Source organism: Ornithorhynchus anatinus, chromosome 10 (assembly GCF_004115215.2).
Source record: "Ornithorhynchus anatinus isolate Pmale09 chromosome 10, mOrnAna1.pri.v4, whole genome shotgun sequence".
Taxonomy (NCBI): Eukaryota; Metazoa; Chordata; class Mammalia; order Monotremata; family Ornithorhynchidae; genus Ornithorhynchus; species Ornithorhynchus anatinus.
In genome coordinates this window covers 55,226,077-55,327,829 of record NC_041737.1, presented here as the reverse complement: position 1 = coordinate 55,327,829, position 101,753 = coordinate 55,226,077, and the positions used below count along the sequence as shown (strand labels likewise).

General features: G+C 60.2%; 2 protein-coding genes across 3 annotated transcripts; one reads left to right on the top strand and one right to left on the bottom strand.

Moving 5' to 3' along the window:
• The first annotated feature begins 20,572 nt into the window (after positions 1-20,572).
• COL2A1 (collagen type II alpha 1 chain) lies at positions 20,573-55,120 on the top strand. The gene is made up of 54 exons (XM_029072917.1): positions 20,573-20,678; positions 25,012-25,221; positions 26,655-26,671; positions 27,109-27,141; positions 27,260-27,292; positions 27,406-27,459; positions 27,568-27,669; positions 28,275-28,352; positions 28,678-28,722; positions 28,873-28,926; positions 29,390-29,443; positions 30,308-30,361; positions 30,622-30,675; positions 30,776-30,829; positions 31,115-31,159; positions 31,665-31,718; positions 34,903-34,947; positions 35,078-35,131; positions 35,746-35,844; positions 36,991-37,035; positions 37,476-37,574; positions 37,902-37,955; positions 38,483-38,590; positions 38,751-38,804; positions 38,911-39,009; positions 40,261-40,314; positions 40,620-40,718; positions 40,958-41,011; positions 41,566-41,619; positions 41,863-41,916; positions 42,142-42,195; positions 43,426-43,470; positions 43,887-43,985; positions 44,181-44,288; positions 45,045-45,098; positions 46,011-46,064; positions 46,331-46,384; positions 46,711-46,764; positions 47,205-47,312; positions 47,961-48,014; positions 48,240-48,293; positions 49,050-49,211; positions 49,630-49,737; positions 49,946-50,053; positions 50,566-50,619; positions 50,768-50,875; positions 51,585-51,638; positions 51,971-52,078; positions 52,331-52,384; positions 52,902-53,009; positions 53,196-53,484; positions 53,714-53,901; positions 54,521-54,763; positions 54,868-55,120. The coding sequence occupies exons 1-54, from the start codon at positions 20,573-20,575 to the stop codon at positions 55,012-55,014; spliced, it is 4,488 nt and encodes a 1,495-aa protein (XP_028928750.1). The 3' UTR covers positions 55,015-55,120.
• Positions 55,121-61,104: 5,984 nt separating this feature from the next.
• Positions 61,105-86,874, bottom strand: VDR (vitamin D receptor). Of its 2 annotated transcripts, XM_029072701.1 has the most exons (11): positions 86,667-86,874; positions 85,748-85,826; positions 71,315-71,430; positions 67,805-67,970; positions 65,482-65,612; positions 63,985-64,169; positions 63,787-63,901; positions 63,062-63,230; positions 62,128-62,279; positions 61,725-61,841; positions 61,105-61,415 (listed from the first exon to the last, which is right to left on the bottom strand). In XM_029072701.1, exons 4-11 carry the CDS (start codon positions 67,954-67,956, stop codon positions 61,156-61,158), a joined length of 1,281 nt encoding a protein of 426 aa, XP_028928534.1. In that variant the 5' UTR covers positions 67,957-67,970; positions 71,315-71,430; positions 85,748-85,826; positions 86,667-86,874; the 3' UTR covers positions 61,105-61,155. The 2 variants fall into 2 exon arrangements, with proteins under 2 accessions (XP_028928534.1, XP_039769279.1); XM_039913345.1 differs by lacking the exons at positions 85,748-85,826; positions 86,667-86,874 and adding an exon at positions 78,808-78,952.
• Between the last annotated feature and the right edge of the window lie 14,879 nt (positions 86,875-101,753).

The following is a 101,753-nucleotide window of genomic DNA, read 5'->3' as shown; positions in this document are numbered from 1 at the left end:
TCTCCGGGCCGAGGGTCAGGCTGGCGCCTCCCCTCGGCCCAAACCCCTCTCCTTCCCACCTCCACTCCGGTCCCCCCTTCACCGCCCCCCGGCCACGGGGGCTCCGTCAGCGGCGGGGCTTCCGGGCTGCCAGGGCTCGGAGCGGCCCCCGCCCCGGCAGTCCCCGGGCACCGGCCCCCGGGTCCGGCCGGAGACGGAGGCCCCGGTCTCCAGCCTGAAATTCCAGGCGAGGGGCGGGCCGGCCCCTGGCCGTGGCTCTGTTCAAACTCGCTTCTGACCACAGGGTGCGGAGTGGGCAGCTCACGGGCAAGTGCAAACCCCAAGATGAACGGCCCCACCTCAGCTCGAGGTGGCTTCCCGCTTTCCAAATTTAGCCCGCAACACACACGCCCTCGCATATCCGGCCCCTCGAACATTCTCACATCCCCCTGCCCGCACACTCCCAGACCCTTGCGTACTCATCCCCCCGTTCGCACACCCTCGCGCTCTCACATCCCCTTGCTTTCACACACCCAGGTCCTGTCACAACCCCCTGTTCTCCCCACCCCCGTCAGCTCCCTTGCACACTCATCCCCCCCCCACACACACCCAGTCCCCGTCACGCTCACCCCTCTTCCTCGCTCCTCCCCGTGCCCTTGCAAGTGCACGTAAACGCGCACACGGCCCTCGACCGTTCACACACAAACAACCGCCCCTCTTCGCCCCCTTTACTCTCAACTACACACACACACCAGCTCCGGGGTTCGGCCCCCACTTTGCTAAGGGAAGGCAGACCCCCTCACCCCGATTTATCCCAGCCCGGACCCCCACACCCGCCCTCCAGCCCAGCCCGTAGCGACCAGCCTCATCCACGTCCGTTTTCGGACGGGGAGCGTTTTCTATTCCGTTGGGTATTGTACCGCGTAGTTTTGTACTGGCCCCTCTCCCTGCCCCGGCCCCTTCCCCTTTGTAGCCCTCCTTGTTTTATACCGAGCTCGTTTAGTACAGTTTTCTATGTCTCCGCCAGCAACCACGTGAAAATGGAAACTCATTTGGCTTGTGTTACCGCACGGTTCACGGGCTCTGGGGGCGGGCCCGGGCACCCCCACCCCAGCCGCTCCGTCAGAAGTGAGTAGGGCCGTCTCGGGACCCCCTCCTTGGCTCCTGCTCCCCGAGGACCTACGGATTCAAGGTGGGAATGCAAGTCTCGGTTCCACCTCTCACCCGCCACGCTGCACCCCTCCCTGCGGGGTCACCGGACCGAGCCGACGTGGGGTGAAGGGCCCAGGCCCCCACCCACCTCTGGGGTCACTGCCCAGAGGGCGCGGAGCTGACGCGTCGGACTCGGTTGGGGCCACGTGTCCGAGTCCGGATGGCCAGCTGTCCCGAGGGCCCGGGCCCACCCGCCTCCGCTCACGTGCGGGTTCGGGATGCGGGGGCTGGGTGGGGTTGGGTCCTCCCTTTTTTGGAGGACCCGGGCCCGGATGAAGAGGGGGTCGAGGTCGGCGGGAGCCGGAGGGCAGCTGGAGCTAGGGGAGGCGGGGAGACACCACGGCCTCCGTCCCCGGGAGCGAGGCAGGGGCTGGACCGGGGAGCCCGTAAGGGCCCTCCCAGCCCCCGGCTTCGGGATGTACCCCCAGAACCGCAGTTAGGGGCGGATGGGGGAGCGGGCGGGAGTCTGTGTGGCGGAGCGGCCCCCGAGGGCTCCAGAGGCCCAGGCCGGTCCAGACCGCGCCGGACAAGGCGGCTTCGCCTGGCCTCCGGCCTCCAGCCTCCAGCCGCCGTCAATGTTGACCCGCAGCCGGGACCTTGAGCTCCTGGGCCAAACTCCCGCCCGCCTCCCGGGCCCCAAACAAGGCCGCTCTGTGCCACCCCTGGGCATGGACCTCTCATCTCCTGGGGACTCCAGCCCATGTCCCGAACCCACCTCGAGCCCCCTCCCCCCTTCCCCGCTTCCCGCCGAGGGGGTCACCCGGCTCCAAACCTGCGCCCTTGGTCCCGGGGCGGCCTGACCGTTGGGATTTAAAGAAATCAGGCCGCGGGCTTAAGGGAAATACCACGTTTCGCCCTTGCGGGTGAGGTCGGCCCAAAGCTAGGGGAGGCCCCAAAGGGGGTGGGGGTGGGGGATATGGGAGGGACAGAAGCCCCCAACCCGACGTCCAAGCCAATGGAGGGCCATACCCCCCACCCCTGTGGTTTGCCCCAACTCTGGGTTTCTGGGGGGTGGGAAATTGAGGCTTTGGGGCACCAGCCGCCCCTCTAAGTCCGAGGGGGTCCCGTCACCCCCTGCAGCCAGGGTTAGGATGGGGGGCTCCGTTGGGTCCCTCGTGTCCGGAATCCAGTCCCGCAGGCCGGGGGCGGGATTCCCGCTTCCCGGGGGGGATGCTGACGTCTCCCCCCTCCCCGCACCCCCTCTCTCTCTGTGTGTCTCTGTCTCCATCTCCCCCTGTCTCTGTCTCTGGCCCGTGCATTCCGCTCCCGCTGGGGAATCTCAGGAATGCGTGGTCACCCCCTCCCCGCCCGGCTCAGCCCCGCGCACAGAAGCCCCTCAGTCCCCAGGCCTAGACGGGGCGGGGAGGGGTCTCGGGGGGTCAATCCATCCTATTTAGTGGGCGCGGCACACTCCACAAAACGCTTGGGAGAGGACGACCTAGCGAGTTGGCCCAGATGGGACTGTTTTCTCCTATAGCGTCCTCTCCCGAGGGCTCGGTGCGGCGCTCCGGACACGGTAAGCGCTCAATAAATGCGATTGAACGAAGGAATGAATAAGGGAATGAACACGGTGCCTCCCACAAAGACTTTACAGAGTTCAGGGGCAGACGGAAGGTAATATAAATCAATTATGGATATGGCCTACACGCTGTGAAGCCGGGGGGATTAAAGAGTGCAAATGGAAGTACGAGGGCGACGCAGAAGGGAGTGGGAGGAGGGGAGGGCTTGGTCTGGGAAGGCCTCATGGAGGAGGTGGGCCTTCACACACACACACACACACAGACACACACATTTGGAAGTGCGCCTTCTCAATCCCCCTCGCCCCCTTGAGTGTCTGGAGCTTCCACCCGCGTCGGTGACCGTGTCTCTTGGAGCTTCTGCCCTGCGTGACTGTATTCCTGCGTGTACCTGGCACTGATTTCTGCCCCCGGATCTCTTGGAGCGTCTCCCTGCGTGTCTATGTCCTCCGGGCTGATTTCTAGGACTGGGTAATAATGATGGCATTTCTTTCTTTTTTTAAAAAAGAGCTTAAGCTACGTGCCAAGCGCAGGGGTAGGTACAGGGTCATCAGGTTGTCCCCCGTGGGGCCCACGGTCTTCATCCCCATTTTACAGAGGAGGTAACGGAGGCACAGAGAAGTGGCTTAGGCCGGGGTCACACAGCAGACAAGGGGCGGAGGCGGGATTAGAACCCACCACCTCTGACTCCCAAGCCCGGGCTCTTTCCACTGAGCCACGCTGCTTCTCCCGCCAAGCCACGGATCTGCCCTGCGTGTTTCTGTGCGTGTCCAAGTGTCCACCCCATCTCTCCGTCAATCTCTGCAGCACCTTCGGCCTCCCGCTTGGGGTTGTGAGCCCCTCGATGACCTCGTATCTACCTCAGCGCTTAGAACAGTGCTTGGCACATAAAAAGCGCTCAATAAATACCACCATTATTAGTATTGTCTCGGCCTCGGGTCCAGTCGCCTCTCCTTCCCCTCTCCTCCTCCTCCCCTCTCCCCTTCCCTCCCTTTACCCTTCCTTGCCTCTCTTGATTGTAATTACTCCTAATTGTTTTCCTCTTGGCTCTCAGTCCACCTGTAACCCCGGGCCCGGGGGTCGCAGCTCCCTAACTCCCCCACGCTTCCCTCCCCTCCCCCGATGCGGGAGAGGGGGTTGGGCTGAATTGGAGTAGGGGGCCAGGAGAAGGGAGCGGAGCAGTTATTCCAATCTCCCCTGAAGGCCGAAGCTCGGTTTGCAGCGGGAGGCCTTGTGGTTAGACTTAGGCGGCGCCTCCTGACCACTGCGGTCTGGGAGATGGGGGCGACCGACAGCCTGGAGGGTCTCAGTTGGGTGACCCCAGGCTGCGGGGAGCACCCAGGGTGAGTCCGGATTGGCCAACTAACGTCGGCTCCGAATGATTAGGACCGCGGCCCTTCCTCCTCCCCCGAAGAAATAGTCGATCGCATTTATTGAGCGGATGACTGCACTCAACGCTTGGGAGAGTGCGGCGTAACCACAAACGGACACATTCGTTGCTCACAACGAGCCAGAGAAGCAGCCTGGCCTAGTGGATAGAGCCCGGGCCTGGAAGTCCGGAGTCGCTGAGTTCTAATCCTGGCCCGGCCGCTTGTCTGCTGGGTGACCTTGGGGAAGTCGCTTCACTTCCCTGAATCTCCGTTCCCTCACCCGTAAAATGGGGATTAAAACTGTGAACCCCAGGTGGGACGTGGGCTGTGTCCAACCTGATTAGCGGACATCTACCTCCGGGCTTAGTACAGGGCCTGGCACGGAGTAAGCTCTTAAATAACGTTACAGAAAAGATGCTCTGATCCAGACCCAATTTGGGGAGGCTTTTTGGGGGGGGCGGGGGAACGTGTGTCCCTCGGGAGTGTAAACTCGTTGTGGGCAGGGAATGGGTCTGCTCTATTGTTATATTAATAATTATAATTCTGGTACTTGTTCAGCGCTTACTTTGTGCCAGGCACTGTACTAAGCACTGGGGTGGATATAAGCAAACGGGTTAGACACAGTCCCCTGTCCCAAGTGGGCCTCACATTCTCAATCCCCATTTTACAGATGAGGCGACTGAGGCCCGAGAAGTGAAGCGACCTGCCCAGGTTCAGGCAGCAGACAGGTGGCAGAGCCGGGACTGGAACGCCTGACCTTGTGAGTCCCTGGCCGGTGCTCTAGCGTGGCTCAGTGGAAAGAGCCCGGGCTTGGGAGTCAGAGGTCAGGGGTTCGAATCCCGGCTCTGCCACTTGGCAGCCGGGTGACTGTGGGCAAATCCCTTCACTTTTCTGGCCCTCAGCGACCTCATCTGTAAAATGGAGATGAAGACTGTGAGCCTCACGTGGGACAATCTGATGACCCTGGATCTACCCCAGCGCTCAGAAGAGTGCTCTGCACATAGTAAGCGCTTAACAAATACCAACATTATTATTATTAACTACGGCATGCTGCTTCTCTGTCATACTGTCCTCCCAAGCGCTTAGTACAGTGGCCTGTACCCAGTAGGCGCTCCCTAGATAGGAATGAGGCCTGATGGACCAGAGGAAGGGAATGGACGGGGAAGCCTGGTGTGGGAGCGCCCCTCGCCCCGACGGGCCGGGGGGGTGTGGGTGGGGGCGGGGCCGGTCATCGAGGCACAGAGGCCGCTTTGTGAGGCCCGGGCGGCGGCGGGAGAGGTGAGAGCTGTCCGGCTCCTCCACGGTCAACACGTCCCGCCCGGGCCGGGGGAGGGGGACAGGGCGGCAGCGGGGTTGGCGGGAGAGGAGAGCCCCTCGCCCCAGCCACCCGCCTCGTCGCCCCCTCTCTGACCCTGCCTGAGACCCCGGGCCTCGACCCCCTGACTCGAAGAATTGTGGATTTTTGGGGTTGTTTTTTTTTTGGTTGAGCACTTACTCTGTGCCAGGCACTGTACTAAGCGCTGGGGTGGAGACAAGCCAATCGGGTTGGACACAGTCCCTGTCCCACATGGGGCTCACAGTCTTCACCCGCATTTTACAGATGAATAACTGAGGCCCAGAGAAGTGAAGTGACTTGACCAAGGTCACACCACAGACAAGTGGCGGAGCCGGGACTGGAACCCAGGCCTCTGGGTACTGAGGACCCCTCACCTGTCTCCCCGCCAAGCTCATCACCACTGACCCCAGCCCCCGGACAGTGGCCTTCACCTTAGCCCTGACCTGGGCCCTGGGGCTCTGACTCTAACCCCCTGTCCCTCTACGCTGCCCCCACCAACCCCTGGCCGCAAGACCCTCCCGCCTCCTCCACTTTTCTGCTGTGTGGCTTTAGGCAAGGGATTTCACTTCTCTGGGCCTCAATTACCTCATCTGTAAAATGGGGATTAAGACTGTTGAACCCCATGTAGGACAGGGACCGTGTCCAACCCAATTATCTTGTATTTACCCCGGCCTGGCAGTGCCTGGCACATACTAAGTGCTTAACAAATAAGGTGATTATTATTATTATTATTATTATCCCGCTCCTCAAATCCCACCTTCTCTTTCCTCCTGGTCACTCCCAACTCTCCCCACTCGGGCCTCTCGGGCCTCTCACCCGCTGAATCTTGACCCCTGAGGGGCGACCACCTCTCTGCCCCTCACTCCTCGCCCTTCCCCCGGCCCATCCGGGATCGAGATTCCTTCCTGCCTCTCCCGACTCATTCATTCATTCGATTATATTTACCGAGGGCTTACTCTGTGCGGACCACTGTACTAAGCTCTTGGGAAAGTACTATACAGCAATAAAGAGAGACAATCCCTGCCCGCAACGAGTTCACGGTCTAGAGGGGGAGACAGACATCAATCAGTACAAATAAACAGACAGCAACATAAATAAAATGACAGACATATAGGCAAGTGCTGTGGGAGGGGGAGGGGGGAAAGAGCAAAGGAAGCAAGTCAGGGCGACGCAGAAGGGAGTGGGGGATGAGGAAAAGTGGGGCATAGTCTGGGAAGGCCTCTTGGAGGAGATGGGCCTTCAGCCCCCAGGGCCCCTCTCCTCTTCTTCCTCCTCTCTCTCTGCTCCCTCCTCCCTCTCCTTTTCCTCCTCCTCCTCCCTCTCCTCTTCCTCTCCCTCTGCCCCCTCCTCCATCTCCCCCTCCTCCCCTTCTTCCTCCACCTTCCTTCTCCTCCTCTATCCCCATACTTCCCCTTCCCTCTCCTTCTTTCTCCCCTCCTTCTCCTTCCCTCTCTCCTTTCCCCCTTCTCTTCTTCCTCCTCCTCTTCCTCTCCCTCTGCCTCCTCCTCCATCTCCTCCTCCTCCCCTTCTTTCTCCACCTTCCTTCTCCTCTCTTCCTCCTCCTCTATCCCCATACTTCCCCTTCCCTTCCCTCTCCTTTCTCCCCTCCTTCTCCTTCCCTCTCTCCTTTCCCCCTTCTCTCTCCTTCCCCCTCCTCTCTCCTTCCCCCTCCTCCTCTTCTTTCCCTCCTCTTTTCCATCCCTCCTTCCTCTCCCCTTCCTCCTCCCTTCCCTATTCCTCTTCCCTCCCTCTTCTTCCTCCCTTCCTTTTCCTCCTCCTCCTCTTCCCCCTTCCCCATCTCTTCTTCTCTCCTCCTCCCCGTCCCCTCTCCTCTCTCCACCTCCCCTCTCCTTCCTCCTCTTCCTCCTCTCTCCTTCCTTCCCCTCCTGCCTCCTGCCCTGTGGTATTAACCGAATCACCTCAGCCCCGCCTGGAAAGGAGTCGCAAAGCGCAGCGCAAAGAAAATCCCCTGCCCTCGAGGAGTTGACAGTCTAAGCGGGGGAGACAGACGTCCGAGAATTTCCGAAGAGAGGAATCACAATGAGGAATTGACTGTAGCGGGTTGTGGCTGGGCCAAGTCTGTCTGGAGCCGCCGACGGGGAGGGGAGAGGCCGTGACCGTTTTCTAATGGGTTCCCCCCGCACCCCTCCCCGGTCCTAACCCGAGGCGGGGCCGGCCCCGCTGCCGACTCACACCCACGCTGAGTCTAGCCTAAATCCTCCGTGCTGCAAGCTCAGTCCATTTCTCCCACTGGGCCCCGGCGCTCCCCTAGTGCATCGCCTGGTCCCCTCGGCCTTCTCCTCCCCGGGGGGAACCTTGTCCCCTTCCTCCGCGGGCAGGGGCTCCGGGCTGGGGGGGGAAGGCTCGGGGGTCGCGGTTGTTCCCCAGAGCCCCCTCCTTTCCGTTCCCCGCCCCCCCCCCAGCCTTGGGGGGTTACTTCCAAGTCCTCCCACCCCAAAAAACCAGGCCCTCTCCTCTTCCCCCAGTACCCTGCCCCCCTCCCCCAACCCAGGGGTCTCTTCCCTCCAATCTCTCTCTGGCTAGCCCCCCGCCGCCCACTCCCCATCTTTCTCCCCTCCTTCTCCCCCTCCTCTCCTTCCCCCTCCTCCTCTTCTTCCCCCTCCCCTCCTTCCTCTCCCACTGACCCCTACTGTGAGGCCCCCAGCGCCCCTCACACCCTTGGGTGAGGGGTTGGGGCAGGGAGGGGGCAGACTGGAGACTGGAAACTTCTGGCGGGCAGGGGTCGTGTCTACCCACTCCACTGTCCCCTCCCCATCCCTTAACTCCAATGCTCTGCACAGAGTAAGAGCTCAGCAAATACCACTGCTGGATCGATCGACGTCCATCCCCTTGATTCTATTTATCTCGATTACGTTGTCTTGTTTCTGTCCTTCTGTCTCCCCCGGTTAGACTGTGAGCCCATCACTGGGCGGGGATTGTCTCTCTCTGTTGCCGAATTGTCCATTCCAAGCGCTTAGCACGTAGTAAGCGCTCGATAAATACTATTGAATGAATGAGAAAGGTCGACCCACGGGCTCCCCGAGGGTCCCCCCCGCCCCAATCCCAAGATCCGGCCCCCCCCCCCCAAGGTGAGTCTCCCTGATTTCTCCCCGCCGCGCTGAGAGCCGGAGCTCTTGGGGTCAGGGGTCGGGAAGGGGGGTGGGGGGCGGCAGGCTGCCCCTCTGGAGGCCTTGCGGGTCACCCCAACCGCCCCTCCCCGGGCCTCCCCCCCGTCCCCGGGCCGGGGCTGCCCCGGGGAGGCCGAGGCTGGGGAGGCAGCGGCCTCGGCCCGGGATACAAAAGTGTCTTTCTCCCGGCTCCAGAACGGCTTCCAGGAGGGAGGGTTATTTTTACAGCCACTCCGGATGGATCCTTCAGAGAAAATAAACAAAGCCGCTCTCTCTCTCTCTCTCACACACACACACACACACACACAAACTCAGCCCCCACACATGTACACCCACAACCACACAAAACACACATACACACGTACACACACCAGTCACCAACCCTCATACACACACAGTCACTACACGTGGACACACACAACCGCGCAAGACACATGTGCACACGTACGCACCTACGCCAGCCACTCACACAGTCAGCAGCCCTCGCACACACACCGACGGGCCCCCCCCACAGTCACCACGTATGTACCCACACGACCACGAAAGACACACGTACCCACGTACACACCCGCACCAGACGCAGTCATCGCCGTTTGGACCCTCGCACCCCCTCGCGCACATCCATGCTCGCGCACACCCCATCACACCCACAGCCACGGAAGACACACTTACACGTACACGCGTACACACCCACACCGGATAGAGTCACCGATACCGGTGCCGTCACACTCCCTCACACACAACCGTGCGTACACACGCACACACACACACACTCCACTAAACCCTCTATTTGGGCATCTCTGCTGTCCCTATAAACTGGGGAGCCCTTACCAGATCTGAAGGGCAATTGAACGCACATCGCCAATCCCCCCCAAATCCACCCCAGCCCCTCGCTGCTCGCTCCCCGACCCCCACGGATCCCCCACACCCTTGTTGGTGCTATGGAGCCTTCGGGTCTCTCCCTACCCTCTGCCCCTGGCTCGAATCAGGTGCCAGGGAAGATGACAGTGCCAGGCTGAGGGGCCCGAAGTGGCAAAGGAGGGGGAGAGGACTGAGGGGGCAGAGAGATGCCCCTTCTCTGTGGCAGGGGAAGGGGGGTGAGGTAGGCCAAGAACGAAGCTGGAATCGGGTTCTCTCAGGAAGGGGCAGGCAGAGAGGACCAGCTTAGGCCTCAAGGGACCCGGGCCTGGGAAGAGATGGGGGCGAGAGGGGTGCAGACCCCCGAGCCGGAGACCCTCTACCCCCATCCTCCTCATGCCTCACCCCGCCCCCCTCCTTAGGGGAAAACAAGCGGGAGGAGGGGAAACAAAGCAGGAAGACCCCCAACTCTGCGGAGAAGCCCAGATCCACTGCTCTGAGGGCCACCTCCCTCAGCCCCTCCTACTCACCCTTCTGTCCAGCCCCGCGGAAGGGACGAGGAGGGCGGCAGGACCGTGTGGGGAGGAAATAGAAGGGGGGGAAGGACACTCTCCCTCCCCTCTTCCCCGCACTCCAGGACACCACCAGCTGCTGCCCATTTCCGTCGACGGCAAAGCTGGAGGGATGATGGATAGACACGAGGAAGGACTTTCAGGCCGGAACAGACCAGAGGTTCCAGTCTCAGCTGAGCCACTTGTCAGCTGGGTGACCTTGAGCAAGTCACTTCGCTTCTTGGTGCCTCACTGGGGACGAAGACTGAGCCCCATGTGAAACGTGGAGCTTGTCCAATTTATCTTGTGTCCATCCCAGCGCTTAGAACGGTACCTGGCACATAGCCAGCTCTTAACAAATACCATAAAAAAAAAAAAGGTGGTGGAGGCCACATCTGGGTGGCCGGAAGGGATCCTGAAAATCATGACCATCCATCCAATCAGTCAGTCGTATTTATTGAGTACTTACTGTGTGCAGGTCACTGTGCCCCAGTCCCGCATAACTGACAGGTCCCCTAACAACCCACAACCTCTCATCTTCCCTCTCCAACCCAGGTCCCTCTCCAAAGCCCACCTTCTCCAGAAAGCCCCCCATAGTTCTCCCTAACAAAAAACACTTGTCCCGCTCTGACTCTGGTTAGGGATCAAGACGAGAGAATGAGAGAGGGCAAGGAGGGCTAGAAGGACGGGAAGAAGGGAACTGATCTGCACCCCTGGTAAGAAAACTGTGGGCCCAAAGAACGGCGCACATCGTCATTTAGGACCCTAAATGATAATAATCGTGATCCCTCTCAGGGTTGCACCTGGAGAGTTTCCAGGACCCGACCAGTCACGACTACAGGAGGGAGAGTCAAGCAGAGGCCGACCCGTTCCATTCCTAGCTTGGGCAGTGGCTAGCGTGTGGAAGGCAACCTGCTACAAATCGAAACTCACTCACTCTGGGCAGCAGCGGCGCGGGAGAGAGTCGAGGGCAGGGACTCGTTTGCTGTGCGGAAAGAGGCGATGGTAACCACCTCTGTATTTTTACCAGGAAAACTCTTCGGATCCGCTACCGGAACGATTGTAGATGGAGGTGGGCGCTGTCCGTGGCGACGCTATGGGTCGGACACGACTCGACGGCATAAGACAACGGTAACTGTGGTCTTTAAATTAGGTTGGACGCAGTCCCTGTCCCACACAGGGCTCACAGTCTTAAACCCCGTTTTACAGATGAGGGAACCGAGGCCCAGAGAAGTGAAGCGACCTGCCCAAGGCCACACAGCTAACAAGCGGCAGAACCGGGATTAGAACTCGTGACCTTCTGACTCCCAGGGCCGTGCTCTATCTACTACGCCATGCCGCTTCCCCAGGATGAGAACCAGCCAGCCAGACGACCAGCCGCCCGCTTCGGCAGGACCAGCCAATAATAATATTGATATTGTTAATCACTAAATCAGTATTTGCTAAGCACATACTGTGTGCCAAGCCCTGTGCCGAGCTCTAGAGTGGATAAAAGATAAACAGGCCAGACACAGATCTTTTCCCACAAGGGACTCACCGTCTAGGAAAGAGGGAGTATGGGGATTTCTATCCCCATTTTACAGCTAGGGAACCTGAGGCTCAGAGAGGGTAGGTGACCTGCCCGAAGTCGAACGGCAGGCAGGAGACGGAGCAGGAGTAGAACTCGGGTCTCCAAACTTGCTCCAAGTGGTCCCCTCCCCGCCTCACCTCGGGGTCTGGGGTCCAGGCCTCCCCCAGGTGACCTGGGGGGGGGGCATTCATTCATTCATTCATTCGATCGTATTTATTGAGCGCTTACTGTGTGCGGAGGACTGTACTAAGAGCTTGGAAAGTACAATTCAGCAATAAAGAGAGAGAATCCGTGCCCATACCCGGCTTACTGGGGAGGAGCCATGGGGGAAAGGGGTTCCTGGGGTAGGGGGCAAATGAGACGGGTCGCAGGGGTAGTCAAGGGGGAGGGACCGTGGGGGAGAGGCCACAGGAGACGGGCCAAAGGGGAGGGGGCCTCAGAGGAGACGCCATGAGGAAGGACGTGGCTTAGTGGAAAGAGCCCGGACTTGGGAGTCAGAGGTCGTGAGTTCTAATTCCCCCCTCCCGCTGTGTGACTCTGAACAAGTCACTTAACTTCTCTGTGCCTCAGTTACCTCATCTGTGAAATGGAAATTAAGACTGTGAGCCCCAGGAGGGACAACCTGATTACCTTGTACCTACCCCAGCACTTAGAAAAGTGCTTGGAATGTAGTAAGTGTTTAACACAATGCCATTATTATTATTATCATTATTATTATTAAGGAGCCACGGGGGAGGGACCACAAGGGGAGAGGTCACAGGGGAGAGGCCAAGGTTGAGGAGCCATGAGAACGTGCTTGGGTGGGCCTCATTATCTCCCCCCACCCCCCCGGCCCGGCCTGGGCTAGCAGGACCCCCGGGCCCCCAGCCCCGGCTCGGGCGGCTGGAGGAAGGGGCTGCCCTGGGTCCTGCTCTGGCCGGAGAGAGCCAGGAGGACGAGGACGAGGACGCTCCTGGTCTCAGGCCCAAAACCATTTTTCTTCTTTTTTCTTCTTCTTTTTTTTTTTTTCCTTTTTGATTCCTCGTTCCTGTGGAAAGTCTGAAGAAAAATCCCGGGGACCCATCCCCGGACTTATTTGCTTTCGGAAAATGCTTGCTTGCCCTGCTGGGAAAACAGGGCTTTTAGTTTTTGGGTTTTGGGCCTTTCACAACTCAAACACAGCCGGGTTTTCAAGGAGCCTCCTCTTTGGCATCCTCGGCTGCCCCTCTCGCCCGCGAAGACACCCAGCCACCTGGACTGAGGAGGGAAGAGGAGGAGGAGGAGGAGAAGGAGGGGACGTTTGCTTTGGGAGCAAAATCCAGAACGGTGCCCGCCCTGGCAGCCTTGCCCACCTTACCCACCCTTCAGCCTGGTGTCATTCTTGCCCGCTTCAGCCCCGGCCGGTTCTGCAGCCCCCCGCGGACCCTTCTCTCCCTCTTCGAGCCTCAGGGGCTTCTAGAGGGTCGGGGAGGATGGTCGGGGGGGGGGGGGGGGAGGGAGGTCCAGGACCCTGTGGGCTAACTTTCCTTCAGGCCTTGGGTCTCTCCTGGCTGGAGCTTTAGAGCTTCCCTGTGGGACCTCATTCATTCATTCACTCCCTCGTATTTATTGAGCGCTTACTGTGTGCGGAGCACTGTACTAAGCGCTTGGGAAAGTACAGTACAGCAATAGAGACCTTCCCTGCTCACAACGGGCTCACAGTCCGCGGGGGAGGCAGACGTCAATGCAAGTATAGACATCAATACAAATGAAGCTATATTCATAAATGCTGTGGGAAGGGAAGAGGAGGGAAGAGCAAAGGGATAATAATAATAATGTTGGTATTTGTTAAACACTTACTATGTGCAGAGCACCGTTCTAAGCGCTGGGGTAGATACAGGGTAATCAGGTCGTCCCACGTGAGGCTCGCAGTTAATCCCCATTTTACAGATGAGGTAACTGAGGCCCAGAGAAGTGAAGTGACTTGCCCACGGTCACACAGCCGACAAGGGGCAGAGCCGGGAGTCGAACCCATGACCCCTGACTCCGAAGCCCAGGCTCTTTCCACTGAGCCACGCTGCTTCCCTAAAGTCAGGTTTGTGCTGAAGGGAGAGGGAGATGGGGGCCTCACCTCCTGCAGCCCCCTAGTCCCTTGGCATCCAGTAGGCATCCAGGAAGAGGACTGGGCTCTCTACCAGACGGTAACCTGGGCTGCCTGGGGGGATGGGAGAGGAGCGGGGGGCAGGAGCTGGGGCCAGGTGGTCCCAAAAGAATAATCAATCAATAATAACCGCGGTATTTCTTCAGCCCTTACTGTGTGCCAGCTACTGTATTGAGCGCTGGGGTAGATACAAGCAAATCGGGTTGGACACCGTTCCTGACCCACAAGGAGCTCACGGTCTTAATCCCCATTTTACAGATGAGGGAACCGAGGCCAAGAGAAGTGAAATGACTTGCCCAGGGTCACACAGTAGGCACGTGGTAGAGCCGGGAGTGGAACCAGGTCCTTCTGACTCCCAGGCCCGTGCTCTGTCCTCTAGACTGTCAGCTCGTTATGGATAGGAAATGTGACTCCTTATTCTCTTGTACTGTACTCTCTTAGGCGCTTAAAACAGTGCTCTGCACTTAATGAGAGCTCAATAAATACCACTGATTGATTGACTGGTTAATTGATTGGTCACGGTCCATCACTGGCATTGATTCTTGAACATCTATTGAGCGCTGGGCCCTAGTGTCTGGGAAAGAATAACAGTCATTCATTCAGTCGTATTTATTGAGCGCTTACTGTGTGCAGAGCACTGTACTAAGCGCTTTGGAGAGGACAGTATAGCAATAGCGGGAGCAAGGCACGTCGCCTGACTTCCAGACGCTTACCAAGTAACGGAGAAGAAAGACATAGATGCTTGGCAGATGGTGAGAACGGAGGGAAAAGCAGCCTGATTTGGAAAGAGCAGAAGCTCCCTGGGTGGGAGACGCCCCCTCAACCCGTGACCATTTATTCATTCATTCAGTAGTATTTATTGAGCGCTTGCTATGTGCAGAGCACTGTACTAAGCGCTTGGAATGGACAATTCGGCAACAGAGACAATAACTGCCCATCTAATCGACTGTAAGCCCACCCCCCTCATAGCCCCCCACCTCCCCGGCTCCGCCCCACCCACCCCGAGCTGTACATTTTCCGACGGGCTCCTTCATTCCATCGTATTTCATTCATTCGATCATATTTCCTGAGTGCTTACTATGTGAAAAAGCACTGTACTAAACGCTTGGGAGAGGACGACAGAACAATAAACAGACACATTCCCTGCCCACCACGAGTTGACAGGCTAGAGGGAGCGTATGGTGGGGAGGGAATGTGTCTACCAACTCTGTTGTGTTGTAATGATAACGGTTAAGCGCTTACTATGTGCTAGGCACTGTACTAAGCCCTGGGGCGGATACAAGCAAATTGAGTTGGACACAGTCCCTGTCCCGTGTGGGGCTCACGGTCTCGATCCCCATTTTGCAGGTGAGGGAACTGAGGCCCAGAGAAGGGAAGCGACTTGGCCAAGGTCACACCGCAGACGAGTGGTGGAGCCGGGATTAGAACCCATGACTCTCTGACTCCCAGGTCCATGCTCTTATCCACGATGCCGTCTCTGTTACATTCATTCAGTCGTATTTATTGAGCTCTTACTGTGTGCAGAGCACTGTCCTAAAGCCTTGGGAAGGACAATTTGGGAACAGACAGAGACATACACGGGCACTTTCCCAAATGCTTAGTACAGCGCTCTGCACACGGCGAGCGTCCAATAAATACCACTGATTGATGGTCACTGGTCCCTAGGAGAAGAACCGTTCTCCCCTAACTCCCCACCCATGCCACTCTATCCCTCCCCGCCCCAACCGGGGAGAAGCAGCGTGGCTCAGTGGAAAGACCCCAGCCTCGGGAGTCACAGGTCATGGGTTCGAATCCCGGCTCTGCCACTTGTCAGCTGTGTGACAGTGGGCAAGTCACTTCACTTCTCCGGACCTCAGTGACCTCATCTGGAAAACCGTGTGAAGACTGTGAGCCTCACTTGGGGCGAGCTGATTACCCTGTATATCCCAGCGCTCAGAACAGTGCTCTGCACAAAGTAAGCGCTTAACAAATACCAACGTTATTTTTATCTGATGGATTTGATCATTCTGGATTCCTCCTGCTCCTAGCTGCAGGGCTGGCTCCCCCACATCAATCAATCAATCAATCGTATTTATCGAGTGTTTCTTAAATTCAGTGCTCTGTACTAGGCGCTTGGAAGAGTTCAGTGCGACGGAATTAGCGCTTTCTTTAGCCCACAGTTTACTTACTCTGTACCGAGCAGGAGAGCGCAGCGTTTCTCCCAACGAGTTTATGGTGTAGCCTCGAAAGTGTGTGTGTGTGTGTAAAAGAGCGTCTGCGAGTGCCTGACTGTGTCTGTGATATTACAGCCGGATTATAGGTGTGAAGGTGTGATTGTGTCCGTGTTGAGCGGGCGAAGAGGGAGCGCTCCACCACTTGCCTGCTGGGTGACCTGGGACAAGTCGCTTCAGCCTGTCAGTGGGCAGGGATCGTCTCTACCTGTCGCCGAATTGTCCATTCCAAGCGCTTAGTACAGTGCTCTGCACATAGTAAGCGCTCCATAAATACTGTTGAATGAATGAATGAATTTCCCCGGGCCTCAGTTACCGCATCTGGAAAATGGAGATGGAGACTGCGAGCCCCACAGTATCCGACCCGGTCGGCTTGGATGCACCCCAGCGCTTAGTACAGCGCACGGCACAGAGTAAGCGCTTAACGAATGTCGTTATTATTATTATTATTGTTCATTTGCCCTCCAGGAGCTTGCGGTTGAACGGGGAAGAGGAGGCGACCGCCTCTCCCCCACCACGATAGTAGTAATTTTCACGGAGCGCTTACTGGGTGCTCGGCACTGTACTAAGCGCTGGGAGGGAATGCCCTGGGGGGGGATTGAAACACCGACCCTGTCCCTCGGCGGGGCGAGGTGGGGGGGATTTCACCATCTAAGGTTGTGACACACAGAGTGGGTATAACGGGGGCCAGAGGCGGCACATAGTTATAACGTAACAGCAAAATGAATCCAAAATCGAAAAAGCGGAGTATTATTATTTTTATTAGTATTGATAAGTGGAGCAAGTGAGCTAACAGGCACAGGGGTTCGGGGGTGGGGGGCGGTCGGAGGGATTTCAGACGACGTGCCTGCTGTGTGTTGCATGCTTGTGTACGTGTTGTTGTGCGTTGTGTGATGCAACGACCCCTTATCCTGTCTGCCCTGTGCCCAGGAGCGACCACCTGCCCCTCTAGACTGTAAAGCTCGCTGGGTGTCTACCAACTCTGGCATATTGTCCTCTACCCAGCGCTTAGTGCAGTGCCCTGCACACTATAAGCACTCGCTAAATACTACTGATTGATGTAGACCGCAAATCCGGTGGGAGCTGGGATTGTCTCTCTTGATTGCCGAATGGTACTTTCCAAGCGCTTAGCAAAGTGCTCTGCACACAGTAAGCGCTCAGTAAATACCATCGAATGAATGAATGGCTCCCTCCTTCCTTCCCCCAGCTGGGATCAAATAGAAACTTCTGCCTTGAAGTTTGGATGACCCCCCCCCCCCCCCCCCCGTCCCGGGAATCGTGGAATACTATATATTGAACGCTTACTGTGGGCAGAACACTGTATTAAGCGCTTGGGGGAGGACGGATACAGTCCAATTGGTAGACACGTTCCCGCTCTCCTTCTGCAAACCCCTCCCCTCCCTCCACTCTTTAAAAGGCGACTCCCGACACCCAGAGCAGCGTGGCTCAGTGGAGAGAGCACGGGCTTTGGAGTCAGAGGTCATGGGTTCGAATCCCGGCTCGGCCACTTGCCAGCTGGGTGACTGTGGGCAAGTCACTTCACTTCTCGGTGCCTCAGTCACCTCATCTCTAAAATGGGGATGAAGACTGTGAGCCCCACGTGGGACACCCTGATTCCCCTGTGTCTACCCCAGCGTTTAGAACAGTGCTCGGCACATAGTAAGCGCTTAACAAATACCAACATTATTATTATTCCCCACGTTTCCTCTCACCCTGACTCGGAGGACCTGGGTTCTAAGCCCGCCTCTGCCACTCGTCTGCTGTGTGAGCTCGGGTCAGCCAAGTAACTTCTCTGTGCCTCGATTCCCTCATCTGTAAAATGGGGATTAAATCCTCCTCCCTCTGATTTAGGCTGTGAGCCCCATGTGGGAAAGGGACTGGGTCCAACCTGATTAACTTGCGCCTACCCCAGCATTTAGAACAGCGCTTGACCCCGAAGTAAGTCCTTAACCAATCCCACACACACACACACACAAAAATCAATCAGTGCTATTGATTGAGCACCTCCCGGGTGCAGAGCTCTGAACAAAGAATTTGGGAGAGCACGATAGAGTTAGCAGACATCCCCTCTGCCCGCAAGGACTTTACAGACTAGCTCGGGAGACGGGCAAAACAATAAATTAGGGGGAAGCCGTAGACCGTATGTATTTATTCATTCGATAGTATTTATTGAGCGCTTACTCTGCGCAGAGCACCGTTCTAAGCAGGTATGCTTTGGGAGTGTGAGTCCGGAAGTGCTTCTGAGAAACTACGGTGCTAGCTAAACTGGGAAGATGAGAAATTCATTGGGGAAAGCCTCCTCCTCGAGGAGAAACCTGTGGTATTTGCTAAAGGCTTAATACGTGCCAAGTCCTGAACTAAACGCTGCGGTGAATACAAAATAATCCGGTAGGAAAACAGTCCCGTTCCCTCACAGGGCTCCTCCTCTAAATGAATTGTACTTTCCAGGCGCTTAGTACCGTGCTCTGCACCCAGTAGGCGCTCAATAAATACGAGTGAGTGAATGAATTTGATTTCTGAAAGGCTTTGGAGATGGGGAGGGCAGCGAGCTGCCGGTTGTGAAGGGGGGGTTCGGCCAGGGGGGAGTTTCAGGACGAAGGTAGGGTGGGGGGGACGAGGGGGTACAGTGAGTGGGTGAGCGGAGGAATGAAGAAGGGGAGCTGGGGTGAAGTGATGGTGATTCATTCAATAGTATTTATTCAATAGTATTTATCGAGGGCTTACTGTGTGCAGAGCACTGTGCTAAGCGCTTGGAATGAACAAATCGGCAACAGATAGAGACAGTCCCTGCCCTTGGACGGGCTTACAGTCTAATCGGATGAGGATGGCGGTATCTGTTAAACGCTTACTACGTGCCAGGCACCGTTCTAAGGTCCGGGGTAGGTAATGATAATAATAATAATGTTGTTGGTATTTGTTAAGCGCTTACTATGTGCCGAGCACTGTTCTGAGCGCTGGGGTAGACACAGGGGAATCAGGTTGTCCCACGTGGGGCTCACGGTCTTCATCTCCATTTTCCAGATGAGGGAACTGAGGCACCGAGAAGTGAAGTGACTTGCCCACAGTCACCCAGCTGGCAAGCGGCCGAGCCGGGATTCGAACCCATGATCTCTGACTCCAAAGCCCGGGCTCTCTCCACTGAGTCACGCTGCTTCTCTAGTAGGGGAAAGCTAATCGAGTTGGACACGATCCCTGTCCCACGTGGGGCTCACAGTCTTAATCCCCATTTTCCAGATGAGGGAACTGAGGTCCAGAGAAATGAAGCGACTTGTCCCGGGTCACCCGGCAGACAGGTGGTGGAGGCCGGGATTAGAACCCAGGTCATTCGTTCAATTCATTCGTTCATTCGATAGTATTTATCGAGCGCTTACTACGTGCAGAGCACTGTACTAAGCGCTTGGAATGGACAAATCGGCACCAGACAGAGACGGCCCCTGCCCTTGGACGGGCTTACAGTCGAATCGGGAGCAGCGTGGCTCGGTGGAAAGAGCGCCGGCTTGGGAGTCGGAGGACGTGGGTTCCCAGCCCGGCTCCGCCACTCGTCTGCCGTGTGACCTTGGGCGAGTCACTTCGCTTCTCCGCGCCTCGGGTACCTCATCTGGAAAACGGGGAGGAAGAGTGTGAGCCCCAGTGGGCCAACCTGGCTACCTCGCGTCTCCTCCAGCGCCGAGAGCAGGGCTCGGCACATAGTAAGGACTTAAGGAATGCCATCGTTATCATGATCGTCAGGTCGTGAGGAGAGAAGGGAGGGGGTTAGTAGGTAGGGGAGCCCCGATTGAGAGCTTTTAAGCCGGAGCGGGGACTTTCTCCCTGTTGAGGTGGTGGACGAGCGGCCGATGAAGGTTTCTGGGGAGAACTTAGAGCCACGTTTTCGAAAAAGGATGGGCCCAGCGGGGTGCAGTCCGGGCCGGAGAGGGGCGAGGAGGGGAGGGCAGCCCGGAGCCCGAGGATCCCTCTCGGATTTTGGCCTAAACGTTTTTACCGTTTCCCCTTCCTCATCTCTCCAGTCTTTGCGGGCGTCCCGTCGTCTTCCCCGGGGGGCGGGGGAGGGCGAAGAATCGAGAGGGTCCGGCACGGTCCTTCGGGGAGTGGGGGGCCGCGGGGCCTGAGCCGTGGGGTGGCCCGGGCCCCGGGGCCGGGGGACAGGGACGGGTCGCAGCCGGGCCCGGGGAGGAGGGGCTGAGGGCCAGGGGAGGGGCCGGCCCCCAGTCGGGGGGCTCTCCGAGGGCGGGGGGCGGGGGCGGCTCCGGGGAGGGGGTGCCCCCCGCCCCCCCCGGCCCGGGGGTGGGAGCTCTGCCCCTGTCCGGCCGGCCCCCGGCCCCGGCCGGAGGCCCGGAGGGGCCGAGCCGCGGGAGGGGGCGGGTCCGGGGGTCCGGGGGGCGGGTCCGGGGGCGGGTCCGGCCGGGGGGCAGGTGCCGGGGGTCGGGGCGGCGGGGGGCGCGGGCTCGGGCGCGGGTCCGGCGCGGCATATAACGGGCGCGGCGGCCGGGGAGGGCGCAGAGAGCCGCCGGGGACGCCGGGGTCCCGTCCCTCCGAGCCCGCTCCGCCCGCCCTCCCCGGGGCCCCGCACCTGCCTCCCGCCCGCCGCCGCCGCCGCCGCCGCCGCCGCCGCCGCCTGCTTCCCGGGCCACGGTCCGGCCGGACCCCCTCCCCTCCATCCCTCCTCCGTCCCTCCGGTCCGGTCCGGTCCCGTCCGGTCCGGTCCCGTCCGGCCCGAGCGCCATGCTCCGCCGCCGTCGCCTCGGGGACCCCCGGACTCTACTGTTCCTGGCGGTCGCCCAGGCGCTGCTCCTCGTCGCCGCCGTCCAAGCTCAGGACCAGGGAGCCCGTAAGTCCGCCCGCCCCCATCCCCGCTGCCCCAGGACCCCCGCACCAAGCCCACCCCCGGGAGGGAAGGCGGGAGAGAAGGAGGGAGGGAGGGGGCCGGGGGCCCCGGCAGCCGGAGGAGCCCGGCGGGGGGCTCCTCTCGGCTGGTCCCGGCGGGGGTCTCGGAGCCGTGAAGAAGCCTTGCCACTTCACAGACACACACATCCACGGAGACGCGCACCCACGGACGGGCCTCGCTCACACACAGACACAGAGAAGCGGCTCCCAGACCCACACACATAGAGTCAGACGCCTTTCTCAGACACACACACGGGGACACGCATCTCACACACACACAGAGAAGGACGCACATCCCCCAGACACACACCCAGAGACAGACACACTCATCTCTCACACTCAGACAGACTCGCCTCTCCCGGACCCACACACACAGAGACAGACAGACGCCTTTCTCAGACACACACACGGGGACACGCATCTCACACACACACAGAGAAGGACGCACATCCCCCAGACACACTCCCAGAGACAGACACACTCATCTCTCCCACTCAGACGGACTCGCCTCTCCCGGACACACACACACACACACACAGACGCCTTTCTCAGTCACACACACGGGGACACGCATCTCACACACACACAGAGAAGGACGCACATCCCCCAGACACACACCCAGAGACAGACACACTCATCTCTCACGGAGACAGACTGGCCTCTCCCAGACACACAGAGACAGACAGACGCCTTTCTCAGTCACACACACGGGGGCACGCAGAGAAGGACACGCATCTCACACAGACACACACCCGGAGACGGGCCCACTCATCTCTCACACACAGAGAAGACACGCCTCTCCCGGACACACACACACCACACACATAGAGGCAGACACACGCATCTCCCAGGCACACACACTTGGACAGAAGCCCCCAGCCTCAGAGGCAGACCTCCCACAGGCCCAGACTGGCCTATCCCAAAGGCACACACACCACTCAAACGTGCAGGCGCACATCCCCAGATCACCCAGGGACGTACATTCCCACCACACAATCGGGCCGACGCGTCCACCGCCAACGTCCCCATCCCATCCCATCCCAGCTGGGCAGGAAAGATCGAACCACCCTTACTCCACACGTGTTTGTGTACGGGTAGGCAATTTGGGGCTCTCGGGTCTGTCTTGCAGCAGTAGCCAGAAGCCCTCCTGGGGGAGGGGACTGAAGTCGTCAGGCAGAAGTTTCCTAGAGAAACTTGGGAGAGGGAGCTCCCTCCCCTTCCACTTCATCCAACCCTTCCGAGGGGCTGCAGGAGTCCCCTGGGGTCCCCTTCTCCCCCCGCCCCAGCGTTGGCTCCTCTCCCCTCGTATCTCTTTGAGAAAAACGTCTCCGAAGAGGCCACCTGAAGGGAAAAGGCGCATTCCAGGGCCAGGCAATCGGCTCCCGGCCCCCAACCCCAAAATAGCGCTCCCTCCCTCCCCCCGCTCCTCTCCCCTCAAAGACAAAGAGCCACTTTTGTGCATTTGGGAAGTCGATACACCAGCACGGTGCGCCTGCCCGGGAGAGTGTGTTTGGGTATGGGGCATGCGTGTGCTCGTGGGCGGGCGAGAGGGAGCGTGGGGGTGTACATCCGTGCGCAGGTAATGTATATTCCTAGATGGGGATGCTAGGGTGAGGGTAGGTGAGTGTGCGCGTGGGTGAGTGTGTGTGTGTGTGTGGGGGGGGTCTTCTGTGTGCAAGCGGGTGGAAAGGGGTGCTCACGTGAACGTTTGTGTGTTCGCACGTGTTTGCGGGTGCACGTTGGACGGTGTTGAGTGTTCGTGTGTCCCTACAGGCCCGTATGCACTTCTGCGCGCGTGTCTGCGCGGGGATGTGGGTGTGGGTGTGTGTTTGTTGACGATTCCCAAAAACATTTCCACAAAAGTGTCTGAGCCCCGGGCGGCGGCTGACCGATTCTCAGAGCGGCGTCCAAGTCCCGTGGTGACCCCCGTCCCTCCCCCTCGGCCCGCCCCCTCCCCATCCGAAAAGGCCCTTCGGGCTGGGGTGATCATCAGGGGTCGCAGAGCCCGGAAACTTGGGCGCACCGAGCGTGCGTGTGAGTGTGTGTGTGGTGGTGGGGGGGGGTCTCAAAGAAATCCGCCCCCCGTCTCCCTCCCAGCTCCCGGACCGCCCCCCACCCCTTTGCCAGAAGGGCAGGCAAGGAGACCCGAGCCGGGCCATTTTTAGAGCCCGGGCGGCGGGGTGAGAGGAGACCTCGGGCGGAGGTGGCTCGGGGTAGGGCGGCGGGGAGGGGAGGGGGGCCCCCGCAGGCCGGAAAGTAGTCCATCCCGGGGTTTCCAACGCCGCCTCCTCCTCCTCCTCCTCCTCCTCCTCTTTCCTCGAAGGCACCAGAGTCCCGGGGGCGGAGGAGGGGGGCCCGAGAAAGAGGGGGCGTGCGGGTGTGGGGACGCCCCCGCTCCGCGCCCCCTCCCCTCCTCTCCTCTCCTCCCCTCTCCCCCCGCGTCAGCGCCGTGGGGTCCGGCGGGGAGAGCGAGACCTCAATCCCCCTTTGTGCGGGTTTGTTTGCGTTTGCGAGATTGGCAGCGATGTTTTCCAGATGGGCCCGAGGGGCGGCCCGCGTTGATGGAATCCGGTCCCTCGCGGAGCCCCGTGAATCGCGCTCTGTGTTGCGCTCCAGAAAAGGGCTCATTCATGGCGGGGGCGGGGGCCGCCGGGGCCCCCCGACCCCCGCCCCCCGCGGGGGGCGGGGAGGGCTTTACGGGACTCCCACAAAGGGGCCGCTTATCCGGGCCGCGGTCATTAGGGTAACCCTAGAGCCGCCCTTTGTCAGATCGGCCCCGAAGGGAACCGCGCTCAGTTTAACGCGCCTCCGCCATCTCGTCACCGCCCTGGCCCCGATCCGGCAGGAATGGGAATTTAAGACCAGGGACCCCCCCCCCCACCCTCCCCCCCACGCTCCCCCTCCCCACCTACACCACACCCCCCCACCCACCCCCTGACCGTATTTGCAGCACGTCTCCCCAGAGGCGTAAGGCGAAGGCCCTTCGGACGCTCTGAAAAGTCTCTCTCTCACTCGATTTACCCTTGCGCAGCCCCCTCCCCCAACTCGCCCCGGCCTCCATCCCCTTCCCCTTTCTCCTCCTCGCCGTCCGACACCTCCCCCCTCCCCGCGCCCGTCCCGGCTCGATTCGAAAGCGGGTTTCAGACCCCGGGAAGCCGGAGGTCCGATGGGGTGGGGGCTGCTTCGCGAGCCCCCTCCCGCCTGCCTTCCAGGCCGCTTTAGCAGATTCTAACCCCCAACCTCCCCCGTCGAACTTCCCCGAGGGGCTCGACCCTCTCCAGAACGCCTCCCTAGAGCGCTCAGTCCTGCCCCGAGGATAACAATAATCGTAATCGTGGTATGGGTTCAAATCCCGCCTCAGCCGCTCGTCCGCTGTGTGACTCCGGGCAAGTCACTTCACCTCTCTGGGCCTCACTTCCCTCGTCTGTAAAATGGGGATTAAGACTGTGAGCCCCACGCGGGACAACCTGATCATCTTATATCCTCCACAGCGCTTAGGACAGTGCTTTGCACATAATAAGCGCCTAACAAATGCCATTCTTATTCTTATTAAGGGCTTACTATGTGGCAGGCACTGTATTAAGCCCTGGGGTGCATCTAAAACAAATCGGGTTGGACACGGGTCCTTGTCCCACGTGGGGCTCACAGTCTCCATCCCCATTTTCGAGCTGAAGTTGAGGCCCAGAGAGGTGAATTGACTCGCCCGAGGACGCAGAGCAGACAAGAGGGGGAGCCGGGATCCCGCGGGGTGTCGGCCCGGATTGTCCTCCCCCTACACTCCTCCTCCCCCGCCCCCGGGGTCCAGGCTGTTTTCCAGTCCACGCTGTCACCGCTCCGACTGTTTTGATGATAAAAACAGGTCCTTTCCCCTCCGGCCTTCTCGCCGACTCCCGGCCAAGACCCCTGGCCCCGCGCCGCCTTCACGCGCAGCAGCCAGGGTGCGGGCGGAGGGGTCTGAGTCGGGGACCCCTCCCCCCCCAAAAAAAATAAAATGGCATTAGGGGCAAAATCCTCCAGCCAACGCGGGGCCGGACTGTCCATCCCCCTCAGGACCCCCCGGTTCCTCTCCAAGAGGGGAGGGGAGGAGGGGGTGTCTGGGGGGGGGGAGGAGGGGGCGTCCGTCCCCCTCGGTGAGGTCCCCGGCTCCCCAAGCCCTCCAAGCTCCACTCCCCGACCTCGAGTTGTCCCTGGGTGACTCAGTTTCTCTTTCTCTCCCCCGGGCCGCCGCCCCCTCCCCCCTCCCGCCCCACCCCCGTCCCCGTCCCGCCCCGGCCCAGGGGAGGCGGGCAGCTGCGTGCAGGACGGGCAGCGCTATAACGATAAGGACGTGTGGAAACCCGAGCCCTGCCGCATCTGTGTCTGCGACACGGGGACCGTTCTCTGCGACGAGATAATCTGCGAAGAGACGCGGGACTGCCTCAACCCCGAGATCCCCTTCGGAGAGTGCTGTCCTATCTGCCCAACTCACCCGCCCGCCGCCAGTGCTCGTAATTTATTTATTTCCTGCTCCGTAAATAAATTACCCGCGGGGCCATGGATGGGCCGGGCTCCGACCTGGGCATCCATGGACCCTCCCCCCGCCGGGGAAAGGTGCCTTCTCGGTGGTCCAGACCCCCTCCCCTCCCCGGAGCCGGAGATGAGGCAGGAAAGGGACGGGACACTCGGGGCTCCGGGTCTGTTATTATTATTGACGATAATAATGATAATAATCATCATCATCGTGGTATTTCGTTAAGCGCTTACTATACACCAAGCCCTGAGCGCCGGGGTTAATCCAAGATACTCAGGTCCCACCCCGGGCTCACATTCTAAGAGGGAGCACAGTAATTGGAACCCCCATTTTGCAGATGAGGGAACCGAGGCCCGGAGAAGTTAAGTGACTCGCCCATGGTCACCCGGCAGGTGAGTGGCAGAGCCGGGATTAGAACCCAGGGTCTCTGACTCCCAGGCCCGTGCTCTTTCCACTAGGCCATGCTGGGTTTGAGGCTCGAGGCTGGAGGGGAGGGGTCCTGCCGGGGTTTAACACCCCCCCCCCCCACGCAAAGACTGAAAGATCTTTGCGGCGGTCGTGACCAACTCTGGCACTGTGCCCTCCCGAGCGTTTAGTACGGCGCCCCGCACACCGTAAGCGCTCACTAAATACCATCGATGGATTGAGGAACCAACTCCAACGAGAGGAGGGGGTCTAGGGTTAGCCCCCCTCTCTGCCACACTAGCCTGGCCCTCCGGGGTGGGCGACCCCCGCCCGGGGGGACCCCCACCCCTAGGCCGTCTCGGATGCCCGAGACCAGGCCCGGGGACCCCCGGATGGGACAACCCAACGGAGAAGGCGCCTTTCCTCAACCCTTCCCCGCCTCTTCCACGGTTTGTGCCGGGGGGAGGCGGCCAGCAGCGGAAGGGTTGCCCCCCCCCCAAAAAAGCCCCCTCCCCGCCCTGCTATAACGCCTGATTGCGCTGAAACTAACTCCCGCGCTTTACTGTCTCTCCATGCTGCCTGGAGGAGGTTTAGCCGCTTCATTAACGTAAGCCCCGCTCGAGGGCCTTCAAATGGGGGGGAGGGACACCCTAAGAGTGCTTGGGGGGGGCTTCCCCTCCTCGGTTTCCTACCCTGGCGTCGCTCCCCGCATAAGCCTCCCCGCACGTGGTCGCTTGGCCCCCCCCCGGGCGGTGAGATCCACCCCCCTCCCCTCCCCGGACCCCCCGCAGACCCTCTCCGGGCTCCCGCAGTTGGGGCGAGAGGACCCCAGCCCCTGCCCCGCACCCCAACCGACTCCCCTCCCCGGTCAGACCCGTCCATCTGGGTGACCCCCCTCGCACCCTGCGGAGCAGGGTTGTGAGTCCTTGGTTTCGAGGAACCAAATTGTCCCTCCCCATCCACCGTCAGAAGTATAACGATTTTTCCTTTCTCTCCTTCGAGCAGGGCAACCTGGCCCAAAGGTGAGTTGGAGTTTTAACGATTAGGGGTCTTGATTAAGGACTTTTTAGGTCCCAAGCTGCGTGCTAAGAGCCGGGCCGATATTAGATGATCAAAAGGGCCCAAGTCTGGTCCTTCGTGGGGTTCGCAGTCTTTAGAGAAGAGGAGGGGATGTATCTCATCCCCATCCTACAGATGAGGAAACTGAGGTTCCGGAAGGCTAAGTAGCTCGCCCAAGGTCCCGCAGCAGGACGGCGGGAGAGCTGGGATTAGAACTCTGGTCTTTCCACTCCCTGCCCCGAGCTCTCACCACTAGGCTCCTCTGCCTCTTGGGTTTTATAGTCTTTACCAGCATCTGGGCTGCTTCTGCTGGGGTGGGTCTCTAGTAGGAGGGTGGGGGGCTGCAGCCTGTGGGGCGGGCTGGGCCGCAGCCTAACCCAGGCCTCGCTCTGTATTTCAGGGACAGAAGGGAGAACCCGGAGACATTAAAGATGTAAGTCGTGACTGGGTCTTGATCTGGGCGGCCGAGCCGGTTCCATCTTGGAGCTGGGCTGACCGGGAGGCTCGTTGGAGTGGGCTCTAAATGTTGCCTCTGTTTCTCTCTGTTCCAGGTTGTAGGCCCCAAAGGACCCCCAGGACCCCAGGTGAGAGAGTGAGCGAGCGAGCGAGAGGGAGAGGATAATGCCCCCCTCTGTCCCTTGAAGGGCCTTGAGGGGCCCTTGGGCTCAGCCCACCCCACCTCGTCCTTCTGTTTTAGGGTCCTGCAGGAGAACAGGGACCCAGAGGAGACCGCGGGGACAAGGGTGAAAAAGTGAGTAGAGGGCCAGGTCTCTGGGATCCCTACTCCCTCAGTGGGAGGGGCAGGAGGAGCTGTTGAACTCCCCAGTCTCAACTCTGAGGTCTCTTTGTCTCCACCCAGGGAGCTCCTGGACCTCGTGGAAAAGATGGCGAGCCTGGAACCCCCGGAAACCCTGGCCCACCTGGACCCCCCGGGCCTCCCGGCCCCCCTGGCCTTGGCGGAGTAAGTCTCCTCGTTGTCCGTCTCCCGCAGGCCCCTGTACACCGGCCCTTGGGTCATCCTCTATCTGGAATGGATCGCTGCTGGGATGGAGGGAGGGCGAGCAGGACCCCGCCATCCAGAGGAGGTGGACGGGGAGGGAGGGGATCCCGGGTGGTCTCAGGCCCGATGTTGGCCGATCTCGTGCCAAGGCTCCTTCGAGCCCTGCCAAGTTCCGCAAGGGATCGGTTCCGGGTAGTCGGTCCTTGGCAAAGGGTGTGACTCCCGTTGTCCCCGCCGGGCGCTTATGATGACCAAATTAGACCGAGGGACAAGCCGCCCACTGTCCCCTTCCTCTTGGGGCCCGCTGTCATCAGCCCCAAAGCCTTCTGCCCATGCCTCTGGTGCCAGACCCTTATCTTGGCAGACCTGCCGGGTCCCAAAGCTGGTTGAACCGGGCCGGGCCGGCAGCTGGGGACCACAGGAGCTACCGTGCCGAAGGAGAGAGTCTCCGGGCCACCCCAGCTCCTCATCTCCGTGGGGCCCTGCGCCCCGAACGGTCGGCCCCGAGCCCTGAATGGCTCCACTGCCGTGTTCCTGTGTCCTGATGAGGTGGGGTTCGTTTGCAGAACTTTGCTGCTCAGATGGCGGGCGGATTCGACGAGAAGGCCGGAGGAGCCCAGATGGGCGTCATGCAAGGCCCCATGGTAAGGACGGGGCTCTCCCGGGGCTTGCAGGGAGGAGCCGGGGCGGGGCCCTGCAGCCGCCTGACGGGGGCCAGGCTGCCCAGTGGGGGAATCCCAGCCCGCGGCCAGGGGGGAAGGGGGCGGTGGGCTTGGCAGCGGCTGAATGAACGGGCGGCTTCAGCAAACATGGCCACGGGCCAGCACGGGCCCTCTTCCCAAGCGTCTTCTCCAAATAACCTCAGCCGGCTCGGGGCGTCGGGGCCGGTTTGGGGCAGGGGTGGTCCCGTGGTTTTTTCGGGGTTTGTAATCCCCCTCTTCATTTCTGGTTTGCTTCCCCCCTCAACAGGGCCCCATGGGACCCCGAGGCCCACCTGGACCATCAGGCTCTCCCGTAAGTACCCGCCCGTCACCCTCTCCACACCCCCCCGACTCCCGTCTTCCCTAAAGCTCTCGAGACGTCGGCATCCCCCCACCCCGTCCCTCACCTCTCTCGCGCGTCCCCCTCCTCAGGGGCTCACCGGGCCTTTCGGCTTCGTTTCAGGGACCTCAAGGTTTCCAGGGCAACCCCGGTGAACCCGGCGAACCCGGCGTCTCCGTGAGTATCGGGACCCCTCCCTGCCCCACTACAGTGCAAGCCCCTCCCGGGCAGGGAACTTATCCCTTTTCTGCCTCTGCCCAAGCGTTCAGTACAGTGCTCAACACCCAGTGGACGCTCAGTAAACCCCACTTCCCTCTAGACTGCATCTACCACCAACTCTGTAATAGTCTACTCTCCGAAGTATTTAGCGCAATGCTCTGTGCACAGTAAGTGCTCAATAAATACGATGGATCGATTGCTACTGCTCTGGGACCCCAATCTTCAACACTGAGCCCCCTCCCCGCTGTTTGCCTAGGGCTTGGGGCCCTTTTCCGGTGGGGGATCGAAGGGACCGGGAGACCCCCCGATAGACTGGAGGCAGGTGGCAACCTCATCCTACTGACCGTGCCCGATGGGCGGCTGGCCTTCGCCTGTCTGTCCACTGGCCTCTCACCCCTCGGTTTCTCTCCTTCTCTTCCAGGGCCCCATGGGACCCCGAGGCCCAGCCGGACCCCCTGGGAAACCCGGCGATGACGTGAGTACCAGGCGGGGCCGGGGGGTGGAGCAGGGTCACGGGGGAGGCCGGTGGGGCAGGGGACCACCCCTCAAGTGGACTGTCCGTGTCAGATCACCTCCCTGGGGGAGGGGTCTTCCTCCGTGCTCCAACGCCTGCGGGGAGCCAGGACTGGGAAGGGGAGACCGAGGCAGACCAGAACAGGATTTGGGGAGCGAGCAGAAAGAAGTCACACACCCGGCCTCATCCAGCCCCAACACGGGCAGACCCCGAAGCCGCACCCCTAAACCCCCTTATGGTGGCATTGACCCAAGAAGGGTTGGGGGATTTCCTGGGGCTCCGTGGGGAGAGGGTGGGGGTGGATGAGGCCGCCCATGGGAACCACCAGGGCTTAGTGGCTAGAGCCCGGGCCTGGGCGTCGGAAGGACCTCGGTTCTAATCCCGGCTCCACCTCTTGTCTGCTGGGTGACCTTGGGCAAATCACTTCATTTCTCTGTGCCTCAGTTGCCTCAACTGTAAAATGGCGATTAAGACTGTGAGCCCCCTGTGGGATAGGGACTGTGTCCCACCCGATTTGCTAGTACCCATGCCAGTGCTTAGTACAGTGCCTGGCACATAGTAAGCACTTAACAAGTACCGTAATCATTACAGTCATTAACCGAGGGCCCGGGTCTGAGGGGGAGAGTTTGTTCCCTGAGCGGAGGGAAGGGCCTGACCTGGACAATGGGAGGTTGCCAGAGAGGGGCCAGAGGTCTGGCTCAGTCACTGAGGTAGGAGAGGGTGGGAGAGTGGGTGGTGGATGGGGACCGGGGCTTCGCACAGAGTCTAGGATCTGCACCGATGCCGATGCGGAAGGAGCTAAGATTTTTCCCATGTATCCCCCAGGGTGAAGCTGGAAAACCTGGAAAATCTGGAGAACGGGGTCTTCCTGGTCCCCAGGTACCACCGGCTTGTTCAAGCCCTTCTCTGGGGAAGCAGCACTGGGGGTGGGGAGGGGGCTCTGCCAGCTGGGGCGGGGTGGCTGGGTGGGGGAGGAAGAGGAGGGTCATTTCTGGCCAGGGCAGCTGGAGACCTGAGGGAGGGAGTGGGGCTGGGAGGAGGCGGGCCCGGGCCTAAAACGCTTTGCCCAATGGGCCGAGGGGGGTGGCACGGGCTTCACTCTACCTGTCCTGCCCTAAGCGTGTTCCCTCTCCCCGCAGGGTGCTCGTGGTTTCCCGGGGACCCCCGGCCTCCCCGGTGTCAAAGGTCACAGGGTAAGTCGTGCGCAGGGCTGGGGCTGCGGGGCTTGGGGGTCTTGACGGGGGTGCTCTCCTGGGCCCAGTTCGCATCTGAGGTCCTGTGTGCCCCCCACAGGGATACCCCGGCTTGGATGGCGCAAAGGGAGAAGCCGGTGCTCCAGGAGCCAAGGTGAGGCGTTGGGGAACGAGAGTCCAGTACCGTGCGGCTGAGCCGGGCGGCGGTCTCCGACTGACCCATTGGCCCTGCCCGCTGGGTGGGGGGACGGGCCGACCCTGGCCCCGGGGGGGGGATGGGTCACGTCCTCGCTTCCCTCTGGAAAATCTGGGGGGTGGGAAGGCCCCCTCCCTCCTCTGGCCCGACTGCACCAGGTGCCGGGGGACGGGGGGGACAGGGGGAATGGGGTGGCCACGACTCGGGCCGCTGCAACGATCCCCCCCCCATTTCTGCCCCCAGGGTGAAGGCGGCTCCCCCGGAGAAAACGGCTCCCCCGGCCCCATGGTGAGAAACTCTACCTCGTCCTCCTCCTTCCTGTCCTCTTCCCCTGCTGACCCCGGGGGCTCCGTCCAGAGGTTCAGGATCCAGGGGAAGGAGGCTCCGACTAGTACCACTCCCAGGTGGTAGGGTAGAAGGGCAGTGGGCCTGGGGATTTGGCGTCCAAGCGACTGTGTCCTCTGGGCCCTGGAGTCTGGCACTAAATGCCGTGGTGGGTGAATTGTGCCACAAGGTTTCTATAGGGGTGGTCTTCCCTCCCAGACTGCGAGCTCGAGGGCAGAGACCGTGTCTACCAACTCCCTCAGATTCCCCCAGGAGCTCAGTACAGTGCTCTGCACTCAGTGGGCACCCAGTCAACACCGTTGAACGACCTGTCCTAGGGACTCCAGCCCTCTGCCCAGGGCAGGGTGGGAAGCGGTGGGTCCCAAGGAGGGTCGGGCCGGTCCCACGGGGCAACCCGGACCACAGCTCCGTCCGCGGGGCATCTCACCCGTGCCGTTGTGTGTTCCAGGGACCCCGCGGCCTCCCTGGCGAGAGAGGACGGAACGGACCTGCAGGCGCTGCGGTGAGCGTCAGCCCCCAACCTCTACCCCAGCCCACGTCCCACCCCCCATCCCAACCCCAGCCCGGGGTCTGCCCTTCCTGCCCCTCTGGACTGGGGAAAGAAACTCCCTTTCTGGGTCAGGGTAGCCTGACCTTTTCCCTCTGTCAGGAGCACCCCAAGGAGGGAGGGGGTCTCCGGGGTCGAGAGGCAGCTGGCTCCGGGGATGACCGGACCCCAGTGCTCCTAGGAGCAGCGTGGTATAGTGGACAGAGCGTGGGGCGGGGAGTCCCAGGTTCTAATCCCGGCTCCGCCACTTGTCTGCTGTGTGACCTAGGGCAAGTTACTTCACTTTGCTGTTCCTCGGTAACCTCACCTGTGAGCCCCACGGGGGCCATGGACTGTGTCCAACCTGATCTGCTTGAATCCATGCTAGCGCTTAGTACAGTGCTCGGCACATAGTAAGCACTTGACAAATGCCAGAATTATGATGACTAGTACTGCAGACTTTTGGAGATGTCAGAAGGGGCCAGGTCCTGCCCCTGGACTCCAGCGGAAAGAGCCGGGGCTTGGGAGCCAGAGGTCACGGGTTCGAATCCCGGCTCTGCCCCCTGTCAGCTGCGTGACTGGGGGCAAGTCACTTCACTTCTCTGTGCCCCAGTGACCTCATCCGTAGAATGGGGATTGAGACTGTGAGCCCCACGTGGGACAACCTGATGGCCCTGTATCTCCCCCAGCGCTTAGAACAGTGCTCTGCACATAGTAAGCGCTTAACAAATACCAACATTATTATTATTCCAGGGCAGCAGAGGGGAAGGGGGAGAGCGTTTGAGGGAAAAGCACGCAGCGGCTGGAAGGAGAGCTGCAGTGTGGGGTGGGGAGAGGAGCGGCCGGGCCCCCTGCGCTAGGCCCGCTTGGACTGTCCCGGCAGGGTGCTCGGCCGCCCCTACCAGCCCGCCTCGGTGGATGGCTCGAGTCTCGAGGCTGAGAGCACCCCCTCCCCCACATGGCCCACTTCGGGGTGAGCCAGGCATTCCCGGGCAGCCTGCCAGTGGCTAGCGGCCAGCCCCAGCGCCGGGCCGGGGACCGGGCTGTGCCAACTGCTCTGCCTTGCCGGAGCCGAGCGGAGAGGTCAGTGGAGGCTGCGGGCCCGCCGGGCCTTCTCCCACGCCCGGTCCCGCCTGCTTGGAGGTGGCCGTCTCTGCACACCCTGCTCTTCCTGCACTGAGAAGACCCCTCTGACCCCTGACTCTGACAGCTTGGCTTAGTGGATAGAGCGGGGACCTGGGAGTCAGAAGGTCATGGGTTCTAATCCTGCCTTGGCCACATGTCTGCCGTGTGACCTTGGGCAAGTTACTTCACTTCTCTGGGCCTCGGTTACCTCATCTGTAAAATGGGAATTAAGAGTGTGAGCCCCGTGTGGGACAGGGACTGTGTCCAACCTGACTAATGGTCACTTAACTTCTCTGGGCCTCAGTTACCTCATCTGTAAAATGGGGATGAAGACTGTGAGCCTCACGTGGGACAACCTGATTACCCTGTATCTACCCCAGCGCTTAGAACAGTGCTCTGCCCATAGTAAGCGCTTAACAAATACCAATATTATTATTATCTACCCCAGCGCTTAGAACAGTTTTTGACACATAGTAAGCCCTTAACAAGTACCATAATTATTTTGGTTATTATTATTATCGCTATCTTCCGCTTCTCCGTCTTTCTCTGTGGGACATCAGGGTCCCAGGGTTCGGGCTGCTGCTAGAGTCACAGTCTGACCTCGTTCTTGGACCTTCAGGCTCTGTGGGAGGCCTTCCAGTCCAGTCCACCTGGGGAGAGGCTCCTTGCATCTTCCAGCTCCCGGGCAGGGGCGCAGAGCTGGGCCAATCAGCTCTCGAGGAGGCAGCCCCTTTCCGAGCTGAATCCTGACCAGTGGAATCTGCAGCAAATCTTTCTTCGGGAAGACATCATCAGGGTCATTTCCCCCATGTGGATCCTGTTCTGTGTTTTAATGCCAGTTGGGGACGGGGACCCTCTCCATAAGCTCCTCTATCTTAGGACCCTCTCACCCCCAGGTAACCCCTAGAGTGGGTGAAAGCCCTGGAGTTCCTGGGGGGTTAAGCTCAGGCACAGGGCTGTGCCTGTCCGTGGATGGAGGCAGGTGGGTGATTCCCGGCTGCAGAAATGTCAGTTTACTCATGACTCGAGGGAACTGGTAATGATCCCCTAAGGATTTCCTTAGCCCAGGCTCAGCCTGCTCACTCTTTCCTGGCCCTGGCCTGGAGCCTCCCACCCCTACCAAGAGTGGGAAAAGCTCTCCACCCCTTCCAGACCCAGTATCGCATCTACCCGCCGTTGTCCTTTCCCAAGCATTTAGTATAGTGCTCCGCATAGAGTAAGCACTCAATAAAAACCATTGGCTGATTGATTCCCTCAGGCGCCGCAGCCCACCCCCTTCTCCACCCCACCCCCCCAAAAAAGGTGGTGATTCCTCTTTGTCCAGTGCTTACTTGGGAGCAGGAGCTGCCCTGGATACATCCCTGGCCCAGTCGGGTCACAGTCTAGCTGCCCTGGGGATGAGGGGAGAATTGGCCATTTTAGGCTAATTGGCCTCTGAGGTCCAGAGGATCTTTGACCAGAGAGAAAAGGTGAGGGGCCCCAAGGGCTGGACCCTAATGCGTGTTTTTTGTTGTTTGTTTTTTTACTGGTATAAGTGCTTACTATGTGCCAGGCATGTACTGAGTACGGTGCTTTGCACACAGTAAGTGCTCAGTAAATATGACCGAATGAATGAAAGCGGGGGTAGATACAAGATGGTCAGGTTGGACAAAGTCCACGTCTCATTTTGGGGCTCACAGTCTTAATCACCGTTTCACAGATGAGGTAACTGAGGCCCAGAGAAGTGAAGTGACTTGCCCAGGGCCACCCAGCATACAAGTAGAGGAACCGGCCTTAGGACTGAGGTCTTTCTGACTCCCAGAGTCGGGCTCTAGCCTCTAGGTCAGCGGCCTGGGGGAGGCCGGGAGCTCCAGGAGATGTCATCTCTCTCCCCCCCGACCCGGCTTCTCGTGGGTGGGTTGGAGCCGGATCGAGGGATGCGTGGGGTAAGTGAGCCCGGCTACAGAGGGTGCCCCGACCTCCAGATGCAGGTGGGGTTCATTTACTCTGGGCCGGGGGCTCGGCCTTGACCGTCCTCTCTCTTTTCTCTCTCCAGGGCGCTCGAGGCAACGACGGTCAGCCCGGCCCGGCCGGCCCTCCGGTAAGTAGACCCCCATCGCGGCCATGGCCTCCGGACCGAGCGGCCCAGGCGGGTTCCGGGACCCCCGCCCCGGGACCCCCGCCCCGCGGTGGCCCCGCTAACTCCCGCCCCTCCCGTCTCCACCCCTCAGGGACCCGTGGGCCCAGCTGGTGCTCCCGGATTCCCCGGCGCCCCCGGCTCCAAGGTGAGTCCTGCCACCCCCCCGCCCCGGGGTCGTTGGGGAGGGGTCGCTGGGGGGAGGGGTCGTCGGGGAGAGGGGTTCTCCTGGAAGGGGAGCTGGAGGCGGAGGAGAAGGCCGACAGTCTGTGGGCATTTTGGCAGGGGAATGGGGCGGGGGGTTGGGAGTTGGTCAGAGCCCCCCGTCCCCTCGGGAACTGGAGGGGGAAGCTGGAGGGGGAGCCGGCTTCTCCGGTCCGGGCGTTTCCATGGCAACAGGTGGGCCCCCGCCGTCGAAGTCACTTGAAGGAGCCCATTGTGTGGGGCAGGGCGGGGGAGAGGAGGGCTGGGTTACACCCCGCTGATCCACAGGCCTCCCCTTCCCCCCACAGCTCTCCGCCCCCACTAGGACCCCCCGAGCAGGAAAGGGGCCCCTCCAGCCCCCCAGGAGGAGGGAAGATTTGGGGTCTGAAGAACCCAATTCAGACCTGGCCGGTTGGCCTAGCTCTTAGGCCTTGGTTGTGCTTATGAGCGGGTGTGTGCGTGTGTGGGCACATGTATCTCAGCCGGTGTACCTGCCCTCCCGGTCCCCTTGCCCGCCTCTGCCTGACTCCTCCCTCCTTCCGTCCCCCTCCCTTCTAGGGTGAAGCTGGCCCCACAGGTGCCCGCGGCCCCGAAGGGGCCCAGGGACCACGAGGCGAATCTGGAACTCCCGGCTCCCCCGGCCCCTCTGGAGCTTCTGTGAGTAATGACTCCCTCCTTCCCTCCCCTCCCCTCCCTGCCCCCCCCCACCTTCACTCTCTGCCCTCCTGCTTCTCGCCCCCTCTTCCCTGCTCCGGGTCCTTGCTCCTGACCCTTCCTAAGGGGCGTGGTGAGGAAAAGAGGAGAATTCACCCTCTTGCAAGTTTTTCCAGAAGTGGAAGATAATGGGGAGGGGGCTGCCCAGCACTTCCTGAGGGCTGGGGGCTACAGAGTAAGACTCAGAGTGGGTCCCGGTGCCCGGGGAATGGAGGGGGTTTGACTGGGATAGATAGGGAGCAGTCTTACCCTGAGGCAGGGGAAGCCACAGAAGGAGCCCAGGAGTTTGGGGCTTGTCCAGTCTGTGATCTCAGCTCTCTCCCTTCTACGTGACTACTGTGTCCTCCCACTACAACCCAGTCTCTTCGTTCCTCCCGACCTAGCCCATTCACTGTTTCTCTTTTTCATCTTTCTTTTCTCCAACCTCTTGCCTTTTCCCCTCCTCTTCAAATCCATCAAACCACAGCTCTTCCCATCTTCAAAGCCCTATTGAAATGACATCTCCTCCAAGAAGCCTTCCCCGATCGATTTCTCATCTCCCCAGGTTATATCCCTCCAACTTCCACAGCCATCCATCTGACAAGCAGTTGCATTTATTAAGGACTTGATTTGTGCAGAGCACTGTACTAAGGACTTGGGAGATAAAATATAAGTTGTGATCTATACGTACACCTGTGAACGTAACTTGTATCATTATGTATTAGCTCGTGTACTTATCAGTCAGTCATTACCCCCTTATCCTCTTCCTTTTCCCTGTCTGTACTTTTAGGGTATGTCTTCCCCCTAGATTGTAAGCTTCTGGAGGGTGGGGATTGTTCTTGCTGGCTCTGTTGTACTCTCCCAAGCACTTAGTACAGTGTTCTGCACACAGTAGGTGCTCAGTCTATCGATTGATTCTTCTACTCTGCTTATCTCCCTGGCTTTTAACCTCCGTCCAGTCCCCCCGAAATGTTTTAGAGTATCTCGGTGTCTCCCCTCCTGCTTCCGTCCTGTTTCTGACCCATCCCCGTCCCCCGTATCTACCATCTCCCCTCTTGAGAGGAGGGGTGACCCAGCTTGCCTTTGGAGCTGAAGTCTCTCTGTTTTTAGGGAAACCCTGGAACAGACGGTATCCCCGGAGCCAAGGGGTCTGCGGTGAGTGTGATGTCTTCTCCCCGCTTTGAGGGTCTGCATCCTGGGTCTGGGGGTGTGTGTGTGTGTTTGAAGGGACCACCCACTGGGTGAGCGAGGGTCAGACTAGGGTGGCTTGAGGGGCAGAGAGTGTCCTGAGGCTGAGGAATGTGCAGAGATTCCAAGTCTTTGCCTGGGGAGGTGTGCTGTGGGGATCCAGCGAAGATTTGGAAACGTGAATTTTTGGGGAGACGAGGTGGACATCTAATAGTGCTAGGAGAGGAAGGAGGACTGAGGCCTCTGGCTTCTCCCTCCTCTAGACTGTAAGCTCGTTGTGGACCGGGAATGGGTCTGTTTTGTTATACTGTACTCTCCAAAGGGTTTAATACAGTGCTCTGCACACAGTAAGCGCTCAATAAATACAATTGGCTGCCTGACATTCCTTTCCGTGTGGTCCCTTGCAGGGCGCTCCTGGCATAGCTGGTGCCCCCGGCTTCCCCGGACCCCGTGGCCCTCCTGGACCTCAAGGTGCCACTGGTCCCCTGGGCCCAAAAGGCCAGACGGTAAGAGACCCCCAATTTAACTCCTCTGGGCCTCAGTTTCCTCAACTGGAAAATGGAGCTTCGATACCTGTTCCTCCTCTTATTTAGACTGTGAGCCCTGTGTGGGACAGGGACTGTGTCTGACCCGATTAACTTGTACCTAACCCAACGTTTAGAACAGCGCTTGACACATAGTAAGCGTCCAACCAGTACCGTAATTATTAACCCTTCCGTGAACTCCATCCCAGCATCCATGCTCTCAAGCCTTTCCCTCCTCCAGTCCGTCCCCTCCTGCCTCCCATCCTCACCTTTCCTGCACCCTGAGTCCTCTCCTTTCTTTCTCTGCAGGGAGAACCCGGTGTTGCAGGTTTCAAAGGCGAACACGGTCCCAAGGGAGAACCTGTAAGTGTCCCCCTTCACCTCGTCCCCCCCCACCACGAGACCCTCTGACTCCAAGTGGCTTTCCACTTGCCTTCTGGGACCCATGCAATCTTGGTTGTGGGGAGGGTGGTCCCGGTGAGCTGCAGGACCTCCAGGCCTTCCCGGCTTTAGCGCCTCCATCCAGGGAGTCTCCATCCCCAGAATGCCAAGGAGCGAGCCGGGAATCCCCCTCTTCCTCCTCCTTCTTCCCTGGACCCTGACCCCTGGACCTCAGCAGATCCAATCCCGGCACAGAACTGATCCAGGGGCACCTGGGCACTGCGGAGTCGGGCGGTAGCTTTGGGGTCCTCAATTCATCTTGGATGCTCCACTCGCCCTCCCCTCTCACGCCTCCCCCCAGAATGTTCCCCCCAGCCTGGACGGGCCCCACTCTGGAGCCTCAGTAGTAATGATGGCATTTACTGAGTGCCAAGAACCGTTCTAAGCATTGCTTTCTCTCTCTCTTTCTCTCTCCCCCCCCCCACACCCGTATACACGAACACACACAGGGACCTGCAGGCCCTCAAGGGGCACCAGGTCCAGCTGGCGAAGAAGGCAAGAGAGGAGCCCGGGGGGAACCTGGAGCGGCTGGACCTCTGGGCCCACCTGGCGAGAGGGTGAGTGGTGTGGATTTGGGTTCTGGGACGTCGGGTCTCGTCCCGCCCCGTGCCCTGGGTGGCCAACTCACCCGCTGGAACCCGGGGGGACATCCCTCAGTGCTCCTCGAGGGGATCTGGGGACCCCCACCTCACCCCCAGCCTCTCCCCTCTCCCCCAGGGAGCTCCAGGCAACCGTGGTTTCCCAGGACAGGACGGTCTGGCCGGTCCCAAGGTGAGTAGACGCGAGCCCGCGGGCAATGGGATGGTGGGCCTTGGCCTGGTGGGGTAGGGCATATTCCCCTCTGACCTCTCTCTTCCCTTCCCCCCTTGCTTGGCAGGGAGCCCCCGGCGAGCGTGGACCCAGCGGCCTCGGTGGACCCAAAGGAGCCAACGGTGACCCCGGCCGCCCCGGTGAACCCGGTCTCCCGGGTGCCAGGGTGAGTTGCCCCAGAGGGCTGGGACTGGGCTGGAGGCGGAAACTGTGGGCAGGTGAGGGTGGAGTGGTGGGATAGAGTCATCTCTTCCCTTGTACATTGGGTGCTCAGTTGCGTGCCCAACTCACACAGGGAATCAGAGACTTGGGGCCTGGGGTGTGTGGGAGAGATCTGAACCAGAGAAAGGATGCCCTCCTTCAGCAGCTCTTTTCACCCAGCTTCATCGATGCCCATCAGCACCGCTCCAGCCTCGCCCCCCAAAATAATTTTGATCGTTCTCAATGCCCCCGCCCAATCTAACTTGAACCATTCCTGTCCACACTCGGCTCATCTTCAACCACTCCCGCTGGTAGCCAGTCTACCCTTGGCCATTCCCACTGGCATTCGGTCTACCCCCGGTCGTTCCAGCTGGAACCCCAGTCTGGACTTGGTCATCCCCTTGGGCATCCCAGTCTAACTTTGGTTATTCCCTCCGGTACCCCGTCTAGCCTTGATCATCCTCAGTGGCACTCAGTCTAGTCTGGGTCATTCTCGCTGGTACCCAGACCCTGTAGACTGTAAGCTGGTCCTCTAGACTCTAAGGTCACTGTAGGCAAGGAATATGTCTGTCTACTATTATACTGGACTCTCCCAAGTGCTTGGTACAGTGTTCTGCACCCAGTAAGTGCTCAATATATATGATTGAATGAATGAATAGTGCCAATCGCCCCATCTGGCACCCCATCTAGTCCCGGTCACTCCCAATAGCACCCCACCACCTTTGCAAGTTTCTGCCGGCCCCAGGCTCGCCTAGCCCACTGCTGCCATATTATGATCATGGGTTCTAATCCCGGCTCCACCGCTTGTCTGCCGTGTGACCTTGGTCAAGTCGCTTAATTTCTCTGTGCTTCAGTTACCTTATCTGTAAAATGGGGATTGAGACTGTGAGCCCCACATGGGACAGGGAATGTGTCCAACCCGATTTGCTTGTACCTGCCCCAGCACTGAAGTACAGCACCTGGCACATAGTAAGCACTTGACAAATACTAGTTAACATTATTAGTATTATTATGAGCTGGGAGTGTCCTGGGGCCATTTTGTGAGCCATTCAAGAGGTGAGCTGCTGTTGCCAGACCCCCGCACTCTGGACTTGCCCTCGTGGGTTGGGGGAGCCATTTTGTTGCCCCTAGTGAGAGCGATGGAGAGGCTGAACGCCCTCCTCAACCCCCCAACCATCCCCAGGCCTGCCGATGACCTCTTTTCCCTTGAATGCAGGGTCTCACTGGGCGCCCTGGAGATGCTGGTCCTCAAGGCAAAGTTGGACCTTCTGTAAGTGAAAGCCCGCTCAGGGCTTGGAGCCGGGCCGAGGGGCGGGGGCTGGGAGCCGGGCCGGGGGACGGGTGTGCAGGGAGGTGTGCGGCTCTGGTGAGCTGAGATGGAGGGCAGAGGGGGGCAGGGCTGGGGTCATCCTGGGAGTCTGTGAGGGATTGCGGTCGGGGGAGGGCTTTGGAGACGGGACGGTGAGGTCGGGGAGTCCATTGACCTCACTCAGAACCTGTGGTGCTCAGTTTCACCCCTGTGTCGGTGGAGGAGAACGGGGGGACTCTGATGTGCCATATTTGTGCCTTCTGCAGGGAGCCGCTGGCGAGGATGGCCGCCCCGGTCCCCCGGGCCCTCAGGGAGCTCGTGGACAGCCTGGTGTCATGGGCTTCCCGGGTCCCAAAGGTGCCAGCGTAAGTCATCCCATGCCTGTGTGGTGCCCCCAAACGAGGACGGTGCCCCTGCTGACCCATTAGCAGGTCTGACCCTTCTGCCAGGCAGACCTCTGACCCTGGGTGTGCCCTTTGCGGGTGCTCTTGTTTGCTCAGCTTGGCTCAGGCCACTCAACCTCTCCCAACCCTGCTTCGCCCCTCACTCCTTTCCTCTCCCTCCCCATCCCTCCCTCCCTCATTCTGCATCTTCTTTCCACCAGGGCGAAGCTGGCAAGGCGGGAGAGAAAGGACTGCCCGGCGCTCCTGGGCTCAGAGTAAGTGCCCGCCAGCCGCCCCGATGTCAGGGGAAGGGCCGGTCACAGCCGGGTACTGGCTCTTCAGGTCAGAGCCAGTCCGACTCACTGGCCCCCCTGACCGTGTCCTCAAGGTGGGCGGGAGCCTCAGAAAGCAAATTTGAGGGCCCTGGGCCTGCCGTGGAGACAGATGGTGTCGTTTCTCTGTGTGCACGGGGGCGCGTGCCTGGGTGGGTGGGTGTATATGGCTGTGTATATGTCTGGGAGGGTGTGGAGGGGACAGTCACGCTGGAGGGGGAAGGAAGCCCTGGATCAGGGTAGGCTTCCTGGAGGAGGTGAGAAGGAAGACAGTGGAAGGAGGGTAGAGGTAAGGTGGTGGATGCTACTGTGATCGAGTGAGAGAGTGTGAGTGGCAGCAGGCCAGAGACCCAGACCAGGTGGTCCCCCATCTTGACCGTGGAACCGCCTGAGGGTCCGTAGCCAGGGGCCCGAGGAGGTTCTCCGCCCCGTCCTGTCGCATCCCCGTCCCCGCTCCCACCGCCCTTCACCTCTCCCCTCTCTTCTCCTTCCTCCAGGGCCTTCCCGGCAAAGATGGAGAGACGGGCGCTTCCGGCCCCCCAGGACCCGCAGTAAGTCCCGTTGTCCCCCAAGGGGCAGGACGGGGGTTGGCGGGGAGGAGGGGCCCCGGCGACCCTGAAGCCGGGCAGAGACGGCCCCCTTAGCCTGGGTGGGGGGGCAGGGACTAGGGCTGGGTCATTGAGCAGTAGGTCGTGTAACCCCAACTCCGATCCCAACCCTCTGCAGTTCCCTCGTGCCCCTACTGTCTCTCTTGCCCCGCCAGCTCCGCTTACAGTGTCTGTCTTCTCCCACAGGGTCCCGTTGGTGAACGGGGAGAGCAGGGAGCTCCCGGCCCCTCCGGCTTCCAGGTGAGCAGCCAGGAGATGCTCTTGGGACTTGGGAAAGGTGGGAAATTGGGAGGGGGGTCAGAGGGTGGGTCCTGGATTGATTGCACGGGGGCCAACCCCACCCTCACCACGGCCCTCATAGCGCCAGCTCCGTGGGACTCCAGAGAGCTATGAGGGGGCCTCCCTCCTGGGGTCAGGACTTAAGGGCTGGTCAAACATGTGTCTCTCTGTCTCCCTGTCTCCTAGGGACTCCCAGGTCCTCCCGGCCCCCCCGGAGAAGGTGGAAAACCAGGTGACCAGGTGAGTTTGGCCTCTTTGCTTCTGGTGCTCAGGGCCCATGGAACTGTGCGACCTTGAGCAAGTCAGTTCACTTCTCTGTGTCTCAGTTACCTCATCTGTAAAATGGAGATTAAGACTGTGTCCCATGGGGGACAAGGACTGTGTCCAACCTGATTAGGTTGTACCTACCCCAGAATTTAGAAGAGTGCTTGACACATAGTAAGCGCTTAACAAATACCATCATTATTAGATACCATCACTAGGGCTCAGCACGAGGCGGTGTTTACCGAATGCCTGTTTGATGCACCGCACTGTACAAAGCGCTTGGGGAAACACAATAGCTGCACAAGACATATCGCCTGCCCCCGAGGAGCTCACTCTCCAATAAGGGAGACAGATGTCAACATTTACAAAAGTAGGGGAATCGGAATAAATATTCGAACATACAGATGAAAGGGCGGTCCATACCTACCCAAGGGCTAAGGATGGGTATAAAGCAATACCTAATTGCCGAAGGTGGCAGTCGGGACGATGTAGTTTGGAGTGTTGAGATTTGATTGAGAAGTGAGATTTCAGGAGAGCTTGGACAAGGGGTGAGCTGGGATCTGGTGGGGTTTGGTGGGGGAGGGAGTCCAGCCCAGCGCCAGCACGGTGGGCAAGGGGACAGAGCCAGGAGGGTCAGTTGAGCGAAGCACAGTGAGAGGGAGAGTTTGGGAAGGGTGAAGAGAGTTGCCGGGCAAGATGGGGAGAGCTGAAGCTTGAGGCTGAACGGTGAGGAGCGTTTGGGTGTCGTGGAGGGGCACAGGAAGCTGGAGGGGTGGGGGAACTGAGGAGAGGAGAGGGGTGAGCTGAAGGGTGCTTCAACAAGCTCGATCAGTGGTATTTACTGAGCGCCGACTGTGTACAGAGCCCTGTACTAAGTGCTTGGGAGATACAATACAACTGAGTTGGTAGAAATGTTCCTTGCCCGCCAAGAGCTCACACAGTCTTGACGGGAGATGATCCGGGCAGCGGCGAGCAGTGTGGTTTGGAGTGGGGAGAGGCTGGAGGCTGGGAGAGCAGCGAGGAGGCTAAGAGCCCGGTCTAGCCAGGGTGTGACCAGACCTTGTCATCCCAGAGCGGTCAGCGGGTGGTGGCGGCCTGGACTCGGCTCCAAACTGGGCCTGTGGGCTTGGCTCCCAGGTTCGCCCCTCGGGGGCTTAAGGTCGGGTTTCTTCTGCTCCATCACCATCCTCCCCTGCCTCTCTCCAGGGTGTTCCCGGAGAAGGCGGTGCTCCCGGCCTCGTGGGCCCCAGGGTGAGTGTCTGCTGGGAGGGGGAGGGACGGCGGGGGGATCCATCCTGTCCCCTGTCCACCCAGCTCCTCTCTGACCCCTGCCCACCCAGCTCCATCCTGCCCCTTGTTCACCAGCTTCACCCTGGCCCTTCCCCACCAGCTCCACTGTCTCCCGTCCACCAGCTCCAACCTGGCCTCTGTCCACACAACCCCGCGGACCGCCCCAGCCCACCTGCTTCTGACCCTTTCTGACCCTGCCTCCCACGGTCCCTCCCTGGCTCACGGGGAACAGCTGGCACCTTTGGCTTCAAGCCCCCTGAGCGCCCCTCCCTCTAACCCCATCTCAGTCTTCCCTCCGAGCTGCCCCGACCACTCCACCCCCCCCCCAGTGACTCTTGAGCACTGATCCCCGACCTCTCCCCGTGTTCCGGCACCAGGGCGAGCGAGGTTTCCCCGGAGAACGAGGCTCCCCCGGCGCTCAGGGGCTTCAGGGAGCCCGTGGCCTCCCTGGCACACCAGGCACCGATGGACCCAAGGTGAGATCTCCCCCACCTCCTTCCAGGACCGAATCCACACCTGCCTAGACAACACTACCCCTTCGTCCATCTCCAGGAGGGAGGCGAGAAGAGGGGAGGGGAGGGAAGGAGGGAAGGAGATGAAGTGGGGAGAGGCAGAGGGGATGGGTGTCGGTGGCGGGCACTGCCAATGGTGAACTCTCCCTTCCCGCACAGGGTGCCACCGGCCCGGCTGGACCCAACGGAGCTCAGGGACCCCCAGGTCTGCAGGGGATGCCCGGCGAGAGGGGTGCGGCTGGCATTTCTGGCCCGAAGGGAGACAGAGTGAGTATCCCCGGGGCCTCAGCGGTGCCCGGGCAGCAGGCCATCAGGCGGCCCCGTGCCGGGGCCCGCTGCCCCATCTGCCGCCCCCCCGGCCACACTCACCCGCCTTCTTTCCGCCCTGGGAGCCCCCAGCCTTTTTACCCTTAGGGGTGGGGCAGCCTTGGCCCCCTCCCGCTCACCCACCCCACGCCCCCTTCCCTCCCCTCGACCCAGTCCACGCCCTCTCCCGGAGAAGCAGCGTGACTCAGTGGCAGGAGCCCCGGCTTGGGAGTCAGAGGTCGTGGGTTCCAATCCCGCCACTTATCAGCTGGGTGACTCTGGGCTTAACTTCTCCGGGCCTCCGTTCCCTCATCCGTAAAATAGGGATGAAGACTGTGAGCCCCAAGGGGGACCACCTGATCACCTCGTATCCCCCCCAGCGCTTAGAACAGTGTAAGCGCTTAACAGATGCAGTCATTATGATTATTATGATGCGCCAGAGGTGACCTCGCTCATCCCCCGCAAGCCACGCCCTCCACCCCCGCTTCCCGCCAGAACAGGCCACGCCCACCCGACGCGAGGCCACGCCCACTGTCAATCATCCTGTCCAAACCACGCCCCTCCCTGTCAATCAGACAAGGCCACGCCCCTAGCAACACCCAGGCCACCCCCCAGCAACGCCTTGGGTCCTCGTTGCCCTGCATCCCCGCATCCCCGCATCACCGCGGCGACGGGTCCTTGGCTGAGGGTCCCGCTCTTTCCCCCCCCCCACACTAGGGCGACGTCGGCGAGAAAGGCCCGGAAGGAGCCCCCGGCAAGGACGGCGGGAGGGTGAGTGAAGGCGGCCCGGCGGGGGTCAGTCAGCCGGACCCCAGGACCGGCCGGGGAGCCCGACCACCAGCGCACGCCCTCTCCCTAAAGGCGGCTCCTCCGGGGTCGCCAACTCCCAATCCATCAATCGAGGCTATTTGCAGAGCGCGTACTAAGTGCAGAACACTATAGTGAGCGCTTGGGAGAAGCAGCGTGGCTTAGTGGAAAGAGCACGGGCTTGGGAGCCAGAGGTCGTGGGCTCTACTTGTCAGCTGTGGGACTTTGGGCAAGTCACTTCACTGGGCCTCAGTGACCTCGTCTGTGAAATGGGGATTAAGACCGAGAGCCCCACTTGGGACAACCTGATGACCTTGTATCTATCCCAACGTTTAGAACAGTGCTTGGCACGTAGTAAGCACTTAACAAATACCAACATTACTATTATTGGGAGCCTACCCTGCCCATAACGAGAGTTGGGGGTGGGCTCCGATCAGGGTCAGCCCCAGGGCCCACCGGCCCACTGGGTGCAATCTCTCCCCCCACCCCCTACATGCCAGTCAGTCAGTGGTGCCTACTGTGTGCAGAGCACTATATTCGTGAGAGGGAGCGGGGCCTAGTGGGTCAGAGGACCTGGGTTCTGATCCCGGCTCTGCCACTCATCTTGAGCATGTAACTTCACTTCTCTGGGCCTCAGTTCCCTCGTTGAGAAATTGGGAATTGATACTGTGAGCCCCACATGGGACATGGACTGTATCTAACACAATTTGCTTCTATTCACTCCAACGCTTAGTACAGTACCTGGCACATAGTAAGGGCTTAAAAATACTGTCGTTATACTTAATATACTAAATGCTGAGGTGAGCACAGTAAAGTAGACAGGTCTGAGCTTCTTGGCCCAGGATCACTCCGTTTCCCTCTCTTCTCCCCCTGCAGGGTCTGACAGGCCCCATCGGCCCTCCCGGCCCCGCTGGACCCAATGGCGAGAAGGTAAGCTGCTGGGCAAAAGGACCCCAGCCCGTTGGGTACCCCAAGATAGGCAGGGAGGGGAAGGCTGCCTCTTGTCCCCCTTTCTCTGCAGCCCCCTCCCCTCCATCCAAGACCTCCTCTCTTCCCTGGAGCTCAATACGCTCCCCTTCCGAGTTGGGGGACAGGGGGTCCCCGGGTCGGGCTGTCGCGGAGGCAGTGGGGCAGGGGCTCTCGCAGGTCCGGCGGGTCCCAGACCCCTCCTCCCCCTCTGCTTTCTTCCCCTCCAGGGTGAGTCCGGGCCCCCCGGCCCCTCCGGCACGGCTGGCGCTCGCGGAGCTCCGGTGAGTGGCTTCCCCTGCTCAGGGTCTGGTCCCCTCGATCCCTCCGGGCTTCTCCGGGCATCCTGATGGGGGCGGGCCTGGCTGAGGTCCCCCGCTCTCACGTGTGTACGTGTGTGTGTGTGTGTGTGTGGTGTGCGGGGTCCCCTCTGGGTTTCCCCCTAACTAAGTATCCCCGGGGAGGACACACCCACCGTAAGGCAGTGTTTGCGGGGCTTGGTTCCCACCAACCCTCTGGATCCTCACCCCCTCCAAGCCAAAGCCTGGCAGGGAGGGACTGGGGTCTGGGACTGCTGGCCCCTTCTGACTCAGACCCCCTTCTGCCGCAGGGTGAGCGTGGTGAGACCGGTCCTCCAGGCCCCGCTGGGTTCGCCGGTCCCCCTGTGAGTATGGCCGCTTCCCTCTCATCTTCCCTTCTCTCTCCAGCTGGCCCCCATTGGCACATCCTAGTGACTCTCGTTTCCACCCCCATCCCTTTCCTCGAGGATCCCCCTCTCTCCAATGACTCCCCTTGATATCACCCCATCGGCTTCCCTTGGCATCACCCCGGCAAGCACTTTCCCACCTCTCCCTTCTCCCTCTTCCCCCCCTCCACCCTCCCCGGCTCACTCCTACAGACCTGATTCTGCACTCGGTCTGGGCAGAAGGGAGGGCAGGTGCCCGCGGGGCCCTGACCAGGCCTGGGACCACATTCGCCCCTACCTGATCCCCGACCCCGATCTCTCCAGCCTCTCCCAACCCTACACCGTGGGTCCCGGATCTCCATCCGTGGGACCAACCCACTTCTCACTGCCCTGCCTCTCCCTTCCGCTTCCTGCCACAGGGTGCCGACGGCCAACCTGGCGCCAAGGGAGAGCAGGGACAGTCTGGGCAGAAGGGAGATGCCGGTGCCCCCGGTCCTCAGGGCCCCTCTGGAGCCCCTGGTCCTCAGGTGAGTGCCCCACCTCTGAAGCTCTTCTCTTCACTCCCCCCACACCCAGGAGCAGGGGAGGGGGCTGCAAAGAGGGTGTTCGGGGGGCTATGGAATCTCAGTTTCCTCTCTTTGGAGCCCAGAGCCCCCTGCCGCCTCTCCAGTCGCGGGAGACGGTGGTGGAGAGAGATGGACGGGAGCATGGGAGGGATAGAGGAGGAGAGTTAGAGGCCCGGTTGGGATTAGGTGCGTGGTCGGTGCCCCCCCCGATTATGGTGTGGTTCAGGTGGTCTCTGGGAGCAGTTTTGGTAAGGGTGGGTGGTGGGACTGTTTGAGGGGACAAATCGAACCATGGCGGTGGGGGGGCCAGGAGGCAGTGGCCGCTTTCTGGGCGAGCCACGGTGGGCGACCTTGTGGTCAGCGTGGGAGAGAGGGGTTGGAGTTGCGGAGAAACACGGGAGGCGTGGGCAGAGACGCAGGGCAGACGCAGAAGTGGCCTGAAAGTGCAGCTAGAGGGACTGAAGGTTGACTTCAGGGAGGATGGGAGCGGCCAAAGATGCGGGCCTCGAGGAGGAGAGACCCCGCTGTGCCTAGGCTGGGTGAGGGGCTGGGGAATCTGTGGTGCCCCCCCCGTCCTGCATCTAACACCTCCGTCCTTTGCCTTCTCAGGGTCCCACTGGTGTGAATGGTCCCAAAGGAGCCCGCGGTGCCCAGGGCCCCCCGGTGAGTGATGGCCCAGCCTGGCGGCGGATTGGATTGTGGACCGGGGGTGGGGAGAAGGAAGCCCGTGCCGGGCCTGGTCCCGTTGAATCCCCAGGTCCTCACCCGGGCCGTACCAGGGCAGAACACAGGCTCGGTGGGGGGAAGGCACAGGGTACTGGACGGGAAGGGAGGACATTGGCCGGGACCGAGGGCCAAGAGCACTGCGCTGACTTCTCCCCACAACAGGGCGCCACTGGATTCCCCGGAGCTGCAGGCCGCGTCGGACCCCCAGGCTCCAATGTAAGTGGTGCCCTCACCCTCTCTTCCCTCTTCTCCTCTCCCTCTCCTCCCTCTCCGTCTTCCCTTCTCCCTCTCTCCCTCCACCTCTCCCTACTTCTGTCCCTCTTCCCCTCTCCTACTCTTCCCTTTTCTCCTCTCCTTTTCTTTCCTCTCCATCTTCCCTTCTCCCGCTCTCCCTCCACCTCTCCTAAGTCCTGTCCCTCTCTCCCTCTTCCCCTTTCCCTCTCCCCTCTTCCTCTCTTTCCTTTTCTCTTCCCCCCTCTTCCCTCTCTGTCTTCCCTTCTCCCTCCCTCCCTCCACCTCTCCCCTACTCTTGTCTCTCTCTCCCTCTTCCCTTCTCCTCTCCCTGTCTCCCACTCATTCTCAGGAGCGTGGGCCCGGGGTGGGGGGATACTTGGTGGGCTGGGCCAGCCCTAGGGACCTACATCCCTAAGGCTGCAGTGGCCACCGGCTTAAGGGCCCCAGGCCTGTCTGGGTCAGCCAGTAGGTAAGGGGTCTAGCGGGAAGGGGGATTTCTCTGGGCTCTCTGACCCTTCTGCAGGGCCAGGGTGTGGGAACCAAGCTTTTAGGACCGGAATCGGTGTGTAGGGTGCAGACGGTCCTGGATCAGCAGGGCCTGGGGTGGGGGTGGGGGAAGCAGGGTCTCTCAAGTTCCCTCTGGGAACTGACCGGCACCAGCCACTTGGGACACCCCCACTGACCCACACGTTGCCCCCACTGGTCCCCCAATCCTCACCAGTCTCTGTGTCTTCGCAGGGTAACCCCGGCCCCCCTGGCCCACCCGGAGCTTCCGGCAAAGATGGCCCCAAAGGCGCAAGAGGAGACGGTGGCCCCCCAGGCCGCGCCGGAGACCCTGGACTTCAAGGTCCGGCCGGTGCCCCCGGAGAGAAGGGCGAGCCCGGAGACGACGGTCCCTCCGTGAGTGGCATAGTGGATCGAGAAGCAGTGTGGCCTGAGGGGTGGAGCACAGGCCTGGGAGTCAGAAGGCTCTGGGTTCTAGCCCCGGCTCCGCCACGTGTCTGTTGCGTGACCTTGGACAAGTCACTTCACTTCTCTTGGGCCTCAAGTACCTCGTCTGTAAAATGGGGATGAAGACTGTGAGCCCTAGGTGGGACAGGGATTGTGTCCAACTGATCAGTTTGTACCTACTTAGTCTAGTGCCCGGCACATAGTAAGCGCTTAACAAATGCCAGAAGAAAAAAAATGCCATGAGAAGGGCGCCCCTCCAGGGTAGGACTGGGGGGAGGGCAATGGGTTGGCGGGCTCAGTCACTGGTTGCCTGAGCCCCCCCGTCCGGCCCGATGCCCCTCTCACCTCTCTTCTTCACCTCCTCCAGGGTCCCGACGGCCCCCCCGGCCCTCAGGGCTTGGCTGGTCAGAGAGGCATCGTGGGACTGCCCGGTCAGCGGGGTGAGAGAGGCTTCCCCGGCCTGCCAGGCCCTTCGGTGAGTGACTGGCCCTTCCCGTGCCCCCCGGCCCCGTGCCCCCGACCCCGTGACCCCCGACCACGGGGCTGGGCAAGACCGACCTGTCAGGAGCCCCATGCCGGTCCCCACAGTCGCCTTCTCGGGGCGAAGGACGGAGGGCCGGAGGGAGATCGGAGTCCAGCTGGGGCAGCGGTGGGCCTCACCGCCCGCTCTGCGTGCCGTGCAGGGTGAGCCTGGAAAGCAGGGAGCTCCTGGAGGGGCTGGAGACCGTGGACCCCCCGGCCCCGTGGGCCCCCCTGGCCTGACTGGACCTTCTGGCGAACCTGGACGTGAGGTAAAGGAACAGAGCCCGCTGGACGGTGAGGGTGGGGGTGGGACGGGGAGGAGGGCGGGGCAGAGAGAGCCACTGGGGAGAGGGCACAGGTCTGGGGGTCAGGAGTCCCGCGTTCGAATCCTGGCCCCGCCCCTGGTATGCTGAGTCACCTCGGGGAAGTCACCCGACCTCTCTGGGCCTCAGGGCCCTCATTAGTAACAAGGGGGTGGTGATGCTTGCCCTTGCTAAACCCAGGGAAATGGAGGCAAAAATGGGCTCACAGTTCTGAAGGGGCCAAAACTTTTCTGAGTTGCCTTTTGAGGGGTCCGGTCACAGAGGAGGCTGGTGGGGGTGGTGGGCTTGGGGTTAGGCGGGCCCAGAATTCAGCGGGATGGGGCCGGGGGGTTGTTGAGGCACCTCAAAGGACAGCAGAAGCCTCGGGGACGGGCCCAGGACGGGCTGTGGGGAGATGGAGTAGGGTCTTTGAGGGGAGAATTGGGTGCTGAGCTTACCAACCCCTCGTCTCTGTGCAGGGCAACCCCGGCTCTGACGGCCCCCCCGGCCGCGACGGCGCTGCCGGAGTCAAGGTGAGTTTCGGGGTCTTGCCCAGAGTCCACCCTGGCCACAGACTTGGGGTGTCAGCCGCTGGCTAGGCACGAGGGGAGGGGGCCTCCCGGCTAGGAGGTTGGGGGCTCCGCCGAGACTGAGCGGACGTCTCCGTCTCTCCAACCGCAGGGCGATCGGGGCGAGACCGGACCCGTCGGTGCTCCCGGGGCCCCCGGAGCCCCCGGCTCTCCTGGCCCCGTCGGCCCGACTGGCAAGCAGGGCGACCGCGGAGAGTCTGTGAGTATCTCCCGACGTGGCTTGGCGGAAAGAGCATGGGCTTGGGAGTCAGGGGACGTGGATTCTGATCCCGGCTCCGCCGCTCGTCTGCTGTGTGACCTTGGGAAAGTCACTTCACTTCTCTGTCCCTCGATCGTCCCTTCTGTAAAATGGGGATTAAAAGCGTGAGCCCCACGTGGGCCAACCTGGTGACCCTGTATCTGCCTCAGTGCTTAGAACGGTGGTTGGCACATAGTAAGCGCTTAACAGATACCATCATTATTATCTCCCCTCCGCGCACTCTGTGGGGTCCAGGGGCGGGAGGTGGGAGGTCCAGGGCCATGAGCCCAAGGATCAGGACGCTCGGGCACTGGGCTAGAATTGCAGCGCGGGGCAGCGTTCTCCCGCTCTGTGTGTCACTGCCTTGTGGGTTTCTCTCTGTCATGTGTGTCTCTGTGTATCTCTTCCTGTTGGTTTCTCTCTGCCTGGGGGGTGGTCTCTGCCTGTGGGTTTCTTTTTGACCGCCTTTGGGTGTCTCTCTGACTACCTCTGGGTGTCTCTGACCACCTTCGGGTGTCTCCCTGACCGCCTGTGGGTGTCCCCTTGACTGTGGGTGTCTCCCTGACCGCACCGTGGGTGTCTCTCTGACTGCCTTGTGGGTGTCTCTCTGACTGCTTTCTGGGTATCTCTGGCCACATGCGTGTTTCTCAGACCGTCTGTGTCTTTCCAGGGAGCTCAAGGCCCCATGGGCCCATCCGGACCGGCCGGAGCCCGGGGAGTCGCGGTGAGTCCCCGGCCACCCCCGGCTACCCCTCGCTTCCCGTTCCCTTTCCCGGGATCTTGGGAGTCGGAGGCTTTGATCCTTCCCCGGCCCTTTGGCCGCTCCCCCTCCCGGACCCCAGGCGGCCTCCGTCCCCCTTCTTCTTCCCTCTCCCTTCTCCTCTCCAACCCAGACCACGGATTCATCCCGTCCCACCTCACACGTGTTGGCGCTCGCGTTCACCGGCCCGCTCACTTCCCCGAGGACACCCGCGCTCACGCTCGCACGCTGGGATTCGCGTGCGGGCTCCCGCGCCCGCTCACCCACCCGCTCACGTACTCCCTGTCTCTCTTCAGGGTCCCCAAGGTCCCCGCGGAGACAAAGGTGAGGCTGGCGAGGCTGGCGAGAGAGGTCTGAAGGGCCACCGAGGCTTCACCGGACTTCAGGGTCTTCCCGGACCCCCGGTGAGTGGCAGGTCCCTGGGACCGCTTCCCCTGAGGGAGGGGCGGGACCCACGGTGGCCTGGGTTGTGGCTGTGTTGCCGAGAGGGGGCCGAGGGTGGGACCGGACTGATCGCCCCCGGGCTACTGAGATCCGGTCCAAGACGCCCGCCATCCCCCCGGTCTCCCACACTTCATCCCCACCACCTCTGGCCCGGGCTTGGCGGCCCCAGGACGGGAGCCCCGCTGCGGGCTGAACTTTGACCTCCCCGACAGGGTCCTTCTGGAGACCAGGGAACTTCCGGTCCTGCCGGTCCTTCTGGTCCCAGGGTGAGTGCGGTCGGGCGGGAAATGGGCAGGGGGTGGGCAGAGGGTGGTCGGCCCGGGCAACGTGGAGAGATTCTGGGGCCCTGGTAATTGGGTTGGACACCGTCCCTGTCCCACGTAGGGCTCCCGATCTTAACCTTACCGCCTCAACAACATCCTCTTCTAGCTTCCCCTCTCGGTCTCCCTCTGATCCCGGAGGCTGGGGTGCCTGTCCCATTAGAGGGAAAGCTGAGGTCCAGAGAGGGGCAGCAGCTTCCCGGGATCGCTCAGCGAGACGGCCGAGCCACAGCCTCCCGACTCAGCGCTGAGCCCCCGCGGGCTGGGCGGAGCTCGACCGGTGGTGCCTCGGACCCCAGATCCCCGAATCGGCAGGCGTGGCCCCCGGCCCTTTGGGTGCCTCTCCCGTGACCGGTGGGGGGAGAGGCCGAGCTGCGGCCCGGACGCGGCCCGGTACCCCCGCTCTCCGAGCCGGACGTCGCGGCTCTCGGCGTCTCACGGCCTCGTTTCTCGCCTGCCGCAGGGTCCTCCCGGCCCCGTGGGTCCCTCTGGCAAAGACGGCTCCAACGGCATCCCGGGCCCCATCGGTCCCCCCGGCCCCCGTGGCCGCTCCGGAGAAACCGGCCCCGCGGTGAGTTCGCCGCCTCCACCTCGTCCTCCTGCCTCCCTCCCTGCCCCCCCAGCCCTTCCCGGCTCCCGACTCACCCTCCTCCCCGTTCCCGTCCTCCGTCCGGCCCCCTCCCGCTGACCCTAACCCTTCCCCGGTCCCCCCGGTCCGGTCCTGGCCGCCGACCGCTCCCCCGGGCTTCCTCCACAGGGTCCCCCCGGCAACCCCGGCCCTCCCGGCCCGCCCGGCCCCCCCGGCCCCGGCATCGACATGTCGGCCTTCGCCGGCCTGGGTCAGCGCGAGAAGGGCCCCGACCCCATGCAGTACATGCGGGCCGACCAGGCGGCCGGTGGCCAACGGCAGCACGACGCCGAGGTGGACGCCACCCTCAAGTCCCTCAACAACCAGATCGAAAGCCTCCGCAGCCCCGAGGGCTCCCGCAAGAACCCCGCCCGCACCTGCCGCGACCTGCAGCTCTGCCATCCCGACTGGAAGAGCGGTGAGCCCGGCGGGCGCGGGCAGACGGGCACGGGAGGCAGGCCGGGTCCGGCCACGTGGCCGGAGGGAGGCGGGGGGCACAACTCCGGACCGCGGCCGAGGGGCCGCCCGCCCTCCCTCTTCCGCCGGCGCCCATCCCTCTGCCCCACCTGCGGTTCCCTGGCCCCAGACGGCCCGGTGGCCCTGCCCCGACCCGGGGTCTCGGCCCCCCTCTCCCTCCGACCCCGCAGGAGACTACTGGATCGACCCCAACCAAGGCTGCACGCTGGACGCCATGAAGGTTTTCTGTAACATGGAGACGGGCGAGACCTGCGTCTACCCCAACCCGGCCAGCGTCCCCCGCAAGAACTGGTGGAGCAGCAAGGGCAAGGACAAGAAGCACGTCTGGTTCGGCGAGACCATCAACGGCGGCTTCCACGTGAGTGTCGGCCCCAGGCCCCCGTTCCCCGAAAGCCCACCTCCACCCCGGGGCCCCGGCTCCCCCATCCCCCGACCCCAGGACTCGGTTTCCCCGCTGTCATTCATTCGTTCGATCATATTGACTGAGCGCTTACTGTGTGCAGAGCACTGGACTAAGCGTTTGGGAGAGTACGACACGACAATAAGCAGACACATTCCCCGCCCTCAACGGGCTCACAGTCCAGAGGGGGAGGCGGACGTGAATAGAAATAAATAAATGACGGATATGGACGTTAGTGCCGTGGGGCTGGAATGGGGGGGGGTGAATAAAAGGGAGCAGGTCAAGGCGATTCAGAAGGGAGTGGGAGAAGAGGAAAGGAAGGTTTAGGCCTCTTGGAGGTGGTGTGGCTTCAATATGGCTCGGAAGGCGGGAAGAGTCACGGCCGGATTTGAGGAGGGGGGGCGTTCCTTGCCAGAGCCCGGCCCCACAACCCCGGCTCCCCACCCCCCCGGCACCCTATGTCTCAGGCTCCCCGATGCCCTAGTCCCGCCAGCCCCCAGCCCCTCGAGGCCCACCAGGCCCCGGCCCCCCGCCGGCCTGACCCCGCTCTCGCCGCCCCCTCTCTCCCCCCCGCCAGTTCTCCTACGGCGACGACTCCCTGGCTCCCAACACGGCCAACGTCCAGCTGACCTTCCTGAGGCTGCTGTCCACCGAGGGCTCCCAGAACGTCACCTACCACTGCAAGAACAGCGTGGCCTACCTGGACGAGGAGGCCGGTGGCCTGCGCAAGGCCCTGCTGCTCCAGGGCTCCAACGAGGTGGAGATCCGCGCCGAGGGCAACAGCCGCTTCACCTACAGCGCCCTGAAGGACGGCTGCACGGTGAGGGCCCGCGGGCGCGGGGGTGGGCGCGGGGGGCGGTGGGAGGCCGTTCCGGGGGAGGGGGAGACTGATCCGCCGGGCTGAGCCGTCTCCACCTCCCCCAGAAACACACCGGCAAGTGGGGCAAGACCGTCATCGAGTACCGGACCCAGAAGACGTCACGCCTGCCCATCGTGGACATCGCGCCCCTGGACATCGGGGGGCCCGAGCAGGAGTTCGGCGTGGACATCGGCCCCGTCTGCTTCTTGTAGAGCCCCCGGCCCCGAACCCGTCCGTCACCGTCCGGCCCGCGGCCCCGAGGACTCTGCCCCCTGTGACCTCGCCCTTCGCCCCCGACCTCGCCCCCCGCCCCCAGGACTCGCGCCTCGGCCGGCCGCCCCGGACCCCCTGGGCCGGCCCCGGCCCCCTCGCCCGCCCGCCGGGGCCGCCTCACCCCCGAGGCCCAGGGCGGGCGGACCGACCCGCCCGACCCGGGGGAATCCCGTTTATTTATTGTCTTCCCGGAAGACTGTTGGGCCGAGGCAGAGGCGGGAGAAGGCCTGGCGTGAGCTGGAAGCCCCCACAACCCGCGGCCGCCCGGCGCCGGCGAGACCCCGTCCCCCACGTGTCCGGCGGGGCGGCCCAATGGTGCTACTCTGTGTCAAACACCTCTGTATTTTGTAAAACGTCAATTGATATAAAAAAAAAACCTTGTTGGAAAGGTCTGCGCTCTGGTGTTTGCGTCTCCGGCCGGGCCGGGCGCCCGTCGGCCCCTGGGGTCACACACGGGAGCAGCCCGGGGCGAGACCCCCCTCACCCTCGGCCCTCACCATCTGCCCACGCTTGCTCCCCATTCCCCCCTGCTCCCCCTCTTGCCCTCACCACCTTTTTTTGAAAATAGGTGTTTCATTCATTCCTTCGATGGTATTTATTGAGCGCTTACTCTGTGCAGAGCACTGTACTAAGCGCTTGGAAAGTACAGTTCGGCCACAATTGCATTCGTTAAGCGCTTACCCCGTGTCAGGCCCACGAGCGCTGGGGGAGATACAAGGTAATAAAAATAAAATAAATGGTGGTGTTTGTTAAGCGCTTGCTATGTGCAGAGCACTGTTCTAAGCGCTGGGGGGGGGCTATAAGGCGATCAGGTTGTCCCACGTGGGGCTCTCAGTTTTAATCCCCATTTTCCAGATGAGGTCACGGAGGCACAGAGAAGTGCCCGACTTGCCCGAAGTCACACAGCTGGCCCGTGTCCCATTTGGGGCTCGCAGTCGTAAGCCTCATTTTACAGATGAGGGAACTGAGGTGCAGAGAAGTGAGTGACGAGCCTAAGGTCACACAGCAGACAAGTGTTAGAGTTGGGATTTGAACCCAATATTATTATTATTATTATTTATTAACCCAGGTCCCTCTGATTCCCAGGCCCGGGGACTATCCATTAGACCACTCTGCTTGCTTACTAGACCTGTTCTAAGCTTCGCGCGCCCCCTCATGGCCATTGCCTGCCAAAGCCGTACGGGGGAAAGGGCGGGGGGAGCCGATCTAGGTACGCATGCGCAGATGCGGGGGCGCCCGCCTCCCTGGGCCCGATCGGCAATGATCGGCAATGATCGGCAATGATCGGCAATGATCGGCAATGATCGGCCTTCGTCTTGCGCATGCGTTCGCGCTCTCCCCGCGAAGCTGCGCTTACTCTGTGACGCCGCGAGAGGGCGCCCCGGCCCCGGCGTCCTGTACTTGGCGGCTCCCGGAGAAGGTTCTATAGGGGCGGGATAAGAACCGCTATAGGGGAACCTCGCGAGAAGATGGAGCCCCTATAGGGAAGAGAGCAGGGCCGAGGGAGAGGCTGACGGCACGGGATCCGTGGAGACGTCCTGAGCGCAGAGGCACTGTGGGGAGGGAAATTGGTTTTCATTCATTCAGTGGTATTTATTGAGCGCTTACTAGGTGCAAAGCACTGTACTAAGCGCTTGGAATGGACAGTTCGGCAGCAGATAGAGACCATCCCTGCCCAATGACGGGCTCACAGTCTAATCGGTTTTGTATTTGCAGCAGGTGGGATTGGGGTGAGGTTCATAGGGGAACTTCCCTACTGCAGGGTGGGAGCTAAGGTGGATTATGATGCTATTTGTTAAGCACTTACTATAATAATAATAATGTTGGTATTTGTTAAGCGCTCACTATGTGCAGAGCACTGTTCTAAGCGCTGGGGGAGATACGGGGTAATCAGGTCGTCCCACGTGAGGCTCACGGTTAATCCCCATTTTACAGGTGAGGTAACTGAGTCACAGAGAAGTGACTCGCCCACGGTCACACAGCTGACAAGTGGCAGAGCCGGGATTCGAACCCATGACCTCTGACTCCCAAGCCCGGGCTCTTTCCACTGAGCCCTGCTGCTTCTCTGCCAAACCCTCTTCTAAGCACTGGGATGGATTCCTGGTAATCAGGTTGTCCCACCTAGGGCTCTCAGTCTTAATCCCCATAATAATGTTGGTATTTGTTAAGCGCTCACTATGTGCCAAGCACCGTTCTAAGCGCTGGGGGAGATACAAGGTCCTCAGGACCAGAGAGTCAGAGGACCTGCGTTCTAATCCCCGTTCTGTGCCTTAGCCTGCTGGGAACCTTGGACAAGCAGGTGCCTCGGTTTCCTCGTCTGTAAAATGGTGTTAAATCCTGCTCCCTCCGTTTAATCAGTGGCATTTATTGAGCGCTTACTGTGTGCGGAGCACTGTGCTAAATGCTTGGGAGAGAACAATCCAACAGGGGTGGTAGACAGGTTCCCCGCCCACAGTGAGTTTACGGTTTAGAGGGGGAGGTAGGTAGTCATTTAAATAAATAAGTTACGGCTAAGGACGTGTGTGTGAGGATGAGGGAGGTGTGAATGTCAATAATTGCGGTATTTGTTAAGCGTTTACTTTGTGTCAAGCACTGTGCTAAAAGCTAGGATAGATAGATAATCAGGTCTCACGCGGGACTCACAGTAGGAGAAAGAACAGCTATCGAATCCTCATTTTGCAGATGGGGGAACCGAGGCCCCGGGAAATGAAGCGACTTGCCCGAGTTCCCACAGCAGACAAGTGGCAGAGCCGGGATTAGAACCCAGGTCCTCCGACCCCCAGGCCCGGATTCTTTCCGCTAGGTGCCCAAAGGATACAGATCCAAGTACAAAGGCGATGCAGAAGGGAGAGGGAGTTGGGGAAAAGAGGACTAAATCGGGGAAGGCTTCTTGGAGGTGATGTCATCTTATTGCAGTCCTAGGCTTCGAGTCCCATATGGGACACGGACTGTGTCCCACCTAATTATCTTGCATCTACTCCAGTGCTCGGTATCCCTGGTAATAGTGATAATGATAGTATTTAAGCGCTTACTAGGTGCCGAGCACTGTTCTAAGCGCTGGGGTAGATACAAGGTAATCAGGTTGTCCCACGTGGGGCTCACGGTCTTCATCCCCATTTTCCAGATGAGGGAACTGAGGCCCAGAGAAGTGAAGCGACTGGCCCAAGGTCACACAGCAGACAAGTGGCGGAGTCGGGGATTAGAACCCACGACCTCTGACTCCGAAGCCCGGGTTCTTTCCACTAAGCCGCGTTGCTTTACAGTGCTTGGCACAAAGTAAGCCCTTTACAAATAAAATGCTACTACTAATAATCGCGGCAAGGTGGAAAGAGCCTGGGCTTCGGAGTCAGAGGTGATGAGTTCGACTCCCGGCTCTGCCGCTTGTCAGCTGTGTGACCGTGGGCGAGTCACTTCACTTCTCTGTGCCTCAGTTACCTCATCTGTAAAATGGGGATGATCCGTGAGCCTCACGTGGGACCCCCGATTCCCCCGTATCTCCCCCAGCGCTTAGCACGGTCCTCTGCACATAGTAAGCGCTTAACAACTACCAACATTATTATTAATACTGATAATGCATTGGATTTGCCTCAGCCTCACAGCACTCAGGTCTATGTTGGTAATTTATTTATTTCTGTTAATGTCAGCCTCCCCCTCTAGACTGGCTGTTCGCTGTGGGTGTGTAATATGTCCACCAACTCTGTTATACTGTATTCCTCCAAGTGCTTAGTCAGTCAATCATATTTATTGAGCGCCTACTGGGTGCGGAGCACCGTCCTGAGTACTTGGGAGAGCACAATAGAACAAGAAACGGACACAGTCCCCTCTCACAATGAGCTTAGCCCAGTGCTCCGCGCACAGTAAGCGCTCGAACGATACAGTAACAATCATAATTAAAAATAGAGCCGCAGCCCTGCAGGAGGCCATTTAATTGGCCACCGGCTTCCCCATCGCTTCTCACCCGCCGCCGGCTCCGGCTTTGCTTTGCCAGCGGGTTTACGAGCAGTTTCCGTCCGACAGACGTGAGCTCAGTGAGGCAGAGGGGCAGGCTGGGGCATGGAGAGGGGAGGATGGGGCTGGGCAAGGGCTGGAGCTGGGATAATGGAGAGAAAGAGGAAGCAGAGGGTGTTTGCTAAATTGGAGAAATGATCCAGTGCAACAGGATGGGATCGAATGGAAACATTCCCCTCCCGGGGGTGGGCAGTCCAGTAGGAGAAGACCCGGGGGTCCCAGGGGACCCCCGAGCCGGTTAAGCCTCAGCTCTGTGACGCTGTTGCCCTACTGTCCAGCGGGCCCGGTTTGACTGGCCGCAGTTTCCGCAAGAGGAGTCGGAAAGGCGCCGGGCCCCAGGGACCGAACGGCACGGGGGCTGGAAAATAATAATGATAATGTTGGCATTTGTTAAGCGCTTACTACGTACAGAGCACCGTTCTAAGCCCTGGGGGAGATACAGGGGAATCAGGTCGTCCCACGTGAGGCTCACGGTTAATCCCCATTTGACAGGTGAGGGAACTGCGGCCCAGAGAGGTGAAGTGACTCGCCCACGGTCACGCGGCTGACACGTGGCAGAGCCGGGATTCGAAGCCATGACCTCTGACTCCCAAGCCCGGGCTCTTTCCACGGAGCCCCGCCGCGAGAGAGGAGGGCTGAGGGCCGAAGGTCAAGGCGGTCGGGGAAGGGGTGCCGCCTTGGGGCCCGGGGACCTCTGAGAGAAGCTTCCAGGGGCCGCCCCTCCGGGCTGCCTGTGCGCCGGCCGTCCTGGAGGCAGGGGACCGACCTGAGGGAGGGGTAGGGGGGCCGGCCGCCCCCGCTTCCTCGGCCGCTCTCCCCGGGCTCCGGGAGGAAGACCCTCAGCCCCCCCGTCGCCCCCCACCCTGCCCCCCGCAGGCTTCCGTTAGGGCCCAGAGCAGCAGGCGCTAACCCTAACCCCGTCTCGGCCCCGGCCCCCGGGGGAGACCAGGAGGGGCAGAGCCAGGGGGACGGAGGGGGTCATAAAGCCAATGCACTTTATTGAGTTAGCGACGGTACTGTCCAACAGTGGCAGGGGTTGGGGGGGGCGGACGGGGAGGGGGCGAGGCGGTTCAGTTGACCCCGGCCGCCCCCCTCCCGGCCCCGCTGCTTGGCTCCCGAGGCCGTGGCCCGGCTCGGAGGTCCATCCTGGGGGGGAGGGGACCACAGGCCGGAGACGGGGTCACGGGGTGGGGGTGGCGGGGGGGGTTCAGCCCCTGCCCCAGCCAGGGTGGGGGCATCTGGTCCTGCCAGCTGGGGGGGCGGGCGGGAGGGGCACGGAGGCAGGGGACTGCCAGCCTTGAGGGGAGAAAGCTTGGGCCCAGGCGTCGGCTCGTCGGAGACACGGTGCCCGCGTCGCCCACCCGGCGGCCCCGAGGATGCCCGGCGGCCCGGGCCGAGGTCGCGACTTGGGTCCCGTCCGTCCGGCTGGCCCTCTTGCTTCGGCCGGGCAGCCGGGGGCGGCGGGCTGCGGCGGGGCCTAGCCGTCGCGGTTGAGGGGGCAGCGGAAGGTGGGGAGTCGACGCTCGGGCCAGGGCGAGGGGCGGGAAGACAGGGCGCCGGCCGGGGGTGCCGGGAGGGACGGGCAGGCTCAGTCCCCGGGCCGGAGCTTCCGGGGAGGGGACGGGAGGGCAGGGGCGGCGGCTGCCGTGGAGGAGGCCGAGTGGGCTCACAGAGGGAGAGGCCAATGTTATCGCTTGAGGGCTCGGGGCTCTGTGTGTTTGTGTGTGTGTGTTGGGGGGTGGGGAGGGTGGCAAAACCCTCTGACCCCAACCTCCCCACGGGGGCCCAGGCGTCCCGGGCCTGGGGAGAGCCGGGCAGGCGACCGTATCCCTGAGTAGAGGCCTTTTCCGGCCAGCCCGCTGGGATCTCTTGGAGCGGCCGCATCTGGGGAGGTGCGGGTGTCCCCACCTGGCTTCCCGCCCCTCCTCCCCCCCTCCGGACTGTGGCGGGGGGACACGGGAGGTGGGGGCGGGGGAGGACGCGGGGGGAGGGGGCGGCTCCGGCCTGCGGGGCCGGGGGAGGGGAGGGGGCCGCCCTCCTCCCCGGGCGGCGGCGGGGGGCCCGGGGCCCCCTCAGGAGATCTCGTTGCCGAAGACCTCGAGGACGAGGGGGGTGAGCTTGGTGCTGCTGCCGGGCTGGAAGGAGAGGCAGCGGTACTGGCGGGAATGCTCCTCGTTCAGGCTGCGCAGGTCCGCCAGCTTCTGGATCATCTTGGCGTAGAGCAGGTGCGAGCCGGGCGGCGGGTGGCGGGCGCGGATGTAGCTCTGCAGCGTGGTGGACAGGCGCTCCTGCAGGCTCTCCACCCGCGCCGCGTCCTGCACGCCCGGGCGGTCTGAGGGGCCCGCACCCACACCCGCCCGGTCAGTGCCCACGTTGTCCATACGCCGGGGGGCCCGAGGGCCCGCCCAGGCGCACGTGCGCACCCACCACGGACACACGACGCGCAAAACCCGCCCCCGCCCGGGTACGCGTAGGCACGCGAGGTGGATGGACTCTCCCGAGCGCCCGGTCCAGTGCTCTGCACGCAGCGGGCGCTCGATAAATACGAATGAATGATGGGGGGGGTCTACGGTGCCGGCCCCGCCTTCCCGGGCCTCCCCCCGCAGGCCCCGGCCCCTCTCCCGCGGCCCCGTCCCCTCACCGGGGGACACGATGCAGATGGCCATGAGCAGCACGTGCTCCTCCTCGTGCAGGTTGAGCTTCTTCAGCCCCAGCTGGAACTTGATGAGGGGCTCGATGAGCTCCAGGCTGTGTCCGGCTGCACGGGGAGACCCAGGGGCTCAGGACAGCCCGGGCCCCGCGGGCCCCGGCCCCAGCGTGGGGTCAGGGGTCGAGAGGCAGCGGCCGGGGCGGGAGCCGCCTCAGGCATCTGAGGGAGAAGGGATGGATGGCGAGGGGAGAGGGGGTACGGGCCGGGGCTGGGGGGCAGAGAGGGCGGGGGCGGCGCGGTGACGAAGAAGGTGGGAAGGATGGAGCTGGGGGTGAGGAAGGAGGGGCGGGGCCCGGGGGGCCCGGGGGGCCCGGGTTGGGGCTTCGGGGCTCACCCTTGGCCACGTCGCTGATGCAGTACTTGTAGTCGTCGCTGCCGCAGGTCCAGGTCATGTCGTCGGCCGTGAAGGACTGGTTGGAGCGCAGCATGATCACCTCGATGGCGCTCGACTTGAGCAGCACGATCTGGTCGTCGGCGCTCAGCTCCCTGGGCAGCGGGGAGGGGGCGGGCTTGGCTCGGCCCCAGCCTCAAGCTGGGTCTTGCCGGCACCCTCGGGCCTCGCCCGGCTGCCTGTTTGTCTTCGCGGTGCCGGCCCCGGCAGGGGCAGCGGAGGGAGGGGGGAGAGGAGGGCAAAGGCCCGGGCGGGGCCCGGGAGCCCCGGCGCAGAGGTCGGCCCCACCCGTGCCCACGCTTGCCTACAGGTCCCACCCCGTGCCCGCTCACATGCCCACGCAGCAGACACCCCTGCTCCCCTCCCTCCTGTGCTCCGCCGGGCTCCGAGATCAAAGGTGCCGGGGGCTCGGCCGCCGTCCCCGCGGTCCTCGGAAGGACGGGGGCCCGGAGCCAGGCGGGAAACCGGCCGAACCGGGACCCGCCTCCCCGCCCGGGCCCTCCCCCGGCCTCTGCGGCCCGCGGCTCGGACCCGGCGCCGGCTGACCTAGGAGGCCGGCCTCGAGAAAGCGTGTGTGGCGGGGGGGGGTCTACCGTGGGAGCCTCGGCTAAGCGAGGGAGAGGCCGAGCCGGGGCTGACCGGGGGGGGGGCACGGGGGATGGGTCTAGACCGTAAGCACCTTGTGGGAAGGGACTATTTCTGTTTATCGTTCTATCGTACTCTCCCAAGGGCTCAGCACGATGCCCTGCACACGGTAAGCAAGCGCTCCGTAAATACGACCGGATGAACGGCGGAGCGGGACAAGGGGAGGCTCCCTGCGACGCTGCGGGTCGAGCCACCCGGTTACGTGCACGCCGACCCCAGGCCGGGCCCCTACCTGAATCCCGGGATCATCTTGGCAAAGCCGATGACCTTCTGGATGCTATAGCTGACCAGGTCGGCCAGGTGGGGCAGCATGGACAGCTGGGAGAGGCCCAGGGTCATGGGGTCACCGTCCGAGTCGTCGCTCAGGGACGAGCTGGAGAAGGCGGGGGGCTCCCTGGGCTCTGAGCGGGGAGAGGCGGTGGGGGGGGAGGGAAGACGAACGGACCGGGAGACAGACTCAGCCGGGCGGGAAGGGCAGTGCCCCCGACTGCTTACCCTGGGGGTGATGGCCCGCTCATCACCACGGATCAGCCCCGGGCCTCTCTGCGCCCATCATCCTTCTTTCCTCCCCCCATCTCCCTTCCTCCCTCCCTCCCTCCGCCCCTTTCCTCTTTGACTGCTTCTGTCTTTCCCCCCTCCTACCCTACATGTCCTTTTCCTTCCCTGTCCTCCCCCCGCCCCGCCCCTTCACCCTCTCTTCTCCCCCTACTTGGGACGGGATGGAGCGGTACTAGGAAGCTCAGAGCAGAGGGGGAAGAGGGGGGTGGGCGTTGCGGGGAGGGAAGGGTCTCTGTCCCAGCACCCCGAGCCCTGGCGGTGCCTCCCGGCCCCGGGAGGCGGGGGGCCGGGAGTTTTCCCTCCTCCACCCTGGCGACCCCCCGAGGCCTGTGGAATTCTGGGATGCCCGCACCCCAGCCGGGGGTCGGGGGTGGGGGGCGGCCCCCCGGCCGGCGGTACCTGAGAAGACAGAGTGGGGGTCCAAGGACGAGTCCTCTGAGGAGAAGTCGGAAGTCAGGGAGGAGGACGCCCTGGAGGGGTACAGCTCCCCTTCCGTGGCCATCCTCACTGGGGGCTGGAAGGACAGGGCGGTTAGGGTCTGGAGGGGTCTTGGGGGGCGGGAGGGGGGGTCTGGCCCTGCGCCGCCCGGGGCCGTACCCGGAACTGACTGAAGTCGGCGTAGGTGGGGTCGTAGGTCTTGGAGTGGGCTTCCAGGAGGATGGCGATGAGGCGTTGCTGCTCCTCCGACAGCTGGGGCCGCAGGCTGGCCCGCAGAGCCTCCTCCTCCTTCCGCTTCACGATCAGCTCCCGCTTCCGCTGCACCTCCTCGTCCGTCAGGATGACTAAAGGTCCGGGGCGGAGATGGGGGGCGAAACACATGTACGCTCAGCTCAGCCTGCAGCCTCACCCTCACCTCAGCTGGCACCCTCTCTCCGACCCCCCCCCTTTTTTCTTAATGGCATTTGGTAAACATTTACCATGCGCCAAGCACTGGACTAAGCTGTGGGGGAGATACGAGCTAATGGGGTTGGACACAGTCCACTTCCTACAAGGGGGCTCACGCTCTTCAACCCCATTTTCCGGATGAGGTAGCCGGGGCGCAGAGAAGTGAACTGCTCAAGGTCCCACGGCGGGCAAGTGGGGGAGCCGGGATTTGAACCCAGAGGCCGGGACTCCCGGGATCCTGCTCTTTCTACTAGGCCACGCCGCTCCTCCAGGGAGCCTTCCGGGGATTCCTTCCCCGCGCCCCAAAGGCCGCCTTTGGCCCTTGTGTTTCCTCTCCCTACCCACAGCGATTATGGACACTTGCACAGTCAGTGATTTATTCCGCTCCTTCGTCTTGCCTTGCGACCTTCCTACTACGGCCCTCCCGAGCCTGGGGCTTCCTCCTGCTCCCACCTTTCGTCAGCCATCCGTGTCGGCCTGTCTTCCCCCCTTAAGACTGTCAGTCCCTCGAGGGCGGGGGAGGTGTGGGTTTCTGCTGCACTCTCAGCCCAGTGTTCTGCGCTCGGTCAGTTCCACTGACTGCCCCCTAACCCTCTCCTCCCCTTCCCCAACCTGCCTCGAGACCGCACGGGAGCTGTGAAGTCCTGCTGGGCGGGAGGGAGAGAAGCCCCTTGGACACTTTTCCGCACCCTCTCCCCCTTCCCGGTGCCCCCCAGACTGCCCGGCCGCTCTGCATTGGGGGCTTGGGGCCGCGGGTCCCTTCGGAGTCACCTCTCCGGGAGACCGAGAGGTGTCGGTGACCAAGCCCTCGGTTGGGGGTTAGGGGAGGGCGGGGGGGGGGCTCGTCTCGGTGACCGCCGGGCGGGGAGCGGTTGCACCCGAAGACCCCCCAGGTCTAGGGGGGAATGAAGGCTGGGGTTTGGCTCCCCGCCTCCTCCCCCCGGGCGGGGCTCCGTCTAACCTGGTTTGGTTAAAAGATAACTCGGGGCGAGTCGCCCCCCACGACGGCGGCTCCGGACAGGAGCAAAGTCCGGGGGCGGAGATGGGGAAGAGGCTATTTTTAGGCCCCGGGTCGGGTTTCGGCCCCCCCGGCCGGGGGAGAAGGCCGAGAAGGTGCCGCCCGAGGGGCAGACCCCGGCCCCCGGGCCCTCCCCGGGCCCAGCGTGCCCCCCCGCGGGAAGGCCCTGGCCCCGGCCCGGCCGGACTCACACTCCTTCATCATGCCGATGTCCACGCAGCGCTTGAGCCTGCAGGCCTGGCAGTGCCGCCGGTTATCCTTGGTGATGCGGCAGTCGCCGTTGAAGGGGCAAGTGAAGAGCGCCTTCCGCTTCATGCTCCTCCTGAGGGCGGCGACCTCCGTCATTCTGAGGGGCACGGCCCGGTCCTGCCCCTGCCCCCAGGGACACCTTCCCCTGGGTCCTCGCTGCCCCCCATAGATGCCCATCACTGTCCCCGCCGCCCTCGGTCCCCGTGGATGCCCGCCCCCGGGCCCTCTATACCCCCAGGCCCCCCGCTCCGCCTTCCCTCAGGCCGGGTCCCCCTGGGTCCCCTTCTCTCCTTCCTTCTCCACCCGGGCATCCTGGTTGGGGATGGGCCTTCCCTCCCCTGGCGCCCGCACCGCTGCTGCCGGGGCAGGGTCCGCTGTCCTGTGAAGCCCCCCCGACTCTCCTGTGCTGGGGGCGAGGAGAAGGGATGGAGGGGCGCAGAGGTCGGGCCCGGGACGGGCTCCCCGCCAACCGCCCGCGAGGGACTTGCTGGGACCTCTCCTGCCCAAGGGGCTCAGTGGAAAGAGCCCGGGCTTGGGAGTCAGAGGTCATGGGTTCGACTCCCGGCTCTGCCACTTGGCAGCTGTGTGACTGTGGGCGAGTCACTTCACTTCTCTGGGCCTCAGTGACCTCATCTGGAAAATGGGGATTAACTGTGAGCCTCACGTGGGACGACCCGATGACCCTGTATCTCCCCCGTATCTCCCCCAGCGCTTAGAACAGTGCCCTGCACAGAGTAAGCGCTTAACAAATACCAACATTATTATTATTACCTCCGTCCGGCTCCTTCCCCTCTCCCGTTGCTTCTCCTCCCCCGGGGGGTCGGGTTTCCCCCCTCGCCCCCTGGACTCTGTGGTACGCCCCTCCCCTCCCCCCGCGGGCCCACAGACGGCTTGTCCACCCCATCTGGCCCGGACACGATCCCACAAACCCGCCCGGGGCCTCCGAGCGGGAACTCAAAATAGCCTGAGGCCTTCCTGTGGGCTTCGCTCGCTCTCTGGCTCACAGACATAAACAGCTCTGGGGTTTCTGGCCCGGCCGGGGTGGCGGGGAGGGGGGCACCAGCACCCTCTCCGCCTCCGGCCCGCCCCGGCCCGGACGTCGGCCCTGCTGCTCCATCCCACCCTGTGCTGGGAAGTTCTTCCGTATGTCTAACCTGCTCCTCCCGCTGCGACTTTCCCGGTGTGCGGTGCTACCCGGAGGGGGACTGGGGCAGGGGGGCGGCCGGGTTGGGGACGTGGAAGGGGGAGGGCAGAAGCTCGGAGCTGCCAGACCCAGCGCCCCCAGCCTCCCACGGCCCTGGCGCCACGTGCCCGCCGCCCCCCTCAACCGCCACCCCGGGCCCCGCTCACCCAGACGCTAATTGTCCTCGAGCGGGTCTGGGGCCCGAATCCCCGGTCTGTGGCGGGCACGGACACCCTGTAATCGCGGCCGGGCGGTTCTGCAATTATCCCCGCCGGGCCGGGCGGCCCGCGCAACCCCGGGACAGATTTAGCTGTGGCTGAGTTGCTCGAAAGCCGGGGTGAACGAGGGCAAGCGACAGGGTCCCTCGCTGTCGAGGACTGGATGGGGGCCTCCCGGGGGTGGGCCTTCGGCCTGGGGTCCGCCGGCCAGAATCCTGAGAAGCGGTGGGGCCCGATGGACAGAACCCCGGCCTCGGAGTTAGAAGGACCTGGGTTCTCACCCCCGCTCGGTCACTTGTCTGCTCTGGGACCTTGGGCAGGTCACTTTGCTTCTCTGGGCCTCAGTTACCTCCTCTGTACAGTGGGGATTAAGACCGGGAACCCCACGTGGGGCAGGGACTATGCCCAACCTGATTAACTCGCATCTACCTCAATGCTTAGAACAGTGCTGGGCACACTGTAAGCGCTCAACAAGTACCGTTAGTAGTAGTGATATTAGTAGTATTCCTGGCGGGTTGCCGGACTCGGGTCCGGGCACTGCTCGGGGGTCCCGGCGGGCCAGGGGTCGGCGAGCAGGGCCTTGCTCCCAGTGGAAAGATCCGGCTGGGGAGGTGGCCAGGGCCGGGGGGTGGGGGACGAGGAGCACAGTGGACACAGACTCCGGTCCTCCCAGACTCGGGGCACAGAGTTGGGACCGAGCCCGTGTCTGGTGCCATCCTCGGCCCGGGTGACCTTTCCCCTCCCCGAACCTGGCCTCCTGCCGCGGCCCAGCCCAAGCCCCTTCCTTAGGGGATGGCCCCCCGTGCCATCCCCGCAGGGACCCACGTACGCCCCCATCTCCCCCCCACCCGGGCGACCCCTCACCGGAAGAAGCCTTTGCAGCCCTCGCAGGTCATGGCGTTGAAATGGAAGCCGGTGGCGCGGTCTCCGCAGACACCGCAGATCCGGGGCACGTTCCGGTCGAAGTCGCTGCCGCCGGGGTCGGGCAGGGGGGCACCGGCTCCCAGGTGCTCCATCCCGGCCTGCGGGCCTACAAGGGGGCGGACAGGGCACGGGCCGGGGGGAGGTCAGGGTCCGGCCCTTCCCCACCCGGCCTGGCCCAGCCCCGCTCACCCGACCCAGCCCCTTGAGGCAGGGCTGCTGGCTGGGGGCTTCCATCTCCCCACCCGAGGACATGTCTTAGCGTGTGTGTGTATGTTCTTCTTTACAGGCAGAGTACATACCCGTTCGCATGCATAGACTGTAAGACTGTAGACTCTAAGCTCATCGGGGGCAGGGAATGTGTTCATTGTTCTCTTGTACTCTCCCAAGTGCTTAGTACAGTGCTCTGCACACAGTAAGTGCTCCATAAATCCGATCGAATGAATGCATAGATACGCAGGCACACACAGCCACACGGATACATGCATACACCCAACTAGACCGTAAGCCCGTCGCAGGGCAGGGACTGTCTCTATCTGTTACCGGTTTGTCCGTTCCAAGCGCTTAGTACAGTGCTCTGCGCATAGTAAGCGCTCAATAAATACTACCGAATGAATGAATGGACGCAGTTACACGGACCCACAGAGATAAATGCACAGCACATACAAAGATAGAGACACACCCTCACACACACAAGCACGCAAGGATCGGTGTTTCAGTCCTTTGGTTAGGTTAACCAGCAGTCATGAATCCACCCAGAGCCCTGGACCAGAGGTGGATAATAATAATAATAATAATGTTGGTATTTGTTAAGCGCTGACTATGTGCAGAGCACTGTTCTAAGCGCTGGGGGAGATACAGGGTCATCAGATTGCCCCACGTGAGGCTCACAGTCTTAATCCCCATTTTCCAGATGAGGTCACTGAGGCCCAGAGAAGTGAAGTGACTTGCCCCAGTCACACAGCTGACAAGTGGCAGAGCTGGGATACCTGCAGGCGGGTCCTTGATTCCCCGAATAATGACAGTATGTATGGAGGGGAGCAGTGCTTGGCACGCAGTGAGCGCTTAACGGATGCCATCGCTATTATTATTGCTATTCATTCAATCGTATTCATCGAGCGCTTACTATGTGCAGAGCACTGTACTAAGCACTTGGAATGTACAAATCGGTAACAGAGACAGTCCCTGCCCTTTGACGGGCTTGCGGTCTAAGCGATTGCTAATCTAACTGCTACGTGCCGAGCACCGTCCTGCATGCGAGGGTAGATGCAAGACAATCCGATCGGGCCCAGTCTCCGTCTCACCCAGGACTCCCGGTCTAAGAAGGAGGGAGGGTGGGGTGTCATCCCCATTTTACCGCTGAGGAAACTGAGGCACAGAGACTTTAAGCGACTGACCCGAAGTCCCACAGTGGGGACGTAGGGAAGCTGGGCTTGAAATGCCGAATTCCCAGGCCTGGGCTCTTTCCACTCGGCCGCACCGCCTACAGGCACCATTCCTCGTCTCCGGGAGATCGCCCCTGGCCTGGGATTCGGATTCCTCGAGCGTTCTGGGAGTCTGGGCTCCGTCAGAGGCTCCGGGTGACGGAAGCGCAGCCGATCGGGGTCACTGCCCGGGGGGAGGTGGGACACTGGTTGGGCGGTGGCCCCAGGAACCCAAGAATTCTGCGTGGACGGGGTGTGGCCTAGTGAGGCGGTCTGGCCTTGGACCCCAGGGTGAGGGCACCACGGACCACCCAAAAGCCGGGTGCAGTAAAGTGTTTGTGGAGAAGAGGCAGCCTGTACTCTCCCAAGTGTTTAGTACAGTGCTTTGCACACAGGAAGGGCTCGATAAACATCATTGATACTGGAAAGGGCACAGCTCTGGGAATCGGGCGACCTGGGTTCTAGCCCTGCTCCACCGTTGGCCTGCCGGGTCACTTTGGGCAAGTCATTTTACTTCTCTGGGCCTCAGGTCCCTCATCTGGAAAAGGGGGATTAAGACTGTGAGCCCCTCGCGTCCAACCCAAATTGCTCGTATCCACCCCAGCGCTTAGAGAAGCAGCGTGGCTCAGTGGAAAGAGCACGGGCTGGGGAGTCGGAGATCTCGGGTTCAAATCCCGGCTCCGCCGCTTGTCGGCTGTGTGACTTTGGACAGGTCACTTCACTTCTCTGGGCTTCGGTGACCTCATCTGTAAAATGGGGATGAAGACTGAGCCCCACGTGGGACAACCTGATCACCTTGTATCCTCCCCAGCGCTTAGAACAGTGCTCTGCACATAGTAAGCGCTTAACAAATGCCAACATCATTGTCGTCAGTACAGTGCTCGGCACATAGTAAGCGCTTAACAAATGCCACAGATCTTCTTCTTTACATCTCTGTACTTTAGTTACCTCAGCTGTAAAATGAGGACTAAGACTGTGAGTCCCTCGTGAGGCAGGGACTGTGTCCAACCCTGATTAGCACGTATCGACCCTGGCGCTTGGCACAGTGCTTGGCGCAGAGTAAGCGCTTCACAAATACCATAAAAAAAAGCGTATTGGTTCAGACCTGAATCAGACTTGAGTCCTACAACCTGGCCTAGTGATAGAGCACGGGACTAGAGGTCAGGAGACGTATGTTCATTCGCTCAATAGTGTTTATTGAGCGCTTACTATGTGCAGAGCACTGTACTAAGCGCTTGGAACGGAGAGTTGGGCAACAGATAGAGACAGTCTGCCACTGGTCTGCTGTGTGACTGTGAGCCAGCCCTTTGACCTCTCTGGGCCTCTGGTTCCATCTTCAAAATGGGGATGAGATCCTGGATCTCCCACCCTCATAGACTGCGAGCCCTGGATGGGACAGGGATTGCGCCCAACCTATTTTTCATCTATCCCGGCTCTCAGCACAGCACTTGAAACACGGTAAGTACCTAATAAATGCTATTATTTTTACTAACCTATTTTAGATGGGCCCCGAATGGGAGGATTTCTAGAGGGAAAATGCAGTCCAATCCTGGCTTTCCAGACTCCCGCGGGCCCCCCGCTGCCCCCCGTGTCCTCCCTTCCTCTGACCCTGTCCCCACCCCCCTTGCACCCCCTCCCACCCTCCTGCCCGCCTCTTCAGCCAGCTCTCTTCCCCCTCCCAGGCCTGTGCTGAGTGAGCACCCCAGCACCCCCCCCCCCCCCGTGGATCCAATTAAAGCTGGGATTGCTCATTAATTTCGGGCTCGTTATGTGAGTCAGGAGCATAATGAGATAGATCGCCCGGGGCCTGGCTCCAGCCGGGAATTCCCTCCCTTTCCTGGCCCGCTGGATCAGGCCCGCGGACCCAGGGGGGCCGGGGGTGGAGCCCGCCGGGCACCCCGCCGGGCAGGAGGGTGCCCGCCGCTCCCACTGTGGGCCCCCGTCTTCACGTCCCTGGGCCTCGGTTTCTCCCCAACGCCCCATTACCCGCCGCTTCTCCGCGCGATTCCTCGGGATGGATGACACCCACCTGGCCCGGTCGGGCTGTTGGTGCGACAGGCAGCGAGGCGGGGCTGGCCAGAGGGGTCTTCTCCTGGCAGGCCTGACGGCCACAGGCCCCGGAGCCGGCGGAGATCCCGGCACGATCTAGGGGAGGAGCAGAGGTGGGTTAAGGGCAGGGACCTCTCTTGGGGGCCCTGGGGGGGCTCAGCAGAATCAGGACCAGCTTCCCTCCGTCCCCTACGTCGGCCACGTCCGCCACCATCCCCCACACCCCTACACGTTTCCAGAGGGCCATACCCCATCCCTAGTGCGGGCAGGGTGGATTCCAGAGAACCACGCGCCTCTTGGTGGATGCACTCAATACAGATTTGACCCATAAATACACATGGTAACTCTGGTATTTGTTAAGCGCTTACCATGTGCCAGGCGCTCTACGCAGCGCTGGGGTGGACCCAAGCAAATCAGGTTGGACCCAGTCCCCGTCCCACGTGGGGCTCCCAATCTCAATCCCCATTTTCCAGGTGAGGTAACCGAGGCCCAGAGAAGTGAAGTGACTTGTCCAAGGACACACAGCAGGCAAGTGGCGGAACCGGAATTGGAACCCATGACCTTCTGACTCCTAGGACCGGGATCTCTCCACTAGACCATGCTGCTTCTCTAGTAAGTACTTACCAAATACCATTAGGAAAAAAAAAAGTTTATCAGGTTGGACCCAGTCCTCGCTCCACATGGAGCTCTCAGTCTAAGGTTCAATTATTTGGGGGTCTCTGTCCCGTCTAATAATGTTGGCATTTGTTAAGCGCTTACTCTGTGCAGAGCACTGTTCTAAGCGCTGGGGGAGATACAGGGTCATCGGGTCGTCCCACGTGAGGCTCACAGTTAATCCCCATTTTACAGATGAGGTAACTGAGGCCCAGAGAAGTTAAGTCACTCGCCCACGGTCACACAGCTGACAAGGGGCAGAGCCGGGAGTCGAACCCATGACCTCTGACTCCGAAGCCCAGGCTCTTTCCACTGAGCCATAAACTCCTTGAGAGCGGGGATTGCCGACTTTCTTATAATTTCCCAAGTGCTCTGCACATAGTAGATGTTTAGGTACCACCGATTAACCACCCCAGTCTCACAGCATTTATCTACATACATGTCATTTATATGTCATTTATTTCTATTAATGTCTGTCTCCCTCTAGACTGTAAGGTTGTTGTGGTCGGGGAATGTCTGTTTTGTTATTCTATTCTACTCTCCCAAGTGCTTAGTACAGTGCTGTGCACACAGTAAATGCTCAATTAATAATAATAATAATGACTGTGGTATTTGTTAAGCACTTCCTATGTGCCAGCTGGGGTGGATCCAAGCAAATTAGGTTGGACACGGTCCCTGTCCCACGTGAGGCTCACGGTCTCAATCCCCACTCTCTAGATGAGGTAAGTGGGGCCCGGAGAAGTGAAGTGACGTGTCCAAGGTCACACACAGCATTGCCTGACTCTTGAAAGCAGTGGGGATGGGTCCGGGGTGGCCTTCTATGGAGTTTGGTCCCTGAGTCCTGGTGGACCAAACGCCTGGGGTCCGGCCAGACCCAAGCAGCTAGAGACCATCACACAGAGATACAATGTGCAGACACACACATACCCACCCACACATACCTACTGTTGAATTGTTACAGTGTATTCTACCAAGTGGTCTGCACATGGTAAGCGCTCAATAAATACGACTGACTGACACCTACACACTCCCAGACACATCATCACATATACACACTCTGCCTGACACAGACACACCCCTGCTTTGCCCCGCTGACCAAATGAATGCCCAAACAGTGAACGGGGCCCGGGGGGGGGGGGGGGGGGGCGGATGGAGAAGGAGGGGGAAAGGCCCGAGGTCAGGCCGAGCGGCAAGGACCATCAGAATCCCCAGACCTTCTTTCCTGCTTCCCCCTCTCTCTGTCTGTCCATCCCTTCATCCATCCACCCATCCAATCACCCACCCACACTTCCATCCCTTCATCCACCCATCCATCCACCCTCCCATTTATCCATCCATCCTCCCATCTATCCATCCCCCAATCTTCCATCTGAGACCCAGGAGAGATCCGGGGAGAGGGAAGGGGCCACAGGCCAGAGACCAGGGTAGATTTGGGTCACAGAAAGCAAAGCTCATCCTCCACCCCAAAACCCTTGCAATCCAATCCCTTGGCTCCACTCCCATCCCGTCCCACCCCAGCTACCGCCCTTCTTTGACCACCCCGTCCCCCTTCCTCTCTTCTGCCCGCCTGCCTGACTGCCCGGGGGGACACGTGGACAGGGCAGTGAATAGGGGTGGGTGTAAACTGGCCTAGGGGAAAGAACACGGGCCCGAGACTCAGAGGACCTGGGTTCTAATCCGGCTTCACCACTTCTCTGCTGGGCGACCTAGAGCAAGTCACATGACTCTCTGCCCTTCAGTTCCCTCATCTGTAAGATGGAGATTAAGACAGTGAGCCCCAGGGACGGGAACTACGTCCACCTGATTAGCTTGTATCTACCCCAGAGTTTACTACAGTGCCCGGCACGTAGTAAGCGCTTAACAAATACCGTCACTTCACGTATCCGGGCTTTGGTTACCTCATCTGTAAAATGGGGATTCAATACTTGTCCTCTCTCCCTCTTAGACTGTGAGTCCCATGTTGTGCAGGGACACTGCGTCCCCTCTGCCTGTATTGTGATTAAGCCGGGCGCTTAGTACAGCCCTCGTCACACGGTAAGTACTTGAGAAATGCCACCAGAATTACTATGACTCAGGGTGACTCTCTCAGAGGACCCAGCAGGCACCGTCACCCTTTAACATTTCAGTCCCCGTGTCCCAAACACAGCAAAGCTGGACGTTCTGACTGGGGGAGGGAGACGTGTGTGTCTGGACACGGGGGGAGATGTGTGTCCATCGTGTGGGGCAGAGTTAACTGTCTGTTTTTCTTTGGGTCCCGGCGTGGCGCATGTTTCTGAGAGTGGGTTTGAGACTATGTGCGTGAGAGTGTGGATCTGCAAATGTGTTTGTGACTCCGCGCGTGTGTGTGCGCACCCGGGGTTACAGGAAAGTAGGTCAGGGGCCAGAGGTGAGCCAGAGGACAAGTGGAAAAACCCAGCTCCTTCCCCAAGTTGGCAGCATCGGCGAAGGCACAGCATTGGCCGCCGAGGCGGCCGCCCCCCACCCTCCCCTCGCAGCCCCTGGGCCGGAGGAAGCCTCTCCAGGCGGAGGGGCGACAGGAGGGGCGACAGGAGGGTCCGTCTGGTCCCCGGCCCCGCCAGTCCCGGCGGCCGGCCCCCCGCTGCAGCCCCAGCCCTGACCCCGGCCTCCTCAGGGAAACGGGGGACACGTTTCCTCCCCCCTCCGGGCCACCTTGGCCTGGCTCACTCGTCTGCATCACCACTCCCCCTGTCAGGCAGGCGGGAGGGCAGAGAGAGGCGGACGGGAAGGCAGGCCGGCCCTCCTTCGCCCAGTTCTGACTGAGCCGCCCGGGGAGGCCGAGGAGCACTGCGTTCCGATGCCCCCGGGACTGCCTCCAGTGCCCACCTACCCACCCTCCTCTCTGCTGCGCTAGGACCGTGGGGGGTGCGGGGCCCGAGCGGCTTTTACCAGCCGGCCACTCGCCGCCACGGAACTGCCAACAGGGGATCCCCCCAGAACCCTTCCATCCTCCGTCCCCCATGGCTCTTGGGCCCCAGGAGGTCCCTCCCTCCCCAGACGGAGAGGAAAACGACAAATCCCTCGCACCCAGACATTTCCCTCCCTTTGTGGGTGGCCGGGGGTGCTCGGGGTTGGTGGGAGCCTCGGCACTGGGGAATCTAGAACTTCAAACTGGCAGTGGGAGGTGTCAGGGGTGTATGTGTGCGTGGGGGAGGGTGCGTATAGGAGTGGTGGCGCCGTCTAAATCATCTGGGTATCTGCCCCAGCTTAGGCAGGACCCCCAAGGTGTGCACCACCCTTCCTCCGGGCAAGACTAGTCCACCCGACCGGCAGGCGGGGGGTAGAGATGCCCGGCCTCCCAGCCGCTGCCGGGCGGGGACGGGGATGAACTCGGGGGGTCAAGAGGCCGGGTCCGGGGCGGCGGGGTGGTGGGGGAAGGGAAGAGCCGGGGCCGTGGGGGCCCGGTGCCAGGTGGGTCGGGGGACGTGGGAGCGGGGCCCGGGACCTGCGACGGTAGGCCCGGAGGCAGAGGGCGCGTGGGCTTTTCGCTGCCGAATTTCCATCTCTTATCTGGGACAATTATTTCTGCAAGCGGCTCGTTCCAGTGGAAACTCTGCCTTCAGCTTCGTCAACAAGATTCCCGGCCCGATTGCCGCTCCAGGTAACAGCGGCGGGCTCGGGCTGCGTCACCGCCCGGAGGGCCGGGCGACCCTGGCCGCTGCTGACCCTCTGGGCTGCGGGGGGCGGAGGGGGGGCGGGGGGGGAGGGGGCGGACTTGCTGGCCGGTTGGCCCGTCCCGGGGGGCACGGAGGAGGACAGATTTGTAGCTGGAAAAAGGGTTTGTGTGTCGGGTTGGGGGTGAATATGGGTGAACATTTTGTGTGTGCAAGCTCATTTGTGCACGTGTACATGTAAGTACCTGTGGGAGCTGCTGTTTTTGCAGATGCTGCTCTGGGCCCCTCTCTGGTGTGAGCTGAGAGTGAGGCCTTTTTTTTTTATGGTATTTGCCAAGCACTTACCAGGCACTGTCCTACTGTACTAACAGTCATAATCCCCATTTGACAGATGCGGTTACTGAGGTCCAGAGAAGAAGAAGAATGATGGTATTTGTTAAGTGCTTACTATGTGCCAGGCACTGTATTAAGCCCTGGGATAGGTACAGAGTAATCAGGTTGGACACAGTCCCTGTCCCACATGGGGCTCACGGTCTCAATCCCCATTTTCCAGACGAGGTAACTGAGGCCCAGAGAAGTGAAGCGACTTCCCCAAGGTCGCTCAGCAGACACGTGGCAGAGCCGGGATTAGTACTCATGATCTTCCGACTCCCAGGCCCAGGCTCTATCCACCACGCCGTGCTGCTTCAGCATGCTGCAGCCCCTTGATGCCGTTCTCTTAGCACCCCCCGACCCCAGCACCCCACGACAGGAAAATCTGAGGTGGGGGGGGGGGCGTCCTGGGATCCGTTCTCCCTGCCCCAGGGCCGGGGGGCTGGGGAGGCGGATGCGAGCCGGAACTGGGGCTCAGCCGGACCCTGAGCGGGAGACTCCGGCCTGGCTGCCCGGCCCGGGAATCCGGGCCCCGGGGGGGGGGCCGGAGACGGCGGGCTCCGGAGAGGAGCCGGCTGCCCTTGCGGGTTGGGGCCGGGGAGGCGGTGGGACGGATGGACGGGGGGGACGGCAGGGTCACATCCCCTCCCCCCGGCACCCTCCTCGGCCAAAGCAAACACGCCCGTCTGCTGAGCCGGGGCTGGGCGGCCCCGTCTACCGCAGGCTCCGGCCACCGGGAATGCAGCCGGCCTTCCCTTCCTCCTCCTTTCCACCCCCTGCCCTCCCTCCGTTCCTCCTCCTTTCCGTCCCCCCACCCCCCGACTGGGCAGCGAGGCACGGATTCCCCTTCCGAGGACTCGCGGCCAGGGCGGCAGCGGCCCGGCCGCCCGTCACCCACCTCGCCGACTGCTCTGCCAGCGACCCCCCGGCCTCCGGCCTCCACCGGCCACCCCTCCCACCTCTGCCTAATTCCCCCGCCCCACTCCCTCGCTCAGCTCCTTGCCCCAAGCAACGGCCTGGCCGCTGCCCTCGACGGACACGTGCCCCCGGATGCCCGCCCGCCTTCCTCTGGCTAGCGTGAACTCGGAGTTCTTCCCAGGAAGCGGGGCCGGGCTGGAGGACGGAAGGGAGGGAGGGCCAGGAACGGGCCAGCGGGTGCCTCGACTTCCATTCCGGGCCCCTACGGGCAGCGGACACGGCGCTCCCAGCAAACCTGCTGGCTGAGGTGCCGCCCGCCCGGGGTGGGCCTGAAGGAGTCCCGGAGATGCCAAGTCCCGGGGGCCCGGGACAGCCGTGCCCGGGGCACTGTGGCCCACCACGGCGAGACCAACAAAACTCTGGCCGGATTTAGGCGCCAGGCCCGGAGTTGGCTCTGAGCTGGGCTGGGTGCTGCGGGGCTCGAGGGGGGCAGCAGGCCCCAGAGGGCACACAGAGGACACATTTTGAGCGCTCCTCCTATCCCCAGAATTAGTAGCGGAGGCGACTATTACGGGACCAAGATACCACCCTTCAGCCCCTCCCCTGGCCCGAAAGCTCCTTGAGGGCCCAGGAGAAGCAGTATCACCTAGCGAATAGAGCACGGGCCTGGGAGTCAGAAGGTCATGAGTTCCAATCCCGACTCCGCCACTTGTCTGCTGTGTGACCTTGGGCGAGTCACTTGACTTCTCTGGGCCTCAGTTCCCTCATCTGGAAAATGAGGATGAAGACTGGGAGCCCTGAGTGGGATGGGGACTGCGTCCAACCCAATTATCGTGTAACTAGCCCTGCGCTTCGAACAGAGCCTGGCCCGGAGTAAGCGCTTCACAAATACCGTAATTATTATATTATGGTACCTACCAGCTGCGCTCTACTGCACTCTCCCAAGTGCTTACTCCAATGCTCTGCGCAGCAAGCGCTCAATCAATACCATTGATCGATTGATTGCACAATCAGGTCCCCGCCCCCAGACTCTGTGCCAATCACTTTTGGGTCTGTCCCGCCCTCAGAACCCACCTCCTCCAAGAAGCCTTCCCTGCTTATGCCAAGGGGCTCTTAGAGAAGCAGCGTGGCTCCGTGGAAAGAGCACGGGCTTGGGAGTCAGCGGTCATGAGTTCGAATCCCGGCTCTGCCACTTGGCAGCCGTGAGACTGTGGGCGAGTCACTTCACTTCTCTGTGCCTCAGTTCCCTCATCTGTAAAATGGGGATGAAGGCTGTGAGCCTCATGTGGGACAACCTGATTACCCTGTATCTACCCCAGCGCTTAGAAGAGTGCTCCGCCCATAGTAAGAGCTTAACAAATACCAACATTGTTATTATTATTATTATGCTGTGACACCCCGATCTTCCAGGCGCTGCTGGCCTTTCTGGAGAGGTACACTGCCCAGCCCTGCCCCTCTCCCCACCTCCGGCGACCACCTCCCTCCGTCCCCAATCTTGGACAAGGAAGGGGCATCCCATCGCCCGCTGACCCTTCTCCCGGCCCACGGCCCCAAGCCGTGCTGGGGACTGAGGGCGGCCCAGCCTCAGCTGCTCAAGATAGGACCGTATTCTTCTTCCTTCTATCCAGAATGGAAGAACGGAAAGGGAGAAAACAGAAAAAGCAAAAAAAAAACCCCTTCCTTTCCGGCTTGTTCATCTCCAAGGCGCAAGTCCCAAATCCAGATACCCAGATGGGTGCTCGTTTGCCCCTCCTACTCAGGTACAGATAGGGAGGGTCTCTCTCTCTCCCCACTTTCCCCCAACCATCTCCCATTAACAATGGCCAACTACGGTTTTCCAAAATCCTCCTCTCAGCCATCTCCTCCCTCGGGGGATGGAGTCGGGGGGTTAGCGTACCTACGAATTTAGTGGGGGTTCAGATCCAAGCGCAACAGAGGAAGGGGAAGCCATCTCTCCCGTTGCCTCCAGCAGGAATTTCTTTCAATCAATCACATTTACCGAGCGCTTACTATGTTGAGAGCTGGATTAAGCGCTCGGGAGAGCACGATGCAACTGAAGGTCACTGGTTCTAATCCCGGCTCCGCCGCTCGTCAGCTGTGGGACGTTGGGCAAGTCGCTTCACTTCTCTGTGCCTCAGTTACCTCTTCTGTAAAATGGGGGTTGAGACAGTGAGCCCCACGTGGGACAGGGACTTTGTTCAAACCAGTCTGCTTGTGTCCACCCTGATGCTTAGTATAGTGCCTGGCACATAGTAAGCGCTTAACAACAACAACAAAACAATCCAGACACGTTCCCCGCCCATGACGAGCTTACGGTGTAGAGGTGGAGACGGACACTAATGTGAATAATTAATGTCCCCAACCCGGGTCCCCTCGAACTGCTGTTTAAGGATCTGGGGGCTCCCCTCAGCCCCCCACCAGCCCAGAGAAAAGCCCCCTCTCCTTCTTCCCATCTGTATTGTTTCTTAGGGCCCGTCTCCCCGGCAGACGCTTGTCTGCTGTGTGACCTTGGGCAAGTCACTTTACTTCTCCGTGCCTCAGTTACCTCATCTGTAAAACGGGGATTGAGACAGTGATCCCCACGTGGGACGGGGACTGTGTCCAACCCGATTTTATTGTGTCTATCCCAATGCCTAGCATATAGTAAGCGCTTAGAACAATAAGTTAGTAAACATTCCAGCGCTTAGATCAGTATTCCGGCACTTAGAACAGTGCTTGGCAGGTAAGTAGTGCATAGCAAGTACTATTATTATTATTATCAAATTCCATGATTATTATTATTATTATCCTTGCTGACTTTGTGGTCCTTTCCCAAGTGTTGTGCTGTGCTTGGGGAGCACCGTTCCCAAGTGCTGTGTAGGCGGTCCGAAGATGCCGACGACCGGTGGATGAACGTACTGGGAGCTGGGGTCCCGGCCGCTGCAGGAAATGACTGACCTGGGTGACCCAGGTGGTTAAGCTATAATAGTGATGGTATTTGTTAAGCGCTTGCATTGTGTCAAGGATTGTTCAAAGCGCTGGGGTAGATTCAAGCCAATCGGGGCTCACAGTCTTAACCCCCACCTTTTGCATGAGGTACCTGAGGCCCAGAGAAGTGAAGTGACAAAGGGCGGAGCCGGGATTAGAACTCAGGTCCTTCTGACTCCCAGGCCCGTGCTCTATCCACTAGCTATGGACTGCCAGCTCCCCCGGACCCACGCACAGACACGGGGCCACCCAGCCAAGTCCCCCGCCCCCTCCCCACTCTCCACCCCAGACCTGAAAAACGACTCTGCTCCCCGGCCCGCCAGACTGGGGTTCGAAGTTTAACAGGGGAAAAAGAAAATTCCTCCACGCAAACTGTTTTCCACCCAACTTTCAAAACAGCAGGTCGGGGCGCTGGGCTGGTGGGGTGCTGGCCCGGGGCCCTCCGGGGTGGGGGCCACCCCTTCCCAGGCCCGGAAGCCGTTCTCGACTGCGTGTGGGCCCTCGCTGGACCCGGAGCCCTGGTTGTCGTGGCCCGGTTGGGGGTGGCGCGGCAGTGCCAGCGGACCCAGGTGGACCCCGACTACTCTGAGGAGCCCCTAGATCCCTGGGACGCCCTGCCTCGGCTCTGTCTTCCCCTCGCTGCGCGGGAAGTCCCCCTCTCTCCATTGTCCGAGAGGAATTTTGGAGAGAAGCTCCCGGAGCAGAGGCCTCTGGGAACGGACCTTTCGAGAGGCCAGTGTAGTTTCTGACCAGTCACTGATCTCTTGCTTCCTTCCCTTTCTGTCCCACCCCTCCCCACCACCGTTATCCTATTCCCAGCACCTCTGGCCCGAGGGAAACCCACCCTTCCCAACAGTCCCCCTCCCCATCTCTCCTCTTCTTCCTGCCACCTCTGGCCAAGGACGACATTATTAATAATCATGGCACTTAATGCCATTATTAAGCGCTTACTACGGGTCAAGCACCATTCTAAGCGCTGGGGTATATATAAATTCATCAGGTTGGACCACCATCCCTGGCCCATATGGGGCTCGCAGTCTAAATGGGAGAGAAAACCAGTATTGTTGTTATTATTAATATTACTATTATGGCATTTGTTAAGCACCTACTCTGTTGTTCTAAGGACTGGGGTATACATAAATTCTTTGGGTTGGACACCGTCCCTGTCCCGTACGGGGCTCACATTTTAAGAAGGAGAGAAAAAAGGTATTATTATGGCATTTGTTAAGCTCCACTATGTCTCGAGCACTGTTCTTAGTGCTGCGGTAGATACAAGTTCATCAGGTTGGACACCGTCCCCGAGGCTCCCAGCCTAACATGGTTCTATTATTGGTTCCAAAACGGGGACAGCTACCGCACCACCTCCGCCCCCCACATCCCTGCTCCCCAAATCCAACCACCTCCACCGCTCTGTCGCCTAGAATCACTTCCTGCCCACAGCCCCATTCCAGCCGCCCCTCCTGCCGACAGGCCAGAGACGTATATGGTCTCTGAGATGGGACGCTAAAGGGGAAAGCTTGGTTCTGGGGTCTGGGTGGGAGATGACCCGAGGGGGAGCCTGGACCCCTGAACCCAGCTCTGAGGCAGTTGAGAACCTCCTACCTGGCTTTCCGTGATCCCGTCCCTCACCTCCTCCTCGGGCTCCTCAGGTCTGGATTTGGGGGGTTAAAATGGCCATGATCCCTCAAGCGAAGGAGTCAGAGGGCCCAGAGAGAGAGGGGCTTCTAGAGTGGCCAATCCCCCAAGGTCAGAGGGCACCTGGGGGGGAGGGGGTCCGTGATGGGGGTGGTGCTGGACCACACTGGAGCAGGCTGAAGGCTACTGCCCAGCCTTGGCCCGCGGCCCAGCCCCGGGTACGTATCCCGTCCGCTTTTCCAGGTGGGGCCTGCCACCCAAGCACGGGGAGGAGCATCCTGCCTCAGTATTCCCGCTGGACTAACTCTGGGCACTTACCAGGTGGGGATCTCCTGGCCCAGGGGAGGACCAAATGGCGGCCCCCAGGGCCCAGCAAGCCCTTTCCAGGAGGAAGCCGGGGGCCGCTCGGCTGGACCCGGCTCATTCGAGAAAGTCAAATACCCTGGGCCGCGGCCAGGCTGGGGGCGGGGGGGTGGCGGGGGGTGGTCCTCTGGCAGGGAACAGGTGGGTGGAAAGAGCGCTGGAGTTGGTGTGGGTTGGTGTGACTTGCCCTACAGCTCACGGAGGCCCTGTCTGGCCAGCGGGCGGGAGCCAGCTGTTTTCCAGCAAGGCCTGTGGATAGAGCTCGGGCCTGGGAGTCTGAAAGACTTAGGTTCTAATTCCAGCTCTGCCACTTGTCTGTTGGGTGACCTTGGGCAAATCATTTAACTTTTCTATGCCTCAGTTCCCTCATCTGCAAAATGGGGATTTAAGGCTGTGAGCCCCATGTGACACAGGGACTGTGTCCAATCTGATTTGCTTGTATCCCCTCCAGCACTTAGCAGGGTGCCTGTCACATAGTAAGCGCTTAACAAATGCAGTAATCATTATTATTATTACTACTGTATTTTTCCTAGCTTGTCTGCCATCGGCCTGATCTTCCGCCAACGCTTCCTGGTGCCCACCGAGGAGGGCGGGGGCACCGCATGGGGTGGGGAGCATCTCCGGTCCAGTTCCCCTGTCTACCTCCCAACCTGCCCCACCCCGGGGCTCTTCGGCAGAGCAGGGACAGGGCTTTGGAGAAGCAGCGTGGCTTAGTGGATATAGTATGGGCCTGGGAGTCAGAAGGATCTGGATCCTAATCCCAGCTCCACCCCATGTCTGCTGTGTGACCTTGAACAAGTCACTTCACTTCTCTGGGCCTCAGTTCCCGCCTCTGTAAAATGGGGATGAAGACTGTGCGCCTCATGTGGGACAGGGACTGTGTCCAACCTGATTTCACTTGCATCTACCCCTGCGCTTAGAACAGTGGTTGGTACATAGTCAGCACTTAGTAAGCAGTATTATCATTATTATTATTAATAATAATAATAATAATAAGCCTGGACCAATGTATCCGAGCTCCCAAGCCTCAGTTAATATTTCCCCAAAAGTTCCTAACTTTGATCCTCAGAAAGCCAGAGTTGGTGGCAGGAAGAGGGCACGTTGGGTGTGGGGGGAGGGGAGGGGCCAGCCCTCCAGCCCATCAGTCAATCTACTGAACGCTCACTGTGTGCAGAGCACTGTACTAAGGTCCTGGAAGAGTCCAATACAGTAGAGTTGATGATGGTATTCGTTAAGCGCCTACTTCGTGCCGGGTACCGCACTAAACTCCGGGATGGATACAAGCAGATCTAGTAGGACATAGTCCCCGTCCCACGTGGGGCTCACGATCTCAATCCTCATTTTACAGAAGTAGCTGAGGTACAGAGAAGTGACCTGCCCAAGGTCAAACGGCAGACAGGTGGTGGAACGGGGATTAGAATCCATGACCTTCTGACTCCCAGGCCCGTGATCTAGCCGCTAGGCCATGCTGGAGATAAGGTCCCTGCCCTCGAGGAGCCCAGAGTCTGGTGGGCCACTCCGACGACCTGAATGTTGGGGGCATTAGAGGGAAGGGCACAGGCGGCAAGAGGTAGTCACCCGTCTGTGTGCCCACCTTGAGCCCTGAGATCATCTCTCGTCCAGGCGGTGGGCTCCGGGCTGGGAGAGGAGTAGAGAGGAATCCGGAGTTGGATAATCCACAGTTCTGGGTAACCGAGAGCACGGGAGCACCCTAGCCAGCTTTGACCCGAGCAGGCCTTCCCGGCTCAGTTAATCCCACCGTCCTGAACCTGTCCTTGCCCCCGGGCAAAGGTGCCCCCCGGCACTTGGCATGACCCGGTCCTCCCAGAGCCAAGCCCAGGTTGCCCACCCCCTCGGCGGGCCCCGGAAAAGGGCCCCCTGGAGAGGTGACGGGACCGGGCCCGGGCCCGGGCGAGGCCTCGGTGGGGAAGCAGCGTTTCTGGACCGGCCCGCCGGGCCCCGGGCCGCTTGGGGGTGAGGTCGCCCGCCGTGTGCCCGGGCCCCCGGCTCTCCCTGTGGCAGAATGGGTCCTTTGTGTGCGCCTCGGCTCTGGGACACTGCTCCGTCTGTTCCCGAGCCGAGGACGGACCTGCACGGCAGGTTTGCACAGGCGTGACTCGCACGCACCCGCTCATGCACGCACTTGCTCTCACACACACACACACACACACACACACACGCGCACACAAACACGCGCGCCCTTGCTCACCCGGTGCCAACTGCGTCCCTCGTCTCCCCGCCACGAGCCGCTCCCGAGGAAGGGGCGCCCGGGGTGCGCTCCGCTGGCAGCAGGGCCGGCCCCGGGGCTGCCACCCAAGGGAGAGTACAGAGTCTCACAGCCGCAGCGGCGGCTCTTCTCCTCCATGCTGGCAGTGCCCCGGCCCGGGCCTACCCGGCGGGGAAACCGGTCGGCATTCCACGCCCTTCTCCGTGCACTCCTTGCCACACTCCCTGGCTAGGTTTCCCGGAGCGGTCTGTGGCACCGTGGCTACTCCTTGCCTGACCTTCCCTCCCGTCTCCCGCACCGGTCCCCCGGCCGGACCTCGACCCTCCCCTCCCGGCCCCCCTGCAACTCACTCACTTTAGCCCAGAGGTGACCTAGAGGACTGGCAAAGATGGTGGGCAGGCAGGGTCCCCCTCCCCAGGAGCTTCTGTGTCGGCTCTGGCTCCCCTTCCGGCTGCCTCTTACCTGATGTCGCCGGCCTGGGCGCGAGTGGGCCGGAGCAGGGGCACTGCCCACACGAGGTCAAAGAGCAGCCGGGATAGCTTGGGCAAGACGGCCCGGGGTAGATCCACGGGAAGGGGGCGGGGGGGTTCCCCGCAGGAACGTCATTTGGGTCCAAGGAAAGCAAAGCCACCCATCATAATAATCATAATGATGATTATTATTATGGTATTCGTTAAGTGCTCACTGTGTGTCGAGCACTGTTCTAAGCACTGGGCTAGATACAAGTTAATCGGGTTGGACACGGTCCCCGTCCCACACGGGGCTCACGGTCTTCATCCCCATTTTACAGATGAAGGAGCTGGGGCCCGGAGAAGTGAAGTGACTTGACCGGGGTCACCCGGCAGACAAGTGGCGGAGCCGGGATCAGAACCCAGGTCCCAAACGCCAGGAGGCAAGGCGACCCCGATGGGTCCCTGGGCCCCGGACCCCGGGGGGTGGACTCGTGTGGCCGAGGCCCAGCCCCGCTGCCCCGAGTCGCCCCCCGACCCGGCCGCCGGGTCGGAGCCGCCCCCTTCTCCTCCGGGGCCCTGGCCGCCCTCGGACGGCGCGGCGTCGAGGGTCTCCCGGGGGGGATTCCGGGCAAGGCCCTTCACTCCCAGGCCCCGCCCGACCCAGACGGAGGGGCAGGCGGAGGTCCCCGAGACTCCCGCACCCGGACGGACCCATCAGGCGGGTGGTGGGTAGGGTGCGGGATGGGACTCCCAACTTCCTAGACTCAGAGTTCACCCCCGGCCTGGCCCGGCCCCACCCCCTCCCACGGCTCCGGAGAGTTGGCCAGCCGGGAGCCCGGAGCCTGGGTTCTAACCCCTGCGCCCTGCCCTCTCTCCCCGCTGAACAAAGGCCACAGAGAGATTCGACGACTGACTATCTCCCAGGGCAATCTGGCTAGAGGCCAGCACCACCTCAGTCCCAAGAGGAAGCGTAGCGTCCTCCGGCACCCGAGGGAGACGGGCAGCGGGCTGACCGGCCCCGCCTCTCCTGACCCGGACATCTGGGCCGGGATGGCACGGGGGCCCAGAGGGACAAGTGTGTGCGGGGACGGGCCGGACCGTCCTGCTACCCCACAGGCCCGGCTCTGCCCTCCTGCCAGCCGGCACCCACCCCGACCCCCTCGGCACCCGCCCGCTCCCATCCCAGGACTCACCCGCACAACTCAGCTCCGAGGCGACGGTCGGGTTGGACGCGGGGGTCCCGGCCGGCTCCCTCGGACCCGCCTCGGAGGCCTGGGGGCAGAGAGAGGCGCTCGTTCGGCCCAGGGTGGGCACCGCCGCAATCCTTCCCTTCCGGAGCCGACGCCAGGGCAGGCCCAGGCCCCCCCGCGCTCCTGGGTCCCTGCCCCTCCGTCCCCAAGCAGCTGCCACCCCCCGCCACGTGGAGGAGCCAAGTCAGGGACAAGGCCGAGGTCTGCCCAGGAGCGCTCCCGCGGAGCCGGGGATCGTGCCCGTCTGCCCGGGCTTCTGCCCCTCTGGCGGGGGAAGGAGCCCAGACAGCAGGCTGACTCACTCACCGCACGGAGGAGGAGGAAGGGAGAGAGGAGGAGGAGGAGGAGAAGGTGAAGAAGAAGGAGGAGCGCAGAGGGTGCAGACGGATCAAGGGTAAACCGGGGGGCCCAACCGGCCCCGGACCCCCGCCAAGGGGCCGGGGACCGCCTCGAACCACCACTCGCGATAATACTCCTGGTATCAGGTAAGCGCTTCCTATGTGCCAGGCCCTGTTCTAAGCGCTGGGGCCGAATCCAGGTGACCGGGTGGTCCCACGTGGGACACCGAGGCCCAGGGAGGTGACTTGCCCGGAGTCACCGAGCTGACGGGTGGCGGGGGCGGGATTCGAACCCACGACCCCTGACCCCCCCCCCAAGCCGGTTTCTCTTCTGCCAACCTGCCCCACCCGCCCCGGCGACCCTCACCCCTCATTCTACCCCCTATTTGCCCCCTTCCGTGGCAGTCCCGCCTCGCACCTTGGAGGGGAAGGGGAGGGAAGAGGAGAAAGTCCAGCTAAAGGGTGAAAGAGAAGACAAGCAACTTGTGGCAGTTGCCCCCGGGGGCACCCCCTTCCACTCTCACCTTGCCTGGCAGGACAACCCCAACTCTGCCCAAGCTCGACAGTGCAGGACGGAGGAGTTGCTCCCCGTTGCCCCCCCTGCTCCTGAGTCCCAGGCTGGCAGCGGGCAGCTGGTCCCCGGGCTGCTCCCTCTAGGGTCCGCTGCCCCCCGCCTGGCACAGCGCCTGGCACAGCGCCTCGCACCTTGGCCCACCCACACCAACTGCGCGCCTCCCGGCCGGCCTCCGCCTTTTGACAGGCAGAAGCCGCCCGGCCCGCGCCCCCGAGGCGGGACACGCCCCCTTCGGGCACCGCCCCCTCCGATTGGCCCCGCCCCGCCGTGGCCCGCCTCATTGGACGACGCCCCTCTCTTAGCCCCGCCCCCTCGCCCGCCCTCTCCCTCCTCGCCTTTCGCGGCCGCCATCTTGAATGTGGGCGCAACCACTCGGGCCGGAGGGGTCGGCGCCCGTTCCCCCGGGGCGGCCCTTGACCCCCGCGGCCTCCCGAAGCGAGGAAAGCTTCGGTCCCGTGGCTGTGGATTTCCGCAGAGCGGTGGTCGCCGTCGCCGCCGCCGTCGGGCCGGCCGTTCCAAAGGTGACATCCCCGTCCCGCGATGGTACAGTCCGGGGGGGGGCGTTGTCCTCTCCCCTGTCGTCAGGGCCCGCGCGGCCTTGGGGCGCCAACGGTCCCCAACGGCTGCAAATTGCTGGGAAAAAAAGGGATCAAAGTTACCGTCCCATGCCCAGTCCAACTAGGAGGATGACATTAAACATGATTACTAGTGCAGGAGTATAATAATAATAATAATTTGGTATTTGTTAAGCGCTTACTAGGTGCAGAGCACTGTTCTAAGCGCTGGGGGAGATACAGGGGCATTTGACAGATGAGGTCACTGAGGCACAGAGAAGTGAAGTGACTTGCCCAAGGCCACACAGCTGACAAGTGGCAGAGCCGGGATTCGAACCCATGACCTCTGACTCCCAAGCCCAGGCTCTTTCCACTGAGCCACGCTGCTTTGTTAGGCGCTTATTATGTGCCAAGCACTCTTCTAAGCGCTGGGTAGATACAAGGTAATGAGGTTGTCCCCCGTGGGGCTCCCAATCTTCATCCCCATTTTCCAGATGAGGTAACTGAGGCACAGAGAAGTGAAGTGACTGGCCCAAAGTCACGCAGCTAAGTGGCAGAACTGGGATTCGAACCCATGACCTCTGACTCCCAAGCCCGGGCTCTTTGCACTGAGCCGCGCTGCTTCTCATGCTTATCCTCTATAGGGGTTGGTGCTGTCAACTGGCCGGACGGGGCCCCCAAGCCAAACCAAGCCGTTGCCCAGCGGCTTGGGTTCTGTTTGTTGTTATATTGAACTCTCCCAAGCGCTCAGTACGGTGCTTTGCACAGAACAGGCCCTCAATAAATGCCATTAAATGAAAGATCCTGGCTAGCCCCTGAGAATGCCTTCTGCAATACCTCGGAGTCAGTTTTATTTAGTGAGCTGTGACTGTGCGAAAAGCACTGTACTAAGTGCTTGGGAATGTACAATTCATTCATTCAATAATATTTATTGAGCGCTTACTATGTGCAGAGCACTGTACTAAACGCTTGGAATGTACAAATCGGCAACAGATAGAGACAGTCCCTGCCCACTGAGGGACTTACAGTCTAATAGGGGAGACAGACAAAAACAATAGCAATAAATAAATCAAGGGGATGTACATCTCATTAAAACAATAGCAATAAATAGAATCAAGGGGATGTACACCTCATTAACGAAATAAATAGGGTAATAAAAAATATATACAAATGAGCAGACGAGCACAGTGCCGAGGGGAAGGGAGAAGGGGAGAAGCAGAGGAAAAGGGGGGAAAAGGGGGCTTAGCTGAGGGGAGGTGAAGGCGGGGTAGAGGGGCAACAGAAGGGCAGAGGGAAGGGGAGGACTTTTTTTTTTCCTCTCTGGTAGGCACGGCCAGCCTGTCCTCATGAGTTCAAATCCCGGCTCCGCCGCCTGTCAGCTGTGTGACTTTGGGCAAGTCACTTCAACTCCTCTGGGGCCTCAGTTCCCTCATCTGTAAAATGGGGATGAAGACTGTGAGCCCCACGTGGGACAACCTCATCACCTTGTATCCTTCCCTTCGCTTAGGACAGCGCTTTGCACATAGTAAGCGCTTAACAAATGCCAACATTATTATCATTATCCTCGGCCCCCTCCTCTGTGAGCATACCAGGGCCTGAGAAACCCCGGATCAGCCAGGCCAGACCGGGGTTCCTTTCCACTATCCCCCCCGGGGAAGCGACATAGCACAGAAGTCTTTTAGAGACGAGGCTTCAGCGTGGCCTGTTTCCTCATCTGTAAAATGGGGGTGATAACATCTGTTTTCCTTACCAGAAGGCGAAGTCGTGAGATAAAGAAACGAGATAAGGGGAAAGTACATTCGAACACAAAAACACTATATAGTCTTGCTTTCGATTAAGAACCCTAACTAGCGTGTGCAGGTGCGATTGAAAAAGATTAATGCCTGAAGGACAATCCCTTCCACTCGGGGCATATGTTGCATGGTTCAGTGGAAAGAGTCCGGGCTGGGGAGTCAGAGGTCATGGGTTCAAATCTCGACTCCGCCGCTTGTCAGCTGTGTGACCTTGGGCAAGTCACTTCACTTCTCTGGGCCTCAGTTACCTCATCTGTAAAATGGAGATGAAGACTGTGAGCCTCACGTGGTGCAACCTGCCCACCTTGTAATAATAATAATAATGTTGGTATTTGTTAAGCGCTTACTATGTGCAGAGCACTGCTCTAAGCACTGGGGTAGACATAGGGTAATCAGGTTGTCCCACGTGAGGCTTACAGTCTTCATCCCCATTTTACAGATGAGGTAACTGAGGCACAGAGAAGTGAAGTGACTTGCCCACAGTATCCTCCCCCAGCCCTTAGAACAGTGCTTTGCACGTAGTAAGCGCTTAACAAATGCCATCATTATCGTTATTATTATTGTCTCTGTTATGTGGCATTTACTGTTCCGCCTGACTTGATGGTGTTTCAGATTATGCCTCTTTCTGCTCGAAGATCGTTCGACATTTAGAATGGTTTCTCCTATTAGTCTACGGTAGAGAAGCAGCGTGGCTCAGTGGAAAGAGCATGGGCTTTGGAGTCAGAAGTCATGAGTTCGAATCCCAGCTCTGCCATTTGTCAACTGTGTGACTGTGGGCAAGTCACTTCACTTCTCTGGGCCTCGGTTACCTCATCTGTAAAATGGGGACTAAGACTGTGAGCCCCATGTGGGACAACCTGATTCCCCTGCTTAACAAATACCAACATTATTATTATTATTATTATTATTATTGTGTCCCTTCGTTGGAGATGTTACAGCATCCTCTGTTCTGCCTGCAGGCAGGTGCCCTTCGTAGGCTCATTACACAGGAGTTGCTTGGGCAAACTACTGGCATCCAGTCTCCTCATTTTTCTGGATCGGACATTTTTGGCACCGGAGAATGCCGGACACTCCTCTCTGCTAACTGGAAGTTAAAATCGGGCATGAGGTCCGGTGTACTAGGCAGACAACAGAAATCAATCAATCCGCGGTATTTATTGGGCGCTTACTGTGTGCAGGGCACCGTACTAAACACTTAGGAGAGTACAATATAGCATGCTGCTTCTCTGAAAAAGACAAATGGTCAAGCCAGGATTACAACGCGCGTTCTTCTGACTCCCGGGCCCCGGCTCTGTCCACTGGATCGTGCTGCTTCGCCAGGTCTCCGGAGTCAGTAGTAAGTCTGTAATATCCGGAGGACCAAAAAGGGCTGCCAAACGGGGAAGCAGAAGCCAAGGAGGATATTTAAATTTTCTAAATTCTGGACGTAGAGACTTCTGGTAGAGACTTTTAGCAAGCAGGGGACTGACTGGCTGGAAACTGGGTGAATGACCGTCCTAATCCAGCCCGATTTAACGGCCAGGATTCCCGGCTGCCACTTGAATTCTGCCAGCTTCGTTTCCGTGGAACTCCCGGCCTCCTTTTCAGACCAGCCGTAGAGCAGTTGGTGAGTATTGTTTCTTCATCTCAATTCAGTAACTTAACCTTCAGTAATAGTCGGAATAGATGGAGCAGTGATAGGCACATCTCCTCCAAGAAGCCTTCCCTGACTAAGTCCTCCTGTCCTCCCATTCCCTTCTGCGCCACTCTTACTTGCTACTTCATTCATCCTCCCCCCCTCCCCAAAGCACAAAAAAAATGTACATATCTGTGATTGATTGATTGATTTATATTTATTTCTGTCTCCCCCTCTAGACTGTGAGCTCTTTGCGGACAGCAGCGTGTCTGCTGTTAAATTGTACTCTCCCAAGCGCTTAAAACAGTGCTTTGCACACCGTAAGCTCTTGTTAAATACAGCTGAACGCACGAATGAAGTGACTCGCTCAAGGTCGCACAGCAGGCAAATGGTGAAGCCAGGATTACAACTCGCGTTCTTCTGACGCCCGGGCCCAAGCTCCGTCCACTGGATCGTGCTGCTTCGCCAAGTCTCTGGGGTCAGTAGTAAGTCTGTAATATCCAGAACGGCCTGCTAACTCTTCTTTTTCCTCCAATCCGTAAATTATTTCTGTATCTGTTCCCCCTACTAGATTGTAGGCTCCTTAACAGCAGGCATTGGATCTCCCAACTTCCTTGTAGGCCAAGGACTTAGTACAATCAATCAATGGTATTTATTGAGTACTTACTATGTGCAGAGCACTGTACTAAATGCTTGGAAAAGTAGAGTTAGCATATCTGTTCCCTGCCCATATTGAAGAACAGCGTAGCTCAGTGGAAAGAGCCCGGGCTTCGGAGTCAGAGGTCATGGGTTCGACTCCCGGCTCTGCCACTTGTCAGCTGTGTGACTGTGGGCAAGTCACTTCACTTCTCTGGGCCTCAGTTACCTCATCTGTAAAATGGGGATTAACTGTGAGCCTCATGTGGGACGACCTGATTACCCTGTGTCTCCCCCAGCGCTTAGAACAGTGCTCTGCACATAGTAAGTGCTTAATAAATATGAATATTATTATTATTATCATTAATGGATTGAGTCCTGGGAGTCAGAAGGACCTAAATTCTAATCCTGGCCATGCCACTTGTCTGTTGTGTGACCTTGGGCGAGTCACTTCACTTCCCTGTGACCTCATCAGTAAAATGGGGATTAAGACTGTGAGCCCCATGTGGGACAGAGCCTGGCCCATAGTAAGTGCTTAACATTCATTCATCCATTCAATTGTATTTATTGAGCGCTTACTGTGTGCAGAGCACTGTACTAGGAGCTTGGGAGAGTACATCACAACAGTAAACAGACACATTCCCTGCCCGTGAACTTATAAATACCAGTAAAAGAAATTTTAAAAAGAGCTTAAAGTCAGTGCTCTGCACTACACAGGTGCCTAGAAAATAGTACTGTTTGAAAGACTGACAATTGATGGGAATCATCGATCGATGGTATTTATTAAGCACTTACTACATGCCAAGCACTGTACTAAGCTCTGGGGTAGGTACAAGTTAATCAGGTCCAATGTGAGGCTCACGGTCTAAGTATGGGGCGAACGCGTACTGAATCCCCATTTTGCAGATGAAGGAACTGAGGAGAAGTTAAGCGACCTGCTCAAGGTCTCACACAGCAGACAAGTAGCGGAGGTGGGATTAGAACCCAGGGCTTCTGACTCCCCGGCCCGGGCTCTTGGCACTTAGCACTGTACTAAGGGTGAAGGAATCTGAAATCATTCCTTTTCAGGCCCGGAGAAGGAATCAGAGTTTGGGCCGGCCCTAAAGTCGAGGGGCACATTCCCCACCCCAAGAGCTTTGATTTTTGTGACAGCCACACCTATCCCATGTGGAGCTGAGGCTAAAATAGACATTTTCCTTACGGAAGAAGTTAATTTTGGAATCATTTCACTCCCGCCGAGCTCCAGTGTCCTGGAACTAGGGGCGCCTGGGGAAATATTGGGGCTTGGGGCGGGGGTGGTGGATGGGGGGACTTGCTTCCCTCTGTGAGTTCTCCCGGACAAGGGACTCTGAAGGAAGAGAGGAAGAAAGAGAGGAGGGAAGAAAGAAAGTCCTCTACAAGCGCTCTTTGTCGGCAGGAATCGCGACTCCCAACTCGGTTGTATTGAACGCTCCCAAGTGCGTAGTCTCCGCACACGGTGAGCGCTCAATAAATACGATCGATCGATCGAGTGTGGAACTGCGGGCCTCCGGACTGGTTTTGAAGCCTCCATCATCCGCCCGGCTGTTTCCGCCCCCTCCCGCGTCGAACCGCCGGCAACCTTAGTGACCTCCGGGAGCAGGGATTTAATCCGTTGCGAACAATCGTTGTCGGCCGTTGCGATCTGGGAGCTTTATTGCTTCTGTCTCCTGCCCCGTTTCCTCCCACCCCCGTGTTCTCTGCCACCTTTTATTGCTTTGATGTTTACAAATACAGCGCTCGTTCCCCGAAAGTTAGCCGTAGAGTTTAAAACTTTTCTGTGTGGCACCTGGAGTTAGTCCACCTGGGACCTCATAAACCCATCTGAAGGACTGAGACGTGCTTTTCTGCCCCTGGCTCGCTCCCCAGAGGTCCTGGGAGATTGTGAACTTTAAGGCAAGGCCTCACCGACAGCCGTTGGACTATCTCCATTAAAGCGGCGGGGTTAATTGGCAGTTGGCAGAGTCGGTCATTAAGTCACTCGTATTTATTGAGCGCTGACTGTGCGCAGAGCACTGTACGGGGCGCTTGGGAGGGTGCGATATAATAAACACGCTCCCCGCCCACAGCGAGCTTACGGTCTAGAGGGGGACGTTAATGTGAATAAATCAATGGCAGATACGGACATAAGTGCTGCGGGGGTGGGAGGGGGGGTGACTAAAGGGAGCCGGTCAGGGCGACGCAGAAGGGAGCGGAAGGAAAGGAAAAGACGGCTTAGGGAAGGCCTCTTGGAGGAGGTGGGCCTTCCAATAGGAAGTCAGAAAAAGGATGAGATGTCAGGTTTTACCTGAAAAAGACTGCGGGGCCCAGGAGGACAGTAGATATTAAATCTCTTTTACGGTAGAGGAAACGGAGGCACGGAGCAGTGACTTGCCTGAGGTCACACAACAGGTGAAGCCAGGATTAGAACTCAGGTCTTCCGGCTCCCAGACCCGGGCTTTTCCCACTAGGCCATTCATTCGTTCGATCGTATTGATTGAGCGCTTACCGTGTGCAGAGCGCTGTATCTTTGGTCTGGGTTTCAGGTCAGTCGGGTCGATGGATCAGTGGTATTTATGGAAAACTTATTGTGAGCCAAGTACTGTACTAAGCATTTGGGAGAGTACAATATAACAGAATTGGTGAACACGTTCCCGGCCCGCAGCGAGCTTACAGTCTAGAGTGGGAGACAGACATTAATAGAAATAAATAAATTGAGGATTTGTTCCTTGTATCTAACCTGTATCTACCCCAGAGCTTAGTACAGTTCTTGGCACATATTAAGTGCTTAATAAAAACCACTGATTGATGATTCCCATCAACTGTCAGTCGAAGCAGCGTGGCTCAGTGGAAAGAGCACAGGTTAGGAGTCGGGGGTCACGGGTTCTAATCCACCTGTTAGCTGTGTGACTTTGGGCAAGTCACTTGACTTCTCGGTGCCTCGGCTCCCTCATCCGTAAAATGGGAATTGAGACCGGGAGCCCCACATGGGACCACCTGCTGACCCTGTATCCACCGCAGCGCTTAGAACAGTGCTTGGCACATCGCGCTTAACACATTCCAACGTTATTATTATTAAATCAAGTGCGTGGGGCTGAGGCAGTGGTGGATGAACGGAGCAAATTCACGTAGAAGGGGGAGGCTGAAGGGGGTGGGAGAAGAGGAAAAGACGGCTTAGGCAGGCAAGGCCTCTGGGAGGAGATGGGCCTTCAACAAGGTTTTGAAAGTGGAGAGAGTCATTGTCGGTCGGATGAGCTCACCTCCTCCAAGAGGCCTTCCCAGACCGAGCTTCCCCTTTTCCCTCTGCTCCCTCTCTGCCTCCCCTTCACCTCCCCTCAGCTAAGCCCCCTTTCCCCCCTTTCCCTCTGCTCCTCCCCCTCTCCCTTCCCCCCAGCACTGTGTTCATTTGTATATACTTTTACTACCCTATTTATTCTGTTGATGAGGTGACCATCCCCTTGATTCTATTTATTGCTATTAAGTTGTCTTGTTTTTGTCCGTCACACTCCCCCGATTAGACTGTGAGCCCGTCGATGGGCTGGGTTTGTCTATCTGTTGCCGAATTGTCCACTCCAAGCGCTTAGTCCAGTGCTCCGCACATAGTCAGCGCTCAATAAATACTACTGAATGAATGAATATGAAGGGGCAGGACGTAGGAGAGGCCGGAGGTAGAGGAGATCAAGGGACCGTGAGAAGGCCGGTATTAGAGGAGCGACGTGTGCGGGCCGGTTTGTAGTAGGAGAGCGGCTACGTGAGGTAGGAGGAGGCAAGGGGATGGACGGCTTGAAAATCGACGGTGAGGAGCCTCTGTTTGTTGCAGAGGTGGATGGGGAAACGTGGACTGAACTTTCTGATAATAATAATAATAATAATAATAATAATTAATTATAATAATATTATCATATCATAATATTGTATTTCTGATCGTATTAATATTAATTCTAATAATAATAATGTTGGTATTTGTTAAGCGCTTACTATGTGCCGAGCACTGTTCTAAGCGCTGGGGTAGACACAGGGGAATCAGGATGTCCCACGTGGGGCTCACAGTCTTCATCCCCATTTTACAGATGAGGTTAACTGAGGCACAGAGAAGTTAAGTGACTTGCCCACAGTCACACAGCTGACAATAATAATTATTCTTATTCTAATAATAATGTTGGTATTTGTTAAGCGCTTACTATGTGCAGAGCACTGTTCTAAGCCCTGGGGGAGATACAGGGGAATCAGGTCGTCCCACGTGAGGCTCGCAGTTAATCCCCATTTTACAGATGAGGGAACTGCGGCCCGGAGAAGTGAAGCGACTCGTCCACCGTCACACAGCTGACAAGTGGCAGAGCCGGGATTCGAAGCCGTGACCTGTGACTCCCAAGCCCGGGCTCTTTCCACTGAGCCCCGCTGTCCTCCTGAAGGTCGGGGGAACCGGGTTGAAAAGAGCTCTGTGGAAGTCCTGGGGTCTGACCCAGCTCTGAAGTCTCTCCGCCTCACTTTCCTCCACCCCAACGAGGGGTAGTAGACGCCGATCCCAACCTACGTGACCGGGGAGCCGAACCCGCGGGGTAAAAAGGATGAGCAAAGTTGTCCTGAGCTATATGTGTGAGCGCCAGTTCCGTGAGCCTCACGGCTGGTGTGATGGAGATGAGAATGATAATCTTCGTTAGGCGTTTACTACGTAGCGAGCGCTGTACTAAACACTGGAGACGTCAGATAATCAGGGTGGGACACGGTCCCCGTCCCACGTGGGGCTCACAGTCTAAAGGAGCACCGGGAAGCAGCGTGGCTCAGTGGAAAGAGCCCGGGCTTGGGAGTCGGAGGTCGTGGGGTCGAATCCCGGCTCCGCCACTAGTCTGCTGTGTGACCTGGGGCAAGTCACTTAACTTCTCTGCGCCTCAGTGACCTCATCTGTAAAAATGGGGATTAAAAAACGTCAGCCCCACGTGGGACAATCTGATGACCCTGTATCTCCCCCAGTGCCTAGAACAGTGCTCAGCACTTAATGATTATTATTACTTCTCTGGGCCTCAGTTACCTCATCTGTAAAATGGGGATTAAGGGTGTGAGCCCCATGTGGGACGGGGACCGCGTCCAACCTGTTCACCTCGTATCTACCCCAGCGCTTAGAACAGTGCTTGGCACATGGTACACATTTAAAAAGTACAATCATGATGATTAATATTAGTGACGATAAGAATAATATCATCGTGGAGGGGGTGCAGTTGGACCGGGGGGTCGGCGGGGCCATCTACTACTCTCCCAAGTGCGTCGTACAGTGCTAAGCGCTCGATAAGTACGACCGAAAGAATGCGTGAACGAAAGTACCGTAATAATGATCGTTATTATGGCAGTAATAAGGGAAAAAACCCTAGGATGGTGGAGGAAGCTAGAGGGAGGAATGAGTTAACGTGGCGAAGCCTCGGTGCCAGGACTGTGCGTGAACGGCAGCCACGGTGGTTCAGATGTCCTCTGGGGCTCACCGGCGGTCTGCTCCCGCCCGCCGGCGGCCTTCCCCCCCCACCCCCCCGACCTCGGCCCCCCGACGGGGTTGCGACACCCCCCGGGGCATCCGGGGCGGCCTCGCCACTCCAGCCCCTCTTGACCTCTGACTCCCTTCTCAACCGGGCGGAGAGGAGTGTCCGGGCCTCCGACTCCGAGGGCCCCGGGCCCCGAGGTGGAGCGCCCTGGGGCGGGAAGGGAGCCGCGGGGTCCCCCGGCGGGTCGAGGCCGTCCTCGTGGCACCCCCTTCCCTCTCTCGCACTTCGAGAGGCCAGCCCGGTCCCCGACCCCAGCCGGAGCCGCCAGGAGCCTGTGGTCAGTTGTGCTGAAGCGGCAGGCCGAAGCCCTTCCCTTGGCCCCGGGCCGCTTCCTCCGGGAAGGAGCGGCCCAGCCAGCACTCTGACGCAATTGTAACCACCGCGGCGCTTAGTACGGTGCCCGGCGCGTAGCAGGCGCTGAACGAACGCCATTATTATTATTATATTATCGCCGCTGGAGGGCCTGGGAAGGTCACGGGTTCTAATCCCGGCTCTGCCACTCGCCTGCTGGCTGACCTGGGGCAAGTCACTTCGCTTGTCTGGGCCTCGGTTTTGTCACCGGTAAATCGGGGGTTCGATCCCTGTCCCCCCCCCCCACCTCCCACTTAGACTGCGAGCCCCGTGTGGGACTGATGGACTTATTATCCACCCCGGCACTTAGACACCTAGTAAGCACTTAATGCCATCATCGTTATTACTATCATAATGCAATAGAGTCGGTGAGGCGCGATCCCTTCCCACAAGGAACTTACGGTCTACGGGGGAGGGAGACGTGAAGATCAATTACGGATCCATCCCAGGGCTTAGTGCGATGCTTGGAACATAGTGAGTGCTTCAGAAATACCACAATTATTATTAATCAATCAGTCCTATTTATTGACCGATCCCCGTACCAAGCACTTGGGAGAGTACAGTACAGGATTAGCGGACACGTTCCCCGCCCGTGACGAGCTGACAGTTTAGACGGAGGCGACAGGCCTTAATACGATTAATAACGAAAAATAGTCATACGGATGATAATAGGAATGATAATTATGATTAGACTCAGAGTCATCCAGGGGGACTCAGAGTCTGCTCCCTTTTCTCCGTTCCGCCGGGAAACTGAGTTCCAGAGATTTGGGAAGGGGGCGGTTTGTCCGAGGCGCCACGGAAGAGCAAGAAGCCAAGCGTCCTCCCAGCGTGATGCTCTCCTCGAGATCCGGCAGCTCAGAAAGCCCACCAGCGACGAGCCGCGGGGAGCCCCCTCCCCTCCACCGCAAGGTAGAAAGGGCAGCACAGAGGAGGCTTTCGCGCCGCTCACCACAGTGAGGCTGGGGGTTTCCAGTACGGAGCCTCCGAGGCTACGTCTTAGCCAAGCCCTGAGCCCCTGGGGCCCCTGACCGGGCCCGGTGGCTCCACTTATTTTTGGAGGAGGAGAGCAGGGAGCCAATCAGCTCTTCCAAATCCATTCATAATAATGTTGGTATTTGTTAAGCGCTTACTATGTGCCAAGCACTGTTCTAAGCGCTGGGGTGGACGCAAGGCAATCAGTTCGGCCCACGTAGGGCTCACGGTCTTCATCCCCGTTTTACAGATGAGGTAACCGAGGCCCAGAGAAGTGAAGGGACTCTCCCAGAGTCACACAGCTGACAAGTGGCAGAGCCGGGACTAGAACTCATGACCTCTGACTGCCAAGCCCGGGCTCTTCCCACTGAGCCACGCTGCTTCTCAGCATTCATTCGTTCAATAGTATTTATTGAGCGCTGACTATGGGCAGAGCACTGTACTGAGCGCTTGGAATGTTCAATTCGGCAACAGATAGAGACCATCCCCGCCCGCTGACGGGCTTAGAGTTAAATTCTCTTCTCTCCCTATTCCTCCTCAATTAGGCCCACAGACGAAGCCCGGGGCCACCGGGCCGGAGGGGCCGGCCTGGCCGGGATTCATTCAATAGTGTTTATTGAGCGCTTACTATGTGCAGAGCGCTGTACTAAGCGCTCGGAATGGACAGTTCGGCCTCAGGTAGAGACATGGGATCAAGTGGTAGGCAAATTCCCCCCATCTGGGACCCTCTCCCCGCCCCGCCCCTAGCTCGGCAGAGACGCCCGAGCTTCCTTCCCACTGTGGAGGGACCCGCCCTCGTGTACAGGTCTTTAATCATTATTATTATTATTATTATTAAAGATTATTAAAGGTCTTTTATTATTAATTATTATTAATCGGGAAGCAGCGTGGCTCAGTGGAAAAGAGCCCGGGCTTGGGAGTCAGAGGCCATGGGTTTGAATCCCGGCTCCGCCACTTCTCGGCTGTGTGACGGTGGGCAAGTCACTTCACTTCTCTGGGCCTCAGTTCCCTCATCTGTAAAATGGGGATGAAGATTGTGAGCCCCACGTGGGACAACCTGATGACCCTGTATCTACCCCGGCGCTTAGAACGGTGCTCGGCACATAGTAAGCGCTTAACAAATACCGACAGTATTATTATTAATAATAATGCCGCTACTTGTTAAAGCACATACTATGTGTCGAGCACTCTTCTACACACAAGGTAACCAGGTTGGGACTGTGGGACCCCGGGCGAGTCACTTCGCTTCTCTGTGCCTCAGTTTCCTCATCTGTAAAATGGGGATAAAGACCGGGAGCCCCATGTGGGACCGGGACTCTGCCCAACCTGATTACCTCGTGCGTAGACCCATAGTAGGTGCTTTAAGAAGTAGCAGCATTATTATTAATTATTATTAAAGACCTGTACACGAGGGCTAGTCCCTCCACAGCGGGAGGCAGAGGGACGTGTAGAAGAGGAGACTGGAGGGGCTGAGAGAGAGGGGGGTCTTGGGTGGCGAGGCTGGAAACGGTTCGTCCGAGCAGAGGGAGAGCAGAGCCTCGGGAGCCAGATTGGAAAACTCTGCCTGTCTTCACGTGCCCGGGACAAACAGACCGCGAAGCCAGGCTGTTCCTCTCCCTTCCTATCAGCCCCCCGTGGCGTCCGGCACAACCCCCAGATGCGGCCCGACGGTCTCCGGTGTCCCGTTCCCACCGGAATGGATTCTAGCGGTGATGGTTGGCCTTGCGTCATCCCCACTCCCTCCCTCGTCCCCCCCGACTCGGGCTCGGCGGCCATCGGGGCCGGATGTCGGGCTGCGGAAGGAGAGCGCGGGCCCTGGAACAGAGCTTGGGATCTCCTCGAGGATCCTCCCGGAAGGCCCCGGGCCCACTCGCGGCACTGGGGTAGACAGTGCTCTGCACATAGTAAGCGCTCAATAAATACTGCGGAATGAATGAATATGAGATAATCAGGTTGGACCCACCCCCGTCCCACATCGGGCTCACATTTTTAATTCCCATTTTACAGAAGAGGGAACTGAGGCACAGATAAGTGAAGCGACTTGCCCCCTAGAAGCAGCGTGGCTTAGCGGAAAGAGCCTGGCCTTGGGAGTCAGAGGTCATGAGTTCGAGTCCCAGCTCTGCCCCTGGTCAGCTGTGTGACTGTGGGCAAGTCACTTCTCTGGGCCTCAGTTCCCTCATCTGTAAAGTGGGGATTAACTGTGAGCCTCACGGGGGACAACCCGATGACCCCGTATCTCCCCCGGCGCTTAGAACGGTGCTCTGCACCGAGTAAGCGCTTGACAAATACCAACATTATTATTATCAGATCATACAAAAGGCGGGATTAGAACCTAGGCCCGGGCTGCTTCTCAACCCTGGTGTTTTCCTCTCTTGGGCTTCCCTGAAGCGGTCAATCCTTCCCAGTTACCTTCCCACTCTTCATCTCTCACCGTCTCCCGAGCCCCTAGGCGGGCGGCGGGCACAGCTGGCGTCACGTGGCCCCACCTGGGTGGCACCTGGGGCAGAGGGGGGGCGGGGTGGAGGGGCAACTTCTCCCTCGGTGGAACAGGGAGCACCTGGTAATTAGCGCTAATTAAAGCAGGGACAGAGGTGTCGAAACCGCTGCTCCGAGCGGGGCCGGAGGGTCGCTGACCAGTCCTGGGGCCGGACGGGAAGGCCTGGACCCACCTGCTGAAGACTGGGAACTCACTGTGGGTAGGGAACGTGTCTTCTTTTTGGTTGGAATGGACTCTCCCAAGCGCTTAGTACAGTGCTCTGCCCGCAGTAAGCGCTCCATAAATACGATCCAATGACTGACTGACTGAATGAATCCCGTCAAACGGCAGGGACCGTCTCTATCTGTTGCCGACTTGTTCATTCCAAGCGCTTAGTACAGTGCTCTGCACACAGTAAGCGCTCAATAAATACTATTGAATGAATCCCAGCTCTCCCCCATCACGAGTCAGTCAATCGGTTGATGGTACTTTTTTGAGCACTTACTGTGTGCAGAGCACTGGGCTAAGAGCTTGGGACAGGACGATATTACGTGCCCACCACGTGCTTATAGTCTAGGGGGATAATAATAATTGATAAGCTCTTACTCGCCCACCCTTTTTTCGCCAACCCCTCCCTCACTGTTCCAGACCCGCCCACAACAATAATAATAATAATGGATTCAATAGTATTTATCGAGCGCTTACTACGTGCGGAGCACTGGACTGAGCGCTTGGAACGGACAGTTGGGCAACAGAGAGAGACCGGCCCTGCCCAACGACGGGCTCACGGTCGAAACGGGGGAGGCAGGCGGCGAAACAGAACAAAACAAGTAGTCTGGGGCAGATAAGCATCAAGATAAATAGAATCATAGGGATATACACATCATTAACGAAATAGAGTAATAAATAATATATGCAAATAAGCACAGCGCGGAGGGGAAGGGGGAAGAGCAGAAGGCGGGAGAGGGGAGGATGGGGAGGGGAGGAGGAGCAGAGGGAAAGGGAGGGCTCCGTCTGGGAAGGCCTCCTGGAGGAGGGGAGCTCTCAGGAGGGCTTTGAAGAGGGCAAGAGAGAGTTACTATGTGCCAAGCGCTGTTCTAAGCGCTGGGGTA

Coding starts and splice junctions, on each gene's coding strand:
- COL2A1 (XM_029072917.1), top strand. CDS start 20,573: ATGCTCCGCCGCCGTCGCCTCGGGGACCCCCGGACTCTACTGTTCCTG. Junction 46,385..46,710: donor CTGGCGCTCGCGGAGCTCCG/GTGAGTGGCTTC, acceptor CTTCTGCCGCAG/GGTGAGCGTGGTGAGACCGG. Junction 53,010..53,195: donor CCGGAGAAACCGGCCCCGCG/GTGAGTTCGCCG, acceptor CTTCCTCCACAG/GGTCCCCCCGGCAACCCCGG.
- VDR (XM_029072701.1), bottom strand. CDS start 67,956: ATGGAGCACCTGGGAGCCGGTGCCCCCCTGCCCGACCCCGGCGGCAGC. Junction 63,902..63,984: donor CCGACTTCAGTCAGTTCCGG/GTACGGCCCCGG, acceptor CTGTCCTTCCAG/CCCCCAGTGAGGATGGCCAC. Junction 63,231..63,786: donor CCCCCACTCTGTCTTCTCAG/GTACCGCCGGCC, acceptor CTCCCCGCTCAG/AGCCCAGGGAGCCCCCCGCC.